The 144,179-nt window shown below is 42.5% G+C and overlaps 3 protein-coding genes across 4 annotated transcripts; 1 reads left to right on the top strand and 2 right to left on the bottom strand.

Moving 5' to 3' along the window:
- Positions 1 to 4,187: 4,187 nt before the first annotated feature.
- SEPSECS (Sep (O-phosphoserine) tRNA:Sec (selenocysteine) tRNA synthase) lies at positions 4,188 to 67,847 on the bottom strand. Its single transcript, XM_089660031.1, has 10 exons — positions 67,585 to 67,847; positions 63,553 to 63,707; positions 58,549 to 58,667; positions 58,301 to 58,459; positions 55,605 to 55,758; positions 54,709 to 54,811; positions 45,911 to 46,132; positions 20,515 to 20,608; positions 17,578 to 17,668; positions 4,188 to 8,019 (listed from the first exon to the last, which is right to left on the bottom strand). The coding sequence occupies exons 1-10, from the start codon at positions 67,696 to 67,698 to the stop codon at positions 7,716 to 7,718; spliced, it is 1,515 nt and encodes a 504-aa protein (XP_089516157.1). The 5' UTR covers positions 67,699 to 67,847; the 3' UTR covers positions 4,188 to 7,715.
- A 10,622-nt stretch (positions 67,848 to 78,469) lies between these two features.
- Positions 78,470 to 106,739, bottom strand: SMIM24 (small integral membrane protein 24). 2 transcript variants are annotated; one of them, XM_089660036.1, is made up of 4 exons: positions 106,580 to 106,739; positions 93,216 to 93,345; positions 82,250 to 82,279; positions 78,470 to 79,485 (listed from the first exon to the last, which is right to left on the bottom strand). In XM_089660036.1, the coding sequence occupies exons 1-4, from the start codon at positions 106,641 to 106,643 to the stop codon at positions 79,350 to 79,352; spliced, it is 360 nt and encodes a 119-aa protein (XP_089516162.1). In that variant the 5' UTR covers positions 106,644 to 106,739; the 3' UTR covers positions 78,470 to 79,349. The 2 variants fall into 2 exon arrangements, with proteins under 2 accessions (XP_089516162.1, XP_089516161.1); XM_089660035.1 differs by lacking the exon at positions 106,580 to 106,739 and adding an exon at positions 96,962 to 97,130.
- Positions 106,740 to 112,807: 6,068 nt separating this feature from the next.
- On the top strand, positions 112,808 to 142,206 carry ZCCHC4 (zinc finger CCHC-type containing 4). The gene is made up of 13 exons (XM_089660032.1): positions 112,808 to 112,956; positions 117,859 to 117,977; positions 118,338 to 118,420; positions 119,903 to 120,178; positions 122,840 to 122,920; positions 124,997 to 125,069; positions 127,081 to 127,231; positions 129,368 to 129,465; positions 129,976 to 130,097; positions 131,791 to 131,866; positions 133,117 to 133,168; positions 135,786 to 135,933; positions 141,374 to 142,206. Exons 1-13 carry the CDS (start codon positions 112,866 to 112,868, stop codon positions 141,423 to 141,425), a joined length of 1,422 nt encoding a protein of 473 aa, XP_089516158.1. The 5' UTR covers positions 112,808 to 112,865; the 3' UTR covers positions 141,426 to 142,206.
- The last annotated feature ends 1,973 nt before the right edge of the window (positions 142,207 to 144,179 follow it).

Genomic DNA, 144,179 nt, shown 5'->3' on the forward strand with positions numbered 1-144,179 from the left:
ATGCTCTGCTTAAGTTTGTCACAGTACATGTGGGCATTCATAGTTCCCTTAATGAACTGTAGCTTCCCAGTGCCAGCAGCACTCATGCAGCCCCATACCATGACACTCCCACCACCATGCTTGACTGTAGGCAAGACACACTTGTCTTTGTACTCCTCACCTGGTTGCCGCCACACACGCTTGACACCATCTGAACCCAATAAGTTTATCTTGGTCTCATCAGACCACAGGACATGGTTCCAGTAATCCATGTCCTTAGTCTGCTTGTCTTCAGCAAACTGTTTGTGGGCTTTCTTGTGCATCATCTTTAGAAGAGGCTTCCTTCTGGGATGACAGCCATGCAGACAAATTTGATGCAGTTTGAGGCATATGGTCTGAGCACTGGCAGGCTGACCCCAGACCCCTTCAACCTCTGCCGCAATGCTGGCAGCACTCATACATCTATTTCCCAAAGACAACCTCTGAATATGATGCTGAACACGTGCACAAAACTTCTTTGGTCGACCACGGGGAGACCTGTTCTGAGTGGAACCTGTCCTGTTAAACTGCTGTATGGTCTTGGCCACCGTGCTGCAGCTCAGTTTCAGAGTCTTGGCAATCTTTCTATAGCCTAGGCCATCCTTATGCAGAGCAACAATTCTTTTTATCCTCAGAGAGTTCTTTGCCATGAGGTGCCATGTTGAACTTCCAGTGACCAGTATGAGAGAGTGAGAGTGATAACACCAAATTTATTACACCTGCTTCCCATTCACACCTGAGACCTTGTAACACTTATGGGTCACATGACACCGGAGAGGGAAAATGGCTAATTGGGCCCAATTTAGACATTTTCACTTAGGGGTGTACTCACTTTTGTTGCTAGTGGTTTAGACATTAATGGCTGTGTGTTGAGTTATTGTGAGAGGACAGCAAATTTACACTGTTATACAAGCTGTACACTCACTACACTGTAGCAAAGTGTAATTTTTTCAGTGTTGTCACTTGAAAAGATATAAAATATTTACAAAAATATGAGGAGTCTACTCACTTTTGTGAGATACTGTATGCCGCCCCTCTTGTCCAAGTGTAAAACAGAATGTGGCTGGAAGGCTGCATGGGCCCCCTGGAGCATAAGGTAGGGTCACCATTGAGACACCTGATGCTACACTAGTGGTAGGGTGTGTGGTAAAAACACGTCTAAACCATGGTTTTACCACCTCCAAACCACAAATGTAAATTAGTCCTTACTCTCCTGAGTCCTGAGCCCTCTATAAGGCTGCTTTCACAGTGATGCGCTGCAGTTACCCACACTGCAGGTGCAGGGAAGTGCACCTGTGGCTTTCCCGCAGGTCAGCTGAACTTTGCCATTAACTTCTATTACATTTTGCGGGTGTGATGCACTTTCTGAAAGCACACCAAGTCTCCTGCATTGTTTTGGTGCGCTTTCAGAAAACACACCAAACCCACCGGATATAATAGAAGTCTATAGCTCTGTGCAGCTAACCTACAGGAAATCCGCAGGTGTACTGCACTGCACCCACAGATCAGTGCAAAAGCAGCCTAATAGTTGTTAACCCTTTTCTTGGTGCTAATATGACCATTGCAAAAGCACTGTGTGTGTTGTTTATTATACTGACCTTCTTTTCCTCTTCCAGCTTCTGCTGACATTGCTCTACAGGCTGCTAGAAAGATCCCAGGTGAAGTCCACTTGGTATCACTCCGCCTGGGACAGGAGCCAGCGCTAGAGTAAGCATTGGCTCATGTGTCTCCTTCCTCCGCTGACGGCACCGGCTTGATGCACTCCAATTCTCTGGGATGGCAGGTCGGCAAGCCCAGATCACGATCAATGGGTTGCTTACCCCAGGCATGTGTTTCCCTGGTTTGAGGTCGAGGGCCACTGGTTGAGCACCCCTGCTTTAGAGAATGTATTTCTTAAAAGGAACCATAACTGAAACCATAGCCTGCTGCTCTTCCAGAGTGCTGATATGCACCATATTCACCAAGATCCTCTGACTCAGCCACAAGCTGCTCCACAACCTCACTAGGGACATGGTCTGGTTGGTACATCACAATTTTAGTTAGATTGCATTAACATTTTTATTACTGTGAGACTGTGGTATTTTGTGAAAAAGATTCATACTCTCATCTACATCGAGAAAACATTCTCGCTTACAGGAGTGGCACCAAAGTTGTCCTGAGAAATCTCAACCTCCAGCACTCAAGCCGCCTTGAAGATTTTCAGGAATATATTTATATGACACTGTTGCTAGGGAAAACTGAACACTTTTTTTTAGTTTTCACCCTACCACATTGCTTATATGAGTGAGGTATGCACATACATCCTCACACATGAATTTCAGATAATTAACATTTGTTTTATCACTGCAGAGGGCACTGAACAGAGGGAAATTACGCTGCTAGAATCACTTCCACTTCATGGCAGGCAGTTTCACTGCCAGTCTCCCCAAGGACTGACAAATCATATCCGGCACTCAACAATTGAGGTTTCACCATATTTAATTGGGAGTGTTGATGTTGTGAAAAAACTGTTGACTCACCTTTCTGTGGGACCTGCCATTCTACCCATACAGCCACACAAAACTGCAACATGTGCCTTGTCACCCAGTGCATGCTTGACTTGGACTCTTCCAAGATTGATAGGACCTCTGCCTAGCCAAGCAGCCTTTGGTGACAGCATGCCCCCAAACCTACAGATCATGCAACTCATTTACTTTCATGTTTTATCAGGGTTTTCCATACTGCATCTTCCTGCATGCTGAGGCAACTTTCTCTGGAGCTTTTGTTTCCACATGACCCACATCCACTAGTTGGGGTGATGGCTTTTCCCAGTTGTGTTGTATATTTTCAATTAGCAGATTTCCCCTTTAAACTTGTTATAGTGGTTTGGACCTCAGCTCATCACCCAGTAGCCATCTGAAACTTGCTCTCGAAGGCAATTATAAAGAAGTTTGCAACATCTTTTGCATAAAGTCAGCTGGTCTAATTGCATCAGTGTTGCCATGAGGAACACTGCTTGCCTTCTGCTTCTGGACAGCCATTGCTTTTTCACAGCACTATAGCTAGGTTCACACTTGAGGGGATGGATATGAGTGCAGAAATCGCAGCAGCTCCCGCAACCACCCGCACTGCTCTGTAGAGAGGGGCAGGGCTGCCATTTATTCTTAACGGCACCCCCACACATCTCAACCCATAGAAAGCTTATGGGTGTGGGAACTACATGGTGCAAACACGCTCAAGTGTGAACCTAGCCTGAAAGATAGCTTGGCATGCACTGTAGCAGGTGTTGCTGCTGTCAAATATTGTTTACTCCAACTCATGGCAGAATTCCAAGATGGCTGTATCTGTATGCATATGCCATACCTGGCCAAGCACTGTGGAAACAGAATCACTGTGGTAGCCTTGCTACTAAAATGACCACAGCTAACTTCTGTGCTGTGTGCCAGGAAGCTGCCCTACTGCTTAGTGAACACGGGTCACTCGGGTTGGGCACCATAGACAGGACACTTTGAATGTTTTCAATGAATACAAAGCACTCTATAATTAGATGAGGTGGAGAGGCAGGGAGGTGACATCACAATCTTCCCTATTTGCTCAGGCAGATAAAGGAAGGCCTATAATATTACCAAAAAAAATATATACGTGCGTGATCTAAAATACTTTCAGGATGAATGGAATACATTTTCAGACATAGACGCTTACAGAATTTTCACAGGAAAATCCCTTCAACCTTCCCTCTGCTGGAGCATTTCTATCCTGCCAACATACTGACATGCGTTTTTTAATTACTTCCAGGAGAAAGCCAGCAGCTTGCAGAAAAAAGGTTCATGGCTCACAGCTAACTATTAAGGCCCCAAGTTTGTTTACATTCTGGTACTTCCATCACCATAGTAGTTATGACAGTAGCAGTAAAAGGGTTCAACACTCCCTGGATGTCAGGCTGAGTTCTGGCCCAGATCACAAGTTCTGACTACACTGGCTTTCTGCTTTTTCAGATCCATGACTGAAGGTTTTAAAGCCAGTGACAGCCAGGTAGCTATGATTTCCAGAAGGTCAGCAACGACAGCTCATATATTTCACTTCTAAAAAGTTTTCAGTCAATGACAGATGTTAAAATGGCTTGTGAAAACATGCAAATATCTACTTTTATTATACAAAAGATACAAATCTAAAAAGAACACAACACTGGATGAAGTGTAAAATATTTATTCAGGAAAAACAAAATCAGCTTCCTTGGACAGTGACCAGTAAGGGCAAAAAGGCACTTGGGTATTTTTAAAGCATGATCCAATTAATTTTCGTTTGTGTACAAACAGGCATAACCATAACCAAACCAGCAATAACTTAACGTGTAATTGAGGATGAGACTGCATAAAACTGTCCAGAACCTACAGTTTTCACACCAACCATACTGTCAGCAAAATAGCAAAAACAGCTTTGTACAAAGCATATATGGTTGTATGTCAAGATCTCCAGAGATGTTCATTTACCCATTATACAACCTATACAGACAGGATAGCCAGTCAGGGTATGGTTAGATGGACCTAAAACGAATTAAAAAGTTCTTCACTAAACTACTGCGAAGTACAGGAAAAAAAATTATCTAGAACAGAAGGTGTGTCAATTTCACTTCAGTTTATGGGAAAGGCAAAAAAGCATTATAAAAGGTTGAACTCTCTCATTTCACCCCCAAGCTATAGTTTTTAATAAATGGAACAATGATGCCCAATTAGCCAGCTACAACTGCAATTTGAAACAAATGATACTGCAATATTAGGCTGTGTCTGTGGCAGGGGCGGACTGACAACTCATGGGCCCCCCGGGCAATAGGAGATCATGGGACCCGTGTCCTTGCCCAAACTCAAAAAAGCCTATGAAAAAGGTACCAGGGGCATCTCATGGGGCCCCCTACTGACCCCGGGCCCTTGGGCAGTGCCCAAGTTTCCAAATGGTCAGTCCGCCCCTGGTCTGTGGTATATGCACCACCAATACCAAAAGCACAGTTGGCCATCAGGGCATACCTGTAGATACCTTTTCTATAATGCTTAAAATCGAAATATAATCCTAACAGGATTTCTTTAACACAAATTAACATGAGAAAGCAAATCATTAGAGGGAAAAAAAATGCAACAACATGCTTTTAGTAAATAATTTCCAATTATTAACAGCAGAGTGTATACTCACTTGTGACAGCACCTTGTCACACTGATGGAAATTTACTAAACCTGGAGGATGCAAAATCTGGTTCAGTTCTGCAGTAGATCTGCTAAAACTGGAGCACTCAGAATCTGGTGCAGCTGTGCATGGTAGCCAATTAGCTTCTAAATTCAGCTTTTTCAATTAGGCTTTGGCAATAAAACCTGGAAGCTGATTGGTTTCTGTGCAGAACTGAACTAGATTTGGCACCATCCAGTTTTAGTACATAACCCCCACTGCTTTTCGACATCACAGGAGCCTATCAGGACATTAAGGTTACTTTCACACTGATCCGCTGCAAAAACTCATAAGCGTTTTTTAAAGAACACGTGACTTAAAAACTGCATGAAAAATGCTTCTCAGAGGAGTTTTTGAGGCGCGTTCCATTGATTTCAATGGGAAGAGGCATTTTTATGGTGTTTTTTCTTTAACTCTTTAAATATGCCCCAAAGATGCTGCAAGTAGGAGTATTTACACCGCACCACAACGCCTCAGTATGAAAACATACATATATATAAATTCACATACATAGGGAAGCATCTTTCTTGAGCTTTTCGTAACGCACAAACGCTTCAAAAACTCCTCAGTGTGAAAGTAGCCTAATAGGCAAGAGTGGATGTGAATAACTGGCCAGACTGATGGGGGGTCATTTGCTAAAACTGCAAAGTCTGGTGCAGCTCTGCATAGTAATCAATCAGCTTCCAGGTTTTATAGTCAAAGCTTAATTGGACAAGGTGAAGTTAGAAGCGAATTGGCTACCATGCACAGCTTCACCAGATTCTGAGTGCACCAGTTTTAGTAAATCTACCCCATGGGGTCATCAGAGGACAAGGTCTAGGAACAGTGAAAGTTGTGCAATGGACAAAAAAATTGGTCAAAAGCAATTGCACAATGCTTACTGTGCTATATCATTCACAGTTGACTTGTCTCACACTGTGTAAAGATTAAAGGCGAAGTTCAACTTTTGGAACATGTTACATTCATATTTAGGGTGCAACATGTATTATGTTTCCAAGCACACCCTGCCCCTGGTAAAGCATGCAGGGAGCACAGGGGATCTGCCCACAGAGCTGTGTCATTTTTTCAGAGATCTGGGAATGAACAAACTACATGTCCCTTCTGTCATCACTGCTTACCACATTTGTAGTCCACTGATACTGCCTTCAGCATTCTAACTTAAAGCCCGCACAGAAGTATGAGCAGAAAATTGGAGGAAGTGTCTGCAAGAGTCTGACATTGCACACGGGATCCACTGATCACTGGTGCAATGCTTTTCAGGCTCCTCTATTTAAAAAAAAAAAAAAAAAAAAAAAAAAAAGCACATTTTTTTTCTTGTGAAAACATGTCCATTTATTATTTTTTAAACGGTGAACCTAGCCTTTTAGTTTCCTCTGTCTAGGTCTGCACTAAGAAGGCTCTTCAATACAACCAATGCATAAGTACATATCTTTGTGTATTAGAACATTCAAATGTAAAATACAACATTGGGCTTGTCCGCACCATCTCAGCAAAGATAAAGGGAAAACCTGCTATTTAACTTTCACCAAAATTGAGAATCTGTGATGCTATTATCACAGACAATCCATGTACTGTATGGCTGGTTAGAAACTGGTAGCAGTGGGTTATTTCACCTCCAAAATCTATGTAAGTGGTCTCTGATTTATAGGTCCTCAAGTATCAAACCGATCAGGTTCCAGCATTCACTTGAAGTTTAAGAGAAGTGTCTGTTTAATTGCTGTGGGCGACTCACTTTACTTTCAGAGTTCTAAGACCAAATTATATATTTTTTGCAGGACCTGTTTTAAAGTGATCCTTCTCTGATCTTCTGCAGAACTTCAGGGACTTTATGATGTATGCAGGTACCTGTGCTCTTTTTCACATCTCTCCCTGTATAAAGCCCTTTGGATCCCAGGATCTGGATGTAGGGTCTCAACTTCTGCTCAAGTTGAAGTAAACCTTGCCCACTGTCAGTCAGCTGTCAAATACTAGAGCTTTAATAAGCAGTAGCAGTGTCTCACAGCCCATGGTTGGGCAGTTAAGTTGGTAGAAGTCTGGAGGCGGGGGAGGGGGGTGTTATATTGACTTTGGGAGTAGTCAATGCCTACATACATGATTTTGTTTTCCCCCATAACTGATATTAGGATTTTTTCACGTTGTTTCCCTGGCTGATCAGGAATCATGAAGGGAAAGTACTGACTCCATAAAGTCAAAACCTGTTACTTGCCTAATAGGAGAGAACTACACGTTCATTTTAGAAATGTCCCAGGCTGGTTTGAATATGGATTTAAAATGGATGGAAATATGTTGCAAGCTGAATGACACATTTGTTGCAAATGTCTAAAAATGTCTTGCATGCCTTGGCAAAAAACTGCAGAGGATTTTTTTTTATTAGCTACAAACCAATTTCAACCAGAGGTTTTCCCTGAATTTTGGGTATGTATGATTAAGTACAAGCGTGGGCACAGTCAACTGCATTGCAGTTTGAAGAAATGTTCTTCAGCTTATAAATAATCCTTATCGTGTTAAGTCAATAGCTGCTGATCTTCAGCTTCCACTTGTAAAGATTCTGCGAGCTGCTGTGTTAACTCCGTGACATCCTCCTTTGTTGCCTGCAGATCACCCGCCATTTCAGCTCCTAAATGTTTCTCTTTCCTGCACAGCCTTAGGCACTTATCCAGTCTTTTGATGAATATGTCAACATCTCGCTTTTTAATGCCGATGGCAGAAGCTGCATTCAGGTACGCACATGGATAGTTATTACTGTGAGACATGAAACCCTTAAATGTGTACCCATTAACAGTCTGTGAAGTACCAAGTGGCACAACCCTGCAACAGGGACAAAAAAAAGAAAAAAAAAAAAAAAAAACAGAAAATGAAGGCACTTGGAAAAAAACAAAAATAAACTACATACAGAAGCATAATCTATAAGAGGGTAAAGAACTAATATAAGCTATTGACAGCACCATTTCTGTATTCAAAATCTAAAATTGTTATGACGGAATTGTAAACGAGGTCTTACCCTGAAAAGCCTGGGGCTTTTCAGGGTAAGCCTGAGCGGCTGCATATGGTTTGTGAAGTATATTTGGCACTAAAGGAAGTGTCCTTGAATACTGACAACTGCATTCCCTAGACCTATTGTCTTCCTGGAGGCCAAGTGTCCTAGGAACTGCAAAAAAATATTCAGCCCATAACTCTTAAATTTTTAGTAAATGTATGTGAAGTTCGATCTCCAAGCATTTCTCTTAGCAGTTCCACTGCCCAGTACAAAATATACATGAAGCAATTTCCCAATTTAAAATGAACTGGAAATCTACTGAAACCAGGTCAGAGGAATCATTTGGATTGGGACTTTTGCATCACAAGATTCACTAAGCTCAGCTCTACCCTAAGGCCCCTTTCAAATAGGCTGTTTTTTATCTGTCTGTTCCCATTGGCAAACAGCTGAAAAACTGTTTTTTTGTCCGATTCCCTTCAGGTCCTTTTGTAAACGGAACAAGCCTGAATTTTTGTTCCGTTAAAAAACAGAACGGACAAAAAACAGATGTAAATGGACAAACTGTCTCTTTTTGCATTGGTAGTGGATGTGAATAACTGATGTAAAATTGATGTAACGCTGATCTCGTTTCTTTGAAAAAACTGATGAGAAAAATGGAATGCCCTTGCAAAAGAGACCTTAGTCATGTTTTTGCTAAGAAAAATGGATTTCGTTTCCATCAGATAACATCCATTTTCAGTTCAGTTACGTTTCGTGTACATCCGTTTTTCATCTGTTTTAAATTTTTTGTCCGATTATGTTTTTTTTTTTTTAAAGAGAACAAACATGCAAACTTGTTCCATTTAAAAGAAAAATGGACCTGAACGGAAATGGAGGACAAACTGATGTAAACAGACAACGTCCATAGGAATATACTGTTGTCCATTTTGCGACCATCAACAGATGGATGAAAAATAGACAAAACGAATGACTGCGTGAAAGGGGAACTAAACCCATTAATTTAACAGTTTCAAAAACCAGTTCCCTTCCAGAAACATGCCAGGAACGTACCCATCACATGTGCTTGTGCGCTCAACCAAATTGTTAAACCATCAAATGGCTGATGTCACAACTGATCAACATGTGCAGCATCATGTTAGATGAAGATCAAACAGAGGCAAAGAAGCTTCCTAGGCTGAAAATGATAGGAGGTTTTAGTTCTGCTTTAACACTTCAAGGTAGTTCTTTACTTTACTTTCTACTGTAATGATAAACAAGGCTGCAGAGAAGGTGGGTAAGAGAGTGTAATGCCTATGAAATGTGATGGCCTTGGACCCTTTGTTTCTTGGGTAATTTTTACAATAAAGCATCGTTGCCCAGATGCCAGGAGCATGGGAAGTGACTGATGTCATTAATCTAGGCTAAAGGAACAGAGTCACCATTAAATCGCAAGACATTAGACTGCTTATAGCAAGATAAGAACTTGTTTGTGGGATTGAACGTGTTTATGACATCTAGTAATGTCACAATAGAAGATAAGAACCGGTTTAAAGATATCTACTTGCTTGAGAAGTTAAAAATCTTTAGGGTAGATGAGAATAAGTTTAGGGTAGATAAGAAGCTGATCTGAAGCAAAAGTGTGACTTTTTAGATAATGATGTTGATTCAATATACTAGAGTGGGTGTGGCACCCGCCCACTTTGGGAAAAGTGCCAGGAAAATGGTTTAAAAGCTGGGATTTTAAGCGGGATCGATTGGGAGCCTCCTAGTGACAGGGGACGCTCTGACGCTGGGACTCTTGCCAAGGCTATATGGGTTCATTGATTGGTCGCATTTACGGCTTCCCCGTGATCCCCTGTGCAGTATGGTTCCGATGGGATCTGTTCCTTCCCGCCTTCACATAGCTTTGGTAATGTATTAATTCTATGCTGTGACGCTGTCAAATAATGTGTCTATTTCATGCTGCAATACTCACATTATTATTGGTGTGTGTTATTATGCAGATTGTGATGACTATAAGATATATCCTCCTGTGTGTCGTGTGATAATAAAAGTGGAGGTTTTGACAGTGCAAGAATATTGCAGTTGGATTCTGTTATTTCTTGGAGTGCCGGGTGAATGCGAAGATGTGCCAGGGCAAGTGTTCACTTGTGGAGGGTCTTTCACATGCGTAGAATATGTAATGGTGTAAATGGTGTTAAAAGTACCTGTGTGTGACTACCTTGTTTGTTTGTAACGGCAAATGCTGGGTGCAATAACTAAAAGCAAATCATATACAGAGAGGTAGATGCTGTAATTTTATTTCATTGATAAACATCTTAATGTATTCCAAACGTACAGTATCATGCTTAAAGTGAAGTCAATGTAATGTTAAAAGTGACTAAGATAACTCTACTGATTAGGTCCAGGTACCACATGTACCTGTTCAAATCTTATCTTTCCGCGTGGCACTCCTGGATTCCAGTCAAGATAGAAAAATGGGAGTGTTGACCGGTTAATGAAGGGCATGCTTCTGGGCTCTTATCTCTGTTCTTCCTTCACAGCTTTGACCTGAAATAAGCATGTCCCCACACTTAATGTCAGGGATCGCGGCCCATGGAGCCGCGATCGCGGCTCCGTCCCTCGCGCATGCGCGGTGGCGGCAGATCGCGCCGGGACACAGGCACCAGGGCCCGGCGAGCCGCAGCTGACAGGACGCCGCGCATGCGCAGTAGGAGCCGCGGGCGCGCCTCAGGCGTCCAATGACAGCCGGGGGCGCGTCCTAGCCGGCCAATGACAGTGCAGGGCGCACTATTTAAAGATGCCCTGCACTGTCACAAGTTGCCGCAAGGTCTTCCTGTGATCCTGAAGTTCCTGTACCTTCGAGGACCCCGACAACGCTGTGCTGCCGGACACCATCTTGCCTTCTGGGAGTTTCCTCGCTCTACAAACGGAACTTCGCTCCCGGCTTCTCGATGCTTCCGTAGGATTACCAGTTCCGTCTGGGTCACCCCTCCAGAGCCAGGGGGGGCTGTTTTGGAAGGAAAACCGGATCATGGTCCCAGAAGAAGTGCGAACCTTGGTCCTGGGGCACTGCCACGACCATCCCATGGCGGGCCACTTCGGGGTAACGAAAACTCTGGATCTATTACGGCGCTCGTTCTGGTGGCCAGACATGATCAAGGATTGTGAGCATTACGTCCGAACTTGTCCCACCTGTCAAAGGAACAAGCCCTCCAGAACTAGGGCATGGGGACTGTTACGTCCATTGCCCATACCCAAGCGGTCCTGGCAGATGATAGCCATGGATTTCGTGGTCGAACTTCCACCATCCCAGGGCTACACTGCAATAATGGTGGTCGTCGACCGCTTTTCAAAGATGGCACATTTCGTGCCCTTGGAGAAGACCCCATGAGCACCAGAAACGGCACGGATCTTCATCAAGGAAGTGGTGAGGCTTCATGGGGTTCCCGAAGATATAGTGTCCGATCGGGGGGTCCAATTCACCTCCAGATTCTGGAAAGCCTTATGTAAATCGCTGGGAATCAAGCTATCGCTTTCATCCGCCTACCATCCACAGACCAACGGCCAAACTGAGAGGACCAACCAGACGATGGAACAATACTTGCGGTGCTACACGTCTTACCTCCAGGATGACTGGCTGTCGTTGCTGCCTTCCGCGGAATTCTCGTACAATAACTCGAGTCATTCAGCTACGGGTCAATCCCCGTTCTATGCCAATTACGGGTATCATCCCACATTCCTCCCTGACCTTATGCCTGAGAATCCGGTACCGGCATCTCAAGACATCTTGGAATTCCTTTCAGTCAATAACAAGACAATTCAGGAAGCCATCGCTAAAGCCCAAGAGGACAGTAAACGAGCATTCGACGGTAAGAGAAGAGGAGAATTACTGCTTCGACCAGGAGATCGGGTTTGGCTAGCAACAACCAATTTGAAGATGCTGTGCCCTTCAAGGAAGCTGGGACCCAAGTACATTGGCCCGTTTCCTGTAAAACGAGTCATCAACAGGGTGGCCTACGAGCTCGAGCTTCCGCAGACACTCAGGATACATCCTGTGTTCCATGTGTCCCTCCTGAAGCCATCTAGACCGGATCCCTTCCCGGACCGTGAATCTAGACCTCCCGAGGCAGTCACCATAGGTGACCAGGAGGAATATGAAGTGGAGACTGTCCTCAGTTGCCGAAGGAGGGGAGGCCAGACGCAGTTCCTGATAAAATGGAAGGGGTATGGTCCTGAGGAGAACTCATGGGAACCCGCCCGGAACGTTCACGCGCCCAGGCTCATCCGGGAGTTTTTTCGTGCTCACCCGCGGTGGAGAGATCAGTGGGGCTCCCGGAGGGTGCCCATTGGGGGGGGGCAATGTCAGGGATCACGGCCCATGGAGCCGCGATCGCGGCTCCGTCCCTCGCGCATGCGCGGTGGCGGCAGATCGCGCCGGGACACAGGCACCAGGGCCCGGCGAGCCGCAGCTGACAGGACGCCGCGCATGCGCAGTAGGAGCCGCGGGCGCGCCTCAGGCGTCCAATGACAGCCGGGGGCGCGTCCTAGCCGGCCAATGACAGTGCAGGGCGCACTATTTAAAGATGCCCTGCACTGTCACAAGTTGCCGCAAGGTCTTCTTGTGATCCTGAAGTTCCTGTACCTGCCTGAGACCCTGATTGACCCTGACTACGCTGCCTGCCCCTGTGATTGACCCGGATTGACCCTGACTATTCTGCCTGCCCCTGCGTTTTGACCTGGATTGACCCTGACTATTCTGCCTGCTCCTGCGTTTGACCCGGATTGCCCTGACCATTCTACGGATTGATACCCCCTGCTGACCCTGCGTGTGACCCGACTACTCTTGGCCTACCGATTCTGTACCCCGCTTACCCTCACGGGCTCACGATCAGTTGTTACCCTGCTAGGGCCGTTAGCCACTTCACATCTGGCTCTCCCGGTACCTGTCCCCAAAGGTCTCCTCGGCCACTGGGGGGCCTGCTTGGAGGTCGTGACCTGGCCCGGGACTGTTTTAAGTCCATCCCCACCATCAGGGGCCCTGGTGAAAGCACAGCCCGGGCTTAGACCCCACGCTCTGAGTAGGTCCGCCAGTTGGCAGCCTGAGGCACCACCGGCGGATCATAACACTTAAGCTGATGCTGGCTTCTTCTTCCAGGTCAGTAGAGGAAAAAAAAAAAAAATAGAGGAGACAACCCCAGACCTTGTACCTTCAAAAATGAGCAAGAAGCTCCCATATTTCTCCCCTGAAAGGCTCCCTTTACCATTATCATGCCATAAGACAGGGTCAATTATATAAAATACCCAGGTCTTAAATGGTCAGACTCTATACTTACCTTTCCAAAGCCTATATCTTGAAATGCCACCTCTTTGCTGCTCCCTGGCTGCGGCATATATTCCACATTTTGGTTGTGTAGAATACTTGGTCCTCGACTGCTAACTGTGGTTCCTCTGGTGGGCTCATACATCAATACAAGACTTTGGGCCAGTGGATGAAACCACAGCATGTAGCAGGGGAAAAAGGTGTTCTACAAATCTGAGGGGGCTGAATACCCGCTGCGGCAAGGGACAGCGAAGAGGCTGCGTTTCAACACACAGGCCTGCTAGTATAAATCCTATTTTTTTTTTTTACAACTTGACCACTGTGTAAGGATGAACCCCTTTAATTAGAAAAAAAACAGTACCTATTGCCAATTGACTTTATAGCTGGCCAACGCAATATATTCTCTCATAAAGGAATCAAGTGCTCAGAGAAGTATGGATAATGCCACTACTGACCTCTCTTCCTCAAAATGTTAGTTGCCTGGTTGTCATGTTGATCTAGTTACCTCAAAACTGAGTGACAAGCAATTAATCAGCAGCAAGAAAATTTAGATTTCCCAACATGCATTCTTGTTCTAGACCAACGACTCACAAAGCATTGAAGCCACTGGATTAGCATGACAATGATGTAGCAAGCATTTTCAAAAGCAGGTCAGGAACAGGCTTGTTTATACTTCCACTGTGTAAGGCTACGTTCACACTAGCCTTGTGTTCAGGCGGCAGAGAGGCGTTTGGGAAGCGTTTTTACCGCTTCCCAAACGCCTCTGCCAATTCTGCACATTACAGCACATGGTGCTGTTCTAACGGGAGCGTTTGCGTCGCGTCGCGGCAAAACGGACGCCTCTGGACGAGTCAGGAGGCTTTGAAGCGTCCTATTCTCGTCTATGGTGCCGCTCCGCAAACGCCCGGCCGGCGTTTGCGGTGCGGTTGCGACGCGGTTGCGGGGCGTTTGCGGAGCGGTAACACCACTCAAACTGCATTATAGGCGTTTGTGGGGCGTTATTAACGCTCGGCAAACGCCTAGCAACCGCCGCTAAACCGCGCATGCGGCGTTTGCGGAGCGTTTGCCGAGCGTTAAAAAACGCTCCGCAAACGCCGGACCAACGCTTGCCAAACGCTATAGGGGCGTTTGGCAAGCGTTGGCAAAACAGCCTAGTGTGAACGAGCCCTAAATGTCACTTTTAATTGTCTTGAAGATTACTTCCATATGACCAGATTTCTGCTCATGGTACAAAAGATATGCTATCATGTTGTGTGTGTTTGAGATATTTCTCATTAGAAGGACCTAACAAAGATGCACTGTTTAAATGACCACACGAACCTCCCATGTCCTGGATCTGTTTACCAGCATTGAGTAGGAAGTGTGTCAGCTGCTGAGCATCCCAGCATTACGGAGACATTACCACCTCAGCTGAATCTGATCTGCCAGACTGCTGTACGAAGAGATGGCCAATGTGTGGATACAGCAGTTTTCTCTGGAGCAGGGAAACTCAGAACAATTCAGTGTAATGAAGCATTTCACCCTGAAGTGCAAATGTTTCTCAAGGCCATTGGAGACCAGAAAATCATTCAGACTTGCAAATCACACTGGAGCCAAAAACAATGTACCTAGATTATATTGAAATGTCAGTTACCATTTAAAGGAAAAAACAAACAAAAAACCCCACAAACATCTGACAGTACAGAAGTACAGGCATTACACACCTGTAAGGTATAAAAAAAAAACAAAAACAAAACTACAATAGTTTTATACTAGCTGGAATTGTACGTGCTAAACTCAAAATAAAATCATCCCAAGGCTTTGAGGCTCCATTCGAAAATACATGTGTTTGCCTCAGCTAGGAAGAGCCCATGCAGATCAATCCCCAGGTTGCAACAATGATGTCAGATGATCTGGATATCTGTTTTCAATGACATGCATCAAATGCTTACATAAGTGAATGCAATGTTGTGCGAATTTTTAGCGATCACAAACATGAAAGACAATCTAACCTTAATGTTACACCAACGATTTATGTAAATTATTTCCCCCTCAGAGTGCATCACACTGAATTGCTCAGAGTAAGGTGTTGTAAATTTGAGCTTGAGCTAAAGCTCTGTAAATAGGCTTTTTCAGCAAAAGCAACAGCCTCATATTTACAGAACTAAATATTTTTGGACAATTTTTTTTTTATGACCATGATAAAGAAAATATATAAAAATGATAAAAGATATGTGTTTCCTTTAAAATGATTGTCACTCAAGCAATTAAAAAAAAGCCACCCAGAAAAGGAGAATAATCATACTTACCTGTCCCAGAGCTACACTGGCTGAAGAATCTTCAATACTTCCTGGTGTGTCAAATACCTGCATCCCCTGCTGCAGCTTTGCAGGAAGACACTAGTGACATAGTGGGTGGAAGCACAGCACTACAGCAGGAGACGCTGAAGATTCTTCACCCAGTATACTAGACAATGAGAGGAAAGATTGGAGGCACGGATGGTGGGATGTGTACTATTACTGCTCTTTTACAGGCTGCCATTTTTAAATCTTTTATTTTTGGCTAATCAAATATCGCTGTAAGGACTCCACTAGAACATTTCTGTCACATGTTAAGTTATTATTGCTGCTATATTATTTCTTAGACTTGTTTTCTTGCTTAGAAGTAGGTTTGTGATTATTGCCATGCTGAAAACATTGTGTGAACTTTAAGTACCAGTGCCATGTATAAAAATGGGTGAAGATAGATAGATAGATAGATAGATAGATAGATAGATAGATAGATAGATCTTACTATCTAATAGCAGTTTTCAGCCACTGATCTACAAATTCTCAGTCACGCTGTTCATCATTATGCTGATAATCTCTGGAAGATTTTGCCCTCTTCATAATCAGGGCATTTTTGCTATTCAAACACTGCTATTTTAAAGAGGAGCTTCAGTCATTTTTGTGTTTATTGAAAGTCAGCAGCTACAATAACTGTACCTGCTGACTTTTAATAAACACACACTCACCTGTCCCAGGATCCAATGATGTTCTCACCTATGCCATTCCTTCCCTTGGTCTTCTGTCCCTGGCGCCAGCATCTCAACTGTGGGCACCAGGCTGTGACAGCTTCACAGCCACGTGCCCACTGCACATGCGCGAGCCATGCTGTGCATTGTGAATGGTCTTACAGTCTACTGGGACATGTGGCGTGTCCCAGAAGACTGCAAGGAGCGAAGGGGAGAGGAAAAACTTTTGTCAAAACCAGGTACCACTCCACTCCCACCACCAAAAAAGTGCCATGAAGGGGGGATGGGCATAAAGCAGAATTTACCCTTTTGAGTGGAGCTCTGCTTTAACTGCCAATTGCTTGGTTATTCAACACTGTACCCAAATGAAATTTATATTCTTTTTTTTCACAGAAATAACTTTCTTTTGGTATTTATTCACCACTGGGTGTTTTATTTTTTGCTATACAAACAAAAAAAAACAAAAAAAAAAAAGTTTCTTAGTTTTTGTTATAAAATTTTGCAAACTAATAATCTTTCTTCATAAAATAAGGCTATAATGTATTCCGTTACACTTCGTTGGTAAACCCCCCAAATCAATCTATATTATTTAGTCTGTGTGAAAGTTATATAGTGTGTGTCGCTGTGTGGGGTGGACACAATGGTCACGGTATCGAGGGGAGCGTGCTAGTGCACAGTTCCACAATTACGCACAGGTACGTCGCTGTGTGGGGTGGACACAATGGTCACGGTATCGAGGGGGGCGTGCTAGTGCACAGTTCCACAATTACGCACAGGTACGTCGCTGTGTGGGGTGGACACAATGGTCACGGTATCGAGGGGAGCGTGCTAGTGCACAGTTCCACAATTACGCACAGGTATGCCGCTGTGTCTGTACATGCTGCCTGCAGAAAAAGTACTGTGGGCGGGACAGCAAGTGGTTAAGGAGACAATTAGACATAGATGTATTTTTAGGAGTTTATCTGCAAACAAATGGGCTATTGTGGCCATGTTATTCTAGGAAAAAAAGCACATTAAAAAAGTATACATCTATTAAATAAAACTTACTGTGTAAATAGAACATCATAGAACAAACGTTTGTTAGAGGCCACTTACCTTGCCCCAGACACCTGTCTTGTGAAAAGCATAGATCCCAACTGAGTAATGGCTGTCCCGCCCTCATAATTCAGATTCTTCAGAGACATAGCTGATTGCCGCACATATAAAGACAGTAAAATAAAAATGTAAGGATTTCTATATATATATAGCTTATGCTACCTGGGTTTTTCTTCCCCACAGGTGTTACTAGATCCTATGTTACTAATTATATAGAATAATCCAGTTTTAGCTTTTGGAAATCCATCACACTTAAAGCAGGAGGAGTTGGAGAGACAAAAAAAACAAAAAAAAAAAAAAAATCTAGGATTGAGGTAATCAAAGCTATTGGAATGACCTCCACAGGTTCTTCTTCTCCCAAACAACTATGTTACAAACTTTATTCTGAATCATATTATTCCATTAAATTTAAAGTATAACTAAAGATAAAACTGTTCTCATCAAAAATGAAAGTAAAAGAAAATCAACATTTTTGGTTTGTCCCCAGACTGTGAATAAATGGGAAATCTGGTGACACTAGTTCTGGTGACAACCAGGGATTCCTTCTCACTGTGTTGGCTATGGGACAGGAAGTGAAGAGAATTCTCCCCGATGGGACATAGATGGCAAACAAAATCTTACAGAGTTATTACCCTCCCTTACTTTATCCAAACTGAAACAAAAATTGTTGCCTTTAGTTCTACTTTAAAGAGCATATAAATCCAACATTTCATATTCCTGATATGTGATTGCTGTACCATGTACTTTTTGACTTTTTCTCTAAACTCCCTTTATAAGCATAGAATAGCTTAGGTAACAATTCAGCAGAGTGAAGGCTTACACAACATGTCCCATACATCTCAAAAAGAATTCTGTACCATGTACTTGTAGGAAAACGTATCCTGTTCTCTTTGTATTGCTTCCTGTGTGTGAAATCCCCGATGTTCCTGCCAGTCTCTCCGCTTTCCTATTAAAAACTGACCGCACTAAGCATGAGACCACACAATGGTCAGTTCTATAGGTATGCTCAGATCTCAGCCCGCTCTCCTTCAATGATCAGACTGGTCCTGACACCCCCCTCCCCCACAGCCATTCACTGGGAAGATCAGTGCACTGCTGTATCTGTTTAGAGGAATAAACTGTAATACTTCCCTTATTCCTTGCTCCGACAGGCACTCTCATTCTGTGTGACAGGTCCCCAAAGCCTCTTCCCTTCGGCACTTCAGCCAGCAGTCCTGCACTGTATGTGAGGATGGCAAGGGCCCGCTCACAACCCAGATCAGAGCATTGAAGAGAAAAGGAAAGTGTCAGCTTCCCGGAGAGCAAGGAATACGGTATTAAAGCTTATTCTGCTAATATCCATACTTAACCTTTGAAATGAAGGAGGACCGCACTGAAAATGTATTTTTTTTTTACTGTTCAGCTTTAATTTGTATTTGAATACTTTCATCTTATTAATACTAAAAAAAAGTCTAACAATGCACAGTGGGTTATCAAAGACCATTTGTACTCAGCTCTCAGTCTGGACATAATGGCAAGTGCAATCAATAGACCCATTTTACATGGAGCTGTGTAAATGCTTTGTACTGGTAAAAGACATTCATTGTGGCAGACATAAAGAACACAGAATTTATTTTATTTTTTTTTCTTCTGAAAACCCAACTTCACTTCACTTGAAAATAAATATTGTCCAAGGGTTTTTTCAAAATAGGATTTCATAAAATCAGCTCTGGCTGAAATACTCATCTTTCGGTGCCGTTTTTCCATAGACGTACCACTCTGTCAAGTGCGGTTGGCCCTCCTCCGGGTGGACTGACACCCAGCATCTTTTATCCCACTTCTTGTGAGCTCAGGATGTCAAGCACCTGTCCCCTAAGTGGAAGTGTTCCCTGCAGGATTCAGGACCTGCCTACTGACCAGGGGAAGATGAGATATATGTCATGTCACCAGATCAGATAAATGAAATGGTACATATACCAAAAAAGTATTTTGTTATTTTAGCCAAAATGGGGTTAGCGGTGGAGGGGTTGGTCAGAGGAGTTTCCAACCTGGAGTAGGGCTTTTAAATTTTGATGGTAAATTCACATAAAAATTATCTAGGTTTTGGGTGGATGCTTGCAATTTGAAGCCCAGTGGCTTGTTTCCCAGGTTCAAACTTCAAACCCAAGAATTGTTAAAATGCAAATTTAAACACCATATACACCTCAACACTAAGCTGTTAATCAGAAAAAACAACAAAACAAGCTGCTGCACCAAACCGTGTCTGAATACGAGACTGCTAAAAACTTTTATAAACAACCGGTGCACATGCCCCTTTATTATTATTTATTACAGGTACTTGTACAGCGCCATCAATTTACACCATGCTTTACATATATATTGTACATTCACATCAGTCCCTAACCCTCAAGAGGCATACAATCTAAAATCCCTAACTTACATTCATACATACACATACTAGGGACAATTTAGACAGGATCCAATTAACCTACCAGCATGTCTTTGGAGTGTGGGAGGAAACTGGAGTACCCGGAGGAAACCCACACAGACACAGGGAGAGCATGCAAACTCCAGGCAGGTGGGCCATGGTTGGGATTCAAACCAACGACCCTAGTACTACCAGGCAGAAGTGCTAACCATTTAGCCACTGCGCTGCCCACTTTAAATAAAATCAATTCATCAAAAATATTCAATTGAGGTGCCTATACCAAAATGTGTGCCTAAAGATCCATCCAAAATAAATAAATAAAAATATATTATATAAAAATCATAAAGAAAAAAAAAAAAAATCAGCAATTCATACTCTTACTAAAACAAATGATCTCAAACAAAAGGAGATCTCAAAGCGCTTTAGCTGTCATACAGCAAGTGTTTTCTTATGGCTTGCTCCGGAAGTCGATCACACCAACATCACCGAGAACACCGCTGACCAATCAACCCATTATTAGCTCAACTTACCCAGTGAAATTGGATTGTGTGGCGTCTCTAGTAAGTGCTCATTGTGCTTTGCTGCAAGTGCCTTCAATTCACTGGACAGATATGTAAACATTTCCTACAAGAAAAAAAGCTTTTTTATCATAGTGAACACAGAACACAGTCTCACTCATGAAAGAGCTAAATAAATTAGCAAAAGATCCAATGACTGAAAACTCATTTACTCCATGTATACCTATACACAGTAAGGGTCCATGCACACCATACAAAAAAAAAAAAAAAAAAGAAAAAGGCAGTTCCCTATACAGATAAAAAAAGCTTGTAGCACATGCATTTAGGTACATTCAGCATTTTTGTTCTGCCAGAAAACTCCCAAAAAATGAAATCCAGAAAGGTTTTTTTTCTGTCTCTAAAATGCTGAGCTTTAACTATGCCTCAGGTTCCGGTGCCGTATGGAGAGGAGGTGAGCTGTCCCTGCTCCCACTGCCCTCCTCCGCTGCTACAGTATTAAGCCTGCGATAACTCAGGGGCTGACCCCCCCCCCCTTCCCACAAATGGCATAAGGGGACCTCATGGACTGCTTTGCTGAGCGATCCCAAGACGCTCCTCTACAGTCCCCCGCCTGTCACAGGCGGGCGCTCCTAACTCACATGCTGACACATGCAGAATACAAGGAAGCCACAGCCCCCTGCTTTCCAGCCTCCTGACCCTGCCTCACCAGAGGGCATTGCCCATGCAGTCATGGCTCTCCTAACACCTACTCTCACGGCAGCGGTCGATAGTGCTATTCGTAAAGGGCTAAAACAGCTTCATAAAGATCTCCGTGTCCAGGCTCAGCACATTACTCAGGTGGAAGATAGGATCTCCTCCATTGAAGATGGCTCATTGGCTGTTTCTGCCAATGTAGTCAGACTCACTGCAGTCCAAAGAGATCTTCAAGATAAGGAAGAACATCTTGAAACCCGCTCACGGCGGAACAATCTGCGCATCATAGGTCTGGCTGAAACGTATTCTCCCTCCATGCTGATCAACGTTTGTGCTACGTCCATTCTGGAGTAACTAGGCCTGCGGTATCCTTGTGTAGTTGAAAGGGCCCACCGTATTAGCCCACTGTCTGCTTATCGTCCTAAACCTAGGTCGGTGATTGTACGCTACCTGAACTACGAGTATAAACAGGCCATCCTTCAGAAATTTCAACACATACATGCTTTATCTGTAGACGGGCACCAACTGCTCGTTTGCGGACTACTCGATGGAGGTTATGTGCCAATGCAAGGCCTTCTCTGCGATTTGCTCCACTCTCTATCACAAGCAGGTTAAATTCACTCTGGAATATCCTACTATCCTCCATATTCAACCAGCAGATGGAGATAGGCAATCTTTCACCTCGTCATCAGAAGCAGAGCATTATCTCAATAACATCCCGGAAGCAGCCATGGATCAAAGTCCTTCTTCTGCACAGTCTTCCTCCTCCCCCCAAAGGGGAAATTCCGCACCCTTCCAGAACCAGTCAAGTCCTCAAAAACCACCTCATAAATGGGTGCGCTTTGGTCAGACCGAAGACTGCTGTTACCCGCTGGTTTTCCTTGTTTTTCTATCCCCTTAGGTAGACGAAGAGGGTTCTCAGGTTTTTTTTCCCCCTTTTGCTCCTCCTCCTCCCAGCCCTACCCCCTCCCTCCTCTCACCCCCCCCCCCCATTGTTTTCTAGTACCATGGCGGAGTGTTAAGTGCGGGAGCTTTGTTAGGATGTTCTATGCAGAAAAAAAAGTGAAGTTCTTGGTTTGTTCCTGGTTTACCTGGGAAGACTCTCCATATTTATTCACAAAGTTCAGCTTTTATTGTTTTGCCTTGTTGACTTTCACTGTTGCATTTCCCTAGGAACGGTTTATTGTCCTGATCAACCTGGACTCACTGGGGTGATGCCTGGCGTGGTTCTGCCTTATCAAGGGCCTTATCCTATTTCCATACTGTGACAGACATGGCTCCATCTGATGACAGGGATCACCTGAAGGTAATCTCATGGAATATTAAGGGGCTACGCTCACCAAACAAGCGTATGCAAGTCCTACGCCATTTAAAACATTTGGGGGCAGATGTGGCTCTTTTGCAGGAGACACATCTCTCCGAAAGCGATCTTTCCAGTCTTTCGAGACTTTGGGCTGGCCAGGTGTATAGTTCTCCGGCCTTGGGTCGTAAGGCAGGGGTCGCTATACTGTTCCATAAAAATTTATGTTACACTGTTCGCTCTGTCAATTCTGATTCTGAGGGTCGCAAACTTACTGTCCATATTACTATTGCCTCTTGTGACATTGCTATCTCCAATCTATATGCCCCCAATTCTCCATGGCAAAACTTTTACCAGGGTTTGATTCCATAGGCCTTACAAATTCCGGAATTCTATCATAACCTGGGTGGGGACTTCAACACAGTCATGCACAGCAATATTGATCGAACAAGGAACTGTTCCACACAACATCCCAGACAACTGCCTCAGCCTCTCCCCTCCACTGCTTTAGCACAATCTATCAATATGCTTAACCTTCATGACGTATAGTGCCTTCAACACCCGACGGATCGGGACTATACGTTCTATTCATCCCCATATGACTCCTTTTCTTGCATCGACTACTTTTTCTGCTCACAGTCTCTCTTGCCCCTGCTATGCAAAAGGACCATTTTTGATATGGCCATCTCTGACCATTGTCCCATTCTTCTACAGCTGTCTGAGTTGAACACTCCAAAACCCCTTAGCCTTTGGCGCTTCCCCGATTACTTAGCCAATAATGAAGACTTCAAATCTCATCTTTATGCGGCCATGGCAGGAATTTGCAGACACGAATGGAGAGCATATGACCAATCCTAACCTGTTTTGGGAAACTGGAAAGGCGTTTCTTAGAGGGCGCATAATCTCTTATACCATGCAATTTAAAATACGATCCCAATTACTTTACCAACAAGCTAGCGAATCTCTTCGTCAGGCACATATTGTGCTCTCCCTCAACCGCACCCACATGAACAAGCTGAATTGGCAATCTGCCAAATGAGCCTTTCATTATTGGGCTGAATACCAGGAAGCAGCCAAATCGGCCTTTCCACCTTGAAATTTTATAGATATGGCAATAAGGCGGGAAAGCTGTTAGCACGACTTAGTGCGGACCCTCGTACTCCGACTCATATCTCTGCACTCTGGTCTCCCACGGGAAATATCCTAACGATGTCCTCTGATATCAATGACCTTCTCACGTCCTATTACACTCCCCTGTATACCGAAGACCCAATCAACACTAAAGCTGCTAAGGACTTTCTAGCCTCTATAAATCTGCCTAAGCGCTCCGGATCCCAGCTAAGCACCTCAAATGCTCCCATTACACTAGACGATATTCGTGCCACTATTAAACACCTACCCTCGGGTAAAGCTCCTGGACTTGACGGTCTTAGCACAGAATTCTATAAGTTGATTTCGGAATTCATCCCAGACTCTGTATCGTGTTTATAAGGCAATGTGGGAGGATGGCCCATATCTCCCGACTGGCTCCGAGGCACATATTAAGCTTATAGCCAAGAAGGGGAAAGACCCATTGCTTCCAGGATCCTACCGACCTCTCTTTAATGTAGACGCCAAAATACTTTCAAAAATCATGGCGTCCAAATTGGCCCTATTGCTTCCTAACATATTACATCCAGCCCAATCTGGATTTGTGCCTGGTTGCTCGGCAACGCTCAACATTCGCAAAAGTACTGTTAGCCCTGGAACATGCTATAGCCCACCCACAGATTGATGTACCACTTATATCTTTAGATGCTGAAAAAGCTTTCGACAACAAAGCTTTAACTGGCTCTTCATGGTTATGAAGAGGCTTGGTATTTCAGGCCCTATCTTGGACTTATGACACATGTACTCTTCGCCTACAGCTAGATTAGTCACACCTGATTTTATTTCCTCTGACATTTCCTTAGCCAAGGGCACCAGGCAGGGTTGCCAGCTCTCCCCCCTACTCTTCAACATCGCCCTTGAACCTTTGTCCAGATTACTTAATTCGACGTCAGGGGTCAGTGGTGTAACAATTGGCGATACTCTCTGCTGATCTCTCTTTGCGGAAAATATATTGCTGTTCTCCTCAGATAGACCCAAGGATTTCACACTACTTCAGGATTTGCTTGTGACCTTCCGCAAATGCTCCGGCCTAAGAATTCCTTTTGACACCATTACATATTTGGGCATTCACATAGGCAGAGAACCATTATCTCTTTACTACCTAAACTACCCTCCTCTAACAGGATTGTACAGGAACTGGAGGCTTGGATGACCCTTCCCCTTTCATTCTTTGGGAGATGTCATCTTTAGAAAATGGTTTCATTTGCGAGATTGCTCTATCCTTTACTAACACTCCCTATTATGTTAAAACATTCCGATGTTTACAGGCCTTTTTATGGCAGCGCAAACAAACACGAATTGCACTACAAAAGCTAAGTATCCCAAAGAGTGAGGGGGGTGCAGGCCTGCCAAATATTAGATTTTACAACCCATCCTGCCTTCTTCGTCACAGTCTTGATTGGATTACTGGGATATCACGTTACTCTAATTACTCCTTGGAGGAGGCCCTGGTGTCTCCGCTACACCTTCCAGCCATTCTGCATTCTAACCTTAAGGCCCTACCTGGATCTCTCCGATCTAATCTCCTGATCAGAGACACAGTATTAGCCTGGAGGGAAATGAGGAGACTTCTTGGACTACCACTGTGGATATCATCCCACCTACCTATTCTTGGAAACCCTATGTTCCCTCCAGCAAGTGAACATGCAGAGTCAAAGTCCTCACCTAAATCCAGTTGAGAATCTGTAGCAAGGACTTGAAAATTGCTGTTCACAGATACTCTCCATCCAATCTGACAGAGCTTGAGCTTTTTTTTGCAAAGAAGAATGGGCAAAAATTTCACTCGCTAGATGTACAAAGCTGGTAGAAAGGCATACCCAAAAAGACTTGCAGATGTATTTGCAGCGAAAGGTGGTTTTACGAAGTATTGACTCAAGGGAGCTGAATATAAATGCACACCGCACACCACACTTTTCAGATATTTGTAAAACATTTTGAAAACCATTTATCGTTTTCCTTCCACTTCACAATTATGTGCCACTTTGTGTTGGTCTATCACATAAAATCCCCCCAAAAATAAAATTACGTTTTTGGTTGTAACATGACAAAATGTGGAACAAAATGGGTATGAATACTTTTTCAAGGCACTGTAGGATAACATAGAGCTGCTTCTACAGGAAGAAAAAACAAAACACAAAAACAACAAGCCACAAAACTCCTGTAGAAGCAGCGTTAAGTTCAGCGTGCATGGACCTTAAATACGCTATGTGTTCTTATTATAAAGTTGTATCCTGTAACTGAAGGAGGTGGTTTCCTAACAGAGATCAGTATGGAGTTGTATGAATAATTACCCATCAGTTACTTTTTGATTTGGCTGCTCCAGCTTTTACAGTCCATCCAGTCATATACCCCAACAGTTAATATATGAAGGATTTAGATTATACTTATTAAATTATGGATCCTGCACCGCAAGGCCTTCTTTACATGGGCAATTTTGTGCATACAGTGGATTCCAGCAGCAAGAATCAGCGGATTCATGTGGCTGGAATCACAGAAGCATGAGAACAGCTGCAGCTGCTCAGTGTGAACAATGCAATGACAGGCTGAGAGGTGCCGATAATGTTTGCACATAACTGCATAACCAGCATTCACCAGTTGTTAAATCGAGATGTCTGACCCTGAATGCATCTGTCTGAAGCCAGGTTTGCTCATACACCATTAAACCACAGATAATTCCTGGTTTGTGTTGATGAGGGCATTAAAAAGTTCTGTTGATTCTCCCAGAAATCATGTAGCTGATAATCAGCAGAAGCAGTGTGCACAGAAGGTTATTGGTTAGCACTGTTCCCAGATAACTCTGTAGACTACAGAACAGCTAGGCCTAAGTTACGGAGAAGATGAGAGAGGGAAGTGTTCTGTGGTCACAGAAACCTCCCTCTCCTAGGGTGAAAACACTGCTCCTTCATAGGTACAGTAAAATAAAGTCAGCATTGTCACCCTAGGACAGGAAGTGTGTTCCCAGCAAGATCACCAGGAGAAAATAACATTTAAATAGCATAGAAAAAAATAAAATATAACAAATGCAGCATGTCTTCTTTGCCTTCTCCTACCAAAGCCACAACAGTAAGAGGAAATTTTTCCAAAGTGAAGGGAGGTCTTCTCATAGGTAGTAGTCAAATTTGTCCTGGTTACTGTAAAATACAACCAGTGAGATGAATCCCTCCAGTAGGCTGCTGGACTCTTATTAGGTCTATCGGATGGACAGGCCAACAAACAACTGAAGCAGTTCATACATTTCTGACTACTCAGTATGCTCAGTAGTGCAGAGGAGTTTGTGTTCTACTGGTCCTCTTTTTTTCCAGTATGTGTCTGAAGACACTTACTGAAAGCATATGTTCTCCTGGGGGTTTATCCTATAACTGATTCTCATACAGCAGTTCTTCACCGTGCTACATATTAGGAAGTGAAAGTCCAGCACTGACACAACTTGAGATTACAATATTGTAGGCTCCATTCGTCATCCATTAAGACATAAAGGAATCTGCGTTTCAGCCCCAACCTTTGGGCTGGAGTCATAATCTACATAATAGACCTGTATTATTAACCTCTTCACACAAAGCACACAAATATGCGGCCCCCTGGCAGCTGGGCCTTGAGGCCGACTATTTGCATACCAATTGTAAACAAACATGTTTATGTGCGCTCCCAGCAGGTGTCGGCATTCCATGGAAAGGTCCTGAACAAATGACTGACATGGCAGCTGATCACAGCGGTCATATGACCCTACCCCCCCCACCCCCGGCGTCAGAAACTCATTAAAGGGCCGGGAGTCGCCGTCGTGAAGGGGTTAATATCAGATCTCATCTATGATCTTCTGGGCTCTGCTGCTGTGACTTGCCTTTGTTGTACAGTGCAGGAGTTGTGGATGCATGCTCCCCCACTTTCTCATCTTCTCACATATTGCTAAAATGTCTTGTATTCTATTCAAAAAGTGCAAGACAATCTGAAACTGGACAAGGGGAGACAAGAGGCAGATGAACAACAAGACCGATACTTGTCCAATCACAAAATGTATTGCATTCTGTAAATAGAATTGATGTTTTATCAGTGAGTGAGTAATTGCTGCTGTGAAAAATGGACCATCTGAAACAGTGTTTATAAACACTGTTCAGATGTGAAATACAAAGTAAGACTGTTATTTCATTCATCTGCACATCAGATGAGCTTTGAACTGCATATGCAGTTAAATTGATTGTAAAGAGTATTTTTTAAATAACAAACATATTATACTTTCCTGCTGTGCAATGGTTTTGCACAGAGCAGCCACGATCCTCTTCAAGGTTCCACCATTGGTGCTCCTGGATCCTCATCTTTTCGGTGTGGTTCCATAGGAAGCAGCTTCCTATAGTGGGACACCTGCAGGCTCAATCCTGAGGCGTGCTACCTGTGTCAATAGAAACAGACAGCGCAGCTCAGCCCCGCCCCCCACTCCCTGGTCACAAGATTGATTGACAATGGCTCATGCTGCTATCGATCTGCCCTGTGAGTTGGTAAGAGAACAGAGAGAGAGGCTGCTTTTGGGCACAGCAATGGATCGAGATGGGGCTCAGGCAAGTATAAGGGGGTAGGCTGGAAGCAGGAGCTACACACAGGTTTCTTTTTACCTTAAAGCAGAAAATGCATCACTTTAACCCCCAACTCATGAAAGTGAAAGCCCTCCTTGTAACGCAGCCCACACTGTACGGTTTTCCATTTAGGACTAGGGGAGGGTAAAGGCACTGTCCTTACCGATTCTCCCCTCAGCTGATCCCCAGCAGATGGTGCTACCCTACATTTTGACAGTGGACTGCCCTCAGTGACATTATGACCAGTGCAGAGCTAAGGACCCCGTGACAATTGTGCGCAATAGAAGGCATGGACGCTGTACATGACAAGCCATCTTGTTAGGTCACAGCCATGTTGTCTCTCCTGTTCTCCCTCCTTCCTTTTGAATGGAATGTGAGTCTGTAAGTGAACAGAGGTCAAAAGGGCCTCCTATCCTAAATAAAACACAGCTAGATGAGCTCCATGGCTGTAAACCACTAATTAGTCTGGTTTCGGGGGGGGGGGGGGGGGGTTTTCTTGAAAACCACTTTTCTCTGCTCGATCGTAAAACTCAGTCAGTCATGACCTGTTAGGCCATTAGAGCTAGAGTGTGCCATAAAACGTACATTCCACGAGTCATTTTTCAGTCAAATGTATAAACTTCAGCAGGAACTGAGCACATTAATATGAAGTATATATTCGGATAGGTCATTTTAATATGAGTCACACGGCACCTTACATACCTATGTTAGCCCCTACAAGAGAGTATAAAGCAATTTCTTTTATCTGGAGTGGCAAGGATATGCCATGTTTGGTACCTTTGCGTTTGGAATATAATTCTAAATATTAATCTGCCAGTTGCTAGGATGCTGCCTGTACCTATTAAAGGTTATTGACCGTAGTATGAAATTGGAAGGGTTTTGGTCATAAGCTTGGTTACCGCCTAACACCCATCCCCAAATGGGATGATTGGCCATTTGTTCTCAGTAGACACCCCTTTGAAATGATAGAAAAAGACTGACAGCCTGGAAAAAAAAAAAAGAGCTCTCCTTTAACAATCAACCAGGAACCATCTAAGAGACTTGAGAGTCAAAGCAGCCTTTTGTTTGGACAATTGGACTCTGCTCAAACCAAGGACTTTTGCAAGTATTCTTCCTTCTGAACTTCTTTTTATCTCTGTTTTATTGCTCTCTTTATATCTTTGTTACATCTTTTTAAATATTGTAAATATTTGTAATGTAAATATTTTAAATTGCACCATTCTGACCTTTTTAGTAATAAATCCTATTTTCTGAAAAGTGTTGAACTGTCTCTAAAGCTTTTAATGCAAACTAAAGAATCCCTGTCTCTGAAGAGTGCTACTGTATTTAATAATCCTCTGAATACATCTATCTGTGGTGACAGTGTGCATTACAGACGGTTATACTAATATCATAGTATTACTGCTAAGATTTGTGAGTTTCCTTCTTCTCTGTAAAAAGATGGTGGTGGCAGTGTGAAGGGTTAATTGCGCAAATAACCTGACCCAGAAACAGTCACTCTCAGGCTGCTGGCACCTAGATTGTAGTCCAGCGAGCTGGAAAATCTTTGTGCAGGGTGCAGCTGAAAGTGGCATTGTTACGCAAGTGACAGCGCAGTGCGAGATCGTCTGGTCCTTTGGTCACGAGTTGGTGAGAAGGGCTGGGGTCTGACGCCACGCACCGTCACAACCCCCCCATTGGTCTCGATGATGTCGGGATTATCCAAATGCCAGAGTGCAGGAAAGCACAGGCTGCAGGGACTACATGGAGGAGTCTGTAGGAGTGGAGAATCAGGTAATTGTACAGCTTTACCCAGTCCCCTAGACATAAGCAAGCAGTTAACACTCACAGTTGGAGTTAATGTTTAAAACATGAACAAAACATGACAAAGAAAAACATTTTCACTTTTTAACCCATTTAACGCATTGTTTACCCCTCTTACTATTATTTTCCTGAATCAAATATCTACAGAAAATCTGTATATTTTTATCTTTAGAATATCAGAAATTTTTTTTATCCACAGATTTATTTTTTTAACCACTTGCCCTCCAGAGGATTTACCCCCCTCTTCCTGGCCAAGCCATTTTTTGCGATACAGGCGCTGCGTTATTTTAATTGACAATTGTGCAGTCATGCAAAGCTGTACATAAATGAATTGTATGTCCTTTTTTCCCCACAAATAGAGCTTTCTTTTAGTGGTATTTGATAACCTGCGCATTTTCTTTTTTGTGCTATAAACAAAAAAAGAGCGACAATTTAAAAAAAATGATAATTTTTGGCTTTTTGCTATAAAAAATATCCAATAAAAAAAGTAAAAAAAAACAAAAAAAAAAGAAATTTCTTCATAAATTTTAGGCCAAAATGTATTCTGCTACATATCTTTGCAACAAAAAAAAAATCGTGATACATGTAAATTAATAGGTTTACGTGAAAGTTATAGCATCTACAAATGACAGTATATATACACTGTAATTTTTCTAAAAAAGTTTTTAGAATAGTAATGGCGGTGATCAGCGACTTCTAGTGGACTGCGGCGCGCATTCTGACAATAGGGAAGAACTGACTAGCTGCCACGGACATCCCAATGACATGAATACAGTGATCAGTGCTAATATAAAGTACTGGCACTATACTAATGACACTGGGCAGGAAGGGGTTAACATCTGGGGCGATCAAAGGGTTAACTGTGTGCTATTTTACGGTGTACACTGTGTGTGTTTTACTAGGGAAACATACTGCTGTGTATTTCTCTGCTGTAGCAGGCGATGGTGGTGCGGGTAGGGCGGCGTGCGCGTGCCCTAGGAGGAAATGAAAATTCATGTATATACAAGTGATTTTGCACAGCCCTGCCGCCCTGTAGCAGTAGTTCTGCTATAGGGCGGTAGGGAAGTGGTTAACCAACACTTGATTTGGTTTAATTCTGTGTCTATGAAAAAAAAAAAAAAAACAAACACCAAAAATGAACGCTTTGTTTGTCCTAAAAAAACAATACATTCAATTATGCCAGATGGTGTTATGCCTGTTGGTAAAAACTGTGGGAATACCCATCTTTCCCATTTGCATTTAAAAGTTTCATTTTAAAGTTGGCTACTATGCAATTTTTGTTTCTTTATTATAAAGTACATGCAAAATGCATCAGGTGATATGGCATGGGGAAGGTCAGCTCTTGGCAATCAGCAATGTAGATCTTGATAGGATAAATTAATAATATGTGATGCTTAATCAGATAGTGAGCAGATAAGGTTGGAATTGTGACTTCACCTTCAGCTGCCTGGAGATGCATGTACTGATGTTTGCCCTTGGTCTCACCAGTCAATAAAATGCATTAAATATCAGGCTTTTTATCAGAGGAAGGGAATACCACGCAAGTTGTCCCCATCAATCATTCTGACTTCTTCCTAACTTCTAGCTGTGAAAATAACTTTCCAGCTCCCCCACCTCTAACATACATGCATCCAGTTTTGTCTCATACAAACAGATGGGGATTCAGTTTAATGCAGAAGAGATTAGTGCTTCTGGCCTTCAAATGTTTTTTTTTCAGGGGTCAAATCAATAACAGGCTCTTTTTCTGAGCCACTTCTATGGGAAACTTAATAGCACCCCAAGCAAACCTAGAGCACAAGGTCTTATTTCAGAGAAATGAGATGGCAGAAGCATTGATTTTCATGTACTATATTTAACTCTATTTCAATGCTTTTTTTCTGATGAACAATCTGCAAATTCTGAAAGCGCTAAAGTACACAACGTGCCCACATAAGCGGGAGGTTTTTGTGTTGGTGATGAAAAAAACAAAAAACAAAAAAAAAAACCTTCCACCAAAAGAAATCAATGTCAAATGTTAAAAGGTGCTGGGAAGGTAAATTCTACATATGACTGAAGAAATATAAAAACAAATTCTAAGTATTTTATAGCAATTGATTCTCAATGCTGTATAGGCTTAAAGGAGAAGCAGAAGTGAAGGTCAGAGCTATGTCCAGCCAATGAAGCAGCAAACTGGCCAAGGCACCTTCATTTTGAATTGTCCCAGGCCATTAAAAACACTGTCCACTTTTTTATCCTGCAGGGTGCTCATACATGTCAAGCACTCTTCAAAATATATCAAATTTGAATTAGTACCTCTTACACTGCAATACAGTTCTGGGTATTCTATTCCTGTTTGCACAGTAGTTAGGTTTTATAGGTGGGGGAAAAAAGCTACACTAAGTACTTACTATAAGTGGCCACATAATCTGTTAAAATGTTGAAAAAAAAAGTCTTCCATGTTACGTGGATGGCAACGGTCTTAAAAAAAAAAAAAAAATAATAATAATACTCCACAAGGACACCCTTTACCTGAGAGATGATCTCACCTGCCTAATGGGGCAAGATGTAGAATATTAACTGAAAGTTTACCAGAATGGATAAACAGCAGGGCAGAAAAACCTGTGTTCCTAGAGAAAATGCTGGCTCTTCCATTACATTTACCAAACCCTGAAAAGGTGCGGTTTGCTGTTATTGTCCTGCGTCATTTGCAGCAGAGTCGCATCGCATTTGGAGTGCTATTGAAGGATACTGGAACCCAAATGTGTGTAGTGCATTGTGCTGTGACTGCCATGCGATTTGGGACTGGGGGCCAAATCGCAGCAATTCTGTTCGTGATCCCAAATCATGAGATGTGAACAGGGTCTTTTGGTCACATGATCATCACTGAAGGGAAGGATCAGAGTTCAGATTGGCTAATTATACTCTCAGCAGAAATCATCTGACCAACAGCTAGGCTTTTAGTCATGTGACCAGCACTGGAGGGAGCCTGGAGCAGCAGTTCTGCAAGTCTTTCTTCATTTCAAATTCTTTACGTATATAAATCTCAGCCAATCTGTAAAAGAGTTTTAAGCTCATTTTATTACAGCTCTACTTGTAAAGGTTTGATTTTTGCAACCCTAAGAATTGAGATACAACAAAGTAGCTTAGAAAGTATGAGGAAGAAATACCCAGGTTTTCAATGCTAAAGGGATTATTCATTAAAGTCATTCAGAGCTTCCAGTTTGTCTCTCTAGGATGAAACTGGGTGTGTCCACATAGAACAAGTGTTCTAAACCCAGGACCCTGCATTCACTATATCTGTTTTTCCACAGTGCACATGAACAGAACATGGAAATGCATTTATTTTAGTAAATATAAACTGCTAAATACCTTTTCTCATCAGCAGTTTTGTGATTTCTATCAGTGTCCAGCAGAACACTTGTTAAAGCTTGTAGGAGAGGTTTTCACACTCCCCTGATTGACGTATGAGGCTGCAGGACCCCTGATCCTCTGTCTGGCCAGTGCTGATTGGCCCTGTGCTGATCACATGAACTTTCCCAAGACAAAAAAAAACTCTAGCAATACACACCAAACTAAGCATGTGCAGCTTGCCCCCAAGGCTTTCTTCTATCAGCAGATTGGGGACAGTAGAAGAAAAAAAAGATAAGACAGGATCAAAACAATCTTTACTTTAATCATACATCACAGGACACAGAGCAAGCTATATTCATTACTATCTGAGTTATGCGCCACCTATAGGTGAATGGACAATGGCAGACTCCCCTCTATAGCCCCTCCTACACAGAAGTCTCTCAGTTTTTGCCAGTGTTTTCAAGGTGATGATTACAGAAGTTGAGCTCTCTAAGAGTGCTATTGGTCTCAAAAATGGTCTAATATGATATCAAAAGTTGGCATAATCGGATTCTTTCGAATGGCTGGACGCTAAAATGGATGGTACCAGGCCTTGTGGTGAAATGGAAGAAGCAGGGATTGCCTGTAATGTAGCCATATGACACTGCATCCTGCGTAATGGAACCCAGTTGTTATCTGGCCAAGGTGCTTCTGGCAGGATGCTGTAAAGGCCTAAGGCAGAGGCCCCAGGGAGGGATAGTGGACAGAGTCCTTGGGGGTCTTTTATGACAATGTGTGCCGTGATGGCTGAAGGTTGGAGTCTTGGTTATGAACAAGTTGCTCCCTCCCCACTTTAAGGGAAAAATATATACATATTTGTGTGTATAGTAAGAGAGAGACTGGTTCAGCATGCTCACCAGAGAGCACAAAGCCGGCATTGTGTATTTCTGTACAGAGCGCTAGTTGTGTGAGGAACTGTTATGGCAGTCCCGCTTGCTCTTGCTTTTTTTTTTTTCACTCAAGAGGTATCAGTGCCTTCCCACCTATATTGCCGGTGGCCGTGGCATTCCTGTCCCAGTAAGGTGTCCTGTCAGTAGGAAGGATGCAGTTTCCGGCTTGCCGCTCAGGCTGCAAAGCACATGCAAAAAAGCGTGCGTACGGCGAGCATGCATGGAGCACGGTCGCACATGTGTAGTGGCAGACATCTTTCTTAAGGATGTGTGTTTACATGTGGATTCTGGTTGGCTGCACGAGGGGGACACAGAGCAGGCTATGGCTGGGACATGTAATTGCATGATACTGGCCAGGTGCACGGGACACTTGTCTAGTGCTCCTCTGGCAATTAGACTGGGATAGCTGCTATTGCTGGATCTCAGCCTAGCTGGATAGTACACTGCTAGAAGAATAAGTGTGTGGTTTTTTTCCCACAAGCCTTAGCAGTTGGATCCATTTTCTAAACAGGTGATGTCTTCCAGAAAGCAAAGTGGGGGTAATGCAGAAGGAAAAGGAGCAAGTACTCTGCTGCCAGGTCCTAGGAAACCTATTCGTTGTTCCGCTGTGGTAGCTCCCTCTGAGAGATCAGAGTGCATAGACCAATCTGAGCTGCTATGTTTGTCTGTTATTGTGGAGATGTCTCAGCATACGTGACTAAAGATGATTTATCATCAGCACTGGCTGGTTTAGAAAGTAAGATAGCTGGTATGATTGATCCTGTAACACAGGGAAGTAAGAAGCGAGAAAGATCTCCCTCCCCTATGCCTCCGATGCTGGAGCAAGAGGAAAAAGGTAGAGGAGGCCAAGGAAGAGGTTATTGGCGAGTTGGGAGGAGGGCAGAAGACTCTGCGTCCGAATGGTCAGTTCCTGATGAGAACCAGACAGTTTCTGCATCTCACACCCAGAGGTTACTGGTTCAGTATCTTACAGGAATAGTCCACTCTAGGTTCAGGTTGCCTCCAGTAGAAACTTCTAAGGTTGCTTAATCCTCTCAGGCTTTGGACCCGCTGTTGGAATAAGTGATTTATGCTGACTGGGAGCACCTGGACAGGGATTTTGTTCCCCCTAAGAGGTTTTCACTTCTGCATCCCATGGAGAAGTTAAAAAATGGAGCATGCCAGTTGTGGATGTTGCAGTTTCTTCCTTGAAAAAGGAAAAAAAAAAAAACAAAACTTGACTTGTCCTGTAAACAATGCTCACGTATTTAAGGCTTCATCTGATAAAACTTTGGAATCTTTGGTAAAAGCTTCCTTTGCTCTTGCGATGTCTGCTGTAAAATCGGCTGTGGCAGCAATTGGAGTTTTGCAGTCCTTGAAAGACCAGGTTAAACGATTGTCTAGAAATTCTTCAGGGAAGGGTATAGAGGCTGCTGAAGATGTGGCAAGTTTACCCCAGGCCTTATGTTTTGCAATGGATGCCTTGAAGGATTCAATAAAGCAGGTTTCACGACTGGCTATGTTGATGCGCAGAATTCTGTGGTTTGCAGAGCTGGTCAGCTGAGTTGCCTTGCAAAAAATTGCTAACTGGGTTTCTTTTTCATGGTGAGAGCCTGTTTGGCGAGGGTTTGGATAAATAGATCAAGAAAATCTCAGGAGGAAAGAGTGCACTTCTACCTGTTAAAAGGAGAGCCAGACATCCATCCTTCAGGGGATCAGGAGCATCAGGAACGAATGCTTCATCCTCCAATGTTAGGCGCACACAAGCATCTAGTACTAGGGGAAAGCCGCAGAGCCAAGGGCAGAAGAAACCCTGGGGGTTCAGGCCCTCTAAGACAGGTGCTAAAGTCCCCTTAGGAAGTGGCGCCCCACTCTTGCGGGGGGGGCTTCAATTATTTGCAGATGCTTGGGGAGAGGTGGTCCAGGACAAATGGGTCATTGCCACGGTTTCAAAAGCGCACAAAATTGGAGTTTCGGGTCATGCCTCCTTCCCGCTTTTTTGAGATCCAACATACCCACAAATCAGTCAAAAAGGACTTCGTTTCAAGCACTCAATCAGCTATTAGCTCAGGGTGTAATTGTGGAGGTACCAGCAAGCAAAAGGTTCAGAGGTTTCTACTAGTACCTGTTCACAGTTCCAAAACCAAACAGCAGTGTAAGACCTATTCTAGATCTCAAGGCATTAAATCAGTTTCTGAACATTCGTTTCTTCGAGATGGAATCAGTCTGCTCACTGATGGATTCACTGCAAGCGGGGGACTTTCTAGCATCCACAGACATCAAGGACGCGTACTTACATGTGCCGATATTTCAGCCCCACCACAAATTTCTATGGTTTCTGGTAGAAGATCATCATTTTCAGTATGTGGCTCTGGCTCCAGTGCTGGCTTTGGTAGGAACTCAAGGGGTATCCATGCTAGGATATGTAGACGATCTATTGCTCAGGGAGCAGTAAGTTCAAGGTTTAAGGCAGAATATGTCCATTGTGGTACGGTTCCTGGAACATTTGGGTTGAGTTCTAAACTTTGAAACGTTATCCTTAGAGCCAGTTCAGAGCCTGGAATACTTGGGGAAGGTCCTGGTGTTTCTGCCTCAGAGAAAAAGCCGGAATCTGAGAAAACAAATTTAGGCCTTAAGGGGAAAAAGGTTCCCTTCAGTGCGCCTGTAAAGGATTTCCAGCAAGAAAACGCACGATCGGAAATGCGCGTGCACATGCGCATAGGAATTCCCGCAGAAGAATTGCCGGTTGTGCGCATACGCGCAGGATCACATGACCGCGCACACGCACAGCGAAGATTGGCGCCAGACGGCCTATTTAAAGGAGTGCTTCTGCTCATGTTTAGTGCTGACTGGTCTTCAGCTCCTCGTGTCCTGCTTGTTCCTGTGTGATTCCTTTGTTGCTGACCTGGCTTGTTCCTCACCTGACTCTGATTGCTCTCCTGATACTGGTTCCTGACTTCGGCTCTGCTCCTGACCTTGGCTTTTCCTTCCGATTCTGTACCGTGCTGCCCGACTGTTGATGACCCTGGCTATTCCATGATATTGCTCCTATCTTTTGTCCTCACTACCTGCCTTGCTCTGGTGTACGCCTGGCAATCTGCAAAACCTGCTCTGCCTACTACTACTGTGCCAAAATCAGAGGATCATCAGTCTTCCAAGGTCTTCATCTGCAAGAGCTGCAAACAACTACTGGCACTCTTGTTCCCCTGGGTCCTAGACTCCCTCCGTTCCAACTCCAGCGGGGTCAGGGCTAGTGACACAAGTTAGGCTGACCTCGTCATTTCAGTCTCCCATCATCAGGTATGTGACAGCGCCTTTGCATGAGGGTACTGGGGAAATTGGTATCTTCTTTTGAGGTGGTTCTCTATGCACAGTTCCACTTAAGGCCTCTGCAAAGGAACATCCTGTCGGTTTTGAACAGGAAAATCCAGGAGTTGGATTCTTGTATGTCTGAAGTGGGAGGTTAATATATCGATAAGGGACTCCTGCGCTACTCACAAACTAATATCAGGTGGGGGGGGGGGGCTGCCATCACGCAACCATATAGCAAATGGATAATAAACTAAATTGTGAGATAAAATTGGTGTAGCGCTGCCCCAGTCCTACACTACTCCTACACTAGCATACCCCAATATACCATCAGGTTAAAAAATATATAAATAGTGTTGCATAAGCAATTTAAAGAACTCTGTGTATAGAATAGACAAAACTTATATAAATCATCCAAGCATGATCTAATGACTCATATTCACCAGAGTGTTTCTAGTGTCCCAGCAGGGGGTGTCTACTGAAGCCAAGGGCCAATCGCCTCATTTGGGGAGGGGGGTTAGGCGGAGACCCAGGCTAGGACCAAATCCCTCCCAAGTTTGTACCATGGTCAATAACCTTCCATAGGTACATGTAGCATCCTATCCACTGGTAGAATAATATGCAGAATGATATTCTGAACGTCCAGACATCAAATATGACATATCTTACCGTTCCAGATAAAGACATATTGCTTTCTACTCTCGTGTAGGTGCCACATAGGGGTGTAAGGTGTCAGGTGACTCATATTAAACTGACCTATCTGAATATATGCTTTGTTTTATTGTACCTTTTTCCTGTTGGGATTTTTGAATTTGTTTGAAAAAGTGGTTTCAAGTGGGATGTACAGTTTACTGCCACTCTGGAATGCTTTCATGTCCAGTGACTGACTGGTTTATAGCTTTACGACCAGGCCAAGGCAAGGGTCCGACTGACATCATGGGACCAGCTAATTGGGTTTACAACCATGAAGCCTATCCAGCTGTGCCCTGGCACTCCTGAACTCAGCACACACACACAGATCACATTCCTGCAATGGGAGGGGGCCGGAGGGAGAGAGAAGGATATTTGCAGAGTATGATACAAGATGGTGGATCTTAGCAAAATGATTGTCCGTGTCCATATCTGTACGTACAATTGCTACACCTCCCCCCTCAGGTGGTTGAATGGAAAAGAACTGCAATTTTCCTCCTTAAGCAACCGACACCTGCTGCTGGTTTGGCTGAGCAGGACACAGATCCGTTTCGCCCAGACGCTCACCTTGGGGTGATTGGGTACAACTGCACTGCTGGAGAACCCGGTTCCTTCTGGGAAGGGTGCTGTTCTCCCTAGCGACACTGTGGTGCCAACAAAGTGCATTGTGAGGGGTGAGCACCAGTCTGCTGTGACTACCCGGATCTCGCGGCAACTGTCGTGGGGCCCACCTGATCACAAAACACTTCTGTTTCAAGGGGGGGGTCATATGCTAACATACTAAGATGTAGCTTCTTGTCGAGGTAGAGAATGAGATTTCTCTCTCCAGTCTCATTCCTCAGGCCCAGGACTACCTCTGACCCGAAGGTAGTGGCGCCTGTGTGCACCGGAACCGGACAGGTGAATTCGGGAACTCGCCTCCCATTTCCATCAGTTTCCTGTCTGTTAGGTCAGTCACAGGTTCAGCTGAGCCATGATAGTTGCACCCAGGCGTTTTACAGTAGCCAGCTGTACCAAAGACTGACGTAACCTGCTTTTTGGCCTGGGGAGTAGGCCAGGCCATAATTGCCTCAGTCTCCCCATTTCCAGACCTCTGGGGGTCTCTTCCTACCGGTGGTTCCCAGTGCTGAACCACTGACATGCCCCTCTGACAGTTACCATTTTTGACTGTCAGACTAGGTACAGGCAGTTTGTTCCTGACTGGTGACAGGGGTCCAAGTTGCTCTTCCCAGACAGGGCAGAACACTGCAAGGCCCCTAAAGTGGGCAACTGCACACAGTTCCACTCCACATTGTACCCAAATCAGCACCCAACAGAACAGGCGTGGGAATTTCACCCGAGACGCCCACCTTCCTTCCTGCACCCCAATCAATGACTACCTTAGCACGGGGTATGCATGAACGGGTCCCCCCAACTCCAGTGAGCGTAAAAAACTTTCCTGGGATGAGGTTCTCTAGTTCAATCACCTCCGGTCAGATCAAGGTGACTTCTGCCCCAGTGTCACGGAAACCAGTTACAGTCCGGTTGCAAGTTGGCAGGGGTTACCCGAGTCTTCCTGCGGACAAACAGCACTGAAGAAGAGTTGCTGGTCGGCTGGCCAGGTGATATCTTCTTCTGCTCAGGGCACTGCGTCCTGAGATGTCCGTGTTTCCCATAGGTGTAACATTTGCGGTTGTCAGGCAGGAATGGCTTGGCCCCAAGTACTGCAGATGCTGGGTGATGGGAAGCTTCACTCATCGGCGTAGGAGGGGTTGTTGTGTGCGATTTCCCTCCTTTCTAGCCATTCGGAGGAGCCTTGCGATGGTCAGACATCCGCGTGTGGACATAGGTGTCGGCCAGGTCTGCTGCAGCTTTGGCAGATGCGGGTTCTCTCTCCAATACAAACTGTCTGACGTATGCCGGGCAGAGATGTAGTAGTTGATCTTGTATCATGAGATCCTCCAGGGACTCGTAAGTCCTCTGGTCCACTGCTGGAACGTGGTGCGCAAGCGACTTACCACATCCGAGTCCCCAGGTCCCTTTTGCAAGGACCTAAACCGCTTCCGGTACACGTCCGGGGTCAGCTGGTATTTTCGGACAATCACTTCCTTTAGAGCTCCATCATTTTCGTTCTGCTCCTCTGGCAATTTGACAAATGCACCCAGGGCCTTGCCTCGTAGCCCTGGTGTCAGGTAACGCACCCATTGTGCTTGGGGCAGATGGTACTGACGGCAAGTTTTTTCGAATGACAGTAAATACATGTCAATGTCACCGTCTTTTTCCATCACTGCAAACGGCCAGAGAGGCGTCCCTGTATTCTAGGGACGAGGTTCTGAGCCTGTCGCTGCTGCTGGAGCCTAGCCATCTCCAGTTCGTGCCGACGATCAGCTTTCCTCTGCGCCGCCTCTCTCTCAGCCTGGCGTTCCGCAGCTTCTCTGTCAGCCGCTGCCTGGCGTTCCGCAGCCTCTTTGTCAGCCTGGCGTTCAAGGAACTGCAGGTATGTCATAGGATCCACCTCCTTGATGCGTTCCATGGCTTTCTGCATCTGAGGAGAGTCACTGCTGGTTACAGGCACTCTGGTAACATTCGGTGATACTCCAGTGTCAGTCTCTGTATGCCCATCCTGCGAGGCCGTGTCTGAGTCACTGGGATCGGAGGTAGCGGGAACCCCTTCATTTTCAAGTTCCCCCGAGTTTTGGTCTGCCCGGATATCATGCTCCTGTAGGTCACGAATCAAAATTTTCACGTGTTTTGCCACCGACGTCAATTCCTCGTGTCTCACATTCAGTACTTAAATCACTTTTGTTCAGGGCAGCACAGTGGCTAAACGGTTAGCACTTCCGCCTGGCCAGTACTAGGGTCGTTGGTTCGAATCCCAGCTACGGCACCTCCTGCCAGGAGTTTGCATTTTCTCCCTGTGCCTGCGTGGGTTTCCTCCGGATGCTCCGATTTCCTCCCACACTCCAAAGACATGCTGCTAGGTTAATTGGCTCCTGTCTAAATTGTCCCTAGTATGTGTATGTATCAATGTAAGTTAGGGACCTTAGATTGTACGCCCCTTGAGGGTTAGGGACTGATGTGAATGTACAATGTACAATATATATGTAAAGCGCTGTGTAAATTGATGGCACTATACAAGTACCTGAAATAAGTATACACACACACACATAGAGAGAGAGCACAACAGAGAGATAAAAGAAATAGATCGTAGATCATAAATGGTCTTTAGTGTTATGCAATAATAATATAAGGAACAGAGAAATTAAAAAATCACAGATAAAACAGTTCAGATCAAATTCAACGTTCAAACGTCTAGGTGCCTGCGTGCACATACATACATATATATATATTTTCTTTTAATAAAGAGTTGGTTTTTGGCTTTATATAAATACGTTTATTTAAATATTTTTTCTATCATCATAGACCGCCCATCCAAATTTGGGTCATTAGGAAGCTCCTCTTTTTAAACACAAAACGTTGATTAATGTCGGCACATCTTAATTTTATAAATACATTTTAAAAGATTCTAGCCTGTTCGTCATCCCTTTTAGTTTCTATATTTAATTTCTAGATTGAATAATTAAGGTTTAAATATTATTAGGCTCAGATTTATATTTTTATTTTTGACATATATATCATTCTCTTTGGAAAAAGTGTTTAATTTTTTTTTTTTTTTAAATTTCTTATGGTTATATACATTTGCCCTATAGTTTATACATTTTAGCTATAGATTTGTATGTATATATACACACACACCTCATCTTCCCCCTCCCCCTCCTTTTTTTAAGAGTGATCTAGCTCTGAGGCACGTTTATATTATAGTTTTCATATTTTTTCCACAATTTTTAAATGGTTATCTAAATAAAGGCTGTGACATGGAGCCGCATTAGTGCTTCTTCGTTTGCCCCGTATTTTATAGTATTTATCCCCTTATTTTAGTTTTTCATTTGTATTAATAGCAAATTATTATAATCTGCTCTATTAGAGCTGAAGGAGCGCTTGTCCTTATTGCCGGACCTCAATAATATGGCCACCGGAGGTCCGCTTTTCTCTTTCATTTGATTAACAGATAGACTCCCTATATATTAAGCCCTATGTCACGAATCATTTTACCCTGAGGAAGTCACGTGATAACGGGACGCAACGCGTAGGACCGTGGTGACGTAGTTCCAGCGTGGACGCAATCTTGCTTCACCCTAAACGCCCATGCAAGTACACCCATAGCATGTGGTTTATTTCAGCTTGTGTATATGCTTAACTAAAGTGAGTGGGCATTTGGCTGTACAATTTTTAAACATTATTAAACAGTATTACACTATGGGAGATCTCTCTCTGTTTCTATCCTGCTTTTTGATGTGAGCTGGCTGAGTCTTACTATATCATCCCTGAGGGGGATCCTGCTGTATTTCCACTTACCTGTGAGGGGGATATCACCGCCGCTGAGCCCTATTATCATTGAAGGGAAGCCCAGGCTGTGGATGTTTACTTTTGATTCCTATCAGGAGTTTAGGGGCAATTCAGTGAGGTGAGGGGGCAATTCAGCTGATTATGGATCATTTCCTTCTGCTTTTCGTGTGAATTTAACACCATCACCATCTGATCCGTTGGAAATATTCAGTGCTTTCAATGCATCTTTGGACTTTACCCTTCTTGGACATTTTTTTACGTGACACTTTGATCTAATTATTTACGATTATAATTTTGTGACATCACCTTTGTTGTGATATCACAGATTTATGTCTTCTGGTTATTATTTGCTTTTTTTGATCACTGCACTCATCACAATAATTCAATGTGATAATCTGAAAAATCCCACATTCAGGGATTCACCTATTTATTTTCACATTTTCTTTTGGCTACATATAGCCTCCTTGGTCACTATATTTATCACAAAATTTAAATGTGATAATTGAAAATAATCCCACATTTCAGAGATACACTTTATATATCAAATTTATGTTTCACTATAGAATATTTTAGTTTGACCCTTTTAGAGTCCCATTGGTACATTGTACTTTTTTCTTTCATATTTCTAAATAATTATCATATCACGAGAACTTCACAGTTTTTTCACCATGGATCCCATATAGTGGATCATTTCACTTTACTTTTTATTTGTGAGTGATTGCATACTGTTATTTTGTTTCACTGAATTTTCACTGGTGGCGTACTTAAGTCACGTCTCCTCTGGTGAATGTGAGTCATTAGATCATGTTTGGATGATTTATATAAGTTTTTTTCTATTCTATACACAGAGTTCTTTAAATTGCTTATACAACACTATTTATTTGTATATTTTTTAACCTGATGGTATATTGGGGGATGCTAGTGTAGGAGTAGTGTCCGGTAGTTAGGAAAATAGTGACTACGAATGCTAGTCTTCAGGGTTGGGGGGCTGTTTTCTCGATGAGACCAACTTCTCTGGACAGTGGCTCCTTCCAGAACAGTCTGTCCATCAATGTCTTAGAACCATTCACAGTATGCCTTGCTCTGGAATTTTGGACGTCCAAGCTCCATGGGTATCCGGTCAGTGTGCCACAACCGTGACTTACATCGACCACCAACGGGGCACCAGGAGCTGCTTGGCTCAGGAGGTATTGAACCACATTCTGTCTTGGGCAGAATTACATGTGCGGTTTCCGTCGGCAGTGTACATCCCTGGGGTAGAAAACTGGGACGTGAATTTTCAGTCGCCAGCAGTTGGCTCCTGGGGAGTTGTCTCTGCACCTTGTAATTTTCCAGGCAGTTTGCCAATATTGGGGTACCCTGGACATAGATCTGTTGGCATCCAAGTTCAACAATAAGTTCAGGACCCACTCGCGATCGGAGTAGTTGTCCTGGTGGTTCCTTGGAGCCAGTTTTCCATGATTTATGCTCCCCCCTGATTCGGCTGCTTCCTTGTCTCTTACACAGGATTCATGAGGAAGTGAGTCAGGTGATATTGATTGCTCCAGCTTGGCCCAGAAAAGCTTGGTATGCAGACATTGTGAGGATGGCAGTAGATGGGCCATAGACTCTTCCGGCCCAGCTGGAACTACTGTCTCAAGGACAACCAATATTCCACCCTGCTTTACGTTCACTAGATTTGGCCTTATGACTGCTGAAGCCCAGATCTTAAGGGACCGGGGAATTTCAGGTGCAGTGGTCTCTACACTTTTTAATGCCAGGAAGGTGGTTTCCAGGAGCATCTATTATAGAGTGTGGAAATCTACATTGCCTGGTGTGAGGCCAGGAAGTGGAATCCCACGGATTATGTGATTGGGAGAATTCTTTTGTTATTCCAGTCAGTGGTGAATATGAACTTAGCCTTATGCAGGCCAAAGATGGGTCGAAAATCGGCCGATTTTTCGGCCGAAAATAAAATCGTCCGATTTTTGGATCGTTAGTGGTTTATTAGGTCGGCCGTTTTTCGGTATTTTGGCAGATTTTTTTTATCGGTAAAGTTTGAAAAAAATCGGCCGATTTCGCCGATCGGCCGATTTTCGCGGCAATGATGGGCAAATCGGCTGATCTTTTTACTGATAAAAAAATCTGCGCATGAGCAGTGACCTGCAAGAGGAAGACAAAAAGAAGAGGAAGAAGGAGGGAGGAAGGAGGGAGGAAGGAAGGAGGAAGGAAGGAGGAAGAAGAGGAAGAATTCCAGTCTGGCAAAAAGTGTCCCTGCAGAGAGCTCAGCTATTTCTTTGACAGTTCTTTGACATTTATAGCGGCTGCAACAATGTATCTATTTGTTTCCGAATAAAAACATCTGTATCCAAAATGGATACAAATAGATACAATGTTGCAGCCGCTATAAATGTCAAAGAACTGTCAAAGAAATAGTGGAGCTCTCTGCAGAGACACTTGGCTGTAGACGGGATGAAAATCGGACGATTTTTTTACCGTTCCTGGTAACGTCGGCCGATTGAACGACCGATTTTTTGTTTTTTTTTAAAGAAAGATCGGCTGGTTTTCTCCCCATCTATGGCCTGCATTAGGAACTATTAAAGGTCAGATTTCAGCATTGGCTGTATTTTTTCAAAGACCGGAGTGCCATTAGGATTAATGGCACTCACCTGTGGGTCCCACATTTCTCTGTGTGGATGATTGCGGCTGCTGGTATTTCTGCAGAACCTGCAGCGGCATAACCCGCAAAGATGTGAACCGAGCCTAGAGATCAGCCTTTTTCTTAAGGACTTACCTTTTGTTTGAAATAATAAGAACGGTTTTGCAGCCTTGACACACTCAGTTCATATTTTAGACCTGCAACTCTTGACACCAGCTACAGTAACCTGTCTATTATTCATTCCATTAGAATGTACCAGGTACATAAATGCTGCATCATATATCCTTTATAAAAGTGCACAGCACAATTTGTAAAAATCCATCCATCAAGAAGTTTGCTTTTACTGAGACATTATACTATAATATTCATTTTACTGTTAGCTATTCTAAATGGGTTATTACAGTATTTTTAGAATGAGGTTTGCTTTTTCCTGGCCTGGAACACTTGTTCGTTCAGACAAGCAAAGTGTTCCTAAATCAGACACAAGGCACAGGCAGGCAGTTTCCAGGAGACCAGAATACCCATAGCAGCAACTGGGTTAAATCTCTCAGCATTTACAGACTGACATTTATACAAACTTCAATTAACCTCTTCAGATTTAAAAAGACCTCCTTTTTTCTCTAGCACAACAGCTTACCTTCCTTTCTGTCAAGAGATTCTTATATCCACTTGCACCAAGTGACAGCAGTGTTATTAGGACATCCAGAGATGGAGAGGCAGATGCTCTCCCTGGGTACATTTTGCTAATTTCCTCCAGAAAGGAATTGCTGAAACCAGCGATAACAGCTCCCCCTACTGGAACCATGAAATTCTTGTCTAAACTCTGCACAAAAGCATCTATTCTTCCTTTACGAGCTCCCTGGAAAAAAAGAAATGAAGGCTCTTTACATTTATAGCAAATAGTGCATAAAAATGACAACAGATGAAAAGGTAAACAAAAATTGTAATCATATATTTATATTACAGTCAAAAACAGTGAAAAATAATATGAGTTATACCTGACATAGAAGTTTGAGGAGAAATTCCAGGTATGGATATTTTATACAGTATATAGTTACATTAGCCCAGCTTAGACATGGGTCCAGAGCATGCTTGCATAAAGTCACTCAAGAGCATGCAAGAGCAGCATTCTGTGATTTACACAAGCATGGCATAGATCTATGTACAGCCATTCACTACTATGGGTAGCTGCTCGCTGCAGCTGTCTCTTCCAGGCTCTCATATAAGCATCAATGTGCATGAGGCCTAAGGAAAGTCATTGCCAGCACACCTTCCGTAGTGCTATACCCATTATGTGCTAATTACATTTTATTCTGTATATGATGCAATACAAGTCCAGAGATGGTGAGGCCCACTGACCTCACTGGTCCAGGAGCAACTGTTTCCCCTCCATCTCTAGTTCTGAGCTTCAATCTGCACTACACGTGTGAATCTGCCAATGTAGCTGTGAGAGCTGATTCACACGTGTGCGGTGTGGATTGAAGCTATTTGATGCAATAGTTGTTCACATGTTCACGTCAAGTTTACGTCAGGTTCAGGACAGGCTTAGCTCAGGATCTGATCTTGTTCCCACATATGCGGTTTACAAACGGTTGCCATAGAAGCCAATGGCCTGTAATATGCACCTGAACCAGACCGCACTGCTCAGAAATCAGACATGACTCTTTTTAACCTCTTGCCGTCCGCCTGCTGTTTATAAACGGCAGGGCGGTGGCAATCCAAGGTCGGGTTGCCGTTCCTAAACGGCACCCGCCTTTTCTAGCTGTGCGCGCTCCCTAGGAGCGCGCACCACCGCGATCCGGTGTCCGCTGTGTCCTCCGGACACAGTGAAACACCGATCGTCGGACGGGACCTCTGTACGAGGTCCCGGTCATGTGATCACTGATTGGCGAATCAGTGATCACATGCAAAGTAGTAAACAAGATGTCACTTGTGACATCATTGCTTACTACGTGTGAAATCTGTGAATGATCACAGAGGTCACATGGTACAAGGCTATTCACAACAGCCTTGTACCATGTGACAAGCTGTGACCAATCACAGCTCACTCAGTATTTCTCAATGACTGCAAGAATGCAGACAGAGAGAAAGAGAAATGATTGCTTTTACATCCTATATGGGTGTAAAAGCAATCAGTGTAAAAAAAAAAAAAAAAATCTTCATCACCCCCCACAAGTAGTACAGTGTCACCATGGTGACACTGTACTGCTAGGGTGACAGTATGTAAAAATAAAAAATAAAAATAAAAAAAAATAAAATAAAAATGTAAAAAAAAATGTTTAAAAATTATAATGTTTGGTTATAAACTAATTTTGATTTTTTTTTTTTTACTAAAAAAATAACGGAATAAATTTTGGCCAAGATTTAGGATGAAATATTATTTATTTGCAAAATTTTATTAAAAAAAACACTTTTTTTCAAAATTTTTGGACTTTCATTTACATAGTAAAAAAAATAAAAATCCCAGCGGTGAATAAATACCACCAAAATAAAGCTTTATCTGTCTCAAAAAAATGGTAAAAAATTCATATGGGTACAGTATTGCATGACCGCGCAATTGTCATTCAAAGTGTGATAGCGCTGAAAGCTGAAAATTGCCCTGGACAGGAAGGGGGTAAAAGTGTCCGGACAGGAAGTGGTTAAGACCACACTGAATCCACACCACCAGTGCACTGGACATATGTGAACAGGCACCATAGGAAGCAATGTTGTTTCACATGTCATGCAGATTGGATGCGGTTCAAACTGCATCCAATCCGCATATATGTGAACGAGCACTGAGGAGCAGCAAGGAAGGCTGTGAACGTAAAAGTCCTGTAAGGTCCACTTTAGCTCAAACATTTATAGCAACGCATGTTCATGTATGAAAACCTTGTACAGTTTTGTAATTATCTTTGTACTTGAGGCTGCCTTTGTAATAATTTAACTCTAACAGGAATTTTTAAGCCCTGGTTCACATCTGTACGGGCCACGATTTCCGCGGGCAAGAGAGCACATTCATTTGAATGGACTCCCGTGCCCCGGGACACGCAGGGAAGAAGTCCCTGAACTACTTTGGAATTCGCAGCCCGCACAGGAGCCGAGGTTCCTAGTGTGGTTGTGACTTCCAGTGCGGGCGGCGTGCCATTAGAATTAATGGCACTCGTCCGCGGGTCCCAAATTCCTCTGTGTGGGTGGTGCGGCTTCAGGCATTTGTGTGGGTCCTGCAGCAGCAGATGAGAACCCAGGGTCAAGTTTAACTGACTGAAGACTGCTAACCCTGAATGGGGTTTCGATTAGTGGCTGCATATTCCTGTATGTCTCTGTCCATATTAATGCTCCATTCCCATAGTCCTGTGCAGCAAGTCTGTAAATTACTTCTGAGACAGGTGATTTATTTTATGTTTTGTTTTTTTTAAGGGTGGCTGCTGAACAGTGGAACACAGCAAAATAAGAGTAAGTGTGAACAGAGTTTGGTACAGGTCATTTTTAAGTCTACAAGTGCATTTTAAAGTTCTTCAAGCCATAAACTAACTTAATAGTTTTGAACAGAACAGGGAAGGATTAAAAATGCTGCTACCCAGGTCTCCATCAGAAAGACTTCCCTTCACGTGCCTACCTGCTGACAAAGATTTTTCCATAGAGAAAGTCTGCAGGAACAAATTAAAAATCTGACAGGGATTCTACACTTCTCCTTCTATATTAATTTTTGTCTGTATTGCTGCTGGACAGTTCTGCTTGCTTCCAGTCTGGTAACTATTTTCAGCTAGAGGGAAAGTAAAGCAAGCCATAGATGATGTGATTTTCCTTCCTGCAACCAGGGCAGCCAATAGAAATGTTGGGGCCCTTTACACAACCTTATACCTGGCACCCCCCCTTCCGGCCCTGACCACCAACATTCCCCAGGGCCTACCCACTAGCCATCCCATCGAGTCCTTCAGTGCACCCATTTTTATTTTAACACCCTTACCACTTAACATACGAAAATGAATCCAATACAGCAAAGAGATATCCTCATACCCTCCTAGATTGTAAGCTCCAAGGAGAGCAGGGCCCTCAAATCCCTCTTGTATTGAACTGTATTGTTACTGTATTGTCTCCCGTTCTATTGTAAAGTGCTGAGCAAACTGTTGGCGCTATATAAATCCGGTATAATAATAATATTCAGCAAAGAGACATCCCCATATATTCAGCAGTGTGCAGTATGTATAGTATTATATATCCCTGGTCCTCTCACCTCCTGGGTCTGGTATGCATAGTATGGCATATGTCCCCTGGGTCTCCCCTCTCTCACCTCCTTGATATGGTATGTATGGTATATATGACCCCCTCAGTCCTCTCACCTCCTTGTTCTGGTATATGTTGGCAGTGTATGTATGGTATATGACCCTGGTATAGTATATGATGCAGTGCCCCCCCAGTCCCCATCTCACCTCCTTGGTATATATATATATATATATATATATATATATATAATATATTTGCGCCCCCAGTAATAGTATATGATGGCAGCGTATGGTAAATACACTAAATGCCCCCTGGTTCCCCTCTCACCTCCTTGATCTTGAACGTGACGGCAGTGTACGTATGGTATATAACCCTAGTATGGTATGGGATGCAGTAACCCCTTGGTCTGATATATGCCCCCCAGTCCCTCTCTCACCTCCTTGGTCTTGAGGTGAGAAAGGGACTGACCAAGGAGGGGAGAGGGGGTATTGAGATTATGTTAGTTTTGAAATCTTTGCAATTTATAAAAAATTAAAAAAAAAAAAAAAAAAAAAAAAAAAAAAAACACGTGCATAAATATTCACAGCCTTTGCTCAATACTTAGTTGAAGCACCTTTAGCACCAATTACAGCCTCAAGTCGTTTTGAGTATGATGTTACAAGCTTGGCACACCTATTTTTGGGCAATTTCTCCAATTTTTCTTTGCTGTACCTCTCAAGCTCCATCAGGTTGGATGGGGAGCATTGGTGCACAGACATTTTCAGATCTTTCCAGAGATGTTCACTTAGGTTCAAGTCTGGGCTCTGGATGGGCCACTGCCAGGACATTCACAGAGTTGGTCCGTAGCCACTCCTTTGTTATGTGGGCTGTGTGTTTAGGGTTGTTGTCCTGTTGAAAGATGAACCGTCGCCCCAGTCTAAGGTCCAGAGCGCTCTGGAACATCTTTTCATCAAAGATGTCTCTGTACATTGATGCATGCATCTTTCCTTCGATCCTGAGTAGTCTCCCAGTTCCTGCCGCTGAAAAACATCACCACAGCATGATGCTGCCACCACCATGCTTCACTGTAGGGATGGTATTGGCCAGGTGGTGAGTGGAGCCTGGTTTCCACCAGACATGATGCTTGGCATTCAGGCCAAAGAGTTCAATCTTTGTTTCATCAGACCAGAGAGTTTTGTTTCTCATGGTCAGAGTCCCTCAGTTGCCTTTTGGCAAACTCCAGGCGGGCTGCCATTTGCCTTTTACGGAGCAGTGGCTTCCGTCTGGCCATTCTATCATACAGGCCTGATTGGTGGAGTGCTGCAGAGATGGTTGTTCTTCTGGAAGGTTCTCCTCTCTAGACAGAGAAACGCTGGAGCTCTTTCAGAGTGATCAAGAGGTGCTTGATTACCTCCCTGACTAAGGCCCTTCTCCCTCGATCGCTCATTTTGGCCAGGTGCTTGCTCTAAGAAGATTCCTGGTGGTTCCAAACTTCTTCCATTTATGGATGATGGAGGCCACTGTGCTCACTGGGACCTTCAATGCTGCAGAAATTTTTCTGTACCCTTCCCCAGATCTGTGCCTTGATACAATCCTGTCTCGGGGGTCTACGTACAATTCCTTGGACTTCATAGCTTGGTTTGTGCTCTGACATGCACTGGAACTGTGGGACCTTATATAGACAGGTTTATGCCTTTCCTAATCATGTCCAATCAACTGAATTTCCTACAGGTGGACTCCAATCAAGTTGTGGAAACATCTCAAGGATCAGTGGGAACAGGATGCACTAGAGCTCAATTTTCATGGCAAAGGCTGTGAATACTTATGTACGTGTTTTTTTTTTTTTCGTTTTTTTTTTTAATAAATTGCAAAGATTTAAAAACAAACTTCTTTCAGATTGGCATTATGGGGTATTGTTTGTAGAATGTTGAGGAAAAAATGAATTTAATCTATTTTGGAATAAAGCTATAACAAAATGTGGCAAAAGTTAAGTGCTGTGAGAACTTTCTGGATGCACTGTGTACAGTATATATTACACATATACACAGTTAGGTCTATATATATTTGGACACAGGCACAATTTTAGTTTTTTTTCAGGTATTTACTAAAACATATTCAAGCTATAGCTATATAATATGGACTGAAAGAGCACACTCTCTGCTTTAATTTGAGGGTATGTACATCCAAATTGGAGGAAGGGTTTAGGAATTACAGCTTTTAAGAGTAGCCGTCCCCCTTTTTCAAGGGACCAAAAGTAATTGGACGATTCAAAAGCATGGCCAGGTGTGGGCTACTCCATTATTTCTTCATCAATTAAGCAGGTTAAAGGTCTGGAGTTGATTCTAAATGTGGTATTTGCATTTGGAATCTATTGATGTGAACCTACATCATGCGTTCAAAGTAGCTGTCCAAGCAGGTGAAACAGGCCATTGTAAGGCTTCCAAAACTAAACAAATCCATTAGAGAAATAGCAGCAACAGTAGGAGTGGCCAAATCAACAGTCTGGTACATTCTGAGGAAAGAAGAATGCACTGGTGAGCACCGCAACATAAAAAAGGCATGGACATCCCCGGACAACAACAGTGGTGGTTGATCGCAGGATCCTATGTTAAAGGAAAAACCCATTCACAACATACTGTCAGCCCAGATTCAGCCAAATGCAGCAAAGCTGATTGGACAGCGCTTCACAATACAGATGGACAATAATCCAAAACACACTGCAAAAGCAACCCAGGAGTTTGAAGGAAAAGAAGTGGAATATTCTGAAATGGCCGAATCAATCACCTGATCTCAACCCAATGGAGCATAAATTTCACTTGCTGAAGGCAAAACTAAAGGCAGAAAGACCCACATAGAACAACTGAAGACAGTTGCAGTTAGACCCTGGCACAGCATCAGAAGGGAGGAGACCCAGTCTTTGGTAATGTCCATGGATTCCAGACTTCAGGCAGTCATTGCCAGCAAAGGATTCTCAACAAAATATTAAAAATTAACATTTTATTTATGATTATATTAATTTGTCTAATTACATTTGAGTCCCTGAAAATGGAGGGACTGTGTATAAAAATGGTTGCAGTTCTTAAAATTTGTACTTGATATTCATGTTCAACCCCTTGAATTAAAGCTGAAAGTCTGCACCATTTGGATTGTTTCATTTTAATTTATTCTGGTGGCATACAGAGCCAAAAGTATGAAAATTGTGCCTGTGTCCAAATATATATGAACCCAACTGTATATGATCCCCGTCCCCCGGACCTTCTCTCACCTCTTTGGTGTGATAGAGATTATTATATCAATAAATAAATATAAATAATATATATGACTCCTGTTCCCCGGTCCCTCTCTCACCTCTTTGAGTTGCTCCAGCTCCCCCCGAACAATCTCAAACTACAGCTTGGCATACTGCTGATTCAGCTGCTATTTCTCATCCAGCACCACCAGTCTGTACTATGCCACCTGGATCTTCTCCCAGGTAGTCCTGCTCAGCTACTGGAAGAGGCTTAATCTCCATCCTCAGCCACCTCAGTCATGCCATCTCTAGCTGCTGCTGTCTTGTGTCACTGAACTTGTCGTGGGTTCCCTCCCCGTATCCCTACTCTCAGCACCTGGGCTCCGCATCCTCTGTGCCGGGTCTCGGCCCCGTTGGTTGGGCCCGGGCCCCCTAAATTTGTATGGACTGCCCCCCCCCCCCCCCCCCCGATGGTGAGTCTGCCTGCAACCATGGGTTGCAGGAAAGAAAACCACTCTAATTCCCCATCAACAGTCAGTGTTGATGGGAATTCCCTCCAGCAGTGCCATTGTGTTCTGCCAGCAGGGAGCCTTCCCTGGCAGCAGAATACAATGATTACTGCTGGCAGTTATAGCAGCTGGCAGTATTCGCTTGCAAAAATCAGACATGCTGGTTGTACCAAGGTCGATTGATGGATCAACTTCAGTACAACCAGCCTGCCAATAGATGGATCTAAACTCAGCAGGTATATCTATGGTCGGCTTTAGGGTAAAGGAGCCAAGGATAGCAGTTAAAACCTGACAGGGATTAATAAACATAACACTGATTGGATTGATGGGTGACTGGCAACACCACATCCATACAGATGTTATGCATAAATTAAACAATGGTTTATGTACTGTATGTCATTAAATATTTTTTTAATGACAGCCATAAACCATCATTAAAAAGGATGCCACATAGTACAAAATCCCCCTTTGCATAAGACAAACTGCATATAGAGACAGCACCTGCTACTGTTCTATATTATATTCATTTCACTATTACATTCATGGGTATACATATTTCACCACAATTGATTCACAAAATTAATGTTCATAGCAGGATCAAAGCTTAATTAGTTCTCAATGCTCTTCGCAGAAAACTTCAGAAATTAAGAGGTATAGGTGTGCATATTACTATGAATGTGACGCATGCCACAACATCTAACTACAGCCCTCCCCAATGTGGGTCAACACAAAAGCAGGAAAGTGGTGATCTGCAACACTGAGGACCCCTCTATGCATAAAAGAATTGCTTTCAAATTTAAAAAGTCCTCAGCTGGTTATTCACAATATAAACCAGTACACATCAAGGAAACTCCCTGAGATTGCCAAGTAGCCCCATCTGTGACAATCCCTCTACTGCATCTGTAAAGCGATGCTCATACTTCCACAGGCAAATGCTCTCATATGGAGGGTGTTACCCCTGTTGGTCACACAAGCCTGACAGGAGTTCTAACCATTTCCCACTCTAAAACTAGAAATGTTTTAGCTGGACATACACTAAATTTTTTGAGAAAGTCAACAAAAACATTATTTGAGTGAGGGTATTTATACTTTTTAAGCAGGTCTGCATATTTGAAATTTCTAATATTTCCATGTATACAAATGCTCCCAGATAGCTACAGAAAATTGCATACATGCAAAGTTATACATTAGAATTTAAAATCAGTTTTTACTCTTTAAGACATGTTCTCTCTAGATTAAAGTATGCCGAAACTAAATTGCTGCAGACCATTCCATCGTGTCCTTCCTCTCCCATCTCCCAATTCACTTAGTCCGCAAGCTGCACTTGTACAAATACCACTGTAAACATGCATACACAGGGAGGTCTCCAGGGGGACTGTATTTAGCTTACCCTTGGAAATCTATTGAAATTCTATAAGAATCATTACTCATGACATGAAAATACAAGTCATTGTATATAGGTAACATTTACTAGTGCGTCACACCGAATAATAATCCCATTAGTGGTAATACCTGCTGGATTAGATGCATACATTTTGAAGATTGAACACCATAGGCATTATTCACAATGTGTGGAACATCATACTTGGCACAGATCTCTGCCAATTCTTCCAGCCTAAACAAAGCACAAGGAGTTTAATTTGTTAAGTATTCCCATACATTTATTAAATAAAGTATTTGTACACTTCTAGAAACTTATATAAAAATAGCAATTCCATGCAACAGTAAATTACTAATGCTAAGCAGCAAACACCGAAGCCGTGCTAATATCAGAAGGTCAGGTTATCTTATTTTAAGCCTTAAGGCAGCTTTGAATCTAACTGACAACTAAGAGAAACTATTCAGCACTGACTTTTTTTTTTTATACAGGCTTTTTGTATTTGAGAGACAGAAAGGAGCCTACATTTGATATACTTCCCAACGCAAGTATGGGTTATCAGTTTTCCAATCATAGTTTGGGATGGACTGACAAAAACAGAAGTAAGGACTGGTAAGCCGTTTTTCCTGTATTCCCTGATCTACCTCAGCACCCTACCTGTCAGATAAATGTTGCTCGATCAGCACTGCTGGCTATAGCCGGCAGTGCTGATCAGTGTATTCTGATGGAGGGGAAGTCAGAATACAATAGCTCAGCAGGAGTGATTCCCCCAATCACCTAGAATGTGTGGATGGGGGAATTAGGTACCTTCTTTTCGTTCAACCCACTAGTTGAATGAAAAAAACAAAATCATCTATGGGCTGCTTATGATAGGAAGTGTGTTACTGGCCAGAAAACAGTGTACAAATAAAGGCAAAAAACACAGAAAACAAATGCATTCACCAAATCTAATGATTTGTAATCTGCAATATATAAAACTTTTGTTTTTGTATATCCTTTAATCAGTGGAGAGGTCACAATGATATCCTACCTGTCAGGTACACGAGGAGCGAAGCATGATGTAGTGGAGTGAACACACAGAATGTTCTCTGCTCCAAGTTCCTGGATTCGAGATTCTACCCTGTTCAGATCTGTGCGTAGCTCATCCCCTTCCAGCACATTCTCAATCACTACAGGCTCAAAACCTTTACGAAAGCATAAAACACTAGTTCATGATGTAGTGAACAAGTCACAAGACACCTGCATTACTGTACATCCTGTGATGCCAAGCGAAAACATTCCTCTACCACCCATTAGCTTACAGAGCAGACACTCTTTAAGCTGGCCATAGATGGATCGAATTGGCCCAGTTCAACAGGGACCGGCCAGACTGCAATCCATGTTGATCACGCTGTCAGAATACAAGGTCTCAATGGAGAGGATTCCTCTATCCACCTTGCTTGTGTGGAAGGAAGAGTCAGTTCTTTTTTGTCACTGGCTGATGAAAATAAAAAAATAATAATTAATTATTAATTTGCCAGCTTTACACAGGTATGATTTAATTTTTCCCAGCTGTGTGTTGGATCAGCAAGGATTTTAGGTAATTTCACTTGCTGACTTGTAAGATAATTTCATGAAGTTTTAAAGGCATTTAAAAGGAGAAATAGGGCTAAAACTCTTTTGGCCAGATTTTCTGGAGCGTCACAGGCGTGCGCTTAGTTTTGCACTGCTGTGACCTGTATTCAGACGATAGCAGGCTAAAGTCCGCTGTTGGCTCTCACTCAGCCAGTCCAGACTCAGGAGGGGCACACACTCATGGGAAATCCGGCTGGTCCCTGTTGGACCAGCTAAATTTCCATCAGTGTGTGGCCTCCTCTACTCAACAGAAGTCAAATATTAAATTGAGTTCTGTCAAAGGGACATGTAAGAAAATCTTCTGGCAATCAGTGGCTGCAGCCACTGATGACTGTATTCTGACACAAGTGGGTACCTATCCCAGAGTACAGCTTTAATCTCAAAGACTTCAAGGCATTATAGCCAATTTCCAAAAATCCATCAGAAACTGTTCTCTCTGGGATACAATACACTACAGGTTCAAAATCAGTGTAAAGCTATCCACATATAGGACGAAAAGATTCTTCTATCCACCAGGTAGATGAAGGAATCAACCTCCCGCTGAGACAGTATTCTGACAGCAAGAACTCTCCAGCTTCAGGTCAACAAGTTTTCCATAATTCCAAAACTACAGAAGTCGATCCATCAATTGTCTTCTGTCAACAACCACACATTGATCAAAATTTGGCCAGTACCTGCTGAACCGGCTGAATTTCAATCCACCTATGGCCAGCTTTAGAAAGCACCAGGCCACTTGGTCTATTTTTTTTTTCTTTTAGGTGGATGCAAAAAACCAAATCAGCATCCTCCTCTAGCACAGTACAACATACACAACAGTAGTGTCCAATTTTCCACCTTTTTCTCACTCAGTTGGATTCCCAATTTTATTGTTTGCTGAATTTAGTAATAAAGAAACTGCACCTGCTTGGCTTTATATTTGCAGAAGATGTAGAGCAAAAAACATCCATGAGGGGGTTATACTGGTAAATCTACTGGAGGGGGGGGGGGGGGTCATGCTGGGTATGTGGTAAGTTATAGTGTCATGAAAGGCAAAAAACTTTTTTTTGTTTTGTTTTTGCACAGCATGGAGAGATATCAGAACTCGTCAGACCTTTATTGTTGTCTGTGCCCCGTTAGGGAGATTCACCCTCTTTATTTTTGCTGTTTACCGTTCTCATAGAAGGTGAAGGTAAAAGAAAACAGGAATAAAAGGGAACTCTTCCAGTGGGGACAGCCAATTCTGATAACCCTGGTGATAAAAGGTTTGAATTTTTCATAATTTTATTCTAAAATAAAAAAACAGGTTTATACTTACCTGCTTAATGCAAGGATATTGCACATAGTGGCCTCTTACCTCCACTCCTCAGGTCCCCTGCCAGCACTGTCCACTCTTCCTTTTCTTGCTTCCTTCCAGTTGCTATATGGGCACACGTGTGGGTATGCTCCCAAGCATGGATGTGTACATCCATAGACACAAACAGTGCGGCTCAACCACACCCCCCTGCTTCCTCCTTACTGGATTTCACTGATAGCAATGGGGGCAAATGGCTACCACTGCTCTTAGTCTATCCTGTCAGAGCAGGGAAAGAGGCTAGCACTGCTGCAGATGGGCACAGAAATGGATCAAGAGATGACTCAGGGAATTGTTTAGGGAGCAGAGGAAAGAATCAGCAAGTGGAAGGTTTTTACCTTAATGCATGAAATTCATTAAGGTAAAAAAACCTCTTGACTTTAGAACCACTTTAATTTTTCACTCAGCTCCTTCGATTTTTTTAATCAATGATAGTCAAGCCAAGTGGTGCCAACAGGGCCATCCACAGCTCACGTTTCACCCAATCTGCAGAAATCTGCTAAAATTTGAGTTGTATATGGTTAGCTTAAGACCTGGGACAGGAATATAGCATATGAAAGGTGAAGAAGAGTCTGATTGTGTGCCAATTCCAGGTCAGCAGTTCAAAGGAGTCAAGTCGAACTATCAGCATGACAATGGCCAGATAACTTGCCTTTTTGGGAAAGGTCAGCAGTGGCAGCCTTCATATTTCTCTCATTAACCGTTACAAAGTAGCCAGCAGACATTGGCTTTTGTCAGCCATACACAACTCATTACCTAGAGATTAACATTTTACAATTTACCTGCAGTGATCATAGACTTGAAACAAGATTTCTGGTCTATCCGTGGCCAAATGATGTACTTTGCTTTTGGCCTTTTATGTCGAAGTGTCAGAAAGCACAGGGTTAAGCTCATCCCAGTTGCCATGGGAACCACAAAGCAGCTTGTTGCAGTTCGCACACCTGTAATTGTAAGTCAGAACTGTAATGAACCCTTTGTCATCGTACGGCACTTTGACATGATTTGAAATGGAATTTGCAAATCCACCTGCCTGCAATTTTTAGCACATCCAGCACCAGTGAATTGGTTAGCTTATTTAAGAGACTGGAGCCTGCAGCTTTCGGTTGTACGGCGGCGATGTCTCCTGATCTTCCAATCCCGTGGATGAGTCTGCAGATAACAAAAAAATGACTTGAAACTCTTGGAATGACTCAGACGGAATCAGTCATGACAGATGATATATTTTTCCAATAAATGTAAACAGCCAATGTTCTCAGGAGAGACTGCAAGCCGTGACTCAGCGGTCTGGGTTCTCAGGTACAATACCCCTCGGGATAGAATAATCCTCTGGGGTGAAGTCACATCTGCTACAGTGCAGAAAAGAAAGACAAATGTCAGCAACATAGCTTCTACGGAAGAAGTGCTGCTGTCAAATCTGAACTTCAGACAAACAGCTAAAAACATAGCTAAAATTGCACATTTTATGTCTTGCCCATCAACATTTTTTATTAGTGTTCAGCCAGACTTGTCATCCAGGCACCCATGCCAGACCATTCAGATATGTTGGTGTCATAGCACTCTTCCACAGCAGTGTTTCTTATCCACTAACCTGCTACCGACTTGCAGACTGGTCAACAAACATCACATGTCAGTACCATCACTCTGACCTCTCCTCCTGTCAACAAGCTTCCAGTGTTTGTTTGAAAGCACTAGGCCATGCAGTAAAACCTGTCCAGCTCACAGTGCTGCCCCTCCACCTCCCAATCTGAGCTCTATTGTTGATTGTGGGAAGTGTACCTGAATTCAGAAAGGACATCCAAGAGGTGCTGAGACTTGGAACACTAATTTGTACAGAGCAAAGAAAGTATTATAGAACTCACTGGCTCTGTTTATGCAGCCCGCATAGAACACTGCTACCCTCTAGTGGGTACTCAAAGTCACCAAAACATAAAACCACAGGAGAGTCAGACGGAAATGTGAGTCCAAATTACGTTAATGGTTCAGCAAGAAAGAGCCAACATATTTATGTGTGAACCATTGAAGCAATTTGAACTTTTATAAATCTCATTTTGGCGCTCTTCTGTAGTTTTATGCTCTAAGGAACACTTATAAGAAGACAGAACTGAGGTGCGACTTGTACTTAAAGAGGTAGTAATGTCCGCGTTGTGATTTTTACATATACATAAACTTATAATAAACGGTGCATGTTTAGGAGATATTCTCTACTTTTGACAACTGGCACACGCACTGTGAAGGAATGGCATACCTGTGCCGTATCTTCAGAGTACTGTGCCATGGACCGTGATGTGACATCAGCGCAACTTGGCCAGTCAAATGGCCGGAGCTCAAAATCCCAGAAGTAAGACCAGAAGAAGATGAAAGCCCTGTCAACAGTGACAGCGCACTGCTGGAGGGCTTCGCTCTAACATAGGTATTTCATATATATGCGATGCATTCTAGCAAATTATGCAATTGCCTTGCAGGGTTTTTTAGCTGCAGTTTACTACCACTTTAAAGTGTTTCTAAAGGCAGAAGGTTTCCTGTTAATGCATTGTATGCATTAAGATACAAAACCTTCTGTGTGCGGTTCTCCCCCCCCGCCCATACTTACCTAAGCCTGATTTTGATACTCCCTGCGCCTGAAAGTAGCGGCTCTCCGCTCTCCTCAATGGATATGGCTCCTGCAGCTGTCAATCACAGCCTGTGAGAAGAGAACGGGGGGTGGGACCGAGCTGCACTGTATGTCAATGGACACACAGAGTGCAGCTTGGGATTGAGTGCGCATGAGTGCCCCCATAACAAGCGGCTGGATCACTCAAGAAGGGGGGGGGGGAGCCAGGAGCACCAGCAGGGGACCCGAGAAGAGGAGGATCAGGGCTACTCTGTACAAAACCATTAAACAGAGCAGGTATGTATACCATGTTTGTTTAAAAAAAAAATCCATCACTTTAAATGACATGTAATTCTTTTAATAAACCTTTAACCTCCCTGGCGGTATTCCCGAGTGTAGCTCAGGGTAAAGTTTCAGTACCACAAGCGGTAACCCTGAGCTACACTTGGGCTTACCATGCGGCGCTGCTCCGCGATCCCTCGATCACTTACCTTGTCCTACGCTCCCGCGATGTCCCTCCTGCAGTGTCCCCGGCAATGTAATCCGGCGGATGCCGGCATCTGTCATCTGGGTTCCATCCCCTGCAAGCGTCGGGATGTACGGGGGACGGAACGGCGGGAAATTTGAAAATGACAAAAAGAGACATTCACTAAATTCACTCAAATCACATAGTATAACATTACTGTATCAAACCATTTCACATACATTTTGTCCCGAGTGCTTTGTCCTGTGCCCTGCCTGCATTTTTACTGTTCTTTCTGCCTGGAAACTGAGAAATGTCCATGGTGTCCAAAAAGCGACCCTTTATGTCAAAAGTGGTTTTAGACCAGCTAGAGAACAGCGATAGTAAATCAGAACCACTTGCAGAATTGAGCGATAATGATTCATGGGGAAATTCGTCATCAGACACTGAAAACGATTTTGCGAATTTGCTCAGTGATGTGCGAACTTGGCGCTATATTTCAAATTTAAGTGTTTTTGGTTTGATTATATTATTGAATTAAATGTATTATTATATTATTATTTTTTATGATTATTTATTAAATTATAATTTATGATTTTGTGTTTCAAGTTTTATCCTACCCGGAATGTTTACTAGACTCCTGTTCGGACAGATTTCAGTGAGTTATTCCTAAAAATTACAGGCCTACAATAAAAAAAAATACATATTTCCATGCAAAAAAAATGTACTGCTTTGAGCACAGATATATGGACATAATCAGACTGCCAGGGAGGTTAATAGGGAGCAATGGATATTTTATTTTCTGCCGGTGCTCACTCTTAAAAATAACCTGTGAAAAGAGATATGGAGGCTGTCCATGTAGGTTTGCAGGGTTGTTATACTGATCCTTCACTACCCAGTTACTTCTGGCACAAAGAACCATACATTTGGTATTGGGGCACCCAGAGTGCACATACATGTTTCAGGCTACTGGCTTCTAATTAATTAAACAAAAAGAATGACAGCCCTGCAGCATGCATTCTGGCCCATGGGAGGATCCTCCATCCAGTAGGTCCTCACAAGCCTCTCTAATGTGAATAGTGTGCCTACTGGCAGGCCAGAGGATGTCTGCACTACAGTGGAAAGCTGCAAGCTAGGGAAGCACTAATATACACACAGAAAAAATACATCACTTCCTGGATAACTCTGGTACTTCCATTCATCTGGAGTGTGCTTCCAGGGAGCATCTGAGAACAGTATGAGTGGGGCCCACCTCAGAATCAGTTTGGAAGGCAGAGTGGGTAGCAGACCATTCACAGGGTAGTGGAAGGAGAAGGAAGCTATGAGTGATGGTACAGGAGCAGCATGTACATCTGTGTATGTAAGTGTCAGTAGGTAACCCTTCAAGATAAGACTGTACTGTAATGAGTTTACAAGAGTAATGAGAGGCAGATCACTTATCTGCTTTCACTGTGCATGAGAGATCTGTCTTTCACTGGTGGGTGGGTGGCTGGGAAAACATGATAAAAAAAAAATCTCTCTTTTTTGTAAGAGAGACTCTTACTGCACCCCACTCCCGCCCAACATAAAACAGACAAAAGTATATAATATACATTGCACAGTGGAGCAGCCATCTGTATGTTGTGCAAAAAAGTCATGCAATCAGTAGTATGTTACATGTACCTTCAGAAACAAGTCAGCAATGGTGATTCCTATAAATCCACCTTGGCAAGTTCCCTTTAAAGAAAATCTGTCACAAGAAAATAATTCTTATTCTGCCATTCTTAATCTATTCTTCCCAGGATGCCATTTGCCTGGTAATCATGCGCATGCTTTTGCTTCAGTGCTCACCAGGAACAAATATAGAGACAAGAAAATTGCATGTTCTGGGTATGTGACAAATATAGTGAAGTCAAACATAGCCAGGCACCTAGCATTGTAAAAAGGAGGACAGCTATAGCAGCCCTTTTATTTCTTTCATAACAGAGTCATTAAGTATCTCTGCAAAATATTTTAAAGGTGGCTTGAGGAACCAGATTTATTTAGACAATTCTATAGCTCAGCCTTCAAATGCTTCTGAAATTCAAACATACTTAAAGAATGTAAACCCAACATTTCCAATTCCTGATATGTGTCAGCTATACTTGTATATAAAAAGTATGCTCTTCTCTTTGTATCGCTTCCTTTGTGTAAAATCCCTGGCGTTTCTGCCAGGTCCTCTGCTTTCCAATTAAAAACCAACCTCACTAGGCACGAAAGCACAAAGTGGTCAGTTTTCTGGCTGTACTGGGAGCTAATCCAATGAACGGGCTTGTGCCGCCACACTCCCAACCCACCCAGTTATTCACGGAGAAGATCAATGTACTGATGTTTCTCCTCTGTGAGGTCCTTTTGCAGCTGAGAACAGAGAGTATGTGGTCACTTATAGAAAAGGGTCATTTATAATGTTTTTATGTTTATGTTTTTAATGTTATGAATACATAAATGTTTTGCCTAAATTTCTATTTTAAACTGAATTGCTTGTCTTACAAGGTGAGGGTGTACATATTCTTAAATCTTTAGGCAAGGTGCCTCTCTGACCAAAACTAAAAAGAGGAATATGTCTACTTTCTAGCTGAGACTATTATTTGGGTACCGTAGACTTTGAGCCTTCCTGGCTGCTCAAGAAAAAGCCTAAACACTTTTAGCAGGGTATATAACAATTAAATGGGGCTTATTTATAGCACTCAGTGTAAAAGTGTAGCTACTGAGTAAGCCATTGGTTAGCCTTCCTTGCCAGTTTTGAAATATTAACTAGCCCATATAGGTTAAGGACCTGTTTACACTAGTGTGTTTTAGGTGCAGTATCAAAAAAAAAATTATCTGCTTGTATGCATCCTTAATGTGCCTTCATCAAACCTCATATGCAAATCCGGTTACATAAAGTTCAATGGTGAAGCAAGTAAAATGCACCTCATCGGAACTGCAGAGGTATGAATCAATACTTTTATAGCTGGCCGTACCGATAATGTCGACGGGCAACCATGCTGCTGGCAACTCTTCCCTCTCGCTCTCCAACACCACAATTGCCAAGGAAATTGTTGCTGTCCATCACAGCCAACTCCTGCAGAAAAAGTTCAATGGTGCTTTCATCCCAAGCTTCTAGTGGACATTTTCCCTGAGGAGAAAAGAATGGACAGGTTAATATACCAGTCACAGGAAGGTCTGTAAAACTAGAAAAAAAAAAAAACTGCTGTTCACATATCCAAAGACAAGAGGAAAATCACCTGTTGTAGGCTATTCCTACTAGGACTACAGATGTGACAGAAGCCACCTCTCACTAGTTGTTAAATTAGAACTAAAGACAGAACTTTTTTTTTTCATTTTGGATACAGTAAGGCAGGATTATAACCTCTGACATGTTTTTTTTTTGCCATCTGTGCCTCATACGATTTTCCTTCACTTTCTGTCCCGTAGCCAAGACAGGGACTGAGTGGAAATCCCTCCACAGTAAGGGTATCCCTAGTTGTTACCAGGACTACAGTCCTCATTTGAAGATTTCCCCTCTATTACTGTTCTAGGAACAACCTCAAATTTGGATTTTTTCACTTTCACTCTTAGTGAGAATAGTAAACATGACAAATAAAGAAGGAGAACCTCCCTTATGGGGGCACAGACAATAAAAACCATCAATAAAATAAAATGTAAAAAAAAAGCATCCAAGCGGCACTGAAACTTTGACGTGGGTGGACATGAAATAGGGAGAAGACAAAAATATTTGAAGAACTCGTTGGGTCAGTTTAGGCTGCTCACAACAAACAGGGCTACCCTCCTGTGGGTACCCAGGATATACCAGGAGAAAACATGCACCAATGGAAAGAGAACCAGCCCAAATGTTAAGAGTCCAGATTAATTTATTGGTTTACACTAAAATCACAGCCAGTACATTTCAGGGCCCAAAAAAAAAAAAAACAAACAAAAAACATCCTCGGTAATCCAGTTAAAATAAGAAACTTGAATGCACAATGTTGATGCTTGGCACAGATGCTGCTGGCTAGTAACTCTTCTAATCCAGCAATTAGTTTCCTTACATAGATTAACACAGGGAAGTCCTATTTTGAATCCTTTAACCGCTTCAATAACGCCGTAGGTATAGAACAGCCTCGTATTGAAGTGGGTACACCGGCTGCAATGGGCATATCAGCTACAACCATGATCCCAGTATCATATTTTTGTGCTGGTAATTCTCTTAAATAAAAGTAGACCGAGAGGCTATGCAGTGGACAGGGGTCCAACCACCCTCCAGCAGCTGCTGTCTTTACCGGGCTCTCCTGTGCGATCACGAAGCCCGGTAAAGATGCAACCGGCGCCATCGCCTCCCCCAGACAAAGTGGGAGGAACTCATTTTGTTCCTCCCACTGTTTGACACCAGAAACTGGAAATGACGAGGATTTAGTCACTTCTAAGCAGCCGATCACACCGATCTGTGTCTGTGGCAGTTTAATGTGTATATACACTATATTGCCAAAAGTATTGGGACACCCCTCCAAATCACTGGATTCAGGTGTTCCAATCACCTCCATGGCCACAGGTGTATAAAATCAAACATCTAGGCATGCAGACTGCTTCTACAAACATTTGTGAAAGAATGGGTCACTCTCAGGAGCTCAGTGTATTCAAGCGTGGTACCACTGAATATTCCATGGTCAACTGTTAGTGGTATTATAACAAAGTGGAAGCAACTGGGAAGAACAGCAACTCAGCCACAAAGTGGTGGACCACGTAAAATGACAGAGCGGGGTCAGCGCATGCTGAAGTACACAGAAGTCACCAACTGTCTGCAGAGTCAATAGCTAAAGACCTCCAAACTTCAAGTTCCCTTCAGATTAGCACAACAACAGTGCATAGAGAGCTTTATGGAATGGGTTTCCATGGCCGAGCAGCTGCATCCAAGCCTTACATGATGCCGTGGTGTAAAGCACGCCGCCACTGGACTCTAGAGCAGTAGAAACGCGTTCTCTGGAGTGATGAATCATGCTTCTCTGTCTGGCAATCCGATGGATGTGTCTGGATTTGGCAGTTGCCAGAACAGTACTTGCCTGACTTCATTGTGCCAAGTGTAAAGTTTGGTGGAGGGGGGGGATTGGATTATGGTGTGGGGTTGTTTTTCAGGGGTTGGGCTTGGCCCCTTAGTTCTAGTGAAGGAGACTCTTAAGGCGTCAGCATACCAAGACATTTTGGACGTTTTTGCTCCCAACTTTGGGGATGGCCCCTCCCTGTTCCAACATGACTGCGCACCAGTGCACAAAGTAAGGTCCATAAAGACATGGATGAGCGAGTTTGGGGTGGAGGAACTTGACTGGCCTGCACAGAGTCCTGACCTCAACCCGATAGAACACCTTTGGGATGAATTAGAGAGGAGACTGCAAGCCAGGGCTTCTCGTCTGACATCAGTGTCTGACCTCACAAATGCACTTCTGGAAGAATGGTCACACATTCCCATAGACACACTCCTAAACCTTGTGGACAGCCTTCCCAGAAGAGTTGAAGCTGTTATAGCTGTAAAGGATGGGCCAACTCAATATTGACCCTACGGACTAAGTCTGGGATGCCAATAAATTTAATGTGCGTGTAAAGGCAGGCAGACCAATACTTTTGGCAATATAGTGTATATAATATAGTATATAGCCTTTCAAATTTTTAGTATCCATCTTCTGATTTGTGCCTGTCCACAACTTTATCCCGGAGATCTTTTCACAGTGCCTTGCTACCCATAGTTGATTGTTTTCTTCAGTTGCACTATCAGGGACTGAAATGTTCCAGGAAAGCTCTTTTCATGCTGAACTAATCAAAATAACCACAACGGATCACAAGTAAAAGTAACAAGGCTTTGTGTGCCATTGAGAAGGTGATTAGCTACACCCGATTGAGTTTACAACTCATTTTTAGGAGGGGGGTGATCCTTTTTCCAACTTCGTTTTTAAAAAACATTTTCTGACATGGTGGTGGTATATCGTTCATTCCGATGTTATAAATTGCACTGAATAAATACAGCTGGAAAAAAACAGAAACTGTGTCTTCATTTCAGGGAGGAAAGCAACAAAACATAAATTTTTTTTAAAGGGGGTGATTCTCTTCCATATCCACTGTAGGCTGTATTTTTAGTGTATGGCCGTAGATAATGCAAATTTCTTTCCCTCCACTATAGGTGGAAGGAAAGTAAAGTGCTCGATTCCCCCATCAACACTGTCAGTCACCAGCTCTCTGCTCATAGAGCACTGAGCGATCAGCGGTGTTTGATCGCTCAGTTCTCTCTCAGAGCCGGAGAGGGACAGATGCAACATCCACCTAGATAAGTATAATTTCTAAACACAAAAACCCTAAACTTCTCTTTTAAAGCCAAGCTTTGGCCAAAGCATTGTAATTTGAGAGCAGGAAAGGGTAAAAGCCTCAGAATTGCTTTGCTGCACGTGTCCTTTTTGAGAGATTTTTTTCTTGGTGTGTTCTGACCACATTTCCCTCCCACGAATGCGCTGCCTGTGAGATTCAGCTGGATTTCATTGTTAATGGCACCCAAACACATCTGAAGACGCAGCGTGTTTGCGCCCATCAATCCGCATGGTACTGCGGCTCCATGCCATTTGGTGTGGTGTGATTTGCACTACCTTTGCACATTCCCGTGTGTTTGGCAGCCCATTGGAACCGACGGACTGTCAATACCAGAACACAGGGAACACGCATGTTGTAGTGTGAAGCGGCCCTAAATACAGCAGCTGGGGGGTAAATGAGCGGTAAAGGCTGGCTATAAACTAGGCATGGTGGCTACAGAGGAGCTGGGGGGGTAATGAGGTCACATGTGTCTCCTATGGACAGCTGTTAGCAGAGCCCTGCCATGCTGGCCCTCAGCCACACACTCACCAGGCCCACTGCCTCCCCCCACACACAGCCTATCAGACGCACTGCTCCCCCCACAGCCCCATGACAGCGCCTCCAGCGGCAGAACTACACGTCCCATGATGCTTTGCCAAGTCACGTGACAGCCAGTCAGCGCTCACCTTCTCCAGCAAAATTTTTATCAGCTGCTCATGGCCGCGCCTTGCCTCCCGCCCCTGGCGGATGTAGGCCGGGGAGACTAGCTGCTCCCCAGCAGTAAAGCTGTCCCCGTTCATGACGGCGGAGAAGAGGACTGACAGAGCGGATCGGTCACAGCGTCACACAGCCACGGCAAACACCGCCTACCGTCACCTACACAGCCAATGGGCGATGAGGAAACGCCAGGATGCGCCAATCGAGTTCCGATGTGAACAAGCTCTTCTATGTGCCACACCTACTATAGAATTTAGGTAGAACTGTGCGAGCCGGACCCGCCTACGGGGCGTGGCGTTGTGGTCTAAAGTTTCAGACGCTCTTACTGTGTAGTTCTAGGTATGAGTGGCATGCTGCTTCTGACCACTAGAGGGCGGGAGCCACATGAGAAGCCACAAGCTGGCAGGATTCTCAGCGACATGATGAGGGAAAGCGCCTGTGCATGGCAACCAATCAGCTTCTAGCTTTCACTTTTCAAAGCTTAACTGAACACGCCACAGATCGAAGCTGATTGGTTGCTTCAGATTTTCTTCTCCTCTATGTAGCAAGAGAGGTAGAAATCAGTGTTCTGCTCATATAGTGCATGCCAGCAATGCAGCAGCACTAAGGTCACCAGTACATTGTGCTGACATATTCATAGTCATATTCAATGACACCCACGTTACTAAGGCTGGGTTCACATCTGTTTGTGCTGTTTTCTTCTTGTGCATTTTTTTTTTCAAAATTGTTTCAAACTTTTAATTTTGTCTATAAAATCATAAAAAACAGATAAAAGGCAGCCATCATAAGGGCTCATGTACACTGCAGCTGATAAATTGACATTCAGGAGCTTTCTGCGTTTTTTTCAGCAGCCCCTGAACTCTCCCTAATGTTTTCCTATGTGCCCATGTACACATCGTCGTTTACAGGCAGTTGAGTTTACAGTCGTTTTCTTGAACGCACCAAAATTGCATTCAGGAGTAGATTTTACCAGCGGTTCAAAAGCCAAATGCTTGTAAACACGTGTAAACGCAGGTAACCGCATTTACAAGAGTTTGCATTTAGACGCGTTTTTTGACAGGTCCATATCCAGATGCTGTCCAGAGCCTTTTTTCTTCATCAAAATTGCATGCAGAGCGTTTTCCAGGTACTCAAATGGACCCAGTACACCAGCGCAGTCAGTTCCAGGTTTCGCGTGAAAGAAAAAATGGTAGAACGCGCTGCATTATGCTCATGATGGGATCCATAGTGAATACAACCAGAAAAGACAGGTCATCTCAACGCATACTGCTCTCTCTGCTTCTGCTCTCTATTTCTCTCAAAATGTCTGAAATAGTTAATTATTTACTATTTTGCAGTGCATTATTATCTTTTAAAAATGCTTCTAAACAGAAACGTACATAAACGAGGCTAAACGCTCATAAATGCGGTATGCAAACGCGGCTAAACTGACATTTTGTAACCTACATTTTCTAGCAGTCAGTTTCCAGCAGTCAGAAGAGTTTTCCAAACGCCCCGTGTATATGAGCAGTTTTCATGACGGGGGGGGGGGATTTTGATGCGGCGCAGAATTTGCACAGAAACCGGTGCAAATTCTGCACCGCATCAGTGTGAACTCAGGCTAAATATTTGCTTCAGCTTTGGTAGTAGAACATTTCTACATATAGCAGAGTACTGGCGCATTTTACGTTTTTTATTTTTTTTTAATGCATTTTACATGTGCTTTCTTGCGCATTCATGGGCCAGAAAAACGCATTTATATGCATAAAATATTGGCCATGCCTCATGTTTTACAACACAGCATGTAGATGCGAGCAGCCCCTCTGCAAACAATGTATTCTCCTGGCACATGCATTTTTATGAGCTGCAAAATGCGCATAAAAGCGCATAGGTATGAACAAGACCTAAGGGCCAGTTCACACCAGAATGCGGTGCAGGCCACCCGCCTTCTGCGCACATGTAACGCCCTCACAATTGCTAGTGTAGGTAAATTTAGTTAGGTTCCTCTGTAGGCAGAACAGCAAGGGTTAATTGTGTTTAGCAGACTGGGCAGTGATTCACAGGCTTTGGCTCTGTTACTTCTCCTTGTCTTCTGGAACTCATTGGAACGTTTCAGAATATAGTCGGCGGGGGGGGGGGGGGCGGACAGAAGCTGCAGCCTGAATATTCTTGGAGCTTCCACCAATCCCTGGGGAAGGCATACCTAGAAGGTGGGGAAGCAGCTCATAAATATTCTGAAGTCTGGCAGTCTGGGTGCAGAGTCCAGGGACCAGTCGTCTGGAGGGACCTCTGTGCTGGGAGCTCTGCCCCCTAGCACAAAAGAACAGAGGAGAGAGAGAGGAAGCTCCAAGACATCACTCAGCTCCAGTCTCAGCTGGGCTTCAAGCCTAGCTCAGCTTCAAGCCAAGCCAGAAGCTGCCTGTTCAGCAGAGAGGCCAGTGCAGCAGTTCTATAGAGTCTAGGAAGCTACTTAAAGTGTTTGTAAAGTAGACCTGTGCAGTTTGTTTCATTCCAAATTGAAATTTTTCATTATTTAGAGATTCGGATATCCAAATTTCCAAATTACAATAGTAGCGAATTTAAACGAACGTGAAATAATGAAATTGGACAAATAACAAAATTTTGGCAACAATTTGAATCGAATTCAAAAGCTAAGTTGAAATAATAAATTAGAATAGAAAATAAAGGACTAAAATAGAAAATAATAAAATAGAAAAAATAGAATAGAAAATAGTAGAGTAAAACAGAATAGAATAGAAAATAAAAAAAAAGAATAGAACAGAAAATAAAAGTCTCAAACAGAAAAGAATAGAATGGAAAATAAAATAATAAAACAGAGTAGAAAAGAATAGGGTATAACAACAGAATAGAATAGAAAATAAAGAAATAGAATGGAATCTAACAGAATAGAATAGAAAAAACAATAGAATAGAATAAAATAGAAATAATATAGACAGCTTCTGAAATGTGAATAGAATAGATTAGAAAAGAAAATAATAGAATAGAAAAGAAAATTGTACATAGAAAGGAATAGAATAGAAAAAAACAATAGAATAGAATAAAATAGATTGAATGTAAACATTTTCCGAAATTCAAATTTTGAACAGAAAACATTCAAATAGAAAAGAACAGAATAGAAAATAATGGAATACAAAACAAAAGAATAGTATAGCAAAACCAATAGAATAGATAAAATAGAAAGAATATAACCGTCTTCTGATATTTGAATTATGAATTGAATACATTTGAATAGAATAGAAAAGAACAGACTAGAACACAAAAGAATAGAATAGAAAATAAAAGACTAGAATAGAATAGAGTAGAAAAAAACAATATAATGTAGCCCTGTTTTGGGGGGGTTATGTGAAATAATAATAATAAAATAGAATATAGGTGTCTTCAAAAATTTGAATTTCGAATAGAATAAACATGAATAGAATAGATTAAAATAGAAAAGAATAGAATAGAAAAAAGTAATAGAATAGAAAGAATATAACTGTCTTCCGAAATTTGAATCTCAAATAGAATCAATTCAAATTCGGCCAAATTCGGAAAATTTTAATCGAATTCGAAAACGAATAAACAAAACAAATTCCGAAAATGAATTAAACGAATTTAACTAAACAACATTATTTAAATAATGGGTTGAAAGAAAAAGAAACAATTGATTTTTTGGTCTATTGTAAAGCTTCAGCTTTTTTTAATTAAAAAAACAAACATGTCATACTTACCTGCTCCGTAAAATGGTTTTGCACAGAGCAGCCGTGATCCTCCTCTTCTTGGGACCCTCCCTTGTGCTCCTGGCTCCTATGGGGGCACTCAAACGGGCTCACTTCAGAGCCCCGCTGCCTGCAGACACAGACACAGACTACCTTGTCACAGAGTTTGATTGAGAGCAGCGGAAGCCAAAGGCTCCCACTGCTATGGATCTGACCTGTGAGGAGGGACAGAGCCAGGAGAGCTGCTGCTCTCACGCACAGAGCTGGATCACGATGAGGCTCGGGCACAGAAGGTTTTTCTACCTTAGTGCATACAATGTAGATTTAGAACCACTGAGTGAGTACAGAGCAGCCATCACACCCAAAGCAACAGACAGGACAGTGTAGTGCAATACCGCACATCTGAGACCAAGGGGACAGCCTAGTGCAGTGCAAGACAGCCAGGAACACCCCAACACTTTGAGTCTAGAGCAGCCAGGTGCCATGCAATACAGCCAGGAGCTGTTTATTCAACACTGACTTTTGGAACCTTCATCTTTTTTTGCAGCATAATTCAGTTGGACTTTAGCAGCCAGAGACTTTAGCAGTTCCTCAATCGTTTTGTTTGGAGATTACAAGTTCTGGGCATCCCATGTACCCCCAATTCCTATCCAAGTTAAATATTCCAAAAATAAACACTAAAACCCAAAACCCCTAGATTTTTTCTTGAGCCATTAAGAGAGTGTGGAAAATTCCTTTTGCCTGGCTGTGGCTGATGTTTGAGGTAAAATACATCCGAAGTCCAGCGGCTCCTTTGGGGGTAGCGACACACGTTTCCTGCACACGTTTGATACAGGATTCAGGTAAGTGTTGGGGGGGGGGGCACAGCAAGGGGGAAAACATTTTTTACCTTAAAGCAATTCTAAGGGCCTTTTTTTTTTTACATAACAAACATGTTATACTTACCTACTGTGTGTAGTGGTTTTGCACAGAGCAGCCTGGATTCTCCTCTTCTCGGGTCCCCCGCAGGCTCTCCTGGCTCCTACTGTCTGTTAGGTGCCCCCACAGCAAGCAGCTTGCTATGGGGGCAACCGCTGCTCCGTGTGTCCATTTACATTCGGAGCCACAGCTTGCCCCACCCCTCTCTGCTTACTAGCTGACTGGCTGTGATTGACATGTCCACTTGAGCCTCAGTTCTCCAGGGATTGTCACTCCTGACTGGTTGAGGCAGCAGCAGGAGCCATTGGCTCCCGCTGCTGTCAGTCACAGCCAGTAAGCCAATCAAGAGGGAGTGGGGCCAAGCCATGGCTCTGTGTGAATGGACACTGCGCCTGCTCGGGTGCCCCCATAGCAAGCTATTTGATAAGGGGGAATCCGACAGGAGGGAGGGGACAGGAACACCAACAGGGGACCCGAGAAGAGGAGGATCCGGGCTGCCCTGTACAAAACCACTGCACACAGCAGGTAAGTATGGCATGTTTCTTACTTTTAAGAAAAAAAAAACAAGACTTTATTATTGCTTTAAAGTGGAACTTTGCCCATAACAATTTGCTAAAAAATAATGTTCTTTAGCAAGGAACATACATTCCACATTAATAATTATTGTGTGCTGTAAATTGCCTCCAGCATTGTTCCTATTTCTTTTGCTAGAGGCTGCCATTTTGCTGAAGCCCAGAGCCCCTGAGCAGCAGTACATCTTTGGGCTGTCAGCAAATCAGCCTCTAGTTGCTCTGCTTTTAGCCACAGTGCCAGAAAATAGAGAGCAATGGAGCATGTGCAGAGCAGGCTGAGACTGTGTATTACTGGATTTTAAACAGTATAGGCACTTATGCAGGGGCGGACTGACGATTCATGCACTCGGGCACTGCCTGAGGGCCCAGGGTCAGTAGGGGGCCCCATGAGATGCCCCTAGTATCTTTCATAGGCTTTTTTGGGTGTGGTTTAAGTGTGGGTGAGGACACAGGGGCCCCATGATCCCCTATTGCCCGGGGCCCCATGAGTTGTCAGTCCGCCCCTGCAATTATGTTTAATGTTTTACATAGCCATACCTGTAAAAGGGGCCAGCCTGAGCCGATCTAGCAGGACTTCATTTTCTGACTAAAGTTCCACTTTAAGCATACCCCCATGCGGAGGGCCGTATTTGTCTGCATGGGATGCACAGGTGTTCCTTACATCTGCATGTAGGCAGTCCCATTTATGTCAATTGGGATACAGGGACTGCACAGACACAGCCACTGCTCCCAAACTGACATCCGTGTGGGTGTGGGACCCTGAATGCACACTGTCTACATTTGGGGACCCTGTACCTGCATGCACCTGCACCCACATGGTTGTGTCCACGCAGCCTGTGCATCCCTATACGGACATGAATGGGACTGCATGGGGGAGGGGGGGAATGCAAGGAATACTTGTGCGTCCCATGTGGGCAAACACAATTCTTTGCACAGGAATACACTTAAGTATACGGGTGTGAATGAGGCCTTATCTGAGAGTCAGAAATTGCACATTGCTCAAGGAACCCCCAGCAACCTCTAAAGGGATGCTTGGGTTTCATGGAACCCCAGTTAAAAATAGATACAATTTTCTTATTTGCTTTTATAACTTCATTATGTAAGTTATGTTTACCCACTGACACCCCTGCCAATAAATAAAGGAAATGTGACAGTATGATTCCTGTGCTGCAGTAAGCACACTTGCAAATATACATACAACATTGTTTTATACATTTATTATTTCTTCACATCCTTCACAGCTCCAGATGATCCACATTGGCTCACAATTGATATGATCCAAAAATATTTAGACAGAATAAAGGTGAATAAAGCACCTGGACCGGGTGGCATACACCCACGCGTCCTTAAAGAATTGACCTCTGTCATTTCAAACCCATTGTTTCTCATTTTTAGGGACTCTTTAATGAATGGCATAGTACCACTGGATTGGCGTAAGGCCAATGTGGTGCCAATATTTAAAAAGGGATCAAAATCTTTACAAAGTAATTATAGATCTGTTAGTTTAACTTCTATAGTTTGGATGATACTGGAGAGTTTAATAAAAGACGACATAGATGAGTTCTTGCTGGAAAAAAAATATTTTAAGCAACAGACAGCATGGATTCATGAAAGACAGAAGTTGTCAGACGAATCTGATTTCTTTTTATGAGGAGGTGAGCAAAGCCTTGGACAGAGGGGTCATGGTGGATGTGGTATACTTGGACAGAGGGGTGGCGGTGGATGTGGTATACTTGGACAGAGGGGTCATGGTGGATGTGGTATACTTGGACAGAGGGGTGGCGGTGGATGTGGTATACTTGGACAGAGGGGTCATGGTGGATATGGTATACTTGGACAGAGTGGTGGTGGTGGACGTGGTATACTTGGACAGAGGGGTGGCGGTGGACGTGGTATACTTGGACAGAGGGGTCATGGTGGATGTGGTATACTTGGATTTTGCAAAAGTGTTTGACACAGTTCCCCACACACGGCTAATGTGTAAAGTAAAGTCTATGTAAGTCCGTATGTAAATGGTTAGAAAACTGGCTAAAAGTTCGTATTCAGAGAGTAGTGGTTAATGATTCATATTCTGAATGATCTAGGTTTGTCAGTGGTGTACCCCAAGGTTCAGTGTTGGGACCCTTACTTTTTAATAGATTTATAAACAATATTGGGTGTGGTATTAAAATCCCATTTCAGTCTTTGCAGATGACACCAAGCTGTGCAGTGGAATAACGTCCTTAGAGGATGTCTCCAATTTACAAGCCGACCTCAATGTACTGTATAATTGGGCAACTATGTGGCAACTGAGGTTTAATGTTGATAAATATAAGGTTATGCACTTGGGGGCTAAGAATATGCATGCATCATACATACTAGGGGGGTACAACTGGTGGAATCAATGGTGGAGAAAGATCTGGGGGTTCTGGTAGATCACAAGCTTAATAATGGCATGTAATGCCAAGCTGCGATTTCTAACACAAGCAAAATCCTCTCTATATTAAAAGAGGTATAGACTCCAGAGAGAGAGATATCATATTACCCCGGTACAAATCATTAGTAATACCTCATCTGGAATATGCAGTTCAGGTTTGGGCACCAATTCACAAAAAGAACATTGGGGAACTGGAGAAAGTGCAGAGAAGGGAACCAAACTGATAAGAGGCATGGAGGAGCTCAACTGTGAGGAAAGATTAGAGGAACTGAATTTATTCTCTCTTGAGAAGAGGAGATTAAGGGGGGATATGATCAACATGTATAAATAATCAGTAATTCATATAGTGAACTCGATGTAGAGCTATTCACCCTGAGGTCATCACAGAGGACAAGGGGGCACTCTTTATGTCTGGAAGAAAAGAGATTTAATCTCCAAATATGGAAAGGTTTCTTCACAGTAAGAACTGTGAAAATGTGGAATAGACTCCCTCAAGAGTTGGTTCTGGCCAGCTCAGTGGATCCTTTCCTACATACACAGAATATAACTGGTTACTAACATTTATAAGTAAAGTTGATCCAGGGAATATCCAATTGCCTCTCGGTGGTTACTAAGGATTTTTTTCCACTGTAGAAGTAAACTGGACCATGCTTTGCTGGGTTTTTTGCCTTCCTCTGGATCAACTGTGGGTGTAGGATTATAACTTTATTTTGGTTGAATTAGATAGACTTTTGTCTTTTTTCAGCCAGACTGTGTAACTATGTAACTGTTTAATGCTATATTATGTAGCATAAAACCCTCTGATCTATTTAATGATAGGCACTGAATAAAATAATTTGATCAAAACACATACGTTGCTAACAGATATCCAGTGATCATTAGAACTGGTAAACCTATATCCTCAGTCACCACAAGTTTGCATGCACCCTGAGCTGATTCAAGGGGATTGTCTATTATATAAGGCAGTCCACCATAAATAAGAAGTTGTAGAAAGCATTCTATTCATGAAATATGGAGACAATGGGGTTGATTTAAAGTGTTACTAAACCCACAAAATGTAAAATGGCTGTTTGATCCTGTCTTCTCTGATCCTCCCCATCTTCCACAGTCCCCAATCAGTCTGCTGATAGTACAGAGCCCTAGGAGACACTCTGCACATGCTCAGCTTGGTGTGTATTGCTAGAGGGGTTTTTTTTGGGAGGGTGCATGTGATCAGCACAGGGCCAGTCAGCGCTGTCCAGAGAGAGGGTCAGGGGTTATGCAGCCTCATAAGACAGTCAGAGGAGAATGAAAACCTCTCCTATAAGATTAACCAGTGCTCAGATGGACACTGATAGAAGTCACATGACTGCTATATACTGCTGATGAGAAAAGGTATTTATCAGTTTATATTTACTGAAATAATTGCACTTCCATGTTCTTTGTACTGTGGGAGACTGGATATAGAGAACACAGGGTCCTGGGTTTAGTAACACTTTCATAAAACTGGAGAGTGCAGAATGTGGTGCAGCTGTGCATGGTAGCCAATCAGCTTCTAACGTCAGCTTTTTCAATTAAGTTTTGACAAAAAAACCTGAAAGCTGATTGGTTCTATGCAGAGCTGCACTAGATTTTGCACTCTCCAGGTTAATAAATCAACCCTAATGTATTACTGAGTCCTAAATATATTACTTACATTTTTAAACTAAAAAGGCATTTGGAACCTGTATGTTAACATCCTCTGTTGCTCCATACACTTTTACTAGGCATTTAGTCACATGATCAGTTCTGCAGGGGAGGATCAAAGTTCAGATTGGCTGATCCTCTCTTTCATCTGCGATCACATGGCCACATTCTCTGAGAACAGTTGGCCGGAGGATATCTGAAGAGGTCACACATTGCTTGTTAGAAATACAGTATGATTGCTTCTTATTCTAACCATAATGTCAGGTGCAGGGGCCTCCTATATGGGGACCAATCATACGAGAATAATGGAGGCTACTCTTGCTGACCTCTCCTTTTGAAATGCTTGTTTCATTACTGTCATACCGATGCTTTGTGTCTGAGTGAGAACAAATATATAGATAAGGAATTTTGACACACTCCTGACACTTGTTTTTACAGTATCTTCTTTTTCTGTGTCTCTTGTACTGAAGTCAGACACAGCCAGGCAGGGCCCGGACAGGGGGTGGGCGGGAGGGGCGGCTGCCCTGGGTGCGGTAGTATCATGTGAGGTGGGGGGGTGGCACCACATGGAGAGTTCCTACCTACAACCTGACAGGAGTAGTGATGGCAGCTGCACAACTCCTGTCAGCTTACCGCTGGAGGAGACAAGCCAGAGCTGGAAGGAGGATCAGATTGTGCTCTAACTCCACTCCAGTTCCTCCTCCTGCCACTGTAGCTCTCCTGGATCGGGACTATTGGATCGACACTATGCAGTGTTTGTTTATCTTCCCCCATCTCATTCCAGCAAAGAACATGGGTAGGGGGTGTGTAAACAAACACTGCACAGTGGCAATTTGACAGCCAGTGGAATTTCTAGTAAGGGGCCCCGACTCTGCAATCCTATAGCCCTCTATAGTACTCCTATAGTGCTTGAATTTGGGGATTTTGGCAGACACATAATGCTCATACATTTTGGGGGGGCACCATTTTGCATCTTCACCATGAGCTCTAGATGACCTTGTTCCGGCATTGCAGCCAGGCATCTAGCATTTTTTAGAAGGAGTCCAGCAATGGCAGTCCCCATCATCTGTCATAACAGGCACACTTTAATACTGGACATCTCCTCCACATCATTCTCAATGCTTAGTTTAACCTTACTGGACATGGTTGTGTTATTCGATCTTACACCGTTTACTAGGGGGGCACACAGTGTCTGCTTGATCCCGAGTAGCACTCCAGAAACTTAAACAGCAGGGCTTAACCCCGCCCTCCCCACTTCCTTCTCCATTGCAGTTGATTGACAGCAGCAGGAACCAAAGGCTCCTGCTGCTGCTCGAGTGCTGTGTGAAGAGGAAAAGAGAGGAGAAGAGATGCAGTTGTGCACAGCGCTGGATTTATTCTTCCCTCTCTTCCCCTTCCCTGTGTGAAGGGGAAGGACAGAGAAATATAAAACATTTTTTACTTTAATGCAAAGCAATGCATTAAGTTAAAAACATGTTTTTAGCTTTAGTATCACTTTAAGAATATCTAACCAGAAGAGAAAATAGCCTTGTAAAATTCCATGTTGCAGGCACTCATGCAGAATGAATGTATATATGGACAAACAGATCTTCAATGTTTTTATTAATACACCTCTTATTATATACTGGTATTTAATCATCCTTAAAATGATTTATAATATATAGTTTACATGCATATGTATGAAGGTAGTCAGAGGCCCTTGTAGCTTTGGGAACATGTTACATGTTCCATCCCATACGGGCAAGCAGATATACTGACAGGTCTGCAGGAGATATACTGACAGGTCTGCAGGTCTGCTGATCACTGGTGAAATGCTTTACAGGCTTCTGAAACCAAAAATAATAAATGCACAGGTTTTACCTGCAAAAAAAATGTGCATTTATTATTTTTTGTCAAAAGGTAAAGTTATCTTTTAAGAGTTAAAGTGTATATACAGCCCAATTTTATTTTTAGTGTTTGATAGAGTAAGGAAGGGTTAAAACCCCTGTTTGGGTATATTTTACTGGGAAGATTTACCTTCACTTCCTGTCCAAGAGACGTAAAAGGAACAAGAGAAAATCTCACCAACAGAGACATAGACAACAATAAAAGTTTGACAGAGGGTCTTACCCTTCCGTAATCCATCCAAGACCGAAAAAAGAGTTTAGATTTTACGTACACTTTGAAATAAAATACATGTATGTAATCTTTGTTATAGGGAGTCTTTTCTAAACACGATCCTAATTGAATTTAACCTTTTTAGAACAATTCAGAAGAAAGGAACTTTCATAATAGACTACATTATGGGAGAAAGCAATATGGTGAATTGAGGAGCTAAATGCAGGCACTGGATCTGAGTGCAGTCCTAATGCCAAACACAACTTGAGCAGACAAGAGGGAGAACATTTACTAGTTCTACCCCTACAAGACCATCTTATATGACACAACAAATAAGACACTTCCATCTATTGGACTTGGCAATGGTATCACATAGCGGTGATTTTCTGTTCCTCTGTTTCATTTTCCCATTTAGCCTTCTTCTTGGTCTCCTCCATCCCTACTTGGTTGTCAACAGCTTGTTCTTCATAAAATCCATTATTGTCATAGACATTCATGGTAGCTCTATTATGGGTACATGAAAAGAAAGAGGAATATGGGTCATAAAACAAACCTAAACTCACATGTAGATAATCTGACATTAAAAACAGAAGATATCATGGCTCAAGAAGAAGCATATTAAGGTTCTGGAGTGGCCTAGCCAGTCTCCAGACCTTAATCCGATTGAAAATCTGTGGAGGGAGCTGTACGTTCGAGTTGCCAAACGTCAGCCACCAAACCTTAAAGACTTGGAGAGGATATGCCAAGAGGAGTGGGCCAAATTCCCTCCTGAGATGTGTGCAAACCTGATGGCCAACTACAGGTCTGACCTCTGAACATGCAAATCAGTGCATAATTTGTTAGACATGCATTTCTTTTCAATACATCTACCATTCGATTTTTAGACTGATCATTTCTTTGTGAGTGGGCAAACATTCAAAATCAGCAGGGATCAAATACTTATTTCCTTCACTGTACATTGGTAAACTGTGCCAGGGGGTTCTGTTTCAGGTAAGCAAGACCTATTAGGGCCCACTTATATGGGCAACCATTGGCAAGACTCTATCTCTCTTACCAGCAGAGAAATTAGCTCACTCCATGTGTGGAGAGCCATGGCCAACAGTGGCATGGTCAGATTTGTACCCTTTAAAAATCAATGGCTAGGGCAGCTGCTGTGTGCCTTTAGACGCTCATCCAAGTTGTAACATACAACTGGGGGCTCTGACTGGCCTTGGACTCAGCTAACTGTCCAGTTTGTATGCGGTCATGCTACTGCATTCAGATGCAGAGTTTGGCCCTTTTCACAGGGGCCGATCCATTTTTCTCAGCAGGGAATCTGTCCATTGATCCCCTGCTTAGCTGAGCAAAGTGGGTGGATGACAGGTCCATATCCGCTCTACTTATCTGATTGTCTTCCAATCCAATCCGATCAGCCCAGATGGAGGGGAACTGATCCCCTTCCACTTGTTTTTGCCACACAAGATTGGATTGGAGGAAGGCGGGTATAAACGGACACAAGTCCATATAGATCCGCCGCTCCATAGAGGAGAATGGAGGGTCCAAATGGACAGGCAGGCCCAATCCTTTAGCTGCATCTGAATGCTGCAATCAAGCCACCTCTAGCCTCCCACCTGAATGAGCCCTTCAAATGTACTTAAGGTGGGGAGAAGAAGCTGAGTATAGTGCATTAAAAGGCAAAAGTCCAAATGAAGTCTCAGTAATTGATATTCAGCCAGAGTAATATTAGTTAACAATTTCCATTCTCTAAAGCTGGCCATAGATGGATTGAAATTTGGCCGGTTCAGCCGGGATTGGCCAAATGTTGATCCATCTATTGCCACTTCCATGCAAGAGAAATCAATCCAATGATCAACTCTTCTCGAATGGGACTGTTGGAACTGATCCTCTGCTGTCAGAATTTTTGTTCTTCTGCTGTCAGAATACTTTGATCAGTACTGCAGCTAATCGGCTGCAGTGCTGATCTGTGTATTCTGACAGTATTGGAGTCCCTGCTGTCTATTACAATAGCACAGCTATTGTGTGGACAGGAGAATCCATTTGCTTTTTTCCACGAGCTGCTGACTCATCAACAAAAATGATCCATGTTTGGCCATGTATGCTTTAATTTAGGCTATAGGCCTATTCCAGCCAAACCAACTTTTTTTTGTTTTTGGATAATATAAGGAAGAGTAAAGCTACTTTTACACTGCTTCCTTTAAAAAATGCAGTAAAAATACATATGTGTCTTTGCTGTGTTTTTATTGTGTTTTTGCATCTGTGAAAAAAAAAATGTGACTCAAAAAACACACTAAAAGCGCAACTGCGGGTGTGTTTTTGACTAGTTTTTGATGCATTTATCATTCATTTCAATGGGGAGGTGCGTTTTTTTTTAACTCACCAAACATGAACCAAAAGTACAGCAAGCAAAGCAGCAAGAAAAATGCAAAAGACCCGCAACTGACCAGTGTGAAGAGTTCCATAGGATGTAATGGTCATGCATTTTTCTTCTGCTTTTTTTAACACAAAGAAGGAAAACAGACCAGTATGAAAACAGCCTAAGACTAGGTTCACACCTATGTGTTTTCCGCTGCGTTTTGCGGAAATGCACAGAAGTCCACTTAACATGATTTCCTATGGGACAGGTTCACATCTCCGTGTTTTCACGTGGTACGTTTTTTGGAAAGGGTCAGGGACTTTTTTAAATGCAAAACGTTGTGTCTTTGGTTCTATAGACTTCAATGAAGACGCTGCAGAAAAACATGTAGTGTGTTTTTGATGCATTTTTGATGCATTCTGCCTAGCAACAAGTAAAAAAAAAAACGCATCAAAAAACACGTAAAAAACAATGTGAAAAAATGCAAAACGCACTGCAGAATCGGATCAAATGCATACTGCATGGGTTTGAACCTAACCTTAGAGGCTATGTTGGTTTTTTAAAGATGCCTGGCCCCTGTTAGGATTTTCAATAATTTCCTGTCCATGTAAACATTATCTCCAAAAATTAGGGGGAAATATCTATTGCGGGGCAAGGGCATCAATAAATACATGGCAGGGGTTCTAAACCTATCCATCTCTGATTATATTTTGCTGGTTAACATGAATGGGGAATCAATTGATATCTCTCATTCAGCCAATTGGACTGCAAGGATGGAGGAATCTACTGAAGTCCAGTGGCGGCAACAGCCACGGCTGCCTGAATACCTGAACAGTGGCTGTATCTGATGATGCAGTGACCATATTACACTCACATTACTGTAAAATACAATTAATATGGGTACTGATACCATACCTTTCTCTGTTTTCCTCCTCAAACTCATCCCTAGAAAATATAAAATCAAGTAAAGTAAATAAAGAGCCAAAAATGAACATTTCACAAACAAGACTGCAGGATTGTTCTACAATAATGGTGATTCTTGCATAAGCCCAATCATGACAGGTTCACTTTACGTCAATTGTCCCTTAGTACAATGAGAAAAAGTTATAAAGTGCAGTCATTTTAGTTATTTCCAGGGTTAGTGTTAGCTGAATATAGTTATTGTTACTTTAAAATAAAGTTAATGTATATGTAATAGAACATACAGTGAGGAACAGAAGTATTTGAACACCCTGCGATTTTGCAAGTTCTCCCACTTAGAAATCATGGAGGGGTCTGAAATTCACATTGTAGGTGCGTTGCCACTCTGAGAGACAGAATTTAAAAAAAGATTCAAGAAATCATATTGTATGATTTTTAAAGAATTTATTTGTCTTGCACTGCTGAACATAAGTATTTGAACACCCAAGAAACAGGCTCTCAAAGACCTGTTACTGTGCCTTTAAAAAGTCCACCTCTACTCCACTCATTAATCTAACTTAGTAGCAACTGTCTGAGCTCTTTAAAGACACCTGTCCACCCCACAGTCAGTCATACGCCAACTACTACCATGGGCAAGACTAAAGAGCTGTCAAAAGACACCAGACACACAATTGTGGATCTCCACCAGACTGGAAAGGGCTACGGGGCAATTGCCAAGCAGCTTGGTGAAAATAGATCAACTGTTGGAGCAATTGTTAGAAAATGGAAGAGGCTAAAGACGACTGTCAGTCTCCCTCGGACTGGGGCTCCATGCAAGATCTCACCTCGTGGGGTATCACTGATGATAAGAAAGGTGAGGAATCAGCCCAGAACTACAAGGGAGGAGCTGGTCAATGACATGAAGAGAGCTGGGACCACAGTTTCAAAGGTCACTGTCGGTAGAACACTACGCCGTCATGGTTTCAAATCATGCATTGCACGGAAGGTTCCCCTGCTCAAGTCATCACATGTCCGTCTGAAGTTTGCCAATGACCATCTGGATGATCCAGAGGAGGCATGGGAGAAAGTCATATGGTCAGATGAGACCAAAGTAGAACTGTTTGGTCTAAACTTCACTCGTCGTGTTTGGAGGAAAAAGAAGGATGAGTTGCATCCCAAGAACACCATCCCTACTGTGAAGCATGGGGGTGGTAACCCGAAGCACACAGCCAGGATAACCAAGGAGTGGCTCCGTAAGAAGCATATCAAGGTTCTGGAGTGGCCTAGCCAGTGTCCAGACCTAAATCCAATAGAACATTTTTGGAGGGAGCTGAAACTCCGTGTTGCTCAGCGACAGCCTCGAAACCTGACAGATCTAGAGGAGATCTGTGTGGAGGAGTGGGCCAAAATCCCTGTTGCACTGTGTGCAAACCTGGTCAAGAACTACAGGAAACGTTTGAACTCTGTAATTGCAAACAAAGGCTTCTGTACCAAATATTAACACTGATTTTCTCAGGTGTTCAAATACTTATGTTCAGCAGTGCAAGACAAATACATTCCTGATTTTTTTTCTTAAATTCTGTCTCTCAGAGTGGGAATGCACCTACAATGTAAATTTCCCTCCATGATTTCTAAGTGGGAGAACTTGCAAAATCGCAGGGTGTTCAAATACTTCTGTTCCTCACTGTATATGTTATATATTGCACTTTACCAGTACTTGGATATGATGGCTGCATTAGTTTTCTTTGTTCAGGCTTTTCTTTATTCATTCCTGTCCTGGGGTGACAATGCTGCACTGTATCTATGGAGACCAGTGTTGTCACCCAAGGACATGATGTGTTTTAGCACTACAGAACTCCTCTACTTCTCCATAATATAGTGGCTTTTGGTAGTTCACACAGATAACTAATAACAGTGCAGCAAAGGCAGAGAGCGCAGGAAGTGATTGTAGCCAGATAAACAGCCTTTTTTATTTGTGCTTAAAGTGGTTTTAAACCCACTCAAAACCAAAAATATATTGCAGCTTACTAATTATTTAATGTGGTGGTTGCATTAGTTTTCTTTTTTTAGTTTTTTTTCCCTCTGTTTTCATCCTGTGATCTGGCCAGTAATACATATCCTGTATTAGAGTGCCTCCAGGAGTACAGGAGCACCTTTTGACAGCAGCATTGTCAATCTGGGAGGAGGGGAGTGTTAGCTGTACTAGCAAACTTAAATACAATAACAGATGGAAACCAATCTCCATCTAACATTTTGTAAGCAGTTACAGCATCCTTTTGGGGAAAAGATTTTACATACAGTAAGTAAATAAATGCTGATCACTGTAAACACCACTGTCAGTGTTAAATGGTTTGTCTCAACCCCCTAATTGCTACAGGTGCAGGACAGATTGTTCTGTTGACAAAAAACAAACTTACTGGCTGGATCGCCAGGTGAAAATAAAGAAAACCTAAAAAGAAAACAAATGCAGCCATCACATCTAAGGATTGGTAAGCTGCAATATAATACATCTTTTCTTTTTGGTTTAATACTGCATTAGCAGATAAAACAGTTTTAGTGGTACATTTAACAGATATAAATTATTTCTCCAGCCAAAATGTCTTCTTTTCCTGTTCTCTCTGACACCTGCCCGGGGGTTATTTACTAAAACGGTGCAAAATCTGGTGCAGCTCTGCATAGAAACCAATCAGCTTCCAGGTTTTATTGTCAAAGCTTAATTGAACAAGCTGAAGTTAGAAGCTGATTGACTACTATGCACAACTGCACCAGATTTTGCACTCGCCAGTTTTAGTAAATCTCCCCCACAGTATCTGCTAGACATGAATAGAGGACAAATCTACTATGAGGACAAAGGCAGCAAAAGAATCCTCACAGAGTTTATAAATTATTAACTAACTCTGTTAGTAAATGTGTTTGTATTACTGCCTGTGTGCCCTCTGACTGGACTTCCCTTCGTGTGGTGTCTGACACCCAATCAAACAGAAAGGAATCTATCGCCCTGCATAGGGCATGATGATACAGAGGGACAGTTCATGGAAGATCATTTTCTGCTGGGGGAGTGGAGAAACTCAGCTATTTTGTTTTTATGTTGTTTACAGAGGTTGGAGTTGGGTTTTTATCCTCTTGCAATTTAATATTTTAATTTATGATACTTTTGTATCCAATAAAGTATACTTATATTTCTGAGCAGTGCAGCTTCATCAGTGTGTGTCAAGTACCTTAGATAGTGAGCCTGATGTGAAGAGGCAGGGCTCCCATACAGCTCCGGCTTGAGGGCCACTGATGGTGGGACAGTAGCCACAGGAGCACGGTGAGGTATGAGTGCCTGTGATCAGTCCAGTAGTATGTGCGTGAGTGGAAGTCCACAGGCAGGTGAAGAAGCAGGACAGGTTGAAGGTGGACAGCTAGGCACAGATCTTGCTCAACAGCAAGTTTTAGGTTACAGCAGGGAGCAGAATCCAGATGCGGACTTGCTGGACTGATGGACTGTAGCCAGCAGGATGGAAGATGCAAGGACAGATGAGCTGGGTCGGTAACAGTTGGGCAGATCAACCATAGGCGGCAGAGAAGTCAGGTCACAGGCCAAGTCAGCAACGGAGGTACAATCGGATAAGATCAGGAGGCAGAAGAGTAGTCCAAGGCAAGCCGAGTTTGGGACAGGTAGCAGACAAGCGAAGATCAGGAACAAGTATCAGAGGTTGGGCACAAGAATCAGGAACACACTCAGAAGCTGTAGACCAAACAGCAATGAGAAAAGACTGCAGCCAGTTTAAATAGCCCTTTTGGCACCAGCATTAGTGATAGGCGTGCACCTGGATGCGCGAGTACGCATGCAATTGTGCACACCTTTGCCCAAATCCATACACATCTGTGTGACCCGTTATTGTTCTGCGCATGCGCATATTTATGCGACACAAACACTCACTTACACTATGGACAGGCCTTTCCTGACATTGCCCTCTCCCTATGGGTAGCCTTTGGATGCCCAACTGGTTCCTCTTTTGTGAGTGACTGTGAAAAAATGCATGAATCAAGTCATCCACATTCTGTACCTGCCCTGCTCCCAGGAATACCCTTTCTGTTTAATCAAATACTGTATCCGACCCCTTCTTCTTCTTCAGTCCACGATAGCCTCAACCTCAAATTCCTCATCCCCATTAATAATTACAGGTTTGGGAGGTCTTGATCTCCGATCAGGGAAGGTATCTGGCACTGCAGGTTTCAGTAAGGATACATGGAATACTGGGTGGACTCTAAAGGATTCCGGCAATGCTAGTTCATATGAAACATCATTAATCTTTTGGCTTACTGGGAATGGTCCCACAAACTTGGGTGCCAACTTCCTCAAAGGACATGCCATCTTCAAGTTTGTTGTGGCAAGCCAGACTCAGTGTCCCGGCTGTAGGATCAGTTCTCCCCTTCTTTTTTGTATCAAAAGCCTTCTTGTTGTCCTCCTGAGCTTTTGTGTCTCCTGTAACAATTTGTTATTACGGTTGAAAAAAATCCAAGGTGCTTTGGGCAGCTGGAACAGAAGATTTTAGGGTAAGATCAGGTAAGAGGGTGGGGTGAAACCCATAATTGTCAAAAAATGGGGACTGCTTGGTAGCCGAATGACTGGAATTATTGTAAGCAAACTCTGCTAGCGGCAGCAGTGATACCCAGTCATCCTGGACACATGAAGTAAAACACCGAATGTACAGCTCCAGAGTTTGGTTTGTCTGTTCTGTCTGCCCGTTGGTCTGTGGGTGATAAACTGAAGAAAAATTTTCAAATCAATTTTCAAGGTTTCACACAGTGCCTTCCAGAATCTTGATGTAAATTGAACCCCCTAGTCTGAGACAATGTTTGCAGGAACTCCATGGAGCCTGACAATTTCTTTGACAAAGACATGAGCAGTCTCAATAGCAGATGGTGTATTTTTCAGAGGCAAAAAGTGGGCCATATTTGATAGTCGATCCACTACCACGAAGATAGCGGTACATCCTTCAGAAGGTGGAAGTTCTACTATAAAGTCCATAGAGATCATCTTCCATGGTCTATCTGGTATGGGCAAAGGTCTGAGCAACCCCCAGGCCCTATTTCGGGTACTTTTATTCAAAATACAGGTAGTACATGCATTCACGTAGGCCTTACAGTCCTTTTTCATATCTGGCCACCAGAATGTACGTTGTGCTAACCCAACAGTCTTGTACACCCCAAAGTGGCCTGCCAAGGGGTGATCATGGCAGTATCCCAAGACAGGAACCCGCACATTTTCTGGTACAAAAATTTGTTCATCCTTCCACAGTAGACCATCTTTGCCTTGCAACGTGACCCCGGGAGGGCTGGGTGTTCCTGCTGATGTTTGCTGCAATCGTGACAAGAGGCTGGTTTGTAGAAGCAGAAAATTCCCTGCTGGCGAGATAGTGTCCGGTTGCGGAGTGTCTTTAGGATCCTCAAACATGCATGACAATGCATCAGGTTTGTTATTCTTGGCCTATAGGTGATATGGAAGGCAAATTTTGAAAAGAACAGTGCCCATCGGGCCTGACGTGGCTTGAGGCGTTTTGCAGTTCTTAAATGTTCATGATTCTTCTGGTCAGTATATATAAGAATTGGATGCGTGGCTTCTTCCAACAGATATCTCCATTCTTCCAGAGCTGTTTTAATTACAAGAAGTTCCCGGTCACTTACATCATAATTTCTTTTGGCCAAGGAAAGTTTTGTGAAAAGAATGCGACTGTATGGATCAGGTCCTTGAGTCCTTGGCATTGGGAGAGGACTCCCCTAACTGCTATTTCCGATGCATCCACTTCTAGAATGTAGGGCAGAGTAGGATCCGGATGGCTCAGGACAGGCTCAGGACAGTAGTTGTAAATAGCTTTTTCAAAGCTTTAAAAGTGGCCTGTGCCTCAGAAGTCCAGTGGAAATGGACGCCTTGCTTGGTGAGTTGCGTGATTGACGTGATGAGAGCTGAGAAATTCTTAATGAACTTGCGGTAAAAATTAGCGAATCATATAAATCGCTGAATTCCTTTCTTATCTGTTGAGGTTGGCCATTCCAGAATTGCTGACACATACTGTGGATCCATTCTAATCCCGGCTGTGGATATGATCAAGCCAAGAAACTGAATGCTCTGTTGCTCAAAGTAGCATTTGTCAGCCTTGGCATAGAGTCCTTGCTGACGGAGCCGTCCCCGAACACTTTCAACATGCTCCCGATGTGTCTCCAAGGATACGGAAAATATCAAATTGTCACCTAGATACACTATGACAAAAATATCTAGAAAGTCTCTAAAGATGTCATTGATAAAATGCTGAAAGGTAGCTGGTGCGTTGCATAATCCAAAGGGCATGACCGAATACTCAAAATGGCCAAATCGAGTACGAAAGGCCTTCTTCCATTCATCCCCTTCTCCGATACGGACCAAATTATAGGCCCCTCTTAAGTCCAGTTTTGTGAAAATAACTGCAGATTTGAGTCTTTGGAAAAGCTCAGGAATCAGGGGAAGGAAATTATTATTATTATTATACAGTATTTATAAAGCGCCAATAGTTTGCTCAGCGCTGTACATTACAAAGGGGGACAGAACAATATCAATACAATGCAAAACATGAGGGAATTGAGGGCCCTGCTCTTTCGAGCTTACAATCTATGAGGAAATAACGATTCTTTACCGTAACCTTGTTCAGATCACGATAATCCACACATGGCCGGAGGGAATGATCTTTTTTCTCCACAAATAATATTCATGCCCCAGCCGAAGATGTAGACGTACAAATTAACCCTTTCAGGAGGTTCTCGTCAAGGTAGTACTTTAAGGCCCCTAATTCACGCTCAGACAAGGGTAGGATACGGCCAAAGGAAATCTCAGCTCCAGGCAGAAGTTCAATGTGGCAGTCATAAGGTCTGTGAGGGGAAAGGTATCTGCTCCTCGTTTTCTGAAGACATCCAAGTATTCATGGTAGGCCTGTGGGACGGCTTGAGCATGCATAGTAGTGTGGTGTGTGGCAGAGATGACACTGGAAGGCAATGTTTCTGGCAGTAGGAAGATAGGAACTGAATCTCTCCAGTGTTCCAGTCAATTTGTGGATTATGGGCCTGTATCCATGGTAGACCCAAGATGACAGGAAATAAAGGTGAGGCAATTGCGTCTAAACACAGCAGTTCTTAGTGGTGGATAGATGTAGTAGTCAGGAGAGGTTGGGTCTATTTAGTTACAAGTCAAGATTTAATACAAGACCCATCATCCAGAAAAACTTTAAGTCCTTGTTCCTTGGGTTGTAGTGGGATGTGTTGCTGGGCCGCGAAGGACAGATCGATGAAACAGCTACAAGTCCTGGAATCAATAATACATTTTTTGGGAGAGATTTCTTCATGCACATCGATTGATGTGAATGGAGGAATGTGTTAGGTTCTTTTTTTTTTCGTTCAGCTCACGTGCTGAATGAAATAAAAACAACATTTAATTTATGCCCACCACTAGCAGTGGGTGGATGCAGGGCGGTATATTCTAATGGTGGGCATACCACACAAATTTTCTGGCAGAGATTTCTTCTCTTTTTTTCATTCAGCCCACAGGCTGCATAAAAATAAAAATAAAGAACATAACATAAATGCCCAACAAGGACCAGCAACGTACTGGTACATCACTGGACTTTGAGTGGTTATACCAGGATGATGCCTGTAGCTGCAGGTATCATCCGGGTATAATTTTTTTTTTTCAGCCGAAGATCGATTTTCATGTAAAAGCAATCCTAGTGACTAATTAGCCACATTATTGCTTTTACAAGCAGTTGGAAGTGAAATGAGGAAGCTACACACCTTCAGGCTTACAAAGTGGTCACTGGATTTTGGGCTCTTGTATGAAGCTAGGCTCCAAAAAAGTCTCAACATGTGGTGCCCCTATACTCAGGAGAAGTAGCAGACTATATTTTGGGGTGTAATTCCAAATATATCCTTGGCATGTGTGAGCAATTTACCATATAATTGACAACTTTGTGTAAATAAAAAAACAAACATTTTTTTGTAATTTTCCAAAAACTTGTGGAAAAAAAATAAATCTTCCTTGGACTCAACATGCCTCACAGCAGATAGTTTAAGGTGTCTACTTTCTAAATACGAGTCATTTGGGATTGTTTGTACTGGCATTTTAGCACCTCAAGAAATGTGGGCAGTCAGAAAGTAAAAGCTATGTAAATTCCAGTATCCATACCATAGTTTGTAGATGCTATAGCTTTCACACAAACCAATTAATATACACTTATTGGGATTTTTTCCACCAAAGACATGTAGCAAAATACATTTTGGCCTAAATTTATGACGAACTTGAGTTTATTAGATATTTTTTTATAACAGAAATGAGAAAATAATGGGTTTTTTTTAATTTTCAGGCTTTTTTGTTTATAGCGCAAACAATAAAAAACCCAAAGGTGATCAAATACCACCAAAAGTTAGCTCTATTTGAGGGGAAAAAATTACATAAAGTTCATTTATGCACAGCATTGCATGGTTGTGCAGTTGTCAGTTAAACCAGTGCAGCGCCATATAGCAAAAAAAAAATGCTGTAAATTCCAGTATCTATACCATAGTTTGTAGACGCTATAACTTTCACATAAACCAATAATAAAAACTTTTTGGGATTTTTTTTTTACCAAAGACATGTAGTAAAATACATGTTGGCCTACATTTATGACTAACTTTTAGTTTACTATATATTTTTTTAACCAAAAGTAAAAAAATATAGTTTTTTTCAAAAGTTTCAGTCTTTTTTTGTTTATAGTGCTAAAAATTAAAAATCCAGAGGTGATCAAATACCAACAAAAGAAAGCTCTATTTGTGTTAAAAAAAATACATACATTTTGTTTGGGTACAGCATTGCATGACTGCGCAATTATTAGATGAAATAGCGGAGTGCCAAAATAGCAAAAAATGGCCTGGTCAGGAAGGGGGGTAAATCTTCTGGAGGGCAAGTGGTTAAATGTCTGTTTATATCCACCTTCCCATAGACCAGTGTTTCTCAACTCCAGTCCTCATGGACCCCCAACAGGTCATGTTTTCAGGATTTCCCTCAGATGAAACAGCTGTGGTAATTACTAAGGCAGTGAAACTGATCAAATCACCTGTGCAAAATAATGGAAATCCTGAAAACATGACCTGTTGGGGGTCCATGAGGACTGGAGTTGAGAAACACTGCCATAGACTAACAGTGAGTTTTCCATTCAGATCAACCTGACTGACAGAGTGATCTGGTCAAACCACCTGTGTAAAGGCATTCTAAGGCTTAGGGTATGTCAAGATGGAATAACTCAACAGTTTATAATCAGTGAGGTGTAAAGGAACGGAAAAACAATCTCCACTTAGGCATGTAAATTAAAGCATTGTCAACTTAAAACAGAAGGTCATGTCATTAAAAAACAAGTGGTTCATTTCTTAAGCCTCGTACACAAGATGAGAATATGGGACAAATTATTGTCTGGTGTTTTCTTTGCATGCTAGTCTCATATTGAAAATTAAAAAGTTACTAAAGTTATGAAAATTCTTGTACAACGGAATACAAGTTTGGAAGTGATGCAATGTATTGTATTGTATTGTAATGTATTAGTTTGTTTCTGAGCATGTATTGTCTTGGTCTTCTGATTTTTGTTTTCTAATGAATAATGTACTGATTAAATGAAAATCATTAGTCATGGTATGGTGCAAGAAAAATTTTCATGTTTGTCCCTTTGGGAGCCAATCATGAAATTCATGAGAAATTATCCAAACACTGTGTACCAACAATCAGGTTATCACACAATCGCTTTGAAAGCAGTGATATTCTCATTTTGTGTACGAGGCTTTATTTAAGAACAGTGAGCACACTCACGCTTTACAGTGCTTCAGAGGAGAGGTTTGGGTTTCTGGTTCATCCACAGGCTCATTGTTATCCTGTCTTAATACTCAATGAGTAAAACCTGTTTCTACACCAATGAAAACCATAAAGTGCAGCGCTTCACATTACTATAACATTATTTTTAGTCCAATAATATTCCTATGTATGCATCACTGTGCACTGTAATCACAATTCTCAGTGTTATGCCTCTATGAATAACTTCTTCAATCTCTTATTTACCACTCCATGCCAGTACAATAAAAGTGATGTAGATGCCCTCCACCACTGTGCTCTCTCTTGGAGTATATGACTACCATGAAGTAAGGTCATACAACGATTGCATCTCTCATATAAGACTCATTGCAACATTCCCTTATAGACAAGGTTCATCCACGTCTCCTCTTTTTGCTTTATATCCCCTGATATCAGGTATATCCACCTGATGAAGCCCCATGACCCTGTGGCGTAATACAATGAGGAGGTGCTGGATGATAGCATGAACGTCATTACGCTCGGAATGTGAGACAGTATGGTAACTATACACTGTTAGAATCTGTGTATTATTGATTATTATTAGCACCAGAATAATGTGAGCGTATGTCTGGAAGTCTGTTTTTATTGGTTATAAAAAGGTTTTAAAAGGATAAGCACTATGTTTGGGAGTTTCTCTTTCTATATATGTGTGGCTGAGGAGGATTGCTGAGTGAAGCTATAACAGCTAAGGAGTATATGATCTTACTTAATGGTACGGTCATATACTGCAGGTGAGAGCACAGTGGTGGAGGGCATCTACATAATTTTTATTGTACTGGCATGGAGTGGTGAATAAGAGATTGAAGAAGTTAATCATAGAGGCATAACACTGAGGATTGTGGTTACAGTGCACGTGGATGATGTGTATATACAGGATTATTATGGGACTGAGGACTTTTAATTTAAATATAAAAATAATGTTATAGTAATGTGAAGCGCGGCACTTTATGGTTATTAATTTTGTCACTTAAACACATTATATAAGAATGTTTATGGTGTGAGCGATTCACAAAATTGAGTATTTGTAACATAGCAGCTCACAAGGGTTTTTGATATATAATGCAAAGCGTAACATTGTTCAGAGAGTATTGTACATACTTGTTCTTCTTGCAGAACACTCTATTTATTATCATCAAGGTAAACACAATGAAAAGGAACACCACTGTTGCTGTCAGACCCAACAGCCATGGCTGAAATACTTTGGAACTTGATGATGCTCGTGATCCATCTAGAAATAATAAACATTAAAATATTTTAAATTCTAAGTAAATTCTTCTTATTTGTATTCTTCTATTTCTGGAGATGACATATTATATATATATAATATATAATCATAGTGTATAAATATATATGTATTATATCAGATATGAATAAACTGTTGCATCCATATAGTATTTGACACCTGCATCCTCAGATCATTCTTGGTGCCAGACTAATAAGACCAGGTGCTGGAATAAAGGTGGGGCAGTACAAATGTCCATCAGAGAGCCAAACAAGTTGTACTCTGGTGTTGTCAAAAGTACCCCATGTGGAAAGATTCTAATTCATGATTTTAAAAACATGGGTAATAAACAGCTAACATTTCATGTGGACCTACCTGTGTGTTCCTGTACCTAAAGTGTACCCAAAATGTGCTTTTGGACTGTTATTCTGAGACCCTTTTCATAATGTACAAAAAAAAGGCAGCCGTCCCAACCTATAACCAGCCTTAGCAGTAAGATGCACATGGAAGGGCAATGCACATCACAAATAAACAAAAGATTTCCCAGTAACACTTACCAATCAGCCTGCAAAACAACCAATTTGGCCCTGTCAAATGGTTTGCTTTAAAAGCAGGTTTTGTTTGCACACATTTGCAAATACATGCTTAATCCACAGTTCTGCATCAAGGGTCCTCTGTATACTGTGGTCCTAACTCTAAAATCTCCAGAGCCTCCATAGTAGGAGCACATATACCAATGGATAGATTAAGGGTAGGTGTGCCTGGAGGAGCCGATCCCTCCTTAAAGGTACAGGGATGTACGTGATGCCCAGCTACAGAAAATGACAGCAAAGGCATCCAGTGAACAACTTTGTACATGATTTTTGTCAGGTGTAGCCATGATTGCTTATTCCAAAGGTTGTAGGTATACGCTCAGTCTTAATTGCAGCTATTATGGGTTACTGTTTATCAATAGTTCATTGGTTTACTGAATCATTAAGACCTCTGCTAATAGTTTATTGACCTAATCTCAGTAATTAACGTATAGTTGTTATATAAAACTGGAGTTTAGTCATGTTACAAATGAATGTCAATGAGATAAAAAGAAATAGAACATGGATCTAATGTCATTTCTTTTCAGTTTTTCTGTTTGAGGTTTTTAGGTATGAAAGATTATGTATTACAAATCATGCTATAAATTTCCAGTAATCTTAAATTTGAATGGCTATTGTATGACATCATTGGCTCAGATAACAGTTTGCTTTGGAAATATATCTGATTAAAGCAGTGGTTCTTAACCTGGGTTCGATCGAACCCCAGGGGTTCAGTGAGTCAGTCTTGCGGGTTCGGCGGAGGTGAAGACCCACACCCGACTCATATGATTCGTGATGACATGCCCCGCTTGTCCATCATTGGCTGCAGGTGGTCACGCAACATCGCTTAGCCCAGTGGTCGGCAAGCCGCGGCTCGCGAGCCACATGCGGCTCTTTACACGCTTTAATGCGGCTCTTGTGTGCCGGGCGCCCGCTCCCCTCCCTCCTCTCGGGCGGCAGGGACTCTGCAGCGTGATCCAAAAAAAAAAACAGCCAGGGCAGCGCGCTCAAATGCAATGATTGGCCAGTCTCGCTGCCACTCACATCCTGATAGCCAGTGATTGGCTGTCAGGATGTGTGCAGGCGGGGCAGCGTTCCGCCCTGAAGACCGGAACGGCGCGGGAATACGGTGAGAGGAACGCGCGGAGCAAAGGTAAGTGAATTGACACAGGGGGGACTTGGCTTACTACTTGCTACTTACTTACTACTACTATATAAGGGATGAATTACTATGGGGGATGAATTACTATAGGGGGGATGAATTACTATATGGGGGATGAATTACTATATGGGGGATGAATTACTATGGGGGATGAATTACTATATGGGGGATGAATTACTATATGGGGATGTATTACTATGGGGGATGAATTACTATATGGGGGATGAATTACTATGAGGGATGAATTACTATGGGGGATGAATTACTATATGGGCGATGAATTACTATGGGGGATGAATTACTATATGGGGGATGAATTACTATGGGGGATGAATTACTATATGGGGGATGAATTACTATGGGGGATGAATTACTATATGCGGGATGAATTACTATAGGGGGGATGAATTACTATGGGGGATGAATTACTATATGGGGGATGAATTACTATATGGGGGATGAATTACTATGGGGGATGAATTACTATATGGGGGATGAATTACTATGGGGGATGAATTACTATATGGGGGATGAATTACTATAGGGGGGATGAATTACTATGGGGGATGAATTACTATAAAACAGTGGTTCTTAACCTGGGTTCGATCGAACCCCAGGGGTTCAGTGAGTCAGTCTCGCGGGTTCGGCAGAGGTGAAGACCCACACCCGACTCATATGATTCGTGCAGTAAATATTCATTATTATGTTTTTGTTTTTGTGTGAAAATCATGTTTTAATGGTTTTGTTCTTTGTTCTTAATGGTTTTGTTCATTTTGTGCACCTATGTATAAATATATACCTATGTTTTGAATTTTAAAAATCATATTTTATTTTTCCAATTAAGAAGGGTTCGGTGAATGCGCATATGAAACTGGTGGGGTTCAGTACCTCCAACAAGGTTAAGAACCACTGGATTAAAGTGTATTTCTAAAACTTTTTTTTTTAGTTTTGAACAGAGAGGGGAGGGGTTAGACATTGTGTCCAATTTTAATACTTATGTAGGTAAAAAAGGCTTCATCTATCAACCTCTTTGAGAGATATGTACAGTAACATTATTGACTTATTTTTACAGCTTATATCCAGCCCATACAAAATACATATAACAAAGGACAAAGGGAAAATGGCTTCAGCATTAAAGCCCAACTGCAGGGTAGTTAAAAAAATCCACCTTCTGTACCCCATCAGCTCTCCTCCATGTATACGTTGTTGTTGGAGTACTATGTTCCTTCATATATCCACAAGTGAGAGCCTGATTTTCAGGTTTCCCTGTCAAAACTACAAGTCAATAAAGTCATCCAATTAGCCCATAGCTCTTCCTTTGCTAACTGCTTTCAGGAACAGGGCTACAAACGGTTGTCTAGGTGGTACAGGGTCCCAGTGTTAATGAAAAAATGTTGTCCTCAAGTCTTCATGATGTGCTGGAGGTGTCAGAGACAGCCCGGTACACTGTTACATATTTTTTGGCAATGTTCTTCCTTACAACAATTCTGGGTGAGAGCTAAGAATGTTGTCTTTCAATTAACATCGGTGGACCTCAGCACAGACCCTTTAGGTTACCTGTTACAACTTATTAAGGTATCACTGCATCGCTGTAAGAACTCACTGACTGCCCACATGTTGAATGCAGCTTGTGCTTGCATCTCAGATGTATGGAAGCAAACTTCCCCACCGACTCTTGGTCCCTGGTTTCACAGATTGAATGAAATTAGTTTCTTGGACAGTTTGACCGCTCTATAAAAGAGAGGACACATTTAGTCCCCACTTTCTTTTTTTCCATATGTTTCCCCCTATCTCGGTGTATAGAGGCGGATTTTTTTTTCCTGGAGTTGAGCTTTAAAGTGATTTGTAAAGTATTTTTTTCTTTAAATAACAATTATGTCTTACTTACTTGCCCTGTGCAATGGTTTTGCATAAAGCAGCCCTGATTCTCTTCTTTTCGGGTCTCTCGCAGGTGCTCCTGCCTCCTTCTCTTCTCCGTGTATCACCATGGGAATCTGCTCAATCCACAACCGTGCTGTGCGCGTCTATAGACACGGCTCTCTTCTCTGCTCCTTTGTCACTGGCTTTGAAGGAGCCACTGGAGAAGGAGAGGAGGGAGAGCAGCGTAGCTGCTTTCAGGCACAGAGCTGGATCAAGAATGGGCTCAGGTAAGTTTTTTTTTTAAAGGGGGAAGCTGACAACATAAGGTTTTTTACATGGACACAAAGAATTCATTAAGGTAAAAAACCTTCAGCAGCATCTGCATCCATCTCTCTCTCTCTCTCTCTCTCTCTCTCTCTCTCTCTCCCCCTCTTCCACCCCCCTTTATTACATTTCCAAAATATACTGGGGCTCTTTTAGATGGTCCGCTAACAGAGCGATAAAACAAAATAAATTCAGCCAGAAAAAAACGCATTCAGGAGGTTACAGAATGCCTGGAAGCCGCTATTCTTCTGCCCTCTAATAAGCAAACCATTACGGATCTCTTCTCAGAGGGCTGAAGAAACTGTCACCTGTGTGAAAGAGGCCACAGAGCCCTGTCAAACAAAAAAAAAAGTAAAGTCCATATTGTCTAGCAGTCACAGTGATGACAACATCCACAAATAGTAAGTATTGTAACCAAGCTAAGGTCTACTTTTTCCTATACCAAGTATAAAGCAACATCTTATATGATGTGCATTACATAGTAGTTACAGTATATGTTTCTCACATATAAAACAGAGTCATGGATCTGTATCACATAGTTATCCTATTAAAAACTAAGTAAAAAAAAATGTTTGGCTATACATACACTTTAAAACATGCCAAACATTTGCCACCAAAGGACGTGACCTCCATATATATAACTTGAATCATCTAGCTGTGTGTAAGCAGGTTGAAATTAACTAGATTGGTGCTGCCCCAGACAGGAAGGTAGAGGTTAATGCCTTTCCCAGATCTTTGGCTTTTGGCAGGATATTTGGGTCTACCCACTGCACCTGTGAATATAAAAGGGGCCAGTGGCCGAGTCAGGAGTCTTGGCCGAGTCTTTATTCTTTTGGATTTTTGTCCTTTTTTGCCTTTCTCCCAAGAGCCCATAAGGGAACGGATTGGAGAGTCACACCCAAGAGCATTATTATTATGCAGAGAATGCCTCTGATGGACTCTGTGATTACTTGGACTCTACCTCTGCAGGTATGCCAGGGTAGCACATAGCCTGGTTAGGAACAGGGATTAGGGACTTAGGGATGTTAACTGTTTTAATGAAGTTCTACTGGACTGTCTTGTCTGTTTTGGACACTGTGGTAATGTTGCACTTTAACTCAAGGAAAGCATTAGATATTGCCTTTAGCCTGGTCTGAAGTTTTTGAAAGGGGTGCACTGCAAGTAACCGACACTATCACACATTTAGTCTACAGCTTGGGTCACTATCACATATTAAGAGTTAACATGCTAAGAGTCTCCTCAATGCAGCTTAAGGTTGTGGCTGCCACAAGCAATGGAAGGTACAGTCACCAAACAGCCTGTCATAAACCTGTGCCTGTTATAGGTGAAATTGCTTCTAGCTATGAGGAAGATGTTGTCGGGACTCCCCACACCCAGGGGCGGACTGACCATTTGGAAACTTGGGCACTGCCTGAGGGCCCGGGTCAGTAGAGGGTCCCATAAAATGCCCCTGGTACCTGTTTCATAGGCTTTTTTGAGTTTGGGCAAGGACACAGGGGCCCTATGATCCCCTGTTGCCCGGGGGCCCCATGATTTGTCAGTCTGCCCCTGCCCACACTGCATTCCATCTCCCACAGCAACCAGAAAAGAATTGCACTACGGTCCCCATACTGTACAGGGGAAGGGAAGTTCAAGTGTTAAAGTCAAGTGCACATTGGAGCCCACACTATGGGCACAGCGGGGTTCCATGCTGCTACCGGGACCGATAGTGGTTAAGTGCTGGACAGGTGGCTGTGGTCAGTGTTCGGCACAATCCACCTAATTGCAAGCTACAGTGGAAAGATGTACGTTTACAATTGGACCTGAGAGTACCTGGAGAACAGTGGTTGTGCAAGTGTACATGGTGTTTGTTCATCTCTATGAGTAGAGGCCCGCCTTAAGGTCAAGTATTCCCTGTCAGCAATCTCATCCTTGTCCCAGGGCATTAGTTAAATGGCACAGTGTAAAGGTACCCCATGTGTGTGAAGTGGAATGGCCCTGTCATGGGCGCCTAGCGTAGCCCAGAAGAACCCACCACGAGGGTAGTCCTCTTATATGACCCAGACTGGGTCACATGGAGGAAGTGTCGCCAGCTTGCCCTACATGAGTATTCTCAAAAGCATTTATCCAAGTAGCCAAAATTTCTGTTCAATATCCCTGTAGGGACCATATACCACTGTATCATGACCTTATAAGTTGCCTTCATATTAGTATAATTTGATGAACATTTAGCAATCATCAACTGTTATAGTTAAGGTGTATGTCAAGAACCCCTGTTGGGTTTGTTCTGCTATCTAGGGCTCCGTTAGAGAGTTTTGACTTATTATTTTTGCTCCTGCTGACATTTTACCAGAGAGAAACTGAGGGAAACTCTTCAACAGCAACACAGGCAGAAATAAAAATGCAAACTTTTTCCTCACTTCCTGTCTGGTGAAACTGTTGTCAGCAGGACAAGAAGTAAGGGGGAAGTTTCACTAACAGAGACCGGGATAGCCAAAAAAGAACTGACAGGGGTTGTAATCCTTCAAATCCAAAACTAAAAATGTTTTTGGCTTGGCATCATTTTAAAACATCATCACATTTGCTCACAGAACTATCTCCATTGTTTGTGTAGGGGAAATTGATTTGCGTATACAAGGTTGAGATGAGTTTAGACCCATTAGTAGAGTAGAGGCATATGGGTTAAAATGTTATTGTTCTGACACATCTTCATGTCTAATTTTGTTTATTATCCAACGTCTAATCTGTAAATATCTGTATAAATCTGATACATTTTATGAGCACACTTACCAACTAGTCAGCAAAATAAAAAATTACTCCACCTAACAATTTGCCTTAAAAACAGAGGTTTTAGTTGCACAACATTTGCAAGTATATTGTATGTGGAAATCGCACTGCCTCGTCAAGGCCCCTCTGTATAATGCGGTCCTAACCCCAGTTTATGAGAGCCTCCATGTTGGAGGATATATAACTATTTATAAATTAAAGCCAGGGTATGCTTGGAGGGAGCCCATTCCTCCTTAAAGGTGCAAGGACATACCACAAGCTCAGCAAAGCACAATGGCGCCTGAAGGTGTCTAGTGTGTCCTTGCACTGACTCCCGCAAGATAAATATAATTTAGAATTATTTGACAGGTGCATTCATAGCTGCATTTGGTCTGCTTCAACAGGCTTTGCATTCCTGTAGACTTGCATAGGTATACAAAACCTGTCTGACGCCAACAAAAGCCCTTTCGACACAGACTCTAGGGGGGTCGAGGGGTGTCCTTTGCAGAGACACTGTTATTTTGCCTTGTATAGGCAATACAGCTTGATCAATGAGCTACCCCCAGCCTGGCAACTGGACAAATGAAAAAGTCTGGGATGTAAGCACATCATATTGTTTTAATTTGACATTACTGTGCAATGCATGATTGACTTATAGTGGTGCCCTCACCTTCTTATGAGCCCTGTGTAACAAAGATAATATAAATATAGATGTGGTTATTTGTACTACCCTTATCTAAATGGAATAAAGCCAATCTCCAGCTTTGGCTTCAGTCTTGCACATATGTGCTGAAATGGCTTTCTCTGATTTTATTGCACACAAGCTTACAAACCCAATTCCAGAAAAGTTTGGACGCTGTGTAAAATCTAAATCTACATAAAAAGATTGGTCCACACTGTTCCACTTTACTCATAAATCGTCTATTTCTTGCTACTCACAAGAAAAGAATTTTAAGCTTCTTTCTCGATGATACAGGGATCCCCTCTCCCTACACAAAATCTTTCCTTCTACACCTGATCTTTGTTGGCGCTGTAATAGAACTGTTGGTACACTGCTCCACATCTGGTGGGATTGTGATCAAATACAACCCTTCTGGCGACAAGTGTTTGCTGTATATTACCAGGTCCACGGTGAGTCCTTGGCCCCTTCGCCGGAAATTGCCCTTCTATCTATAATACCGGGCTCACGGGCAGCACAGAAGAAAAGTCTGTTGTGCTTCTTTCTGTCTGCGGCCCGCCAATTGATACCCCTCTTTTGGAAAATGGCCACCCTCCCTCCTTTCCCGATGTGGGTTTCCGTGCTTAATGATACCATGCGTATGGAGGAAATGCTGGAGTTTACCAATGATACCTATGATAAACATAAGTTGCTGTGGTCGATCTGGCTCCATTTCTCCTCCTCTGCATCTCTCCGAGATATGTGTTCCCCTGTTGTGCTCTAGATTGAGCCTTGCTCCCACAACTAATTTTCATTTTGGCTTATCCACTGATTGGACCCTGCGGTCCGTGCCGAGATGCGGGCAGCGGGGTCGCTTAGGTGAGATTTGGTTGAGGAACTACCCTACTGTGGCTTTCTACTGTCCCCATCTCCCAACCCCCTCTCTTTTCTCTCTTCTCCTCTTTTGCTTTCCTTTCCGCTGGCTTTTTTCTCTCCCCCCCCCCCTTCTTTTTTTTAGTTTACATTTTTGGTTGTATGGAGTTCTTTCATATCGTTTCAGACATCTCGCCCGGGGATACTCCCCTGATACTTTATTATGTTATACCTCCGTAATATAAGTTATTGATCCTTTCCTATTGCAGTTTTACTGCATTATTTTCTTACATCCATATGGATCTTAACCTCACCTGTGATTTTTTTTGTTGTTGTTTATCTACTTGTACCTGTTCTTTATACTTCTCATGCTATGTCTGTTAAATTTATGCAAAATAAAGACAAATTTGCCTTTAAAATCTACATAAAAACAGAATGCAGATTTGCAAGTCTCATAAACTCATTTTATTCACAATAAAAAATAGAAAACATATCAAGTGTTTAAACTGAGAAAATGTACCATTTTAAGAAAAAGATATGGTCATTTGAAATTGAAGCAGCAACCTGTCTCAGAAAAGTTGGGATAGAGCCACAAAAAGCTGACAAAGTAAGTAGTACTAACAAGGAAGAGATGGAAGAACATTTTGGAACTAATTAGGTTAATTGGCAACACGTCAGTAACACGATTAGGTATAAAAAGGGCATCTGATGCTTGGTACACATGATGAGAATATTGAACGAATAACTGTCCGTTCTTTTTGTGTATGCTAGTCTCATATAAAAAATTAATTGGTTACTTAAGTTACGAAAATTCTCATACGACAGAATACAGCTTTGGAAGTCATGTAATGTACTGTATTGTATTGTAATGTATTCTTTCGTTTCTGAGCATGCGTGTACTTGGTCTCTCGATTTTTGTTTTCAAATGAGTACTGGGGTGATTAAATAAAAATCGTTTGCTCTATTATCGTATGAGAAAAATGTTCATGCTTGTCCGTTCTGATATTGTAGTAAGGATCAGATTATCATACAAAACCTCCCAAAGTGATTGTTTTTTTAGCCGATATTCACATCGTGTGTACGGAGCATGAGAGAGTAAGAGGTGTAGATTTACTAAAACTGGAGAATGCAAAATCTGGTGCAGCTCTACATAGAAACCAATCAGCTTCTAACTTCAAAGTACAGAGGTATACCGCTCAGGCAAACAATCCAGATCAATCCACAACAGGTGCAGGCTCTGGCTTGCCACCACACCACACACAATGCAACAGGAAGAAGGGTCAGCCGCACACCGGAGGATAGATGAATATAGTGTATATTTATTGATCCATAGGACACACAAAACACCAGGACATGAATACAGGACCTGTTAACGCGTTTCACATGATCTCGTGCTTAATCATAAGATTATGTCCTATGGATCAATAAATATACACTATATTCATCAATCCTCCGGTGTGTGACTGACCCTTCTTCCTGAAGCTTCTAACTTCAGCTTGTTCAATTAAGCTTTGACTAAAAAAACTGGTTTCTGTAGAGAGCAGCACCAGATTTTGCATTCTCCAGTTTTAGTAATTCAACCCAGAGTGTTTTAGAAATAAAGTTGGGCAGATGTTCACCAGTGTATAAAAAGCTGTGTCTAAAATTGTTGAAAAGTTTCAAAATAATGTTCCTCAACATAAAATTTCAAAGCTTTCAAATACATCAACATCTACAATACATGATATCATCAAAAGATTCTGAGAATCTGGAGAAAAGCTGAAATGCAATATTGGATGGTCTTCAGGTCCTCAGAAAGCACTGCATAAAAAACAGGTCTGATTCTGTAATGGACATCACTGCACAGGCACAGGAATACTTCCAAACATCATTGTCTATGAACACAGTTCACCATGCCATCCAAAAATGCAAGGTAGAATTCTCTTTACCCTCTGCCTGCATGGGCTTCCTCTGGGTACTCTGGTTTCCTCCCACACTCCAAAGACATGCTGGTAGGTTATTTAGCTTATGTCTAAATTGGTCCTAGTATGTGTATGTATGAATGTGAGTTAGGGACCTTAGATTGTACGCTTCTTGAGGGCAGGGACTGATGTGAATGTACAATATAAATGTAAAGCACTGCATAAATTGATGAGGCTATATAAGTACCTGTAATAAATAAAAATACAAAAATCATGCAAAAAAGAAGCTATATCTGAACATGATCCAGCAATGCTGCCATTTTATCTGGGCCTAAGCTCATTTAAAATGGTCTGTTGCAAAGTGGAAAACTGTTCTGTGGTCAAACGAATCAAGCCAGGACTGTTGAGCAGTTGGAATCTTAGATCAAGCAATAAAGGGACAACATTCCTCTCACACAACTCCAGTAACTGGTCTCCTCAGTTCCCAAACATTTACAGAGTGTTGTTAAAAGAAGAGGCGATAGTACACCATTGTACACATGGCCCTGTCCCACATTTTTGGAATTGGGATGGTTTTTTCCTGGCTTTTTGTTGCTCTGCTCCAACTTTTTTTAAGATGTGTTGCTGCCATCAATTTCAAAATCACTTGATTTTTTTCTTCAAAATGGTACATTTTCTCAAATTAAACATTTGATATGTTTTCTATTTTCTTTTGTCAATAAAATATGGATTTATGTGATTTGTAAATCATTGCATTCTTTTTTTATGTAGATTTTACACAGCATCCCATCTTTTTGGAATTGGGGTTGTACAGGCTGCAGCAATATAAATATAAACAAAAGCAAAAGAGAGCTCCTCCTTGTGCTGCATTCCACCAGGACAGAGCTTGGTGCCGTCTGGTCCGGGCACATGTGGAGTAGCTGCCCGCACACTGTGCAGAGTCATGGCTGCTCTGGTATTGTCCCACGAGCTATCAGCTTACGAGTACCGAATGAGTTCTAGTCCTTGACGGATGCTATTGCAGCAACCCAGGAGACATGGAGGAGAACTATTCCTTAATGTGCCTTTTGAATTTTTGTATCATGTGAGTGCTTTGGCTTTAGTCTTATTACTGGTTACAATAAATGGAGGCCAAGGGTCTTATGGATTAGGGCAGTATCTTAATGTATGGACTTAGTAATTCAAATATAGCCTGTCTCATTTCCTGGCTGGAACAAGTCAAGTATCATCATCTAGCCCTTTCTTTCTCAGCATTACTGTGACTAGCCCACCCTTTTCATTCACTGGATTTCAGTACTTTCAATCAAGCAGTTCATATCACATGTGGGAGTTACCTAGGGCAGTGGTCGGCAAGCCGCGGCTCGCGAGCCACATGCGGCTCTTTACACACTTCAATGCGGCTCTTCTGTGTGCTGGGCGCCCGCTCACCTCCCTCCTCTCGGGCGGCCACCCCAAAAGTCAGGACTCTGCAGCTAGCCCAGCAATGGGCAAACTACGGCCCGGCGGACCTTTTAATCCGGCCCGCGGAGCGTGGCAAACATTGGCTGTCAGGATGTAGGCGGGGCAGCGTGACGAACGCCTCTCCTCTCACAGTCCGCCCTGAAGACCAGAACGGCGCGGGAACACGGCGAGAGGAACGCGCGGAGCAAAGGTAAGTGAATTGACACAATATGGGGAATGAATTACTATAGGGGGGATGAATTACTATATGGGGGATGAATTACTATGGGGGATGAATTACTATATGGGGGATGAATTACTATGGGGGGGATGAATTTCTATAGGGGGGATGAATTACTATGGGGGATGAATTACTATATGAGGGATGAATTACTATAGGGGGATGAATTACTATAGGGGGGATGAATTACTATGGGGGATGAATTACTATAGGGGGGATGAATTACTATGGGGGATGAATTACTATGGGGGATGAATTACTATATGGGGGGATGAATTACTATATGGGGGATGAATTACTATGGGGGATAAATTACTATATGGGGGATGAATTACTATGGGGGATGAATTACTATATGGGGGATGAATTACTATGGGGGATGAATTACTATATGGGGGATTAATTACTATGGGGGATGAATTACTATATGGGGGATGAATTACTATGGGGGATGAATTACTATATGGGGGATGAATTACTATGGGGGATGAATTACTATATGGGGGATGAATTACTATATGGGGGATGAATTACTATGGGGGATGAATTACTATATGGGGGATGAATTACTATGGGGGATGAATTACTATATGGGGGATGAATTACTATGGGGGATGAATTACTATGGGGGATGAATTACTATATGGGGATGTATTTTCAGTTTTAAAAATGTGGCTCTCAAAATAAATTTCAATCGTGGTTTTGGCGAGATTTGGCTCAGTTGAAAAAAAAGGTTGCCCACCACTGACCTAGGGCAATCTGCATGCCAATACAGTCTGCCTTGAAATGTTCACACTGAGATACTGACATCCACTCAGCAACGCATTTTGCTATTTACTAAACTCTTCCCAGGATCCAGACGACTGCTGTGAAGTTTAGTAAAGCTATGTACCTTAGATTGTACACCCTTTGAGGGTTAGAAACTGATGTGAATGTACAATATATATGTAAAGCGCTGTGTAAATCAATAGCGCTATATAAGTATCTGTAATAATAAATAAATAATACAGGGCTCCTATTGAATTTGGTTTTGTTACTTATTGTTATTACGATAAATATTCTTATGTAGCATTAATGTTGAAATTCACTAAGAATTAAAAGGACAGTAATGAAAACATGATCTTCCCGTACAAAACCTCTCTGCTAAATTGCTTTGCCTCTCACACTTTGAAGTCTTGCCTTAGTGCTCCCTATGCAGTCTCTATAATGTAAAATAATTGTACCACTTATTAGGGAGAATGAGACTCCATTGTGAAGGCCAAGCCAGGTGGATACAACAGACGTCCAGTCTATGTCTATGGGTGAATCTAATGTTAAATGTCAGTTTTTTTGAGTAGACTAAACCTTTAACTACATTTACTGAACAAATGATGGACTCATAATTAAGTCCAGTTGTAAGTACTGTATAATGTGCAAAAGCAAAACAAACATTTTACTTGCAAATAGCCATGCTGGCCATCTTACCTTTCTGGGCGTTAGTACAAACTGCAAGAAGTAACCCAAGGAAGAGGGTAGTAAAGGTGGTCATAGTGGAGGTCTGGATGAAAGTTTAGGAGGAACTGTCTCAGTCCAGTCCGAATGCGTTCAAGGTGTTCTAGAACTGGTCATAGAAAACACTCCCTATCTTCCTTCTTCTATAATGCTCCATTAATCACTCAGCTATCTGCACTTTTATGGCAGCACAGAGGGTAAAATCCACTCTATCCTTTAGTAACAGATTTAACTCTTTGCTTTTCAGGCACAATTAGGAGAATAACAAATAAAAGATTTGTATCACAAAGTTTACCAACTGTTTAGATTATTCTAAAAAGTTTGTAAATTTTGAGATACAAATCATTTATTTATAAGCAAAATACATTATTTTGATAGAAAGCACTCTCAATCACATACAATGGTCAACAACAAAGTACAGCTTTATAGATGTTGTAAAATAGAACAATAGGCTATCATAAAGAAAAAAAATAACCAATGAAGATTCACATTCAAGCAAATTCCCTCCTAGATTGTAAGCTCCAAGGAGCAGGGCCCTCCTATCCCTCTTGTATTGAACTGTATTGTTGCTGTATTGTCTCCCATTATATTGTAAAGCGCTGAGCAAACTGTTGGCACTATATAAATCCTGTATAATAATAATAATAATAAGCAAAGTGCTGCATATTTTAATCATTTAAAAAAACTGAAAGTGGATACACCAGAAACTTTGTAAGATAAAAAAGCACTGCCCCCAGCTGGCTCTGACTCACCATTTCAGTGATGCAGAGTCACTCCTCTTCCAGGTTGAATGACACCCAGCATCATTCTACCTACTTCTCATGAGCCCAGTTTGTTAAGACTCCACCCCCTGTCCTGGACTCATAGGGGAATGCTGCAGATTGTGGCGTGATCTCACTACAAGGCATTGCTCTTTGCAACTCTTGTGATGTGCCCATTACTGGTGGAAAAAGAAGAAGAAGACCTGTGACATCAATAGAATGGACCCAATTGCTGTTAAAAATATGAAATATATTGGGACAATATTAAACATATTAAGACAATAAAAGAGAGAGGGGGAGCAGGATATGGAAAAAAAATGTTTTAGACTACAGATGTATCAGCTACCGTGTTGGATACACACTGCAGTGCTTGATGAGGAAGAAAGGAACATATATTCCTTTGCATAGCACACAGAAACAGGGCTGAGGCTGTCAATCACAGGGTGTGTGCTGGAGTTCCCTCCCTGTCAACTTTTTTCTCTTGGTGTTAAGTGTCTGAAGTGACTCATGCTGATAGCAGAGGAATGAGGCAGCAGACAGAAAGGACACTCTAGTGTTCCTGAGACAAGTACACACTATAGAGGGATATGCTCTGTTCATATTTCATGTCTGAGGTTTACAACCACTTTAAAAATTCAGCAAGCTTGGTACAGTATATGAAGAGGTTTATGTTCGTACGCTTGTTGCCCTACTAACTGGAATCCAGGAATCCTGCAGCTAGTTAATAACCAGGTGGTGGGTTGTTGGCCATATGGTGTCTGACAATGGGGAATTGAGCAGTGACATAGAGGCTAGGTTGACATGTTGGTGGAACGCTAATTGGGCAGACAATGAAGAAGGGAGCCAGTGTTTTTTTTTTCATTTTTCTGTCTGATTCACAATTTTTGTCAACCACATGGTGGTATATGATTCAGTGGACTTTATTTTTTATTTATTTTATCTGTAATATATTTTTGGTTTATTATGCATAGTGATTTATGACATTTGATTGCAGCACATAACGCTGTGAAGATTTATTTTGATGATTTTGTAGACCCCTAATTTACAGTGTAAGAGCACTTTGATTGCAGCTGCTCTTGTGCACATTCATCCTAGCGCAGATGTATATCTTGAGACACTGGATCGTGGCATGTGGTACCCCATACACACCGCACAAGCTGCAGGGTAGGTTGGTTCCCATGTTAGTCACATCACTGGACACAAGTGCTGGAACTTGTTCCTGCACTTTGCTCCGGTCCAGGACTCAGCCTTGATTCTCCAGGACTAACATCAAATCCTGAGATGGTCTTGGTGAATCCAGGATGGTTGTTAGGTATGCAACTGTCCACACAGATAGCGCCAATATAAATGCTGCAGTATTTTCCTGATATTAGAACTGAAGAGATGTGTGGGCTGACTGAGCTGCTCCGGCTATGCCATATTGGAAAGATGCAAACTTGCCAGGCTGTGAGCAGGGTCACTCACCTGTGCCCATGGGGTACCTTTGGATGTGTGTTTGTGCTCATCAATGCCTGGCACCAAGCATGATGGCATTCAGGTGCACTCCAACTCAGAGATGAACTGTAGGCTGGGTTCCTCTATAAAGTCCCGTGTCACTACACACCCTACTTGTAACATGTCACATTTAGGAGGGACATTGTGGAGCTCATGTGCTCTCCACCAGTCTAGTGTGGTGACAGAACGAGGTCCCATCAAGCACTTGCAAGGACCTCATGCATGTTCTTCAATCTCTTCCGTACCATGTGGCTAGGCTGTGGGTCTCCGTAATGGGGAAACTTACCACTAAGGGAGGGTATCAGATCGCTGACCCCCTCTCTACTGGAGGGCCCTTCACTCATGCCAGGTACCACGCTAACAACTGGCTGTTGGACACTTGCACTCATAGCAACTGTACTTGTCCTTCGACTTGTCTTGGTGAGTTAACCCTTTGTAGTGGCCTTGCTTCATACCCTAAATGTGTTTTTACTCACCCAAGTTTGTTTTATACACTAGGAATCAACATGTACCCCTTTGAATTACTTCAGACCAGGCTTGGAATAGTTGCTGCAACTTTTATTTAACAATCTGCAGTACAGTCCAACATGAACAGTAACTTACTAAACTAGCAGGCCCAGGCCTGCCTCTGCAAGGTGTTAATCCATCTCTGGCATTGTCCATAGTGCGGCATTCTCCGGGAACTGGTATCTTCAGGCGTACTCCAGGTAGCAGCAGTACCCCTCTGTAGCTTCACTGTGTCGTGACATCCTGATCAATCGGGCAACCTCCTATCCAACCTTCCCCCCTATATATACACTCACTGGCCACTTTATTAGGTACACTTTGCTAGTGCCAAGACAATATCCCCCACACCATTACATCACCACCACCAACCTGAACCATTGATACAAGGCAGGATAAATCCAAGCTTTCATGTTGTTTACACCAAATTCTGACCCTACCATCTGAATGTCACAGGAACCAGTCTGCCCATCCTCCTCTGACATCAACTAGGCATTTTCAACCACAAAACTGCCACTCACTGGATATTTTCTCTTTTCCAGACCATTCTCTGTAAACCCTAGAGATGGATAAGTGTGAAAATCCCAGTAGATCTGCAGTTTTTGAAATATTCAGACTAGCCTTTCTGGCACCAACAACCATGCTACGTTCAAAGTCACTTAAATCCCCTTTCTTCCCCATTCTGATGCTCGGTTTAAAATTTAGCAAGTCGTCTTTACCACATCTAGATGCCTAAATGCATTGAGTTGCTGCCATGTGATTGGCTAATTAGCAATTTGTGTTACCAAGCAATTGAACAGGTGTACCTAATATAGTGGCCGGTGAGTGTATATACATCAAAGGGCAGGTATGCTGGGTCCAAAAAACTTGAAAACATAGCTTCCCCAGCCTGGGCCAACTGTCTCTCCAACTGCTTGTTGTAGGCAACCTGCCTACATGTGGTTTGGAGAAACTATGAAGCATTTTCAACATTACAGAACAAATCTAGCACAATATGACCAACTGCTATTAGACATACCATGATCCGGATATATGGGAACCTTCACAGATATTGTTTTCTCTATGCATTACATAAAATGTATCTGTAAAGTTGATATTTACAAATAGCAAACCTTAACTAGTTGCATGTTGTTGACAATATTGTTGTCGTCAGCAAAAAGATAATTGACAGTGTGATACTGCCCTCTGTTTCAGAAGGTGCATAGCAATGGAATGTCATGGACTTTTCTGCAGTACATTTATCTACTGTATTTCAGATGTTCTCATTTGGAGGGGCTGTCCCTCTTTTGAGACCAAATCCATCTGTCCCCTGTGCAGCCCCAGTTGTCCCTCTTCTTGGTCTGATGTATATACAGTATTTCTATACAAAATGTACTATTTTACTGCCAAAACCTTTTATCCACATATTACTGCATTTGTTATTTTGAAAACCAATACAAAGGGAGAAAAAAGGTAAAAAAAAGCACTTGTGTGGATTTGCCAATCATTTTCTACATATTAAATCTTTGTGGTCTCTGTAACCAGGGTCATGACAGGGATGTGTCCTTTGCCTACAATACATACTGTGTGCTAAAATGTGTCCTTCATTATCATTTCAGAAAGTTGGGAAGTATGCAGTTGGCAGTCCTCCATGTAATAGGAAGCTATAGAAGATAGTCATTTATTGAACAATTGGCTGTTGGTCAGTACTTGCATTTTTCTGGTCATTCTTCTTGTGCCCACTCTCCTTCATTATATTCTGAACTTGTGTACACTGGAGCACTGGTATAGGTCTTGGATGCAGAAGAGCATACAACACTTTGTGATTTACAGAAACCATTCTGCTTGCCTCCTGAAAGCATAAATCATAGCTGGGGTCTGAATGCTGTAGGTAGTGCTTACACAGCCGGGCTACAATGCCCTATTCACTACTCATGAAGTATAAACTGAGCCAACAAGGATAAGAAAAAAAAAATTGCAGACAACACAAACCATGTTGTATGCTACAAGTCTAAAAAATGTAAAAAAAAAGTTTAAAACAAGTAAATATCACATATTTTTCTATTTTTTAGTAATGCTAGCAGCAGAATGATTACAAATAGTCAATGTTGATTTAGAGAGTGAAGTTCTGCTTTAAATGCTTGTTTTTTTCTAGGGCTGGGTTTCTCAATTAGGGTTCCTCCAGAGGTTGCTAGGGGTTCCTTGGGCAATGATATGTTCCCACTAACACCATTGATCTTTTTAGCTATCTGGAAGAGGGTAATTCCTCCCAGTGACCACAAGTGTAAGGAACATTCTTCCCACTGACCATGAGTTGTAGATATAGTCATTAGTAGCAGGGGTTCCCTGAGACCAGAACATTATTTCAAGGGTTCCTTTGTGTTGAAAAGTTTGAGAAAGGCAGGTCTAGAGGCTCAGAAAGAAAAGATATACTTACCTAATCTACGGATCCTCCAAGTGCAAGACCAGTCCCTGCTGCTCCTGCCCCCCTGCACGCTAGCGGTCTTGTGAATGGGCTGTTCCTGATGTCATCATGTCCATAGACCAGCTCCAGAAGTGAGGTTGGCAGGAACAGTCCATTGCTCAACATGGGGGAGCGCTAGGGTTGCCACCTCATCCCTTTAAAACCAAACACATATGAATTGCAGAGGTTCTGAGGTTAACTGAATGTAGATGAGACACTAAGGCCCCTTTCACACGGGTGTTCCGTTTTTTTCATCAGTTCAGTCCAGTTTTTCCAAGAAAAAACGGATCAGTTCACATTGGTTTTTCATCAGTTCACATCAGTTTTTCCTTAGTTTTCATCCGCTTTTCATCAGTTTTTTCATCCGTTTTCACCTGATTTAATCCGTTGTGTCCCTTTACATCTGTTTTTGTTTGTTTTACATTCGTTTTGTTTTTTTTAATGGAAGAAAAATAGGGTTTTCTTCTGTTCAAAAAAACGGATGTTACCGGATGCGGACATTAACGGATGTAAACAGATGATTATCCGTTTACATTCGCTAGTCCGTAGAAATACATAAGTGTCCGTTTTTCATCTGTAAACGAACAGATGAAAAATGTCGATAGGGACTGCCCGTGTGAAAGGGGCCTCAGTGATTCTAATTACCACCTAATCATCCACAGAAAATGTTCGGTTTTAAAGGGAAGAGGTGGCAACCCTAGGGAGCGTGGTTTTCCAAAGTGCTGGAGGAAAGTACAGCTGAGCCCCTGGACAAAAGGAGCACTTAACCCATGCAGTGCAGGCACAGCCCCACTTCATGGGAAAATAAAAGCTTTAACCAGAGTTCTGCTTTAACAAGCTGAAGATAGAAGCTGATTGGTTGCCATGCACAACGGCTCCGTATTCTGTCTGCTCCAGTTTGGATCGGTTCCCTCCATTGTACGTTCAGGCAGCTCACTGTCATCCTACTATCCATGCTTTCTTTCACTTTCTGCTCAGTGCTGTCACATGATGCACTCCCCCCACCCAACTGCAGTCATGTGACTGTGATGTCATCAGACATCTTCCAGCAGTCAGCATGGAGGCAGACACAGAATCACACATGTCAGATGGATTCCAGGTCCTGCTGAGTGATCAGAGGAAGGAGGACTCTCCGCATTGTCCTCATGGTGAGATCCCTGGTCCTATCACTGTGTCAGATTATTGTGTTTACAGACATTGTGGGCTCTTGAAACAGTGACATCAGAAAGCAGTGTTCTGGGTGAGCATGCTGAGACTTGTAGTTCTATAATGACTTGCGGGAATGCCAACATTTCTCTTGTGAACCTGTACATTTCAAAGTGCTGCCCTACAGGCAACAAACGCGGCAAAGTTGCTCATGCTCCGTTTTGAACTTTGAGCCTCGGATCTTTTTCATGTGACAGAATTTGCATCTGCTTGCTGCGTTTGGGATGTCATTAATAATAAATGGCACTGCAAATGCAACACACGGGTTTTGTGCTTTTCTTTAGTCACCGATCACACTGCTGTGATTTAAAATCGTGCGATTTGTGTGCAATTTCAGCGTGATTTCAGGTGCGAGTTCTAAAGACTTTATTGCTACTTGTGAAAGATTTCAACAATTTCTGTCAATTTGCTGTGCAATGTTTTTTTTTCATGTTGTATCCTATGTATATGAAATCGCAACAGAACTGTGGAATAAGTAATGCAAGAACTACTTTAGAAATCACGCTGCAGCAAATCGCACATGTTAAGACACTAACATTCATTAAGATGCAATTTCAATCCGCAGCTCGAACCTGAAATCACACCGGTTTGTCCGGGCAGTAAAAGCGTTCAGATGCTGCCATAGTGTGATTGCAGCCTTAGAGCTTGTTTACACCATTGCAGTCAGGTGCGTTTTTAAATGCAGCACAAATGTATTATGAAAGTGAAAAATGAATGTATTCCTGTAAGCCTAGTTTACTCTATTGCAGTGGTTTTAATTGTGCTTAAAAAAAAAAGTACAGCATGCTACATTTTTTTGCATACTGAAATATGTGAAAAGTTATTCCAAAAAATGCATTGCAGACTCCTGGGAATGCACTGAAAACGCATATAAACACATGCAGAGTGCACAGCGAGGGCCAGTTGACAGTAGAACACATTGAGGGAAAGGCGTGTTTTCCACTCCACACATGAACATGCTGCCCTTCCTAGACGCATGCATGTGCCATGTGTTTGCAGGCACCAAATCACGTGTTACTGCAGTATAATGCGATTTGGTATGGTGCGATTTGTAAAAGTAGCGCCTGCAACTACGTTTCATGTCTTCCTGTGCATTTAGCAGTCCATTTAAATGAACAGCCTGTCAAAACCTCACAGCATGCGTTCTAATGAGACCCGGCCCTGAATGCAGAGATTGTGGTGTACACAAGCCCTCAATGTGTATTATGAATGTAGTGGCAGAAATGAGCATTTTCATTTACCAAACATAAACTACATGCGTCTCTGTCATCCAGATGACAGAGACCTCCTGCTGGACAAACTGACCTTCGTATATCTGAGGATGACAATTTTGTGATCAATGAATGTTTGTAACAATAACGATTGCAACATCTGCTGACTGTCAAAGCCAATTGTGTATGTATGATTGTGTCCATGTTATAATCATGTGCATAGTGTGAGTGACCTGGTATGTTGTTATGGCATTAGGGACTTGTTTACAACACAATAAAACTGACTGGCACTGATAAGTGGCACTGATTGGCAGCACTCACTGGCACTGATAGGTGGCACTGAAAGGCAGCTCAGATGGGCACTGGCATGTGGCATTGATGGGCACTGGCATGTGGCATTGATGGGGGTATACTGATCATTAGGACACACTGATCATCAGTGATCAGTGTACATGTCCCTCTGAGGAATGCTGATTACTGGCTCTCCTCTACTCACGAGCTGTCAGTGTGACAGCTTGTGAGGAGAGGAATGCCAATAACCGGCATTTCCTTATTTACATGCGATCAGCTGTGATTGGACACAGCTGATCACATGACAGAGCCAACGTCATCGTCTCTTTCCGTTGATCGGTGATCCGCTGTGTCCCAGGGACACAGCGCTCCACCGATCGCCGTGCTATATGCCTCTGGGGTTGTGCACATGCGGTTAGATTGGGAGGACGTCATATGACGTCTTCCCAGAACAAGAGAACCGCCTTGAGCCCGTTATTTCCTTATATGGCGGGCGGGACGCGGTTAAAACACACCTGACTGCTGCTGGTGTGAACAAGCCCTAAACCCGTTATTGCTGTGCTTCAGTCCAGCTGTAATATGTCTATGTTAAAGTTCATCAATAAACTTTTTTTTTTCCAATCTTGGATAGAGTGGGGAAGGATTAGAACCTCAGGTTTTACGGCTGTACAGGGCTCTGTTAGGGTCATTTCACATGGGCAGAAAATGGGTGGTAAAACCAAGCATTTGATCTGTGTTTTTTCTGCCCCCTGAATGACCACCTAAATCTATACTCACCTCTACTCAAGCACTGCAGTGTCCCAGAGCTCCTGACATCTTCAGCTGGTCTTCTTCTGGGTTTCCTATCCTTATGGCTGTTTTGAGGACATCACTCCCACGCATGCATGGGAGTTCATTTATCTCTGCAGGTGCAGAATCTGTACACTGAGCTGACAGGCAGGCAATAAACTTTAATGCAGATGAGACAAAGTATGTTTCTTCTACATTTTAAAAAAAACAACCTGCCTGTTCACAAGTCATTCTGTAAATTCTTTTAGAAGCAGAGACTATTGTGACTGGTTGGTGTACACCACTAGTGGTCAACTCTTTTTATATGGGGGGCTTCAAGTGTTACTTTTGACATCACCAAAGGGCCGCACATACAATTTTAGTGTATATTCAGTGTGGGAGACATCACACATTACAGGATATGGTCAAAGACTGATGGCATGATACAAGACATGGTCAGAGACTGAGGAGTTGATCAGAGACTGCGGCCATGATGCAGGAGATGGTCAGAGACTGCTGAACATTGTGATGGAATGCCTGGCACCCAGCTTGTGCCTTCCGTCAGAGAACCGCTTCCTCGCCACTGGGACAAAGGACCAAGGTATTATAGCTGCGCATTGCACCCAAGACTAGGCGACACTAGCTAGATGCAAACTGGAACTACTTTATTGAGCACAGCTTTTATACACTCAGAAATAGGGGCAGTCCCCACAATTACACATTGGAATAAACATTCCATACTGATTAGCCACTTCCCGTCCCACCTTATAGCAGAAATACTGCTACAGAGCGGCGCGGGTGCACAAAATCTTGTGTAAAATATATATATTTCAGGATAGGTGGCGCGCGTGTCCTACCCGCGCCGCCATTCGTGGCTGTCAATCACCGGGTACCGGCGATTACTCGCCGGCGCCTGGTGATTGCTGACGATCTTTGACGGGAAGGAGAACTGTTTTGTTTACTAAAAGTTCTTCTCCCTGTCAACTCAGCACAGCTATCCAAAACAGTGTGCTTACAGTGAAGCACAAGGACACGGCCCCCAAGTAAAACAGTGCCAGCACACAGTTAACCCTTTGATCGCCTCTCATGTTAACCCATTCCTGCCCTGTGCCATTAGTACTGGGGATGTGAGTGACACCAAGTCAGTTCCACCCAGTGTCAGAATGCCTGCCGCAGTCCCGCTATAAGTCACTGATTGCTGTCATTACTAGTAAAAACAAAATAAAATAAATTCCAGTATCTATATCACCATATGTGAACTTCCACGTAAACCAATTCATTTACACATATTGGGATTTTTTTGTTAGCAAAGACATGTCACAGAATACATTTTGGCCTAAAATTATGAGGAAATTTAATTTTTTTTTTTTTTACTGGACATGTCATCCTAAACAATGCAAAAGGTAAACTGTACAGCTAACCGCGATATAATCAACAGCCAGACAATGCTTCAATTAATCCTACAATATTCCAACAATCTGAAAAGTGGAATTAATTTATCTTCATAGATTTCTTGAGGGAGATTGTTGATAAACATTTCTGTCCCAAATAGAGGAGCTTCTCCAACCCAGTCCGCATGAGGGCCACCATATTTCCTCTGACTAGTAACCTGTACAAGATGAATATTACATCTTTCCATCCATTCCAGAAGGGAAGATTTATTGTCTGTATGCAAAGAATTAATCCAAGCCTTGCTCTCAGCGTTCATCATGCTGTTGTCTATCATTAAAGAATGATCTGCTCTCTCCATAGGCCATAATCGGTGGGTAGAAGGCTAGCCCAGGTCTCGAAATTTCCACTTGCCTGCTCGCATTGGCGAGTGGAAATTATGGTGGGGGGCGAGTGTGTCCACAGGGCCGTCTTGCTGAGCAGGCTCGGAGCTCGGGGCCGGATCTATCACTCACACTGGGAGCCCTCAGACTGCTCAATAGTTGAACAAAGTGAAAGCAAAGGAAGGGGAGTGCTGTGCTCTCTGCCTCCCCCTAGAGTTCAGTACCCGGCTCTGTGAGTGAATGTAACGAAGTACTGCAACTTTTTATAGGGGTGTGTGTGTGTGTGTGTGTGTGTGTGTGTGTGTGTGTGTGTGTGTGTGTGTGTGTGTGTATATGTCTGTATGTAAACCTACATGTATGGGTGGTCAGGTTCAGGATGACATGGTTATTATGGGTGGTAGAGTATGGGGCATTCGAGGTATTGCTAGGTAGGATATGCTTGGTAGAGTTATGGTTTTGTGAGTGAGAGATTATAGGGGGTTATGGTTGTATGCGGTGCATGTTCTAAGTATGATGGAGTGTTTAGGAGGACATTGGAGGCCCTGATATAATGTGGGGGGACTCTAGGGACCCTGATGTAATGTGGGTAACATTTAACAGTGTCATTTCATGAAATAATTTATGAGGGCGTGTTTAGGGACGGAATTAGGGGTGTAGCTAGCAGGGTAGGGGTTGGGTGGGGCAAATGGTGGTGAGTAACTCTTAAGCCCTGGGCTAGCCCCTAGTCCCCTCCAAAAGCCCTTGTCCATAGGCATTCCAAGACATGTTACATTTTAAAAGATATTTTTGTTTATTCTCATAGGCCCAACACTATTATTTGTAAAGACCGCAAAAGGGAAGGAAGATGGTAGGAGATTCTATGCCTGCTCAGCCTGCCGAGATAGAAAAGACTGTAAATTCTTCCAGTGGGCAGATGAAAAGGTAAAAATGAATCAAAGAACCTGCATATTGTTGTTTTAGAGGCCACCTGAGCCCCACTTGTGTGTTATGCTGTGCCCTGCTGTTTTGCTTGGTGCTGTACAAGGACGTGTTGCAGCTGAACAAATGACAATTACTGTACCATGTCCATGTGCTTGTGGTGTGTTTTGAAATTTTTATTTTTTTTTTTCTGTCAAGAGCAACCAATCGGCTTCATGTCCCTGACAAAATCATCTTCATGCTTATCAATACCCAGGCAGAGCACCCCTGGCACTCAGCATGTTCTTGGCACAATACTTCATAGTGAGGATTTTAAGTAAAAAATACGTATGCTCAAAAATTCTTTCTGTTCTTTCTGAATAGGTCACAGAAGCCAAACTGGAAGCTAGAGAAGAATATAACCGTAGTTGTCAGCCTCCTATGTCCCATGACCAGTACATGATCAGGTACCTTCCTATATCAAGATCTTTCTATCTCCTCTTCCATACAACCAGTGCTCTTCTTTTTTTTTTTTTTTTTCTTTTTTCCATTTTATCTACTTAAGCTCCAGAAGATTAACTCCTCTTCCTGACCAGGTCATTTTTTTGTGATACGGCGCTGCGTTACTTTAACTGACAATTGCACAGTAATGCAACACTGCACCCAAATGAAATTTTATGTCCTTTTTTTCAACAGAAATAGAGCTTTCTTTTGGTGGTATTTGATCACCTCTTCGTTTTTTATTCTTTTTGAAATTCGAATTTTGGAAGACAGCTATATTTCTGTTCTTTTCTAGTTTAATGTATTCTATTTTATTCTATTCTTTTCGAAATTCTCATTTCGAAAGATAGCTGTATTCTTTCTATTTTATTCTATTCTGAGTTGCTTTTTTCTGTTCCATTTTTTTTTTTTTTTTTTACTTCTGTTCTATTCCTGTATTTTCTATTCTTTTTGAAATTCAAATTTCAGAAGACTGCTATATTCTTTCTATTCTACTCTATGATTTTCTATTCCTTTTTATTTTCTAGTCTATTCTGTGTTATTCTGTTCTATTTTTTAATTTTGGAAGACGGCTATACTCTAAAAGTAATATACACTCTTTGAAGGAAATCCTCAATTTTACAATATGAATTTGTTTTGTAATTTGATTTCGAATTTGATTCGATTCAAACTTCAGACAAAATGTTGTTCTGGGTTTTCTGATTTGTTTTAAGTTCGTTACTATTTTAATTCAGAAATTCGGATACATCCAAAGAACGAAATTTAACCACACATGTCTAATAAGTTTTTTTTTTTTTTTTTTTTGGTCATTCTGCTCTTCTGGGTCATGGGAATGCACTTATTTCTGCACCCCTGTGATCCAAATTCAGCTGACCGTGCGCTAAAGCCCTCTGTTGGCTGATACCATACAGTCGGTCCAGACTCTGCAGGGACCCCGACAATAATGGTGGGATCCGCATAGATGCCTGACTGGCAGTTGGCTTATTCTCTCAGTGCATCACTGAGAGCCTGTGTCAAATGTTCCCGCTGTTTCCATAGCCTGGTGCTCCAGTGAGAGCAGAGAGCCTGTGACTGACAGACATGGGATCACTTAGTTCTTGGTCTTGGAGCCAACAGGGGACAGCTGCTGCATTGTATCAATTCTGCAGTTACATAGGTGAGTATGTGTGCTTATATTTAAAGAAAACAGACTGAATCATTACCCTGGAACAGGTATGCAGATCAGGTCCAGACACCAATATCTGGACCCCTATCCTTGTGAGCAAGCCTAGAGAGGTGAAACACGTCATAGAAGGTTGGTTTTGGATGGAGACGTGATGTATGCATTCACTTTCTTGACTAAATAACTTTGCTGGGAACGACAATAAAATAAACAAAACACTAGTTTGCTGCATTACATTTTGAGATTGCTACAGTCCACTATAGCCATTGTTTTCTTTTACCACCAGGTTTCAAGAGTTCATCGGGCTTCCTCTGGCAAAGAGGAAATTTTGTCAAGACTGCCAGCAGCTATTGCTGCATAATGAGTGGGAGGGACATTCGGGTCATCATATTGTTGGTGATATTTCTGTATCCCAATTGAGGAGACCCAGTCAGCTGCTTCATCCACTGGTGAACAAGAAGAGCAATGCACAGTACCTATTCACGGACAGAAGCTGCTCATTCCTGCTGGATACCATCATCAGCCTGGGCTACAGACGAGTCCTATGTGTGGGTACACCAAGGTACAGCCAAGATGTTTACTTTGACCATCTTGTAAAAAGTGATGTCATTTAAAATGTCAAGTTTTTAGTGAAAAACAAACAAAAGTCTCAGCAGCGCAAACCTAAATTTTATGCTAATTGCAAAGGGAAATGCTTGAAATTGATTTTTTTTTTTTATATCTGTTTTTTACATATTAATTTTGCTGTAGATAAAAAATACGCAATATTCATATGCAATATTTTATATTTACTTAAAGTGGTTCTAAAGGCAGAAGGTGGGTTTTTTTTTTTTTTTTTTTTACCTCCATGCATAATATGCATGAAGGTAAAAAACCTTCTGGCTACAGCTTCCCCCTCAGCCCCCTCTATACTTACCTGACACCCATCTTGCTCCTTCGATGTGCATCAGAGCTGTGGCTCTCCTGGTTCTCTCTCTCCTTATTGGCTCACACAGCAGTGGGAGCCATTGGTTCCTTCTGCTGTTAATCACAGCCTGTGAGGAAAGAGTGGGAGGCGGGGCTAACCCATGCTGTGTGAGTGAATGTCCATTCACAGGAGCACGGCTTGGGGAGAGGAGCCAGGACCGCCAGCGGGGGACCCAAAAAAAAGACGATCAGGGTTGATCTGTGCAAAACCATTGCACAGAGCAGGTGAGTATAACATGTTTGCTTGATTTAAAAGGTTGGAATTTTTTTTTTTTTTTTAATAGAAAAAGAAATACAATTATATTTTAGTCCCCACTCGCACGAATGCGATTTGTTATGTAACTGCTCAAATCGGTGCGACTCTGACTTGCACTGACCGGAGGCTTTGAAATTGCGCTACTTCAGCTGAAGTAGCGCATTTAAAAAGCTGCATTCATTGTGAACCAGGCCTGACCAAAAAAAAAGAAAAATGGAAAATATATACAAAACAACTTTACATTTCTCTTTAATTGTTTGCCCCCCCACCCCACTGCTCTTTCATCCAAACTAATAGTCAGAGCTGTCTAAAGTGAGCCATATGCTGTTAGATTTTTGTGTAAATGTTTACATGAAGATCATTTGTCAGAGCATTCAGTAATCCCATCAGTGACTGTATGAAATTCCTGATAAATTTTGTTCAATCTCCATGAAAATTCTTCGAATGTTACCACCTGATTTCAGGATGGACTGAAATGGATGTGATTTGGGAATCAGATTCAGGGTTAGAATTTTGTTCAATCTAATAGGAAACCAGAACATTTTTTCCATGCTCCTCTCTCAATTTTCTTTGTCACTGTTCTCAATTTGACCACAGCAACCATTAGAAAATAGTACAAAATTATATCTGTGTAGAGGCACTTGAAGCAGACGAGGTCTCCCTATAAATGCGCTAATCCTTAAATCTAAAAGATAGTAAATATCTTCTTTTTTTTTTTTTAAATATAATTTTTTGGGGACACCGCACCAAACACAATTTTTGCATATCACATTACCAGCAGGCTGCTGCTTATGCTAAAAGCTACCAGTTGACCTCCGTTCATTAACAGTGGCCACATGTGGATCAAAATTCAGGCAGTTTTCCATCCATGTGTGGCCAACATTAGCAGATCGACTACTGTTCAGCCGCCTTGTTAGCAGATCGACTTCTCTTCTGCTGCGTTGTTGGCATTTTTTTATCCCAATTTTTACTGCCGGCAATGGGATAGGCCGCATCACTGGTCCGTGTATTCTGACAGCAGGAAGGTCTCCTCGCTGTCAGAATACAAAGACCTACCGAGGAGGATTCCATCATCCACCTCTAATGTGTGGATGGGGAAATTGAGTCAGTTTTTTCCTTCAGCCCACTGGTTGAATGAAAAAAAACTGACTCCTGTGTGGCCAGCCTAAGAATCAACCCTGCAGTGTCTGTCACAGTCACTAGCTACTGCCCTGAGTGGCTCTCTTGTGGCACTGTGAAGGTTAACAGCAGCAGCTGCTACTGAGAGAAGTGGTACCACTCACCTGTCCCCTTACACCTTACCGCCATTCACAAACTCATATTATTCTCCCGCATTCTGAGATCTGGTGGTGAAGATCCTGTCATTTATCTGGTCCTTCTCTATTCACAGAACACAGGGTATTAATAATATGAGTACTGTAAATGGCAGAGCGGGCAGAAGGGGCGGCCAAGCAGTGCATCTTCTCTTATGGCCACTGCTGTTAACCTTCACATTGTCAGAAGACAGCCATTCAGGGCAGTATGCAGTGACTTTGAAGAAGTAATAAGAGGAATAGAAATACAAAAAATGAATCTGAGAGTGAATAATCTTTTTAAATATGCACACAAGTGGATGCGTTTAAAGAAGAGCTGTCAGATATGATTGACCATTAAAATAACAATGGACAGTCAGCCAAAAATGGTCAACTTTCCACACGTGTTATGTGAAGCAGGAGGATTGATGGTTTTTACTGTATGCAGTGGTCAGACATGACATACAAAGGCACTAATAGTTTGTTGGGAGATTGAAAAAAATACTGTCATGGTCCACCAAAATAACCTTTAAATTGCACAAAATCTGATGCATGTAGTCTGAGTATAAAGCCATTAGTGCAGCCATAAGAGTATACGTGTTAGCCTCTGACCGAGATTTGGGGTCATTTATTTAGCTTTTTCATCATTCTCATTGTATTCTTGAGTTAAAACTAGCAATTGAAAATGGCTATTATTCTGACATTCTAGATTACATGAATGGATCAGACATCAGGCTTGTGAAGGTTCCAAGCTGAAAGTAAAGAGTCTCTTATTAGACATTGATTTCAGGTAAGCATTCGGTGTGTGCCCGTTGCCATTTAGTCTTTAAATAAAACCTGATAGCAGAGAAACATTATAGGGTGTTCCAATTTGGCAGCCACAATGATCTCTGAAGGGTCTCAAACTGATGCCATTGACAAAAGCCCAAAGCCTGCTGACACAGGCCCTAATGTTGCCATTATTATTACTACAGGTACTTATATAGCGCTGTCAATTTACGCAGCACTTTATTTATAGATTGTACATTCACATCAGTCCCTAACCCTCAGGGAGCGTACAGTCTAAGGTCCCTAACTTACATTCATACCTACATGGGCCAATATTTTTAAACCAGAGCCAAATCACCCACCAGCATGTCTTTGGAGTGCGGGAGGAAACCCATGCAGGCACTGGGAGAACATGCAAACTCCAGGCAGGTGGTGCCATGGCTGGGATTCAAACCAACAACCCCAGTGCTGTCAGGTGGAAGTGCTTACCATTTAGCCACTGTGCTGCCCATTATTGACCTTTTTTCTCTGAAAATGCTGCTTGCCTTTCAAGTTAAGGCTCAGTTTTCAACACTTTGAGTCTTTGACCCAGAGCAAGTAAATATATGAGGATTTTCATACATGCTTACTTGTTCCAGCTTCCTGATCAGAAAGGATTGAATGTAGAGGGTAAGCACAACAACCAGGAGACTCGCATGTTCAGAAGGAGGTCATAAATTGAAGCTGCGAGTTTTTGCCATGACATGTTTACTGTAAAGTGACCTGTTCACATAGGGCTGTACAAAAATACAGGTTAGACAAGCCAAGTAACAGTGGGGGCATCAAGTATGTAATCCATGGACCAAGTCAATAAGTGCTGAAATAATGTAAATTGGCCTCCATTAGAAACTAGTCCAGTCTGTCAAATTTCCTTCCAGCAGAAGTCTGAATCTCATGTTTGTGCTATGACTTGCATCCTAGTATACATGAAGTCATTTTATGTCTGTCAAAAAATAAGTGTACAATTTTCATAGCCTTTCAATAGAACTTATTGTCCAATTCAGTTATATTCTGTACATATTAGGTGCCCCCATTGGAGTGCCCTCGTGCCTTTGTAGTTCCAGGCAGGCAGGAGGCGGAAGCCAGAATGCACTTCCAGCCTCCTGTGATCCTAGTTGCGGGGCACGCAAGTGACATCATTGGGTATTCGGTGGACACAGGTAGTCCTAACAATCAACCGCTGTAGAGAAGGGGTGGGGGGGTTGGAGACCTCCACTGGGGACCTCTAATGTTCCAGTGTGTGGGTGAAACATCGGGGTGGGGGCGCAGTGAACACAGACGTGTGTGTGTGTGTACATTTAGAATATGGGGAATAAAAAAAACAAGGCAGACAGAAAATGGACAGCAGATAGAAGACTGAAGTCCATAAGGGGTAATGGTTGTTGTAAAACCTATGAGCAAAGCATATCTCTCTATAGCGTGTACTTGTCTTAATCAAAAGCCCAAACTGTCATTTCCATTTACTGCCTCATTCCTCTGCTATCTGCATGAATCTCTTCTGACAAGTTTTCCTGACCCCAAGAGAAAATCAGTGTCAGGAGAGGGAACTCAGCTCTGTTCCTGTTAGCTGTGTGAAGGGGTATATCCCTTCCTCCAATCAGTTCTCAGAGCTCTCCTCATTGAGCTCTTACTCGGCTCTCTGACCCCTATTTTCTGAAATCTCAGACAAGCTTTATAAATTCTGGATTTTGAATAGATGTGGAGAAGAGAAGACTGCTGGTAAACAGGTACTTATGTAGGAGGGTTTGTTTAATCTCTGTGTATCACCTGAGTCCAAACGCTTCCCTGGGAATATGTAAGGGTTTACGAGCCCCTTACTGTTTTCTGAGCAAGGATAATGGCAATGTATTGTCTGTTTTTTTTTTTTTTTTTTTTTTTTTTCCATGGCACATCAAGGAAGGCAGTTTGGTTTACTTAGAGCATTGATTGTGACTTTATTGCAATATGCTATTTTCATAGGGAATACAGTACTTTATTAATATTTTTCTACAAAATGCAGTAACTGATTGCTCTTCCTTTTTTTTTTTTTTTTTTTTTTTTTTTTTGTTTTGCTTTTCAGGTATTCCCAGTTCTACAGCAAATGTGATTTTTGTCACTACAACATGTTTAACCACCATTTTTTTGGTGGAGAGGTAAGCTTTATAAAGAACCCTCTCTGACATGCTTTTTACTGATGGCTGCTGGAGCAATTTATCAGCTCTGGGATAAATAAAAGTGGTGGTGTTAGCTACAGAACCACTCATATTTTGCTGTCATTTTCTAACCAGCACTAAAAAAACTCAAGTCATCCACTTGCATTTTTTTTTATAGCTTGTAAAAAAACTTAATTGTGCTTTTGCTGATCCACTTGTACTTGTGTATTCAGTACAATCAGCTGTCTGAAATTGAGTGATTTTGCCCATATTTTGTTTTTTTATTTTTACAGCTAAAAATATATATATATATATATATATATATATTTTTTTTTTTTGCCCAGACCTATGAAATTTTGCATGTGAACATTTTTATTCTCATTTCCAGCCAGCAAGTGGAGCTCTAGGCTCTTTCACACATTATCTAGGCTATCTGTACACCACAGGTTTGTTGCTCTATAGCACAAGTCAGAAGAGTGACTTGTGGTTTCAGTCAGGAGAGAGAGCCTGAAGGCAAACAGTGTCTGCAATATAAATTGAAAAAAACGTATAACACAGTCATAACTCTTGGCCATAGGTGCCCCCTTGTTTTAAATGTTCATTTTTAAAATGAAGACTTGGAATTAAAGTAAAAAATATGTCAAACAATAATTAAAAATTGTTTAAAGTTGATATAAAACTATTATAATGTTAAATAAAAGATCATTCTTCTCAAAACATAAATTTCGCAGTTGCTCAACAAATGCTGCTGAGCTGGGTCATCCAACGGCTTCTTATATCACTCTGGGATTCCACCTATGAAAGAATAATGAAGCTTCCATGGCTGTTATCCAGATCCTTACGTCTCTACATATAGAGCAGGGCAGTACCTTCTTTCTGACTATACTGGCTAAAATACTTGTTCCAAATTAGGGCCTTCTTAGATACAGAAGCAAGGATCTGGATGATGGCCCTGGAGCCTGCATTCATAAAAACAAGTTGGCAGTGGCAGATTCCATATTCTATCGTCTTTGGTTTCCTTTACCGGGTCTTGTCCACAGAAATAACTAGCTGTTTTGTTATAGCAAGCAGTCCAGTCTTTCTTATACATACAAAAATCCAGTAGTGAGTAGTAATGTTCATTTCCAGAGAATCGCTGATTCATCAGTTTTAGACTGGCTGGAGTACTTACACTTCGATCGGTCTGGTCTGTAGAGCATTTTTCAGTTGTTGAAGCCAGGTATTTGGGATTCATGGACTAAATGATCGTCTGCAGACTGGACAAATATACTTACAAATTCAAAAACAACAAAAAATGAGCAAAGTTCCTGTTTTCTAAACATATTTTCTGATCCTTCTTGATAGTTTTAAAGTTTATTACAGCAAAACTCTAGCTAACAAAAAGCATGATACAAATGAATAGCCTATTAAAAACTAAAATGTCAGAACCATATGCAATATTCACAATCGGTGCAAAATTTTCCACTACAGTACTTCTGCCACTAGATGTCCTCAATCTGATGGCCAACATGATTCAACCCACTTCCTTTGAGCCCAATCTGTAATTGGACAGCGAAGGGAGAAGCAGTATTGCAATGAGCTCAGCTCTTTGTTAATCTGCTGTCTCTTTCTGTTAGCATGCTTCTTGTTAGCACAGGAACTGATTGGCCTCTTCCTCTCACACACTAGCCCTGACGTACAGGGACTGCAAAAGGCTGATACCAGGTCAGATTCCGGTACTCACACTGCAATATTTAATAAAAAAAAAAATAAAAATAAAATACAAAATTTATATATATGTATATGTGTGTGTGTGTGTGTGTGTGTGTGTGTGTGTGTATGTATATGTGTATATATATATATATATGTATATGTATGTATGTATGTGTATATATATATATATATATATATACTGATCTTAAATAATTTTCATCATTTCTATATGCCTAGAATTGAGCTTTCAATGACACACCAGCAAATATGTAAATGATTTGATGCCATTTTGTGTTAAGGAATATGTTGGGTCTTTCAGGCTCCGAAGGCTTTATGCCAGAGTTTCCTGCAGGAAGATGACGGAGAAGGAATTATCATGGTGACTGACCCACCATTTGGAGGTTTAGTAGAACCATTAGCTTTCAGCTTTAAGAAAATGAGTGAGATGTGGAGAACACCATCAAACACAGGTATGCTGGTACTGATTATTAAATTTTCTGGCTCAGCTTGGTGTTTGGATGTGTTATGATAAATATCCACTAGAGGGTGTGCTTCGGTCTCCTTTGGATTCTAGTCTTTCTGTAAATTGTTCGGTTTGATTAAAGGCGTTTCAGGTGTTCAGCAGCGGCCACTTTGTGTTCTATTACTCTGATCAGACAGCATTAACACAAATAACATTGGATGATCTTTTTAAGGGTTAAATCATGCAACTAATATGAATGGTTTTCTTTGATTTATGAAAAGCTTCATAACACTCCCTGCTTTTAATGGAACTAATATTGTCAACAGTCATACAAACCCACACACACTATGCTCAATTAACATGCAATTCGGCTCCGTTCACACCTATGCAGTTTGCTTTTTGTTCGTTTCTCAGTGCTTTTCGCAGTTCGTTTTTGATGCGGTTTTACCATGTTTTGCGGTTTTTGTTCAGCTTCCTTTTTTTTTTTTTTTTTTTTTTCTGGCTTTGCAGAATACAAATGCAAAACGTGACAAAAACGAACTACCATGCATTTCAGCAGATATTCCATTGAACTCTATTGCTTTTAAAAAAGTCCCTGACCCTTTCCAAAAAACGCAGCAGCTCAAAAAAAGCATAAAGAGAGAGGGAAAAAAAAAAAAAGCATAGATGTTAACATTTTCCATAGGAAACCATGTTAAATGGACTGTAGTACGTTTCTGCAAAAAGCAAAAAGGAGCCTTAGTGTCACTAATAGGAATTTAAACCGAGGACTTTGCACACAGTGATTCTCCATTTTCAATAACTTGTCCCCCACCCACACCTTCCAAATCAGTCCGTACCATACTGACCGCACCAGAAACACGTCCACAAGCTGTATTTTTTTTTTTAAATTGGGTCCAAAGGAGCACCAGGTCTCGCCCTAAAACCTCACCAATGCTTCTGGTTCATAAGTATACAGCATGTTAGCATTGAGCTCTGGTACTTCTATGGTCCTAATTTTAAGTATACTTGTCACTTACATTACACAGCAGCATAGGTCCCATGGGTTCAGCCCTCCCTCCTACTCTCTGGAAAAGGAAGCAACTGGCAGACTTTGCATGCGCAGCACGACATTACTCATGTTTTTAGACATTCAGGTGCCTAGGTCGCAGATGCTACAATGCTAACGAGAGTAGGCAACTGCTGATAAAAGCTGGCATAATCGGGTGATTCCTGGTAAGCTCCCGGCTATCAACCAAGCGACACTTTGTTTATAGTCACAGGTACATCGCTGGCTTTTTCTGCCATTTATTCACTCCTTTTTTTTTGCAAACTTCTACTTCCTGGCATGTACCTCTCAAGGTACGCTTACCCCAGGATGGGAACTGCTGCAATATATCATGAAAGCGCTTTAGAACCTGGCCTATGACAGTTTAAAAAGAGAAATGTGTGCATGTGAATCCAGGGAATTCAGTGGGGTTCAAAGGTAATTTAATCTTGGGATACTTTTTCAGTACAAGGATGCACATCATATCTGTTCAGTACTTCCATTTTTCATTCAGTTGTTACTGGAATGCACCAGTCCATCCCACTCCATTTTGTTGATCTGGGAACCGCTTTTGCTCTCTGTAAACCTGGGTTCTTACCTGTGCACATGATTGCTGCTGCAGGATGTACCTGTTCCTGCAGTCACATCCACCCGCACAGAAAAATGCACTGATGCTCAGGAGATGCCTAATCTTAATGGTACCCCCGTGTACTGGGAACCACACTACACTTGCATTTTCTGTGCAGGCTGTGTTTTAAAAAATGGAGCATGGACCTTTTTCCCTGCATTTTCTGGAGGCACAGCAGACCATTGAAATGATTGTGCTGCCATGCCCGTGCAAAACACAGCTATCAGAGCCCTACAAGTGTGAACCTAGACTTAGGCAGGAGAGTTCTTCCCAAACAAACCCTTTGCTGTGGCTTACACACAGAAACCTGATAGCAAAAGCCAGTCGTTGATCACCTGGTTGCTCTGTGATATGGCAGATTGCACATCTTAATTTTCTTTTTTGCACTGACTGGTCAGAGCTGCCACTAATCTAATGATCTAATGATCAGATCAAATCATAACATAGGGCCTTCACTATTGAAGAGTAAACCTTTTTCTTCCTACCAGGAGGTTCCATTGAGCTGGCCACGTTTTGGATTTTTCCCTACTTCTTTGAGCCCCGTATTTTGCAGTCTTCTGCTGGGTTCAGCATGCTGGATTATCAGGTGAGTGCTGCAGTGCATGTTCACATAGACTATTCCTTGTATATGGTTACATAGTCTGGCTGAAAAAAGACAAAAATCCATCCAGTTCAACCATAGGAAAAAAAAAAAAGTTATAATCCTATACCTACAGTTGATCCAGAGGAAGGCAACAAAAACCCAGCAAAGCATGATCCAATTTGCTCCTGCTGGGAAAAAAATATCTTCCTGATCCCCCGAGAGGCAATTGGATATTCCCTGGATCAACTTTACCTATAAATGTTAGTATCCAGTTATATTCTGTGTATCTAAGAAGCAGTCCACTGAGCTGTCCAGAACCAACTCTTGAGGGAGTCTATCCCACATTTTCACAGCTCTCACTGTGAAGAAACCTTTCCATACTCTGGTTTCTTAGGAGTATCTCAGTTTAGAATCTGGAGGAATGGTTTTGTTGTATATGTGTGATTGTTTGGATATCCATAGTTAGTCTTCAGCCTGGTTATGATATTATTCTAAATCTTGTTGCTGTTTCAGGTGGACTATGATAACCATACTGTATACAAACATGGAAAGACTGGAAGGAAACAGTCACCGGTCCGTATTTTCACCAATCTTTCACCTGAAAAAATTGTGCTACCAGCAAGTGAAGGCTACAGGTGCAATATTCTTTCATACTTGGACCTTTCTGTTTATCTGTACTAGGCATGCATCTGTGGATTGTCAGCCAACACTTCATTTATGTTGGAGCATGGCTGTGTTATAGCCGTTATGTACTGAATAAGAGACTTCATTCACATATACATGCCTGAAGCAATCCATTGTATTGAAAGTTACATTAAAAGTTCAAGTTGATGACTGTGTACACACATATTATACAAGATGCTAACATTTGTACCTTCAGTCGTACACAGTTGTACACGTTCCTAATTTCACTACACACTGTGCAGAACCTGCCTCATTTCCTAACTGGAGGGAGTCCAGCATCACACAGCTCTTTCCTCCCAATCCTGACTGTAGCCAGTCCAGTCCCGTCCCCTCAATTAGAGTTTATCTCCTCCTCCCCTCCCTGCCTCTCTCCAGCACCGCACCCAGGGACTAGCAGGGAGGGGAGAGACCTTGCAGTGTGATGAACAACTAATGGGTGCTCGGCAGGAAAGGCAGCCAGACACGTTTTTAAGTTTTTTTTTTTTGCACACGTTTAAAAAAATCATTTTAGGCCTGAAGATTACATAAAACTTCCAATCGTTATATATTTTTTGAAAGCAGACACCCTAGAGAATAAAATGGTGGTAGTTCAAATTTTTATGTTGCATAATTTTACCGCAAAAGTTTAGTAAAAAATACAAGTAAGTTAATGTTAGGGCACAAAAAAGCAATGCATTACCCTATTTTTTTGTAAAATATAAAAGATGAGGTTGCAGCGAGTAAATAGATATCCAACTTGTCAAACCTTAAATTTGTGCGCGCTCGTGAAATGGCAACGAACTTCAGTACCCTATATTTTCTATAGGTCGACACTTTTAAAGCTCCTTTCATAGGTCACCTGTTTACTGTTACAGAGGAGGTCTGGTACTAGAATTATTGCTCTCATTCTGGCGTGCACGGCGATATGTGACGTGTATCGCAATTGATGGTTTCATGCGCAGGCGCCCCAGCCTGTGCTTTTTACGTATGTACATGCATATATGAGGGGGTGGGGACCTCAATATTTTATTAGGGGGGGATGGTATGTGCTTAAGTGTAACTTTCATTTTTTACAATGAAAAAAAGAAAAAAACTTTTTTTTTCCATCACATAGGGGACGCGGAGAGGCTGGCACTGTGTGTGATGGCAATCAGTAGCAACGCTGCTGCCAAATGCTTCCACCTGACAGGTGAGCCCACTGCTTGCCCGCAGTAGGGCTAAAGGTAGAAAAAAAAACTACCTGCCCAACGCCCGGAACTACATTGCCTGGGCGTCGGGCGATAGGAGTCCAACATCCCTGCTCATGGCTGTGGGGAATGGTCAGCCTCTGCTAAGAGAACTTTGAACAGCTGGGAGCCTCCTCCAATCATCACTGGTCTTCCTGAGATGAGATAAGCAGGACTGGTTATAGGGTGTATCTACATCATTCCTTATACCTACATGGTCCCTTTTATCCCTCAATGTGCTGAGCAAACTGTTGGCGATATATAAATCCTGTATAATAATAATACCTACATCCTCCCTTAGACCTTGTCTTTTAAACATTCATGGACCGCCAGCCAATCCCTTTGGGGGCTGTCAGATCATCCAATCACCCTTTTGTTCTTTTTGGGTATATCTTTTTATTTGACTTTATACTTGTTATTATTATGTTCTGTCATTTAGGTTCTGTTCACTGTGCCAGAGATATGTGTCCTCTGAAAATAAGCACTGTGAAACCTGCAACACTTGTCCCTCCAAGGTAATACCTTTTTAGATATATATTTTTCTATATGGGTCCTATATACTACGTGTGTACACAAACTATGTACAAATATTATGCATCTGCCTGATTTGCATGCTGGATAAGTGTCACTTTTGCCTAACTGAGGTCCTCAGTTCAGTTCCCACAAGGGACCACGTATATGAAGTTAATATGTATATAGAAGTATATGAAGTTTAATAAAAGTATATAGATATAAAGCGAGCGCTCATATAATCAGCTGCTAGAACACTCAAAGGAATCACCAAAACCTTGTATCATAAATCATATATATAAAGTGCAGCGCTGTGATATATATCAATGAATGAATACAAGTTCATGCAATCTTCATAAACAAATGAGGAATATGGAGTGAAAATCTTCCTTATGCAAAATAGGTGACTGGAACCGTATAGAAGAAATGCGCACTCACCGACCTCGCATTAAAAATGCGCATGTATATGACCAGCAATCCAGGTAATCAGCAATGCACACGGTACATCCCTCACAGGTGGATCATCAGCCTTGGGTGTAGTAGTATGCAGGTCATATACATGCGCATTTTTAATGCCCGGTCGGTGAGTGCGCATTTCTTCTATAGGGTTCCAGTCACCTATTTGCATAAGGAAGATTTTCATTCCATATTCCTCATTTGTTTATGAAGATTGCATGAACTTTTATTCATTCATTGATCTATATCACAGCGCTGCACTTATGTTATAGACCTCGGATTAAAGTTTATTTGGGGACAGGGACTTTTGTGATTGATCAGTATGTCCTGCAATGCACTCCAATATTTGTGCTATATAATTGAGTAATATAAATCATGTTTTTATGGTCAGAACTTTCCTGCAAATCCCAGAGGTAGAGGATCCCGGCTATAATATTATTCAAGGCAGTATGTAGTGGTGCCTGAATTTCTGGTAGCTTAAGAACTCATCGTTTTTTATTAGAAAAACCAAAAAATGTAAAGTAAATGAAACTGAATATGGGGTGGGATTTAGAATGCACTTTGGATCTTCTATACGTCTTTACCTATGCGTTGGCCACACCTGTGCATTAGTGCCCTGCAGACTTCTATGGGGCTGTGTCCCAAGGCCAGAGACAGCAGGACATCTAAGTCTATGGGGTTGTAATGCGCAGGTGCTGCCTGGACATAGACCTTGATGTGTATTTGAATTTGCCCATGCTTCTCTAGCTGGATATCTGCTTCTGAAGAATCACATCAGAATGTGTTTGTGTCTTTGCAGGATGGCAGACAGTGGAAGCATTGCTCCTTATGCAATAAATGTGTGAAACCTTGTAAGTAATGACTAGCAAAGTCTTTGTTTCATAGATTCACTATATTAGCAAGCTTTCGCTTTTAAAAGGAACTGAGCTCTTGAAGCTGTGCCTAAAAAAAATGGCAAGCATCTTATTAGAGGGAGGGTTTTGCTTCCTCATGTCAGATCCTCCAGCAAGGAGAACAGTAAGCAGAACAGTAGTGACATCACCTCACTCCAAATCTCATAGAACTAGCAGTCAGAGGCAGCAGTGCCTTAGATCTCACACTGCAGATAATACAGCTATTTTGGATTTAGCAATAGAGTGCCTAGGCAGTAGGAAAAGCACTGCTATATAAGGAGGAATTCCAGACAAAACATACATTTTAGGGTACAGTTTAGGCACAATTAACATTTCTAAATGTACCCTAGAACATTGCAAATTTCCACTTTGAGCATAAATCCACAAAAAAACACCTGATAAATGTTGTAGTGGAGGAAATGAAAGCAATCCTGTTAAAGGAAACCTCTCATAAGAAAAGAATGGAGGCTCATATTACTGACCTCTTCTTTTGAAAATCCTAGTTACATAGCCGTTACCTGTGTGGACCATCCAGCTTATATAGAGTCTATCACCCGGGACAAGGATGCGGATAAGCACCTCTTTAACCGCCTCTCACTCGCCATATAGTAAAATGACGGGCGCAAGGTGGTTCTCTCGTTCTGGGAGGACGTCCTCCCATTCTCACTGCGCATGCGCAGCTCAGGGAGCGCAGCAATCGGCAGTGCGCTGTGTCCCTCGGACACAGCGAATCACCGATCCACGGAAAGAGCAGAAGATGTCGGCTCGGTCATGTGATCAGCTGTGTCCAATCACAGCTCATCACATGTAAACAGGGAAATGCCGGTTATCGGCATTTCTCTCCTCTCGAGCAAATAGAGAGATACATTTGTATCTCTCTCTCTCCTTGCAGAGGGGAAAAAAACTGTAGAAAAAAAAAAAGTTAAATATTAAAAAATACCTAGATCAAGGTTTGATCTACTTCAGTGTTAGGATTAGTGTTTGGATCAAGCTCAGGGCAAAGGTCGGGTTGTGTGTTGTTGTGTGTTTTTTTTTTTTTTTTTTTTTTTTTTTTTTTTTTTTTAAATTGGTGTTAGTGTCAGTGTGTTTTTAGGGGAAAAAAAAAATCAAAAAACAAAATGCGCACTATTGTTTCTGGGCCGTAGTAACAACAAATAACATACACAAATATGGTATCGCTGTGATCGTTAAGAGCTGGAAAAATTATTTTGGGTTGTTCTTTGGTGGTAGGTTATGGTAGTAACAAGAAACACACAGCTACATTTTTAAAAAAATTTTTTTTTTTTTTACTGTTTTGGGCCAGGAGACATCCATTACCATTTACCACCAAATGAAAGCCCAGTTTGTGTTGAAAAAAAAAACCAAGGTATAATCCACCTGGATGTACAAATTAGTTGTGGTAATATATACGGTGATATGTACGGTTTTACTAACATATGTCAAAGTTGTAAAATTTTACTTTAGGCTTTAAGATTTATTTTACCCTTAGGTGTGAAGGGGTTAAACAAATGGGTCACAATGACAGAGAGATGACATTTTAAGAAGTTGAAGAATGGCTGCCCACGTATTTGTCATGACTGCTAGTTAGTAAATCAAACCTATGATAGCCAGTAAAAAAAAAATGTGGCAGCTAGTAAAAAATGGTAGTCCATAAAAAAAAAAAAAGCTAGTAAAATGTTTGTTATATTTCCTTTTGATCTGATTACAGTGCAGAAATCTGATTTTTCTGATTCGTTGCTATGATTATTGCTCCATTTTCTACTGTACCTACAGAGTTATCCTTGTCTGTCCTGAATGTCTTGATAATTTTATCTTAAAATACTGGGTGGGTATTGCCAGGTTCAGACACTGTGTTTGTCATCACATGCTATCACAGAGCCCCCACTCCAGTGATATTGTTTCTATCTTCTGTTGGTGAGCATCCAAAACAACCTGAAAACCTGTCTCTCACACACCAGCAATAATTCACTTTTCTGGGTCTGTGTGAATTTTTCTAGCTCTGGAATAGCTCTTGCTACTCAGTCCAAGTAGGGTCAGCTTCAAGCCTGCAGTAGTTGTGTATTCATTGTATCCGTTGACAGTTTCATGTAATTGACAAAGTTCACAATACATTTTTTACCAGCTGCAAATATTTGATATGATTCCACAGTTAGGACGTATCCCTCTTAAGTTTTACTATAGGTGCTGAGACCTGTACATCATAAATCTGCCATTTGTATTTGCTGCTAAAGCCGGCAGGTGATTTGTGCAGGCAGCTCATGTAAGTCTGGGAATGCAGCGACTGTATGGATGCAGATGCTCATCCTAATTTAATAAGCACATGAGTTTGGGTGAACAGCTGTGAGCACAGACAGTGTATGTTTGGTGGCGCTCACCCACATGGCTGTCAAATTAGGATGGGCGGCTTTGTTCCTACAGCCATTGGGTCCCCATAGACTTACATGGGCTGCCTGCACATAGCACTAAGTAGTTCCAGTCGCAAAAAACAAATGGCTGATTCATGATGTACGGGCCTCATATGGTACTGAGAAAAAAATGTACCATGGAAATGTATTGAATAGCTTTTATTTTACAGCTTGGGCTCACTGTTCTTCCTGTGATCGGTGCTGTTTACAAGAGCATCCCTGCGGTGGTGCTGTGGGTGGCTGTTTTCTGTGTGGAAAAAGTGGTCACAAATGGAGGAACTGTCCAAATCGACTCACATTTGAAGGACAAGATAAGAAGTAAGTGTTTGGCCATAGTACACTTTATCTTTGGTCAATTCTACAATTTGTATACTATATCTTGTCACTATTTTATCACTCAGTATATTTCTACTCAACACATTCAGCTAATAAGCTTCCATACAGTACATACGCTTATCGGCCACTACTAGGTACACCTTGCTAGTACCAGGTTGGACCCCCTCTTGCCTTCAGATCTGCCTTAATTCCTCCTGGCAAAGATTCATCAAGGTGTTGGAAACATTCCTCAGAGATTTTAATGCATATTGACATGATAGCATCACGTTGCTGCAGATTTGTTGGCTGCACATCCATGATACGAATCTCCACCACATCCCAAAGGTGGGATTGAGATCTGGGGACTGTGGAGGCCATTGGAGTACAGTGAACTCATTGTCATGTTCAAGAAAACAGTTTGAGATGATTTAAACTTTGTGACATGGTGCATTATCCTGCTGGAAGTAGCCACCAGAGGATAGGTACACTGTAGTCATAAAGGGATGGACATGGTCAACAATACTCAGGCAGGTCATGGCATTTAAACAATGCTCAGTCGGTACTAAGGTGCCAAACATGTGGCAAGAAAATATCCCCCACACCATTACACGAACACTACCAGCCTGAACTGTTGATACAAGGCAGGATGGATCCATGCTTTCATGTTTACGCCAAATTCTGACCCTACCATCTGAATGTCGCAGCTGAAATCGAAACTCACCAGACCAGTTAACGCTTTTCCAATTTTCTATTGTCCAATTTTGGCAAGCCTGTGCGCATTGTAGCCTCAGTTTCTTGTTCTTCGATGATAGGAGTGGCACCCCGGTGTGGTCTGCTGCTGTAGCCCATCTAATTCAAGGTTTGTGCATTCAGAGATGGTATTCTGCATACCTTGGTTGTAACAAGTGGTTATTTGAGTTACTGTTGACTTTCTATCATTTCGAATCAGTCTGCCCGTTTCCCTCTGACATTAACAAGGCATTTTCGTCGACACAACTGCCGCTCACTGGATGTTTTCCCTTTTCTGGACCATTCTCTGTGAACCCTAGAGATGGTTGTGTGTGAAAAGCCTAGTAGTTGAGCAGTTTTTAGAATACTGTGAATGTGGCATGGTTGTTGATGCCAGACGGGCTGGTCTAAGTCACTTAAAGTGGTTGTAAAGGCAGATGTTTTTTGTACCTTCATGTATTCTATGCAGGAAGGTAAAACTTTTGTGTGGCCCCACCAGGAACCCCCCCCCCCCAATCCTTACCTGAGCCTCCTCTGATCAGCAACGTTCACAATAGCCTCTGTTGTCTGGAGACTCTTCCTCCTTGGCTGAGACAGCAGTGGAAGCTCATTGTCTCCCACTACTGTCAATAACAGCCAGTGAGCCAATGAGGAGAGTGTGGGGGCGGGGCCGAGCGAGCAGCTTTCCATGTGGGCACTGCTCGAAGGGGGGAGGAGTGCCGGTACAGACCCAAAAAGAAGATGATTGGGGCTGGTCTGTGCAAAACCACTGTACAGAGCAGGTAAGTATAGACATGTTTGTTATTTTAAGAAAAAAAAAAAACAAGCTTTAGTTGCACATTGAATCCCGTTTTTTTTTTTTTTCCCCTATTCTGATGCTCGGTTTCAACTTCAGCAAGGCTTCTTCACCACATCGAGATTCGTAAATGCATTGAGTTGCTGCCATGTGATTGGCTGATTAGCAGTTTGTGTTACCAAGCAATTTATCAGGTGTACCTAATAAAGAGGCCGTTGAGTGGATATGTCCCTGCATACCCTCTATAAAATAGTTCTGTGTACTTTTTTAATCTGGTCTGATCATGTGATACAGCAGCTCTGGCTCTCCTGTGTCAGTGGAGAGTGCAGGGGAGAGTGGAGGGAGCACCGACAATGGATGGGCCATGGGAAACTATGGGTGACGTCACAGCTCTGGGAATTCATAGCTGTTTTCCAGATTTTAAAAAAGTACACAGATCTTTTTATACAGGGTATGTAGGATATTTAGGAGGAGGGGAGAGGGCACATATTGAAAGATATAGCTACAGTGGGGCAAAAACGTACTTAGTCAGCCACCAATTGTGCAAGTTCTCCCACTTAAAAAGATGAGAGGCCTGTAATTGGTATCATAGGTAGACCTCAACTATGAGAGACAAAATGAGAAAAAAAATCCAGACAATCACATTGGCTGATTTGGAAAGAATTTATTTGCAAATTATGGTGGAAAATAAGTATTTATTTGGTCACCTACAAACAAGCAAGATTTCTGGCTCTCACAGACATGTACCTTCTTCTTTAAGAGGCTCCTCTGTCCTGCACTCATTACCTGTATCAATGGCACCTGTTTGAACTTGTTATCAGTATAAAAGACACCTGTCCACAACCTCAAACAGTCACACTCCAAACTCCACTATGGTGAAGACCAAAGAGCTGTCGAAGGACACCAGAAACAAAATTGTAGACCTGCACCAGGCTGGGAAGACTTAATCTGCAATAGGCAAGCAGCTTGGTGTGAACAAATCAACTGTGGGAGCAATAATTAGAAAATGGAAGACATACAAGACCACTGATAATCTCCCTCGATCTGGGGCTCCACGCAAGATCTCACCCCGTGGGGTCAAAGTGATCACAAGAATGGTGAGCAAAAATCCCAGGACCACACGGGGGGGCCTAGTGAATGACCTGCAGAGAGCTGGGACCAACGTAACAAAGGCTACCATCAGTAACACACTACGCTACCAGGGACTCAGATCCTGCAGTGCCAGACGTGTCCCCCTGCTTAAGCCAGTACATGTCTGGGCCCGTCTGAAGTTTGCTAGAGAGCATTTTGATGATCCAGAAGAGGATTGGGAGAATGTCATATGGTCAGATGAAACCAAAATAGAACTGTTTGGTAGAAACACGACTCATCGTGTTTGGAGGAGAGAGAATGCTGAGTTGCATCCAAAGAACACCATACCTACTCTGAAGCATGGGGGTGGCAACATCATGCTTTGGGGCTGTTTCTCCGCAAAGAGACCAGGACGACTGATCCATGTACAGGACAGAATGAATGGGGCCATGTATCGTGAGATTTTGAGTGCAAACCTCCTTCCATCAGCAAGGACATTGAAGATGAAACGTGGCTGGGTCTTCCAACATGACAATGATCCCAAACATACCGCCCGGGCAAGGAAGGAGTGGCTTCCTAAGAAGCATTTCAAGGTCCTGGAGTGGCCTAGCCAGTCTCCAGATCTCGACCCCATAGAAAACCTTTGGAGGGAGTTGAAAGTCCGTGTTGCCCAGCGACAGCCCCAAAACATCACTGCTCTAGAGGAGATCTGCATGGAGAAATGGGCCAACATACCAGCAACAGTGTGTGCCAACCTTGTGAAGACTTACAGGAAACGTTTGACCTCTGCCAACAAAGGATATATAACAAAGTATTGAGATGAACTTTTGATATTGACCAAATAATTATTTTCCACCATAATTTGCAAATAAGTTCTTTCCAAATCAGCCAGTGTGATTGTCTGGATTTTTTTTCTCATTTTGTCTCTCATAGTTGAGGTCTACCTATGATGCCAATTACAGGCCTCTCTCATCTTTTTAAGTGGGAGAACTTGCACAATTGGTGGCTGACTAAATACTTTTTTGCCCCACCTTACATCATTTCCTCTCCTAGCGTTCCTTCCTGACCTGGGAGGCCCTTTGGAAGACGCATGAAGCCCAGGCAAGGGCACACTTTTGCTTCCTCCAACTAAAACATTGGATCTCTGCTCTTTGCCGTGCGTCCACCTACCCATATTGCAAGACTCATTTCGAGCACACATGCCAGCATGCCCCAGGGTCCCCCATCTTAATTTCAGCTATTTTATGCATCCCTAAATGTCCGACCGTCATCAGCATCCCTTTCCTACATGTCCCACTGGAAGCGGAATCTTCAGTCTTCCATAGATCTGGCGGACTGGAGTAGGGCCTGGACAGCCATTGCTAAATGCTCCTTTAATATGAATACACTTGAGGCTGTGTGGAAAGTCTTCCTGAGATGGTATTGGGTCCCTGCCCAGCTTGCTCATGCCTACCCTAGGTGTAGCGACAGATGCTTTTGAAACTGTGGCCAGCAAGGGGACATGTTGCACACCTGATGGTCCTGTCTGAAACTGGTGGGGTTCTGTTATCTCATTTGCTGTTTATTAAGTGTAGTGCCCTCCGGTGTACATATTTGTTGAGAGTAGTTAGAGGCTTGCTAGAAGCCTGGGTTTTAGTAAGAGGGTTACTTCACGTCAGGGCTGGAGAGCTCTTCAGGTTAGTCCTCTGATACCTCCCCCTGCTCTAGAAGCCGGTAGATGCAAGTGAGGTGGGGCTGATATGTATATTTATGGAAGTCTTACCAATCCCAGGCAGAGGGGCCTGACAGTGTGACTTACCAGCCCATAAATATGATCGAGCCTGACCAGCAGGGGAGTTGGGTGAAATATGTTGTGCTGAGAGATGCTGCCGTGTAGCCTGGGAAGGGGCCTTGGAGAAGGTGGAGTGGTCTTGCTTCCAGGCTGGATGCTGGAAGCTGAAGGAGGAAGCTAAAAGAGCCCTGCAGTCCATCGGGTAAGGACAGTCTGCCAAGCTTGGAGAAGAATCAGCCCAGTTATTGGGGCTTGAAAGCAGTTCTACAGCTGTAGGACAAGGACAGTGTGAGTACCTATACATCTGCAAGGCCTGGAAGGGGGAAGTCTGCTGGATGCAAGTTCTGGCAAGCCTTCAGGGGACAATTCATAGCTTACCCAATCCCTTGTTCTGGGATCAGATACTGTAGCTGGGTGGGCTGGTATTTTGAACACTTAGGGGACTTAGAGCTCCTACAAGTTAAGACTTTGATAAAAATCCATTCAAGAAGACTTAGCGCTCTTGCAAGTTGGCGTACTTTGCTAAAGAGACTGTCAAAGTTAGGCTGGACCACAGTCGTTCATCTGCCATTGTTGTAGCATTTTCTAGAGAAGGAAATGATCCTCACATTATTATTCTGCAATCAAATTGGGCATCCCATAACCCCTATACCCTATCCAAGTTAAAGTCCCTATTAAACATAAAAAACCAAGTCCATGGACTTATTCTTGTTTCTGGATGTAAGTGAAAATTGTGTTACCTGGCTGTGCAGGAAGTAAAGGGGGACCCAAAACCAGCGGCTCTGAAGAGTGTAGCGATACATAAAAATGTGCAACTACTTAAAGAACCAAAATGCTGCAAAAACCATAACATAATGTATTCTGCCTGCCATAAATTCAGCTGATTCACCATTAAATTTTCTAGTGAATTGAAAATGCCATTTCTGTTGGTAAAACACATCAAATAACACTATAATCCGTATAACGCATACATCACACCTAAGTCATCAAAAGTATTGTTTGTAAATTGTGACAAGAGGATTTTAATTTTGTGTTGCACTATATGGATACGTTATTTTTAATTTGATTTTTCACAGAGTGAAAAAAAGTGGAAATCAGAGGAAGAAGAAGAAACATCTGAAGAGATGACGTAATGAGCAGTAATATGGTGAAACAAGGACTTGTCATTGTCGCTGTGAGCATTGAGGGTTCCTGCCATTTCCGCTGTAGACAATAAATACTGCCTGGTTAGATAATGGAGTCAGCCCCTCCACACAGCAGACAAGTAAAGCAGTCATGTTTTTGAAGACAATTTTTAAAACCCCCTTATCTGTGACTTAATAAATTACAATCTCCTTGCAGTATAGACCAGCCTCTCTCAACCAGGGTGCCTTCTGGGTTCTGCAGGGGTGCCCTGGTAAAATGCTTAAACGTTGCCCCAAATTGCCCAAAAATGACAAGCTTGCCTTTTTGTTACACAAAGCCACAGGTTTACATTGTGCACCATTACAACCTTGGGCACTGTACGTGCCAGCCATTGGCATCCTAACAACTGATGACGATTAATAAAGAGGATATCAGGTACTTGTACAGCATCCTTGTTTGTCCCTGGGTGGGGAGGATTTGTATGCTGTCATGGTGCTTGTGGTCAAGTAGAGTCATTTAGAAGAGCTGATATTGGTGTGCGGTACATATTTATCAGTGCCTTGGATTGTGAGTTGGGTGCCTGTGCTGGCACCCAGTTGGTGCAGTTCAACTTGGATGATTTAACAATGGAAAACTGTTAGTTTATCTTTTTTACATTCTAGAATGGTGTACTTCAACATTGTGCAGAATTTTAAAGGGTGCCTTAACTGAAGAAAAAAAAAAAAGTTGAGAAATACTAGAAAAAACACTTGTGGTATTGTGCAATATGTGTACCCCCCCCCCCCCCCCAAAAAAAATAAAGTGTTCTTCACAGATTTTCCAGGTTTATCCTAATGCTTTATTTCTTTCCAACATATCAATAAAACACATTTGTTGACTCGGACTTGAGAAAACACAGGGCTGTACAATGGTGATTGGCACTGTGGCCTGAAAGTGCTGGAGTTCTGTGCTTGTTTCCCAGTATGACACTTCCTACAGGCGATGTGAACGTTTCTCTGAGATTTTTGTGCCCTGGTTTCCTTTTGCAACTCAAAAACATACTGGTAGCTTGACTGGCCTCAAACTATACTGACCATATTTTGCAAACAAGAAAGTGTATAAGTCTATTTCTGTATTTTGTTAACAATAGGGCTAAACATTCAAAAAACAGTTGCTATTTGTTACAAATGTAGTGCAAACTGCTAAGGTCCAGTGTGTATGGACGGTATGGCAACTTGCTGGCTTGGCAAGATTCACAAGCAGTGTCAACTCACCAAGACACAGAGTGAAATCCAAAGTGTATTTTCTGAGCATTTCTTGCAGTGGAAAAAGCTTTTTAAAGTTAAAGCTCCTTGGCTCCCTAAAGGACCTCTTTTCTGAACATAGGGAAAATTGAAGCTACCTGGGAATATGGGAGGCTGGGATTGTCTAATTAGCGGAAATTACAAAACCTAAACATCCAATAATTAAATAGGCTGAAATGTTATTACAGCAACTCAAAATGGTAGTTTGTATTGCCCTCACGTGCTTGTATGCATGCCTGACAACATCGGGGGCATGCCTCTAATGAGACGAAGGATGGTGTCCTGGGTATTTCCTCCCATATCTGATCACTGAGCTCCTGACAGTCTGAGTCGAAACCTGGTGGCGTCAGATGGACCGAAACATGATATCCCAGAGGGGTTCTATTGGATTTAGGTTAGGTGAGTGTGGGGGCCATTCAATGGTATCAATTTCTTCATCTTTCAGGAACTGCCTGCATATTCTTGCCATATTCTGGCCGTGCACCAGGAGGAACACAGGACCCACTGCACCAGCGTAGGTGCTGACAATGGGTCCAAGGATTTGATCCCAATGCCTAATGGCAGTCAGTGTGCCATTGTCTAGCCTGTAGAGATCTGTGCATCCCTCCTTGGATATGCCTCCCCAGACCATCACTGACCCACCACCAAAATGGTCATGCTGAACGATGTTATAGGCAGCATGACATTCTCCACGGCTTCTCCAGACCCTTTCACATCTGTCACGTGCTCAGGGTGAACCTCCTCTTTGCGAAAAGCACAGGGCGCCATTGGTGGTTCTGTCAATTCTGGTGTTCAATGGCAAATGCCAGTTGAGCTCTATGGTGCTGGGCAGTGAGCACAGGGCCCACTAGAGGACCTCCGGACACCCTCATGAAGTCTATTTCAGATTGTTTGGTTGGAGACATTCACACCAGTGGCCTGCTGGAGGTAATTTTATAGGGCTCTGGCAGTGCTCATCCTGTTCCTTCTTGCACAAAGGAGCAGATATCGGTCCTGCTGATGGGTTAAGGACCTTCTATGGCCTTGTCCAGCTCTCCTAGAATAACTGCTAGTCTCCTGGAATCTCCTCCACACTCTTGAGACCATGCTGGGAGACGCAGCAAATCTGGCAATGGCACATATTGATGTGCCATCCTGGAGGAGTTGGACTGCCCGTGCAACCTCTGTAGGGTCCAGGTATTGCTTTATGCTACCAGTACTGACACTGACCCAAGTGCAAAACTAGTGAAAAACACTCAGATAAGTAGAGAAAAAAATGGCAGTGGTCTTCACCTGTAAAACCATTCCTGTTTTGGGGGTCGTCTCATTGTTGCCCATCTAGTGCACCTGTTGTTAATTTAACTACTTGCCAACCGCAGACAGCTGAACGACGGCTACACTGCGGCTGGCTAGTTCTGGGAGGCTGTCGTATGACGTCCTCCCAGAATTAGCCAGCCGCAGTGTAGCCGTCATTCAGCTGTCTGCAGTTGGCAAG

The sequence above is a fragment of the Staurois parvus genome, unplaced genomic scaffold (assembly GCF_062004578.1).
Source record: "Staurois parvus isolate SC_StPar_1 unplaced genomic scaffold, SC_StPar_1.0 ptg001199l, whole genome shotgun sequence".
In the NCBI taxonomy this organism is placed as follows: domain Eukaryota; kingdom Metazoa; phylum Chordata; class Amphibia; order Anura; family Ranidae; genus Staurois; species Staurois parvus.

Excerpts from the sequence above, each read along its gene's own strand:
- SEPSECS (XM_089660031.1), bottom strand. The coding sequence starts at position 67,698 with ATGAACGGGGACAGCTTTACTGCTGGGGAGCAGCTAGTCTCCCCGGCC. Across the intron at positions 63,708-67,584 it reads TAAAAATTTTGCTGGAGAAG|GGAAAATGTCCACTAGAAGC; the intron begins GTGAGCGCTGAC and ends TTTTCTCCTCAG. Across the intron at positions 46,133-54,708 it reads GTATGCATCTAATCCAGCAG|GGAGCTCGTAAAGGAAGAAT; the intron begins GTATTACCACTA and ends CTTTTTTTCCAG.
- SMIM24 (XM_089660035.1), bottom strand. The coding sequence starts at position 97,061 with ATGGTGATACACGGAGAAGAGAAGGAGGCAGGAGCACCTGCGAGAGAC. Across the intron at positions 93,346-96,961 it reads AAAACCATTGCACAGGGCAA|ATGGATCACGAGCATCATCA; the intron begins GTAAGTAAGACA and ends TATTATTTCTAG. Across the intron at positions 82,280-93,215 it reads GTGTTCTGCAAGAAGAACAA|GGATGAGTTTGAGGAGGAAA; the intron begins GTATGTACAATA and ends TATATTTTCTAG.
- ZCCHC4 (XM_089660032.1), top strand. The coding sequence starts at position 112,866 with ATGGAGGCAGACACAGAATCACACATGTCAGATGGATTCCAGGTCCTG. Across the intron at positions 131,867-133,116 it reads GCAACACTTGTCCCTCCAAG|GATGGCAGACAGTGGAAGCA; the intron begins GTAATACCTTTT and ends GTGTCTTTGCAG. Across the intron at positions 133,169-135,785 it reads CAATAAATGTGTGAAACCTT|CTTGGGCTCACTGTTCTTCC; the intron begins GTAAGTAATGAC and ends TTTATTTTACAG.